Here is a 131,628-nt window from a genome sequence, read left to right as displayed (position 1 = left end):
AGCATCAGACAGAGATCAGCTGTTAGCTTGCTAACTCAGAGCTTTTGATCTGTTCAGCTTTCTCATTTGTATTGCACATAAGACAACTGAGGCTCAGCAAGGGGAAGGAATTTGTCCAGAATCCTATAGGGGGCAGATAGAATGGATAAGCTTCTTCTGACTCCATATTCAGGGCTGTTTCTGCACAAGACTATGCAAGGGTCAATGTTGTCAAATTATCCGTGCATATGTTTTGAAAATAAAAAGCTTTAAAAATTAAAAATAATAATAATGTTGGATTTGGCAGAGGTCCTGAATTCAAATTTTGGCTCAGCTGTACTTGTATCATTTAAATCTCTGACCTTCAATCTTTCCCTTAAGATGAAAGGATTGGACTAGATGAACTCTAAGATATATTCAGTTTGTAATCTAAGATCTTGTCTAAAGCATATATTTACATAGCAAATAAAACATTTTTAAATGTTCATGAGCATTATCTCATTTAAGCTTTATCACAATCGTATAAAGGAAATGCTCCAGGTATTATATACAGTTGGAAATTGAGATTCATAGTAACTTATCCATGATGATATAGTTAGTGTCAGAGACACTATTATAAACCCAAGGTTTTGGTGTTTTGTTTTTTTTTAAACACTAGGTCTAGCTGTTTATCCACTATGTCAAAATGCCTTTCAAATCTAGTCCCCTTCTTTTTACAGATGAGTAAATTGATTTGTTACTAGATGTTTTATTTTTAATCTAGACATAGTAAATTGTCAACAAATTACCAGTTGAATAAAGTCTAATCTCAGGCTTTAGGGATAACATTTTGACATCAGTGTCCAAAATGTTTCATGCCCTTTAATACCAGCACAAATTTCGTTTTTTTTCTTTTTTTTTCCAGCACACATTTCTAAAGCAGATTCTTCCTTTACATAAACACAGATTTTTTTAGGTATTTGTGGAGAAAAAAGTCACCCAGAATTTTAAATTTGAAAGTCAGATCAATTAACCCAAGAGTAAAGAAACCCTCAACCATTTCATATAAGTTTTCAAAGGAGCTTTTTAAACTTCCTACTTTTCAAGAATGATTTTCAGTTTGGGGAAATAGAAACCAAATTTGGATGGGCCTTAGAAAAATAGGAAAACTTAAATCGACTTTCCTAGGAGTCCTGCAGGCAGGTTGGCCAAAACATGGAAGGAAAGGAGCTCAGGAGAATAGAGTTTATCAGCCAAAAGAGTTATGTTTTTCTGGTTCTCCTACTCTTCCTGTTGTAGGAACAGTAGTGGTCAGAATGATTCTGAAAGGCCTTCATTCTCTTCTTGTGGATTAGGAATGAATTAGGTGGCAAAACACAAGTGATGTTCTTTTCCAGTTTGTAGAAATTTATATGATCATAGAAAGAGCTTTAGATTGGTTCTAGTCATGCCTTACTATGTGATCTTGAGCAAATTTGAGAATAATATAACTTTTTTTTTCTTGGCTCCTATCGTTCATTGTCCTGGGTGCAATATAACTGAGCTAGAAAATTTGTTTGCTACATTGCCAATAATAGCTGGCTGTTGTGCATCTAATTACCAAGTTAAGTACATTCAATGATACCCCCAAAACACATGCTTTTTAATTTTTTTTAAGTTTTCAGTGCTTTTTCTGAGTTTATAGTTTTTATCAAACTGAATGTTTTACATTATGTTATTGCATAAAAACTAATTTTGATAAATGAAACTGCTAATGATTTCTTGCTGCTTCGGTTATCTTTTCTATTCTTTTACTATCACTAATAATTCCACATGTTTAGTTCTTTGGAGAATGTTTAGCTTCTGAGTTGGGACTTTTTTAATCTTTGGGAAAAGGAGATTGTTGAATAATAATTCTTTTTCTCTGAAAGTACTTCAAATTCTCCTCTCTTTATGTCTTCTGGAAGATAATTACATTCTTCTGGAATGAAATTTAATTATTACTTATTCAAATGCATTTTAGTTCTCATGTAAGTTGTGTTTGGGGGGGCGGGGAGTCTTTTTTTTGTGAACCTTTTAAAAAATAAAACCAAACTTTTAAAAGGCAATGAATGTAGAGAAATGCATTTAGGCTATCTACCTTGGCTTTGTTATTTTTTTCCTCTCTGAAGCCCTATTCCTATTGGCTTTCTCTTGGCGTGGAGGTGACCGATTCCTGGTTCTTGAAGACTTTCCCAGTGGAACAGAAGCTAAACTAGTTATGGCATTTAAAAATAAACTTTATATGTGTCCAAGGGCTGGCCTAGCTAAATGCATATTAGATTACCTCATTTTCAACTGCATGAAATGTTGGATAGGAAGTATCAATGATGAAATCTTGGAGCTTTTAAAATTTAAAAGATAATTTTCATAATTCCTTAAAAAAAAAAACAGGAAGAATAAGATTACAGAACTGAATTATTCTTTTGTAGGTTTCCTCTTACACGACCTGATCTTTGTAAAAAATGGGAAGCTGCAGTCAGAAGAAAAAACTTTAAACCCAGCAAATACAGCAGTATTTGTTCAGAACACTTTACTCCAGACTGCTTTAAGAGAGAGTGCAACAATAAGCTACTGAAGGAGAATGCTGTACCCACAATATTTTGTTTTACGGAACCACATGACAAGGTAATAATGACTTTTAAAGTTAAAAAAAATGTGTTTATTAATTTTAAATGGTTTTATGCTTAGTTCCTTATTCTATTTTTTTCTTACTCCAGAGATTATATACCTAAACAAATGTGATGCTATATTTCAATATTTTTTCCTTCTTAAATGATTGTCCAAGATTCTTTAATTTTATACTCCACTTTACATAATAAAAACAAGTTTAAATTTTAAAAATTTCAATTCCTTTAAGAGAAAAGTCTTAGGTGTGCTTCAGATAATAGCATTTAGGCAATTCATACTGGTTATTGCAGTCACTTTTATTTTGAATGACCAAATTATTTTGCCTTATTGTTTTAGAATGAGGACCTTCTGGAGCAACAAGAACAGCTCCCGCCCCCTCCTCTAACGCCTCCAGTTTCCCAAGTTGATGCTGCTCTTGGATTATTGATGCCACCTCTTCACACCCCTAATAACCTTGCAGTTTTCTGTGACCACAATTATACTGTAGAAGATACAGTGCATCAAAGGAAAAGGATTCAGCAGCTTGAAGAACAAGTGGAAAAACTTAGAAAGAAGCTCAAGACTGCACAGCAGCGATGCAGAAGACAAGAGCGGCAGCTTGAAAAGCTTAAGGAGGTTGTTCAGTTTCAGAAAGAAAAGGATGCATTATCTGGAAGGGGCTATGTAATTCTGCCCAATGACTACTATGAAATAGTAGAAGTTCCGGCATGAAAACATCCACACACATTGATGGGGCAGAATTATAAGGCCTCATCAGAAGAACAGGAGATTCATTTGAAAAGTTAAATATTTTTAGTTCCTTATGTAAAAGCACTTCAGGACTTTAAAACAATAAAATTGAAATGTAATGTTAAAATGTAAATTTTTTTGTCCATAGTAATTTTAGTTTTTTTACAATTTGAGAAATTTTAAAAGTTACAGACTAACCTCAGAGTTGACATAAGTTTTAATACCTGTTTTAAGATAGAGGATTCGGTTTTTTTCTATTTTTCAATATTTATAGAAATAATGTAAAATCTGAAGAGAAAAAAATTTCATGCAGCAAAAATTATGTAAGTATAAAATGAAAAATTATTGGACTATGTGGGTTGAAAGAATTAGTGATGATTTATATAGAAAAAGTATGGGTCAAATCTTGGAACATACCTTGCCAGCATAAATTTGACCATATTTTAAAATTAGAGAGTTTATTCCTCTCTCTGCTGTTTTTGTATAAAAGGTTTAGTTGTCTCTGGGAAGAAAAATATTAAAATGTCGAATTTGACAGTTAATTTTGTTCTCCATTCTCTGCATACTTTTGTTTAAATTTTTTTTCATTGTAATAATTCAAGAATTTTTCAACATTGATAATATTCTAGCTCTTTTGACCATAAAATGAATTTTTTTAAGGATTCTATTTCTCCATGCCTTTACCCCATTCCTATTATAACACATTTCTTTTTAGGAAACTTAAAATTTTTTGGCAAGGAAGGGGTAAAGATGATAACTAGATCCATAGCATAATCTTAGATCATTTCTCCTCATCCTTTTTGGGCTGATTTTTATAATGTGTTAATAGTGCTAATCAGTAATATCATGTTTCAGGAAATAGTTCATCTTTATAGACTGTAACTAAAAATTCCCTTAAGTTCCTTTCAAACAGGAAAAAAATGTTTTTCAAATTCTCTACTTTATTATAACAATAGTAGAATTATAATAGCTCACTTTTTTATCTAGCATTTAATTTTCTTGGTTATTATAAGTGCTAAATTCTTCATGTTGAGTCTTATAAAAATGAGGGGGAATAGATTAAAAGATAATCTGATAATCTTCATTCACTTTTTTTTTTTTATTAAATGTTATTTAACCACAAAGATTCTTAGTAGAACTTTTAAGAACTGAAATTTGACTTAGATTTGCCCATAAAGAAGACTGGTGAAATAAGACAAGGGCCATTTCATGAAATAAAAGGGAGATGCATTCCTGGGCAGCCAGACCATCAGCAAGTGTTTATTAAGTACCTGCTATGTGCCTAGCATTGTGCTAGTGATTTAAAAACAAAAATGAAATCCCTATTCTCAAGGAACTTACCTTTTATTTGGGAAAGATTTGTATATGTCTAAGCATTTAAGAGATGCAATGCAGTAAAAAATTTGAGAGTCCCTCAGCTTTACTGTCCTTTCCCAGGACTACCCATCTCCCTAACAGGTATATTGTAGTAATACTCTCTGGCATTTTATCTTGCTATTAGTGATAGAGCTGGACTGGATAGGGGTTAGATCTGTTATTTCATTAGTATAGGGAATTTGGAAGTTGAGGGAACTACCCATGTACTTTGGCATTTTGCCTACAACTTAAAGTTTTAATTGCCTAGAATACTGAGAACTTAAATGATTTATCCAGAATCACACAGCTAGACCAACTCTATGCACTCTGTTATACTGCCCAATTAAAATATGGAAATTACAAGTTCTAAATGACTTATAGGCCTAGTCTTTTGGACTTGGATTCATGATGGCTTAATTTTTCTAATGAATCATCAAAAAATTAGAAGTATTAAAAATTAATTGTTTGAACGACATTCTTTTCTGGTAGCTATTATTATTTTTGAATTGAAATTAGGAAACTATCTCTAGCCATGCTTGGACCTTAGGCTATTAATGAAGCAAAAACCATTACTAAGCATTAATTTGCTTTCATGTGTTTCCCCTCCATAATTGTTAAAGAATTTGGATGGTAAATGATTTACTCTTATTTTCTTTACATCATCAACTTGAGATTGTGTCTATGCAAAAATCTATCACTGTTTTCAGTCAGTATTTTCTCTCAAACTTCACTTTAAATTAGGACTAAGGATTCAATTTAATACAGAGATTAAAAACCATAATGACATGACATTTTATTTTTAACTCTCTTGCCTTATCAGATATAAGTTCCACTTGAAAGTGAACTGAACTATTAACATCTATTTATCTTTAAAATCTATTAATGTTTTATTGCAGGAATTCTTAATAATTCTCCACCCCCTACTCCCTACCCCCTTTCTTTTTTATGTGTAATGGACTCCTTTGGTAGTCTGGTGAAGCCTATTGGCTCCTTCTCAGAATAATGTTTCTAAATGTATGAAATAAAATACAAAGGTTCACAGAAGAAACCAATTATGTTGACATACAGTTACAAAAACATTTTCTAGCCAAACAAGTTCATGGAACCCTGGTTGATCTTTGATTTATAGGATGAATTTGGAATTCATCTGATTGTTTCTGATTTGAGATAGCTATTAAAATGCAAATTGCTGATACAAACTTTATGTTGATGTCAAAGAAGAACAGGACTGAAAAATTAGTCGGAAAAAGTTTTTGTAAAAGCACCATACAGTAAAACTTCATTAATTTGGACAATTCTAGGAGACCAATATGAATTGCAAAATATCTTAAAAACAGATGCAGTCACTCATGGTAGTAGTATATCCTTATAATCCCTTCTAGTAGAGGAGGCTGATTCAGGGGGATTATTTGACTCTGGGAGTTAAAAACAGCAGGAAGGCTAAAGTCAATCAGATTTCCATAGTAAGTCCAGTGCCAGTATTGGGAGAAACTGGGGTCACCAGTCTGCTTAAATTGGATGGGCAGGGCCAGATCAAGAATGAGTGAAAGTTCTCGTATTGCTTAATAAATGGATCAACTTGTCAATGGATACTACTCTTCCAACTGGACTAGATGGAAGACTCAGATTCAAGAAATGTCTTAAAAATTTTTAAGTACACACTATTTCTATTTCATCCTTTATCTTAGAAATGACCTACTAAATCTGTTTCATTGAATATATAATTGATTTGTAAGTATCACTATCATTTACAGGTAAGCAATTTAATAAAATTCTTAGCAGTTCATTTGAGTTAAATTTGCCCTTTATAATCTTATATAACATTTGCTGGTAGAGCTTTATATTTTAATGCATAGCTCAAATGAACATCTTCCAGATTAGTCCAAATCAAGGAGGTTTTACTGTAATCCAATTTAGAAAAGTATTTTAGCTGTTTACTAACTGAATTCATGTTATATGTATTAAAAATTAACTTCCTGTCTCCTTACAATAGGGGAGCATGATGTTTACAAATTGTCAGCTGATTGGCCAATTCCTTTTATTCGAAGGAAGAAGGAAATAGTTTTGTTTATGTTTTGTAAAAAAAAAACTTTAACGAGATAAATGTGTGATTCCTTGCCCTATGGTGTCATGCAGTGATGGTGAAGCCAAATTGAGATTTGTTCAAATTCTGGGAATATTTAATTATATTTTAAAAACAGCAATTCCTCAAGCTCCCCAAAATTTACTTTGCCATCATTCTCATTTTGGCATAGATCACATTAAAAAGTGATTTACTTAAAAATAAATGAGGCATTCCAGTATTTTTAAATGAAAGATGTCACCAGTTGGTAACATTAGCATCTATAAAGGCAAGACCCACAGCCAGATGTTCCTGCTTTGCTGCCCATCCAGCTTTTTCTAGAGGCCTTGTAAAAATAAACAACCTTTGAAGAGTCCTGCTTTTGGTTAACCATATTATTCCAAGTCAGTATTATGTATAGTACTGTGTTTAAATATTTTAAAATGTTCATGTGACGATAAATATGCCAAAGAACTTGCACAATGGTTTAAGAAGTGAAGATGGACTATACAAAAAGCAAAAATAGTTGCACTTAAGTAATAAATGTCCTTTTCTAGGATGTGTGGGATTTAATTGAAAAGATTTTTTCATGTGAAGGATTCTTATAAATATTTTTAAAGTTATAACCACCTGCTGACAATCTTAATTTTATTAATTATTCTACTGTCTTGAAATTTTATACTTCTTGTCTTAGTTCTTAAGCCAAGGTTTCATAATTAATAAACAGTTAGAGTTGTGTCAGGATCAGTGGTACTCAATGAATAAAGGTGTTTTAGGTGATAAAATAGATTGTTGCTGACAAATTTCAGACTTGATACATTGTTTTCAAGAACAAAATTTCATCAAATGAAATACTTGCTTATGCTCAAAACTACTTTAATAACAAATTAAATATTTTAATAAAAAAGTTTTAAAATATTTGGCTACAAGCATTGAACCAGTCATTTACTACATATAATGAATGGCAGCACCATTCCTCTCTAATAGTACTTTATTTTTAGAACAGAAAACATCCCAAAATGCGCTCTAAAGAAACTTCAAGATAGGAAATAATTATAAATACATCAGGAAATCTGAATTCAATTGGTAGCTCTGTCACCAACTATCTGTATAAGCCTAAGTCAGTCATTAAACCTCTAAATCTATTACAAATGAGGAACCAGGATAAGTATGAAGGTTGATGTCCCAGGGGAGGTTACAGACTTCTAAGTTTCCTTCAAACTCTAAAACAAGGCTTGATAAATCCTGATACCAAAAATTTCCCTGTGGCAACTAGAATTTGTTACTATAAGAGGAAAGGAAAAGCCAGAACTATGTATTTGTGGGTTTTTGTTTTTGTTTTTGTTTTTTGCCAGAGTGCAACTGTAAAAGAAGAATTCCATATTTTCTTAGGAGGGGGAGATGTATATTAGAAGTTGAAGGATGGATATGCTGTTTATGGGTAGGGAAATGACTGGCAAGACTATCTCTCTCACATACAAAGAGGGAGGATGGAGAGATGTTAAATTTTGTAGGACTACGTTGACAACAGCTCACAAATAGCATAGAGGAAAAGAGAGGACCCAGAAGAAGATCTTGCTCTTTTTTTTTTTTTTTTAATACTTAATCCTCTTGCTTTTATTTTTATTTTATTTTATTTTTTTTATTTAATAGCCTTTTATTTACAGGATATATACATGGGTAACTCTACAGCATCAACAATTGCCAAACCTCTTGTTCCAATTTTTCACCTCTTACCCCCCCCACCCCCTCCCCTAGATGGCAGGATGACCAGTAGATGTTAAATATATTAAAATATAAATTAGATACACAATAAGTATACCTGACCAAAACGTTATTTTGCTGTAGAAAAAGAATCAGACTCTGAAATATTGTACAATTAGCTTGTGAAGGAAATCAAAAATGCAGGTGTGCATAAATATAGGGATTGGGAATTCAATGTAATGGTTTTTAGTCATCTCCCAGAGTTCTTTTTCTGGGCATAGCTATTTCAGTTCATTACTGCTCCATTAGAAATGATTTGGTTGATCTCGTTGCTGAGGATGGCCTGATCCATCAGAACTGGTCATCATATAGTATTGTTGTTGAAGTATATAATGATCTCCTGGTCCTGCTCATTTCACTCAGCATCAGTTCGTGTAAGTCTCTCCAGGCCTTTCTGAAATCATCCTGTTGGTCATTTCTTACAGAACAGTAATATTCCATAATTTTCATATACCACAATTTATTCAACCATTCTCCAACTGATGGACATCCATTCAGTTTCCAGTTTTTAGCCACTACAAAAAGGGCTGCCACAAACATTCGTGCACATACAGGTCCTTTTCCCTTCTTTATAATCTCTTTGGGATATAATCCCAGTAGTAACACTGCTGGATCAAAGGGTATGCACAGTTTGATAACTTTTTGAGCATAGTTCCAAACTACTCTCCAAAATGGTTGGATTCGTTCACAACTCCACCAACAATGCAGAAGATCTTGCTCTTAATAGCCTTGTTGGCTACAGAATTTTTCTAAGTTTCCTGACATATGTGATTTGCAGACTACTCCCTATTCCACTATTTATAGGGAGATATTTTTTCAGGTCTCATTGACCCATATCACAGATTAGTAGTCACTTTTGCTAGCTCTAAAATAGTCTGCCTAAATCTAATAACTAGAAGTTATCAAAGTACAAATGAGTTCTTTCTTACCTCTATATCAAATTGATAGTTCTTAAAGCTCATTAGACATTCCCCTGCTTAAGAAACCTCTGTGACTTTTCTTCTAGGATAAAATAGAAATGCTTTCCAAAGCATTCAAGTTCATTTATTGTCTGGCTTCAACCAAATTGATCTCATTCACTCTTCATGTACTCTCTTCTAAATACCTATTCTACTTTCTATTCTTCATGCAAGATATTTTTGTTTCCTTTCTGTGACTTTGTGCTAGCTAACCAGCAATTACTGGAATGTGTTTCCTCCTTACCTTTATTTCTTGGAATTTCTATCTCTTTTCTAGGTTCAACTCAAGTGGGGCCACCTACATGAGGCCTTTCTAGATTTCCTCCTGTTAGTGTCCTAACACCACAAATTATTTTGTGTACATTTTGCATTAACTTCTATACATATCTTGGTTTTTTCCAAGAGAATAAAAAATGCATTTTTATATATTTTGTTACATATTTTCTAATGATAGTTTAATCTGATTCAGTCCTTACTGGGAAGCAGTACCCTTGTTTGACATCTTATCCATATTTTCACTCTGCCCTACAAATGTTATATTCATAATCCACAAATTTGAAATTCCTTTATCTGGCCATATCCTCTGTGAAGTCCTAAAAGTCCTAAAAAGTCCTAAAAGTCCTAAAATCATGAGTTAAGAATAAAGCATCTTTAATTGAGATAACAGCAAACCTGTCACCCTGGGTTATGTGCAACCCAAGAGACCCATGAGAAAGTTCTTACAGTTTTTAAAAGGAAAACGAGAAGAAATAGTATGAGGTAGCAAGGCCTGGTCATAAGGCTCCAGTGGCCATTGGCAATCTGAGCAAGAAAAGTCACTTTATTCTGGCTATTTTGCCTTTTGTGACATAAATCCCAAAGGAAAGCGGCTAGGACATTAAATGTCTATGTACAACTTGAGCCAAGTTCTCCCACAAGCCAAGATCTCAAGATCTGGCAACCTAGATTATGTTTCAGCTCAACTTAATTTAAGAATAGGAAAGCAAGAGCATCACTGAAATTCTGACATTACAAGGAACATTTAAGGAAGTACCTCTCCATAGACATTTGGTATTAACAATTGGTGAGGTTCATCATAAGGCTGGGCTGATCCTCATCAGTACCTTTCCCTGCTTGCCTCAGAGATATTATAATCTTATCAGTGTTTCAGGCTTTCTTTGCCCATGGCCTAAGACCTCATCACTATTACTGTCATATTGACAATTATATTAATAATTTTGTCACATCCCATGCTTTCATCTCTGCTAATGCCTCATCTTCGTAAACATTTGTATTCTTACCACAACTCAATTGTGTAACTGCTACTTTGTCAGATTAGTGATTCAAGCCCTGCCTTTGACTCTTACTTGCTCTGTGACACTTTGTAAATCACTTAACTTTTTCAACAAATCTCGCTTTCATTAAGCACTTATTATGTATCATTTACTGTTCTAAGCACAAAGGAAAAACAAAACAAAGCCTATTGCTACTTTTTTTTTTTTTTTTTTTTTTAATGAGAAAGACAACAGGGAAACAATTAGCTATAAAGGATACATGTACACAGAATAAATGGTGGGATAGTCTTAAGGAAAGGCCCTAAGATTAAGAAGAATTAGAAAAGATTTCTGGTTAAAAGTAGGACCTCAGCTTGAATTAGCCAATTAAAGCAGATTTGATTTCAGTTATGGATATTCCATTTAGGGAGAACAGCCAGTGAAAATGCTCTGAGTAAGGTGTAAAGGTGTAAAGGGCAAGATTTGACAACATTTAGAATGAATGTAACAAATCATCAAGAATGATACCGAGATTTGTATTCTGTACAGGAAGAGGAAAATTGGTAAGGCAGGTCTGGGTTGGATTTTGGAGAGATGTAGTTGAGTAGTGTTGTCTGCATATGAAAAGGTCAGAGATTAACTGAACCACAAGCAGAGTCAGCTGTTTCCTGGAAATAAGTTGCTTTTTTTACCTAGGGTGCACCTGCTTATTTAGGAGAACTGGCAAAAAACTCAAAGCACCTGAGAAATCCCGAGCTCTTGAACATAGAAGTTGTTCTGTGGCTATTGGGCTATAAAACCACAGTCTTATTTATGGTCTAATTTACAGAGATGCAAATTTAGATGTTGATTTGGATTGCTTCTTTTAGCCCTAGTGTGGCTTCTTACATGGGGACCCAATCTATAACAAGAAAGAAGCTGGAAAGAAAAGAGCATTGACTTTCTGCTTCCTGTTCTTTGTTCCAGAGAGCTGGGCTCTGGGGGCTAAAATTCTGATTTGGAAGTACACAACTAGGGAGGCTTCAACTGGGCTTTAAGAAAATTAGCAGATTAAAAAGGTTGGATGATACCCTAACTGAAGTCTAATGTTTTTCCTTTGTTATTTTAAAAAATTTGTCCTGCATGAATTTTGTTTGTACATAGTTGTTTGCATATAATTTCCTACCATTAGACTGTGAGCTTTCTGAGAACAGACTCTCTTGCCATTTTTTTTTTTTTTTTTTTTTTTGTAACCCTAGTGCTTAGCACAGTGCCTGATGAATATATTGGGTTGGACAATCCTAATGGAATCCAATCCAAAAAGGGTGTAAAACAGGTGAGATTTGAAGTTATTGAAAATGATGAGATTAGATTCAGGGAACCAAAATGATGAGATTAGGGTTCCTGGTGGTCAGGGAGTTAAATGATGAAATTAGTGGCAGGTTTGGGGTTCAGGGAACCAAATGAAGAGGTTTGGCTCCCCTTTGGGATTTGGCGCATGTAGGGAGTTGTGGGAACCCCCTTCTGGCAGTGCAAAGGTCCTTCGTGAACCCGAAAAGCTAAACTGATAAAAAGAGCTTTATTATTGGCATTGGGAAGTCAGCCTTTGCTGTGCACGAATAGAAAAAGTGAATTCCTTAGTGGCAAGGTCTGACAGAGAAATAAAGTTTCTAGTAGAGAATTCCCAATAGAGAGGTATAAAGTCTTGTTAGGGAAATAAGTGAGGATAAAGAGGGGGTAACACTGAAAGAGAATATCATTTCAGTGGACAGAGATTGCTGCTATGCCAGGAATGGCATATTAGATCCTCTGGGTTTAAAATTGGCTTTTTTTTTATAATGGAAGCCTTGGCTACAAACCGAGGCTTGCACCTGATGGGGGTTGGTGAGTGGAGTTTGAGCTGGAATTGAATAGAATTGAATGAGTCTTTTTAAACTTGATCTTTAATTCAATGGGAAGTTTAATCAATAGTGAGTGTTATCAGTGGGGGTGGTGCCATTTCTCAGGATCTTTTACAGAGCCCAGGATTCAAGGAGAATTTGTCCTTCAAAGAATTTTAAAATTTCTGGGCTCCCCTTGTCAAGAAGAGGCAGGAAAGCATTAGGTGATCGACCCAGTGGTCATAAATTTATTGCAAAGAGCAGAGCCAAGATGGTGGAGTGTAGACAGGACTTTGCCTGAGCTTTCTCCCCAGATTCCCTCAAAATTAATGTTAGAACAAGCCTTTGAATAGATTTTGAGTAATAGAACTCACAAATATTCAGGATATAATAATTTTCCAGCTTAAAATATTTTGGAAAGGCTTTAGAAAAAGTCTGTCTCAATTGGACATGGGAGGACATAGTCTAGTGTAGGTGTGGTATAAGGAGGCCCAGTATGGGGAATTTAGCAGAAGGATTTTAGCCAAATTATTGTAGCATTGGCTATTGTGTCCTAGTTCAGAGGGCCAGTGGATCACTGGCCAGCTGTGAGACCTCCAAGGCAACCACAAAAGCCAAATTGTGAGACCCTGAATCCAAGCATAACATGTGGGACTTGGCCAGATCCATCCAATGCAGAGGGGAAAGCCTGTAGCACCACTAGTCCCAATGCAGTCAGGGAGAGGCCCCTGAACTCCTGCAAAAGATGCATGGGATAATCTCCCACATGCCCTAGGAATAGAACTCCTTTTTAAAATGCGCAGAAAAGCAAAAAGAACGCTGACCATAGGGAACTACTATAGAAACAGGGAAGATCAGAACACAAACTCAGAAGAGAACAATAATGGCAAAAGGCCTACAGGAGTTCAAAAAGTTCTCTTGGAAAGAATCCAAAAGATGGACTATACAATGTGTGTGTGTGTGTGTGTGTGTGTGTGTGTATGTATCTCCAAAAGAGAAATAGAATAAAAATGGGGGAAAGAAATGCATAAGAAATATGAAAGTTTTGAGGGGGAAGCCAACAGTTTGGAAAAGGAAGCACAGAAATTGACAGAAGAAAAAACTTCTTAAAAAATGAATTTGGCAAAAGGGAAAAATATATTGAAGAAAATAACTTGTAAAAAATAAATTTGGTAAAATGGGGAAAAAAACTTCTTAAAAATAGAATTGGTGAAATGGGGGGAAAATCCGTTGAACAAAACAGCTCCTTTAAAAATACAATTGGCCAAAAATGGAGGAAAATGTAAAATACTTCATTGGAAAAACAACTGACCTGGAAAATAGATCCAGGAGAGACAATTAAAGAATTATTGGATTACCTGAAAGTCAGAAAGCTTGGACTACAATAGAGAATCAACTATCTGGCAAAATTAAACATTATCTTTCAGGGGAAAAGATGGACATTCAATAAAATAAAGAATTCCCAATCATTTCTTATGAAAAGATCAGCGCTCAATAGACAATTTGATCTTCAAATACAAAACTCAAGAAAAGCATAACAAAGTAATCAGGGGGCAAAAGACTTTGTTTTTTAAAGGTTAAAATGTTTACATCCTTACATGGGAAGATAATACTTGTAACTCTTGAAAACTGTATCTTTGTCAGGGCAATTAGAAGGGATATACCTAGAGTATAAGTTTTAAGTTAACTTTAATGTGATGATATAAAAAAGAAATTAGGGGTGGAAAAAGGATTGTAGAAGAGGAAAGAGAAAATAAAATGGGGTAAATTATGTTACATGAAAAGGCACAAAATGCTTATTAGAGGGAAAGAAGAAAGGGGGAATGAGCATTGTTTGAAAGAGAGAATATCCTACATACATACTTAGTTTGATATACAAGTTTGTCTTACCTTATAGGGAAGTTGGAGGGTAAAGGCTGATAGGAGAGAAGACAGAAGTAGAAGGGAAAAGGCATAAGAAGGAGGGAGCTGAAAAAAGGGAGGGCAGATTGAGAGAAGTGGTGATCAGAAGCACCCTGAGAAGGGTTGAGGGTGAAAGAGTGAGAGCAGAAAAGCAAAAAGAACCCTGACCATCAGGAACTACTATAGAGAAAGGGAAGATCAGAACACAAACCCAGAAGAAAACAATAATGGCTAAACGACTATGGGAGTTCAAAAAGTTGAAAAGAAAGTTCGAAAACGGTCGAGAAGGGAAAGGGCGAAAGGAGAGAGAAAAGTATAATCTGGGAAAAGTAGGATGGTGGAAAATGAAGAGTTAGTAATCTTAACTGTGAATGTGAATGGGATGAACTCGCCTATAAGACGGAAGTAGATAGCAAAATGGATTAAAAGCCAGAATCCTACAATATGTTGTTTACAAGAAACACATTTGAAGCAGAAAAATGCATACAAAGTAAAGATAAAAGGTTAGAGGAGACTATATTATGCTTTAGCTGAAGTAAAAAAAAAAAAAAAAAAAAAAGCATTCTAATTTCAGACAAAGAAAAAGCAAAAACAGATTTAATTAAAAGAGATAAGGAAGGAAACTACATCTTGCTAAAGGATAGCATAGATAATAAAAGTAATATCAATGCTAAACATATATACACCAAGTAGTATAGCATCCAAATTCTTAGAAAAGTTAAGTGAATTGCTTAGAAGAATTAGACAGCAAAATTATACTAGTGGGGCATTTCAACCTCTCTCTATCAGAACTAAATAAATCTAACCCCAAAATAAATAAGAAAAGTGTTAAGGTGGTGAAAAGAATTTGTAGAAAAGTTAGGTATGTAGACCTTTGAAAAAATTAAATGGGTGTAGAAAAGAATATACCTTTTTCACAGAGGTATGTGGAACTTATACAAAAATTGATCATGTATTAGAGCATAGAAACCTCACAATCAAATGCAGAAAGGCAAAAAAATAGTAAATGCATCCTTTTAAGATCATGATGCAATGAAATTTACATGTAATGCAGGGCTATGGAACAATAGACCAAAAATAGATAATAATCTAATCTGAAAGAACGAGTGGGTGAATTCAAATAGACTTGTGGTGGAAAGTGCCATTAACATTCAGAGAGAGAGCTGTGGAGATTGAATGTGAATCAAAGCATAGTATTTTCACTTTGTTGTTGTTTGTATGCTTATTTTTTTAAACTTTTTTTATCTGATTTTTCTTGCACAGCATGATGAATATAGAAATATATATGAATATAGAAATATGTTATGAATATAGAAGAATTGCACATGTTTAGCCAATAGTGGATCGCTTGCTGTCTTGGGGAGAGAAAGGGAGAAGGAAAGGAGAAAAATTTGGAACACAAGGTTTTACAAAGGTTAATATTGAAAATTATTTTTGCATGTATTTGGAAAAAGTAAAATACTATTTAAAGATAAGTTTATTGTAAAAGAATAGAAAACTTTCAGCTTATTTAAATAAATTATTTAAAGTGGTGGATAGTCCTTGTCATCCCATTATGGGTCAGCATAGTGATTCTTAGTCAAATACAACATTTCTAAAATGGTGCTGTTATCCCTCCACACAGAAAATCTAGGCATGATGAAAACCTAGATCAGTTATGCCAAATTATTATTATTTTCTCTTTCTCCTCTCATTACCCACCATTTCTAGTGATTCTCATATTAGATTTTTTTTATTATTATTACACAATTGAAGTGAAAGAATCAGTAATATCTAAAACTTTATTTGTTATCTGGAAACTCATCATCCTGTGAGATGATACTCATAATTTATATTCTTGGTACTCAGAACTTGTCCTCTTCCCTCTGATTGAAGGTTTGGATCTATAATACTTAAATTGTCTGGCTACAGGTAGGCACAATAATGTTTATTGACTGACCTTCTGACCACCAGGTCTACTACCAGCAAGAAATCTCCTTTTGTCACTGTAATGGGAATTTTGTTTTATTAACATTAATTTTATATATTTTATTAATATTTGTTTATTATTTGGAGATAAGGGCCATTCCTTCTGCAGCTTTTGGTTAAGCAAAAACCCATCTTCTGTTAATATTAACCTCACCTAATCAAAAACTTGTCCCATAAGATGTGAAAATTTACTTAAGGTCTTAAACATTCCTTAGATGAGAAGCCAGAGGAAAAATCTCAACTATGTCTGATTCCATGGTGACATATAAATATTTTTTCTCAGTCAGCCTCTTTGTGAACTCTTAATATGATCTGTTAAATGTCAAACTTATGACTTTTTCTCAAACCTCAACTTCTTTTTTGTTTTTTAATTATTTATTTGTTTAATATTCCCCCCCCAGTTACATTTAAAACACTTTCCTGATTATCTCCTTATGCTTCTCCAGAGTTCTGTGTTCGAAAATCAATCCATTCAGCTCTGTTTTTTTCATCATGAATGCATAAAAGTTCTCAGTTCATTGAATGACCATCTTTTCCTCTGAAAGATTATATTCAGTTTTTCTGGGCATAGATTGGTTGATTCTTGGTGCAATTCTATCTCCAATGCTCTCAGGAATATCATATTCCAAGCCCTCCAGTCTTTTAATGTAGAAGCTGCTAAATTTTGCATTATCCTGACTGTGGTTCCACTATACTTGAACTGTTTCTTTCTGGATGCTTGCAATATTGTCTCTTTGACCTAGGAATTCTGAAATTTGCCTACAATGTTCCTGGGAATTTCATTTTGGAATCTCTTTCAGCAGGTGAGCAGTAAATTCTTTCAGTTTCTATTTTATCCTCTGGTTTTAGAATATCAGGATAGTTTTCCATGATAATTTCTTGAAAGATGATTTTCAGGTTCTTTTTTTGATCATGATTTTCAGGTAGACCAATGATTTTTAAATTATCTCTGCTGAAACTATGAACATAATTGATTATATCCCTATCCAAACTAACAGAAATCATATGATTATCTCAATAGATGTAGAAAAAGCATTTGGTAAAATCCAACACCCATTCTTATTAAAAACACTAGAGAGTATAAGAACAAATGGAGTTTTCCTTAAAATGATCAATAGCATTTATGTAAAACCATCACCAAATATCATTTATAATGAGGATAAACTAGAAATATTCCCAGTAAGATCAGGGATGAAATAAGTTTGTCTACGATCACCATTACTATTCAATATTGCATTAGAAATTTAGTAATGAGAAGAAAAAGAAATTAAAGAAATTAGAGTAGATAATTAGAGGAGATAAGGAGGAAACCAAATTATCATTCTTTGGAGATGATATGATGATTTATTTAGAGAATTGTAGAGAATCAACTCAAAACATTACAGAAACAATTCACAACTTTAGCAAAGTTGTACAAGTTTAGCAATGCAGGATATAAAATAAATACACATAAACCATCAGCATTTCTATGTTACTAACAAAGTCCAGCAGCAAGAGATACAAAAAGAAATTCCATATAAAATAACTGTAGATAATACAAAATATTTTGGAGTCTACCTGCCAAGGCAAAATCAGGAACTGTATGAACACAATTATAAAACATTTTCCACACAAATAAAATCAGATCCAATCAATTGGAAGAATATCAAATGCTCATGGATAGGCCAAGCTAATCTAATAAAAATGACAATTCTACCTAAAATAATTTACTTATTCAGTGCCATACCAATAAAATTGCCAAGAAATTCTTTTACAGAGCTAGAAAAAACAGTAACAAAGTTCATCTGTAAGAATAAAAGGTCAAGAATTTCAAGGGAATTAATGAAAAAATTTTAATGAATATGGTCTAGCTATACCAGACCTAAAATTATATTATAAAGCAACAGTCATCAAAATCATTTGGTACTGGCTAAGAAATAGAGTAGTGGATTAGTGGAATACGTTATGTTTAGAAGACACAATAGTTAATGATTATAGTAGTCTAGTATTCGATAAACCCAAAGACCCCAGCTTCTGGTATGAGAACTCACTATTTGACAAAAATTTCTGGGGAAATTGGAAATTAATATGGCAGAAAATAGGCCTTGAGCCACCCCTAACACCCTATACCAAGATCAGGTTGAAATGGGTTCATGATTTAGACATAAAAAGTGATACTATAAACAAATTAGAAGAACAAAGGATAGTCTACCTCTCAGATCTATAAACAAGGAAGGAATGTGTGACCAAAGAAGAACTAGAGAGTACATTATGGAATACAAAATGGATAATTTTGATTATATTCAATTAAAAAGATTTTGTGCAAACAAAAAACAATGTTGACAAGATTAGAAGCAAAGAAGTCAATAAAAGGGAAGAAAAAAAAGTGCATCTAAGGGTTCTGATAAAAGCCTCATTTCTAAAAAATATAGAGAATTGACTCAGATTTATAAGAATACAAAGCATTCTTCAATTGAGAAATGGTCAAAGGATATGAACAGATAATTTTCAATTGAAGAAATTAAAACCATTTCTAGTCATATGAAAAAAAGCTCTAAATTACTATTGATCAGAAAAATGCAAATTAAGACAACTCTGAGGTACCATCACACACCTCTCAAATTGACTAAGATAATAGCAAAATAGCAAAAGAAGGGCATGTGAGAAAAGTGGGACACTAATTATATTATTGGTGAAGTTGTGAACTGATCTAACCATTCTGGAGAACAATATAGAACTATGCCCAAAGGGCTATCAAACTGTGCATACTTTTTGATTCAGCAGTGCCATTGCTGGGACTGTATCCCAAAGAAACCATAAAAAGAAGGAAAGGACCCACATGTGCAAAAATGTTTATAGTAGCCCTTTTTGTAGTGACAGAGAACTGGAAACTGAGTGGATACTCATCAATTGGGGAATGACTAAATTAGTCATGGTATATGAATGTTATGGAATATTATTGTTCTATAAGAAAGGATCAACAGGATTATTTTAGAGAGGCCTGGAGAGATTTACATGACTTAATGCTAAGGGAAATGAGCAGAATCAGGAGATCATTGGACACAGCAACAAGAAGATTATATGATGACCAATTCTGATGGACATGGCTCTTTTCAATAATGAGGTGATTCAGGCCAATTTCATTGGTCTTGTGTGAGACAGAACTATCTGTACCTAGAGAGAGGACTATGGAGACTGAGTGTGGATCACAACATAGTTTTTTCACTTTTTTTGTTATTTTTATGCATTTTGTTTTCTTTCTCTCTCTTTTTTTGATCTGATTTTTCTTGTGCAGCATAATAATTGTAGAAATATGTGTGGAGGAACTGCACATGTTTAGTACATATTGGATTACTTGTCACCTAGGGGAGGGAATGGGAGAAAGGGAGGGAGAAAAAAAGAATCTGGAGAACAGGGTTATGCAAGGGTGAATGCTAAAAACTCTATGCATAGTTTTGAAAATGAAAAGCTTTAATAAATTTGAAAAAAAATTCTCTCTCCTGGATCTATTTTCCAGGTCAGTTTTTCTAATGAGGTATTTCACATTTTTTTTCCTATTTTTCCTATTTTTGATTTTGCTTTATTGTATCTTGATTTCTCATAATGTCATTAGCTTTCATTCACTCAGTTCTACTTTTTAATTATTTTCCTCAGTGAGCTTTTGTACTTGCTTTCTTAATTGGCCAACTTTGCTTTTTAAAGCATTCTTCTCCTCATTAGTTTTGTATTTCCTTTTGCATCTATCTCAATTCTTTTCCTAATTTTTCATCTGTCTTTCTTACTTAATTTTCAAAATCTCTTTTGAGCTCTTCCATTGCCTGCACCCAAGTCTTATTTTTCTTGGAGGTTTTGGATGTAGGAGCTTCAACTTCGTTATTGTCTTCTGAGTATGTTTTGATCCTCCTTGTCAGCATAATAACTTTCTATAGTCAGGAACTTTTATTCTTTTGTTCTCTGCTCATTTTTCTAGCATATTACTCTGCTTTTAACTCTTGGTTAAAGTAGGGCTCTGTTTCCAGGGTAGAGGATATATTGGCCCAAACATCAGGAGTTTTATGCAACTGTTTTCAGAAATCTTTCTAGGAATCTGATCACAAGCAGTCTTTTCTGTCCTGGAGCTGTTAGGTATGTCACTATCCCACTGTAGCTGTAAGATCTAGTGTGCTGGCTGGAACTCTGTTGAACAGGGCTATGCTAGGATTATACACCAGAGTCCCACTTCACTTGCACAGACCCTCTCTGCTGACCTTCCAAGTTCTCCTTGGAACCTCTGGCTTGAGAGGTCCAGAAGCCTCCAGCACTGCTGCTGATTCAGAGGTCTTGCTTCACAGAGGCTGGGGTCCAGGTTGAAGCTGGAGCCAAGGCTGGGCCTGGGCTGGGATTGCTAGGCTCCCACTCTGATTCCACAGACCTTTTCTGCTGACCTTCCTGTTCCTGTTTGGTGTCTCTGGGCTGAGAGGTTTGGAAACCACTAGTACCATTGCTGATTCAGAGATTGGGCCCAGGCCATGGCTGGATCTGGGTCTGTGTCTGGATCTGTGTCTGGGTCTCAGTCTGCATGCTAGACTCCCATGCTGGTTTAAGGTGTTTTCTGCTGAACTTCTAAGTTATCTTCCACTGGAAAATGTTCTACTCCATTTTCTGGAGTGTTCTGATGCTCTAAAATTTTAAAGTCATTTTTAAAGAAATTTGAGTTTGTATCCTCAACTTCTTGACCACTCAACAGTACCTAATAATGCTGATATCACCACTAATGACTCTTTCTTCTCTGGATTGTTGCAACTTTGCTGTTTCTTAGTGTTCTTGCTTAAATGATCACTCCCTCTCAGTCCCTTTAACCTGACTTAGTTTACCTATAGAATATTTAATTAGGTTTGTTAATTATGAAATTATGACTCTAAGTTTGTTCAACTTTTTTTAATATTAGTGGAAGCATGGGATTATGGGTCAATCTTTAACTTTTATACCTAAAAGGTATGTATTTTATGGCCTAAAAGGTATATATAAGATTGCAATATGTAAAATTATTATTTCCCTGTCACTCTGACATGATTTTGTCTACAAGTGGCCTTGATGGAATCCTATCTTGGTTGTTCAGGTTTCCTGTTTTCTCTGAGACCCGAATCTATATTTGAGCATAATTTTAAAAGGCTAGCTTTTTATACTCTATAGTTTCTGACTTGTAATGATAAATATATTTCTTTAGCAGATGAGCAATTATACCACATGAATCCAGAGAGGAGATATTTCTTACATAGTAGCATTAATTAATTTCTTTTCTTGTCAGTTGGGTTATTTACTTTAACTACCAGTCTAGGAGACCCACTTGTGAGTGAGATTTTCCTTGTGTTTTTCAAGGACTCGGACTGAAAAACTCCTTTCCTAACCATTTATCTATTCACTAGTAAATTAAATAGTAAAGATGGTTTTATAAGCCATCTTTATTCATAATGTTACTTCCCTGCTCAAACACCTCTTGACTCCCTTTCCTATTGCATTCTCCAAATTCCTTTACTAGAAGATGAGTGTTTATTTATTTTTTTTTAATAGCCTTTTATTTACAGGATATATACATGGGTAACTTTACAGCCTTAACAATTGCCAAACCTCTTGTTCCAATTTTTCACCTCTTACCCCCACCCCCATACCCTCCCCTAGATGGCAGGATGACCAGTAGATGTTAAATATATTAAAATATAAATTAGATACACAATAAGTATACCTGACCAAAATGTTGTTTTGCTGTACAAAAAGAATCAGACTCTGAAATATTGTACAATTAGCTTGTGAAGGAAATCAAAAATGCAGGTGTGCATAAATATAGGGATTGGGAATTCAATGTAATGGTTTTTAGTCATCTCCCAGAGTTATTTTTCTGGGCATAGCTAGTTCAGTTCATTACTGCTCCATTAGAAATGATTTGGTTGATCTCGTTGCTGAGGATGGCCAGGTCCATCAGAACTGGTCATCATATAGTATTGTTGTTGAAGTATATAATGATCTCCTGGTCCTGCTCATTTCACTCAGCATCAGTTCGTGTAAGTCTCTCCAGGCCTTTCTGAAATCATCGTTGGTCATTTCTTACAGAACAGTAATATTCCATAATTTTCATATACCACAATTTATTCAACCATTCTCCAACTGATGGACATCCATTCAGTTTCCAGTTTTTAGCCACTACAAAAAGGGCTGCCACAAACATTCGTGCACATACAGGTCCCTTTCCCTTCTTTATAATCTCCTTGGGATATAATCCCAGTAGTAACACTGCTGGATCAAAGGGTATGCACAGTTTGATAACTTTTTGAGAATAGTTCCAAACTACTCTCCAAAATGGTTGGATTCGTTCACAACTCCACCAACAATGCATCAATGTCCCAGTTTTCCCGCATCCCCTCCAACAATCAAGATGAGTGTTTATTAAGTGCCTACTGGATATTCCATGCTTTACCAAGCACTGGACATATAAAAACGAGCAAAAAAGAAGTGCCTGTCTTCAAAGAGCTTGCTTTCTAATTTTGGAAGATGACACAATGCCCTTCCTCCTTCTCAATAGAGAACCCTGGAAAGAATTCACAGTAGAATGGAGAGAGACCATGATTTAGGATGCTATTGGGAGGGTGTGGAGAACTGTCCAGAAAAGGTCCAGGGAATCTGACTGAGATCTAGCTTCTCTAGATGTTAGCAGAGAAACTATTCAAGATGATATGTCCAGGCTTGAGTTCAACTCCAAGTACACTAGGAGTACTAGGGAGGGCTATGAAAATGGATAATTATTTGGCTTACCTAAGACTCTATTCAAATGCTAGAAATTAAAAAAAAAAAAAAAGCTGGTTCAGTTGTTGATTGTGTATATAGCACCAAATATCCAGAAGACATGGAGTTCATTTAATAGAAGGAACCATGTCCTTCGGAGTCATGGAAGGAAGTATGGAAAATACTTTATTATATTGTTCAGAAAACTTGTTTTTATACTTTTGAAATCTAACTTTATGTGATTAGAATGACAGTGTGTGACTGGTGACTGCATGTTGTCCTATCCTTAGGAACTCTTCAGAAATGCCAGAGAAGAATACAGAGAAGTTAGGATTTCCTCAGGTCCTGAGTCCACTCACCCAGATGTCACTTCTAATCTACCTAAGCTTATGTTTTGGTTCCTCTTGTGCTTTGGCTTTGCCTAAATTTTGTTAAATGTTTGTATTTACTGATGTCCATCTCAGCCTATCTTGTTTTCAAAATGCCTTTTTATAAGATTGCTTAACTGTGTATATTTGATTTGGGTTTGGGTTCTCTTGTCTAAAGCCTACTTTCAAAGGCTAGAAAAGCGGGAGTCACACCATCTTCCAGTTCATTCTTCTCTATCAAACAATCTAATAAATTGCTTTCTAAAACTATTTCATATTTTGGGGTTAATTCTCTTGACTAATAGAAGGAAGGTAGGAAACAAGAATTACATGTCCTAATGTGTTAAGCAGTTTACAAATATCTCATTTGGTCTTCACAACAACCATGGGAAGTAGATACTATTATCCCCATTTTACAATTGAAGAAACTAAGGTAAACAGAAATTAAATAACTTGTTCAAGGTTGCACCTCTAGTGAGTATATGAGACCATATTTGACCCCATTCTTTTCCATTCCAGGTTTAGTGCTTCATCCACTTAACTACCTAGCAACTTCCTGGGAAACTCACTACAACCTGGTTTAGAATCCCTGCTCTGATACTTGCTACCTGTGTAGCAAGTCACTTAATTTGTCTAGACCTCAGTTTCCTGATATATGAGTTGAGAATGTTGGAGATGGCCTCAGAGAGGTCCCTTCCAACTCTAGAACTATAATCCTATGACCTGTCACTTTTCAGCTCCAAAAAACTTAAAATGCTCAAGCAACCTGGTGGAAGAAATAGAGAATTGGCTTTGGAGTGAATGTCAAGACTTGCCTTTGACATACACACACTGGCTAATGACTGAGCAAATCATTTAACTTCTCAGCTTCCCAGGCCAACCTAAGATATCTTTCTCTCTACTATGTGTATATCTTGTATGTACATATTGTCTCCCTAGCTATTTACATGTTGCACCCCCCAGCACCACTATCTCTACCCTATAAGAAACAAAATATCTTAGCCAGAACTTCACTGACTGACTGAGCAATCCTGGAAGGATTTTTTTTTTTTACATTCTTGCAACAGTGAGGTAGTAGACACTTTTTTTGAAGCCACAAAGCCACTCTTATTTCCTATCCTGAAGCAATTTCCTTCCCTGATTCTCCATAAATTGGATGAGGCTTGGTTCTTGGTTGTTGTCTTTCATTCTTGAAGGAGACCAAAATGATATCACTATCAACAGGAGCTTGGAATGCTCTGCCACAGGTTGAACACAAATAGTTCCTATGAACATTTGGGATAGACTCTCTAACTTTGTGCATTTCACATTTCTCCTGAGCTAATTCAATTCTATTTTGCTAACAAAGCACAGAACCTTCTCTGATGAGGGCACGCCATGTTGGACAGTTCTGTGCCAGTGTTTCCCATGTCAGATAATCAGTTCTAAAGTTTTTAAGAGATACCTAGAGAGTATCCTTGTAATGCTTTTCATGATTACCTTCTGAGCACATATCCTGTTCTTCATAAAATAATCTTTGTGGCAAGTGTATCTTTGACATGTGAACAATGTGGCCAGACATAGATACGTTATCAGCCAGCATCATATCACTCATATATAGACCATCAGTTATGGCAAATGGTGAAGTTTTGAATGCTGTGGATAAGTTCTTACCTTGGCAGTATACTATCTAACATTGATAATGAGATTGACACACTCATTGTCAGAATTAGCTCAGTGTTTGCCAAGCTCCAAAGGAAAGTGAGAGAGGAAAGGTATTAGACTAATTACAAAATTGAAGGTCTACAGAGCCTTTATACTGATCTTATTGTTGTATGCCTCTGGTATACTGTGACAGTATACCAGCATCATGCCAAGAAATTGAATTGCTTCCATTTGAATTGTCTTAGAAAGTTTCTGAAGATCACCTAGTAGTATAAAATGTCAGACACGGAGGTCCTTTCTTGAACTAAACTGCCAATTGGATGTTACAGATGTTATAGAGTGTGAATCTCCACCTTTCATTACATCTCACAAATATCTCCAATTCTAATTCTCCACCCTTGATTATATCCTATTATTTTGTACCAAGCATTGTGCCAAACAAACCCAGGGAATACAAATGCAAGCAGAAAGAAAGTCAGTTCCTGCCCTCAAGGAACTGACATTCTTATGAGGGAAGATAACACAAGAAGGGACCAGAAAAGAGAGCAAAGTCCAGAGGGTTCTTTTTCATATCTAAACCCCCTGCCCCTGATTATTTTCTTTGTTTTGGATCCCAGCCTCCCATTTCTTAGGTTTCAATTTTCTAATTTAAATTTCACTTTGTGAGCTATAGAATTGTATTTTCATATAGAGATACTTAAGGCTATGTCAGGTGATGTAGTTAGTTATACAAAGCAAGATATTGTGTTACTGAACTGATAAACTGATACAAATTCAAAAATAAGTAGATGAAAGGTAACTGCAAGCACTGAGTGTGCATGCTTAATGAGTTAGTTAATATTAAATTTTCCCCAAATGAAGCGTTTTCTGCCATTTTTGAATATGGATTGTATGATGAAGGAGAGGGAACATGTTAAGGAGGAACATGCAATGTAGGACTAGAAAGTCTTTTAATTTCATCATCCTGAATGGGACCCAGTGAAGATTTCTCAGAGGTTATAGGATCTTAGGCTTAAGCTTCAAGAAGTCCCATGACCCACAGGAAGTAGACAGCATTGCTGATCATTGGTCAATGAACTCAAATCTTTTTTCTGTATAATTCACTCCCTGTTTCTGCCCCAGAATCACACACCATTCTGGGCTGCTCAATTGGTGTGATTGGATCTCTCCTTGCAAGGATTGAATAAATGTTTTCTGTTTATATATGAAGATATCTTGAGTAGTCACTTTGGGCAAGGGGATCTAGCATCCCCTTCCACACAGTTTATGGGGGCTCACTCTGGGATCTGTGACTTCTCAGAGAGATGGCTGGGTTCTGATGCAAGACAGGAACCAGGTTCCGCTTTTCTCTAATTGTCCTTGAGATCAGACTCTCAGTCTCCTTCTCTGTGAAGTATGGGCCAGAAGAGAGGCATCCAAACAAACAGAAGCAGAAGCCTCTGAACAAGCCATAGAGAACACTCAGGTAATTTGTATGTGCATAATCTAGAGGCAAGAGATGTGTCTATGTCCTTGGGCTGTCCTAAGGCTGAAGAGATCATCAAGGATTGGTGATCCAAGGTAAGGGGTAGCGCCTAAACCAAAAGGAAGTCCTGATAAATGGCACAGAGCAGGGGCCCTCTGGATGACTGCTGGATGGGGGCAACTCCTCTGGGTTTGAGGATACCAGTTGAAAGGTCGGCTCTGTGCATTACAGGATCACAAGCCATGAGACTAGAGCTGCTCTCCCCAGAGGGAAAGGGGAAAGAATAGTCGAAAACCAAATCTTCAGAGCAAAAATAAAAAATACCACTCGATAGTGCACTTGATGAAATATTGCTGTTTTGTGTGGGGAAGGGATGGTCCTCTTTCATGTAATTTTTGTCTCTGTTGGTGTCTTTGTGCAGAAGGTCTGTCATGTCTGTTCTGTGAGCTAGATTTTGTTACCTAGAAAGATTTAAAATGCATTTAAAATGTTTTTTTTTTTAAAAAAAAAGCCTGACCCTTTTCTGGAGACCCCAGCTCTGGCCAAGCTGAGAACTACAGAAATAAAATTAGCTAATTTTTGAGAAAATGATTGGGGAGTTTAGCAATTGGTCATTTCAAAATTGCAAAAGTGCTTAACATAAAACAAATGCTCTATGAGTGTTAACTTCTTTATTGGATTTAATTGCTTCATATTTCAAAACTTTATATGGGTTTTTAGATGTGACCAATATACAATGCCAGTGTTGAGATAAATGTGTAAAGTAATTTGGAAGCAAATTCAACTAAATTAAGGCCTCCAAGAGAAAGATAATGCATAGAATAAAGAGAGCCTTTTTCTCTTTCTTCCCTCTTCGAGCCCCATTCCCTGACTGCAGTAGGGATACATGAACAGAGGCGCTTGAGAGAAAAAAATACACTCACTCAGTTCAGTGAAATTTGTTATTTGAGATATGACAGTAAAAGCAGTTTTATGTAAATTGTAATCTCTTTGCACTGACTGTTAACAGAAGATTTAAGAGTTTGGGAATTTCAGGGAAAACAGAAAAACTCCTGACTTCTTTTAAAACCTGGCAGCAAACAGCCTAGTTCACAAGCCTTTTCTGATTCACACAGGAAAGAGAAAAAAATGTGAGGACAGGCAAAAACAATCAAAGTAATAGTTTCCTTCTAAAATTGTAGAACTGAGATTTGGCTTGTAACTAAAAGTTTATATCTTGGGAGGGAGGGGGCCCGGGAGTGGAGAGGGGGGGAGGACAACCTTTTGTCTGTATCAAGTTTGCATTCAAAGCCTGGAGACCTGAGAGTATACAGCTCTGAATTGGGGGCAGAAAGGTCAGAGAATAAAAGAGAACCAAGAAAGCAGATGTCAAACAAAGAAAGTAGACAGACAGGAAGTGGAGTCTTTTTCTTTTAAATTGTAAATTTGTTAAGCTTCTTAAAACTATTTTATAAGATTGTTATCCCTGAGAAATAACTTGTTTTGAGTTATATAAGTCCCAAAGAAGGATGAGTTACTGATAATCTTCAACTTTGTTAAGAACAATTTCTAATGATTGGCTTTTACACCAGGAATGATGGGCCTAAGGCCACCTCCTTAGATATCAAAATAAGTTGTAAACTTTATATGATGACTCTCTCACTATTACAATTACATGAGACAATCACTATGTACTAGAATTGTGAATTTGTTTACTTGAAGCACAAGATCTTAGAAATTTGTGTGCAAATATTAAAACATTACTACTTCAAATTAAAATCTGTATTTGATTTGATTTTGTTTGGGGCAATTGCACCTACCCAAACTGACTACTTAGGAGTCACTCCAAATGATGTACAGAAAGAATTTATTAGAATCTCGAGAAGCGGACCCTCCTGGCCTGTGGGCCTGAAAGGACAGCAAAGATACCCACAGGAGGAGAGTCATTCGCTTGAAGATGCTTACAACTTTTATACATTTCAGACAAAGAACCCCCAAAATCCCACCCTCTATGTAATGTTAAAGGTCACTTTTAATGGGGTGACCAGTTCCTCCATTTGTCCTATTTCGTATTCTGCCTTAAGGTTATGACCATCCCCTCTTAATGGTTGAGATAAAGGTATTATAGACATTCCTTAATGTCATTAGAATATCAGTAACCTCCATCTATGAGGCTATCCCCACCTAGGTCTCTGCATTATGTCATTGTTCTTGTTATTCCATAAAAGGCTTACTGTCCCGATACTTGGGGCTAGACCTTTTGAGATGAGAGTCTTGTCTAGCCCTGGGATCCACTGGTCCCAGTATTTCTCTCCATTTAATAAACTATTGAATTGGTCTCTAATCTCTGTCATTCTCAGTTTCTTTTAACATTACATCTATAGGTTGTGATTGGTTACATAAACCTTTATCTCCCTATTTGGTCAGTGGAATCCAGTGAAAAAGGTGATATACACCTTCGGCCACTTAATTCCTTCTTTGGACAATGGAATGCAGTCCAGGTCTGTCTGGGGCCTATCGGCCTGAGCTACTTTAGTTAACAGTCTGTGATCAATATGTGCTTAATCTGTAAGTTCTTCACCTTTCCACATAATTTTAAGTTTAAAAAAATAGGTTATTAAAACAAAGTTATGATCTTAAAGGAAGGAAAGGGACCCACATGTGCAAAAATGTTTGTGGCAGCTCTTTTCATAGTAGCAAGAAACTGGAAACTGAGTGGATGCCCATCAGTTGGAAAATGACTGAGTAAGTTATGGTACATGAATGTTATAGAATATTATTGCTCTATAAGAAATAATCAGCAGGATAATTTCAGAAAGGCCTGGAGAGACTTACATGAACTGATGCTAAATGAAGTGAGCAAAACCAGGAGATCATTGTACACATCAACAAGAAGATTATATCATGATCAAATCTGATAGATGAAGCTCTCTTCAACAATGAGATGATTGAGACCAGTTCTAATAATCTTCTGATGAAGAAAGCTATCTACACCCAGAGAGAGGACTATGGGAACTAAGTATGAATCATAACATAGCATTTTCATTCTTTTTGTTGTTTGTTTGCATTATTTTCTTTCTCATTTTTTATCTTTTTGATCTGATTTTTCTTGTGCACATAATTATATAAATATATATACATGTATTAGATTTAAAATATAAAATTTTTTAATATGATTAATATATATTGGACAGTTATTCAGGGGAGAGAATGGGAAGAAAGGAGGGAAAAATTTGAAACACAAGGTTTTACAAGAATCGTTGTTGAATAATTATTCATGCATATGTTTTGAAAATAAAGAGCTGTAATAAAAAATAAAAATAAAAATGAAGAAATTTCTTCTCTCTTCAAGCCTCCCAAGTTCCTTCTCCTTCCCCAACCCTCTCAGCTAAGAACCTTGCTTCTTATTTTAAAGGGGAAAATGGATGCCAATTTTCCATGAGCTCTCATCTCCCCTCTTGCTCAACTCACATCACTCAAATGCCTTTCAACTATCTTCTCCTTCACTTCTGTCTCACATGAAGAAGTGACCTTTTTCTTGTTTTTGTTTGCTTGTTTGTTTGTTTGTTTGTTTTATTTGCTGAGGCAATTGGGATTAAGTGACTTGCCCAGGGTCATACAGCTAGGACGAGTTAAACATCTGAGGCCAGATTTGAATTTAGGTCCTCCTGACTTTAGGGCTGGTCCTCTATCCACTGCATCACCTAGCTGTCCCATGACCTTTTTCTTAAGGGTAACCCCTCTACTTGCACGAGAATTCCTATATCCTGTCTCCTCCGTTTGCCCCCTTTGTCATACCCGCTCACTTAATTTCAATTTCTCCCTCTCTATGGTTCCTACCCCTTTGGTTTGGTCTTTGTGGCTAAACTTCTCAAAAGGTCACCTACAAGAGGTGACTCTTCTTTCTCTCCCCTACTGTCTTCTGAGTACTTTACAATCCATCTTCTCAAACTCATTATTTGACTGAAACTGCTCTATCCAAAGTTATCAGTAATCCCATCATTGACTGTAATGGGCTGAGGTTTGAGTTGATGCACTGAGGTCCCAAGTACGTGAGGCTAAATAGTAATTGGGCTATACTCTATTAATATACATGATTGGATAAAGAATGGTCCCTGCCCACTCTCTGTGCAAGTCCTGATGTGTTGTATAGGAAATGACGATTTTGGTGGGTGGAGGCAGAGAGAGACAGGAAGAGAAGGTGGGAGAGATCAGGCCTGGGTTCCACTCTCCTAGCTGCTGGTCGTGTGGCTGCTGGTCTAGCTAGCTTCTTAACTCAGCTACACACATTGCTATCGCCGATTCTCTTCCACCTCCAATCCTTCTTCACTGAGAATAAAGACTGACGATTTTCCCCTAACCTGAATTCCTGACTCCTGCTGATTTAAAAATACACGATCTTCACAATTGACAAACCCTTTTTTCTCACTTCTTTTTCTCCTTGACCTCTCTGCAGTCTTTGACACTGTTGATCATTCTCTCATTTCTGATTCTCTTTCCTCTGGATTATTGGGACACTACTCTCTCCTTCTCAATCTCCTGTTCTGGATCCTCAGCCCAGATCATGCTCTCTAACAATAGTTCTGTCTTGGGTCCTCTTCTCTTCCTCCTCTATATTGCTTCATTTGGATTCTCAGTGCTAATGATTTTCAAATCAACCTATACTGTTCTATCCATTTTACTGTCTTCCAAATTCGCATCTCTGACTCCTTTCTGACGTCTTGAACTGAATATCCCATAGGCATCCTGCATCAACAAGTCCAAAATGGAACTCATTATCTTTTCCCCTAAATCCTCTCCAATCCAAACTTCTCTATTATTGTAGAGAACACCATTCTCCTAGTCCCCCAAGCTCAGAACCTAGGAATAGCCCTCAATTCCTCAATATTGCTCATTCTGCATCCCCATATCCACTCCCTATATCTAAGCTATTGCCAAAGTCTGATGATTTCACCTTTGCAACATCTCCTAAATATGTCCCCTTCTTTCCTGACATTGCATTCAATCTGTTGCAGGCCCTTGGATTATTGCAATAGTTGGTTGGTGGCTCTGGCTGCCTCAAGTTTCTTCCCATTTCGGTTTATTCTTTTAAGCCACTGAAGTGATTTTCCTAAAATCCAAGTCTGATCATGTCACATGCAAACGGATGTAATAAATTCCAATATCTTCCTACTGCTTCTTCCAGGATTAAATAGAAATTTTTTTTTTGGACATTCCTATTCCTATCTTTCCAGTCTCCTCACTTCTTATTCCCTCAACAATACTCTATAATCTAGTAACAATGGCCTTGTGATCATTCCATGAAAAAGATACTCCGCCTCTTGACCCTGAGCATTTTCTACTGTCCTCCATTCCTGGAATGCTCTCCTTTCTCCTCTCCAACTACTGACCTCCCTGGATTTCTTTAAGTTACAACTAAAATCTCATTTTTTTAAATAGGTAGTGATCTTTAGCAATAAAGAGAAGACACACATCAATGAAAAATACTGAAATATAACTATAGAAAAACTCCCTGACAATTGAAACTAATCTGAAATATAATGGGCTTCTTTGGATGTAAATAAGTTCCTCTTCAGCAGAAGTTTTCAAACAGAGACTGGATAACTACTTGTTAGGGATGTTGTAAGATGGATTCTTTTACAGAAGCAGACAGTCTTTCTGGTGCCTTCTAATTCTGAGATAAAATCTCATTTTCTACAGGAAGCCTTTCCTACCCTCTCTTAATTCTAGCGCCTTTCCTCTGTAATTATTTCCAATTTATCCTGTATATGTCTTGCTTGTGTATATTTATGTATTTGTTTGTTGTCTCTCCACTAGATTGTGAGCTCTCTGAGAGCAGGGAATATCTTTCGCCTCTTTTTGTATCTCCAGTGCAGTTAATTAATGTCTATTGACTTCTTGTTACAAGAGAAAAGACATAAGTAGCCCAAATGGTTGAGACTAATTGAGACCTGGCTGGGGCAGGGGAAGGAAGAAGGAAGAGGCATCAGAGTTGATAATTCAAAGGGGATATTTATGATGATATTCACTCTATCCAGACAGATCACCACTTCTGAAAGTTGTCTTATTTGCCTGGGATCACAAGAGCAGTTTGTGTCAGAGAAAGAACTTCAACTCAGATCTTCCTAACTGAGCATCCACCTCTCCACTTACTAGTCCAGAGCTGCTCCTCTTTATAATAGTAATTGCATTAGTTTTTTTTTTTTTAACTTTTCCTTTTTTGAAATCTAATCCATTAAAACCTCCTCATACTTTGGATAAGATTAAGATTCAGTGATTTTTTTTTTTCTTGGAATAGTGAGCTATTTGGTGAAAAAACTTCCCCTACTGAGCTGTACTTCAACAATCACCAATTCTAGAGAGATGAAAGTGGATCCATGAAATTACAATATCCAGCATGTAGATGGCAGTGAAAGCTAGTGAGTGAGAGATATTCCAGATCAGAAACAAAAACAAAACTGCATCAAAATAATGTCTGGAGCAAAATTTATGATCAACTAGTTTTCATATTTAAGTCTTAAATTCAGGGTGATTTAGTGGTCTTGGTTCAAATGTAGTTGCATTTTGATATTCTTCATTCCTAAAAACTCACTCGACTCTCAGTTTATAAACTTAATGAAAATTTATTAATTTATTGGCAAGGTATTTAGGATTAAGTGACTTGCCCAGGGTCACACAAGCTAATAAGTGTTAAGTATCTGAGGCTGAATTTAAACTCAGCTTCTCCTGATTTCAGGTCTAGTGCTCTGTCCATTGTACCATCTAGCTGCCCCCTTACTAAATCCTTATCAACAAAAGCAATCAAATAGTATACAAAATCTGTTGTTGCCTTTAAGGGGCAGAATCAAATGAACTAAGAAATTATAAGCACAAACCTAGTTCAAGCCCCCACTCACCTCTCTTGCCTAAACTATTAAAAAATAGTCTAAGAAATCTCCCTGCCTTCTGTCTGTCCTTACTCTGTTCCGTTCTTGACTTAGTTGCCAGGTTTATTATTCTAAAGCAGAAGTTCTTAACCTGGGGCTAATTGATCCCTTAAAAAGTCCACGCATACATTTTAGGGGTCCATGAACTTTGGCAGTGGAAAAATACATCTTTATTTTTACTAATTGAAATTCAATATTGCTTCCAGTTATAAATGTAAGCAACAAACATTATCCTGAGAAATTACCCATAGGCTTTTTATCAGACTTACAAAGGCAACCATGACACAAAAAGGGTAAAAAAATTCCACTTTTTATGGTTTTTGAAAGCAATATTCTGTAATTGATCATCTGAATGATACAGATTTTGAAATGCCTTCTACATCAGAGACCAGCTGTTTCTTTATAATTCGGTATTTATTACAACTACCACCTCCTATTTCTTTTCTTGAAAGTTGTACAGGTATTATTTTTCTGAGTAACCTACAAGCCTTTGTTCCATTTCTTTTATGATTTTGAAACACATTTTCTATTGTGGCAACATAAGGTGTTTTTCCCTATGTTGTCTTTTGCCTTCAAGTCCCCAATGACTATCAAAATATTTATTGATTTGTGTTGAACAGTCTTAGGAAAATGTTTAGAAAAATTTCCCCCTTCTGCAAATAAGTACATTAATATATTGTTGGTGGAGCTGTGAACAAGTTTAACAATTCTGAAAAGCAATTTGGAACCATGTCCAGAAAGCTGCTAAATTATGTATATCCTTTGATAGCTATATCACTATTAGATTTATATCTCCAAAGAAATAAAAGAAATCAAAGAAAGAGCAAAAGGATCTATCAGTACAAATATATTCATAGGTTGCCCCAAATTGGAAATCTTGTTAGGGAAGACTAAATTATCTTGTGATACATGAATATAATGGAAAACTATTTTGCCATAAGAAATGATGAAATGGATAATTTCAGAAGAAATTGAGAAGACTTCTATGAAATGATGCAAAACAAAGTGATCAGAACTAAGAAAATAATTTATAGAATGATAACATTATAGGGAAAAAACAAATTTGAAAGACCCAATGGTAAATCCAAAAGAATGGAGACAAAACATTCTTCTCTTCTCCTGATGGAGAGGTGAAAAACTTAAATGCAGAAAGCAATAGCACATTTTTGAATAGTGACTAATGTGTGAATTTGATTTTCTGAACTAGGCAGCTATGTATTGAGCACTTTCTTTTTCTTTTTAATTTGCTCAATGTGAGGAAGTGACTTTTAAAAATATTTGTTAATTATTAACTGTGGTATATGAATATTATGGAATATTATTGTTCTGTAAGAAATGACCAGCAGGATGATTTCAGAAAGGCCTGGAGAGACTTACATGAACTCATGCTGAGTAAGGTGAGCAGGACCAGGAGATCATTATATACTTCAATAACAATACTATATGATGATCAATTCTGATGGACATTGCCCTCTTCAACAATGAAGATGAACCAAATCAGTTCCAATAGAGCAGTAATGAACTGAACCAGCTACACCCAGGGAAAGAACTCTGGGAGATGACTATAAACCACTACATAGAATTCCCAATCCTTCTATTTTTGTCTGCCTGCATTTTTGATTTCTTTCACAGGCTAATTGTACACTACTTCAAAGTCCAACTCTTTTTGTACAGCAATATAACTGTTTGGACATGTGTACTTATATTGCATTTAATTTATACTTTAACATATTTAACATGTATTGGTCAACCTGCCATCTGGGGGAAGGGGTGGGGGGAAAGAGGGGAAAAATTGGAACAAAAGGTTTGGCAATTGTCAATGCTATAAAATTACCTATGCACATATCTTGTAAATAAAAAGCTATTAAAAAATACTTGTTAATTGAAAAAATAAAAAAATAATATTTTTTTCAAAAAGAAAGATGCAATTAATTCCTTCATCTGCAATAGATGTTGGCCCACAAGCTGCAATTATTTCAGTTATTGCAATTGAAGGGTTAATTGGGGTTAAGTGACTTGCCCAGGGTCACAGAGCTAGTAAGTGTTAAATGCATGGGACCGGATTGTTAAATGTCTGAGACTGCATTTGAATTCAGGTTCTCCCGATTCTAGAGCTGGTGCTCTATCCACTGTACTAACTAGCTCTGCCTCAACTATGTTCCTAATGTGTTTTAGGTTGAAACAGGAATTCCCAGAAAGCACAGCACTGGATATTTTGGAGAGAAACTCTGGGAGTTTCAAGATTACTAAGATTAGTTTGCAGATATTTGGGGGAAGGTGAGGTGGATTATGAAAAAGACCACTTTTCTCCTTTCTCTTTAATTTTAGTTCCTTCCTTCTAGGGATCTCAACGAATAGCACTGGGCTTAGAATCAGAGAGACTTCAGTTCAAATGTAACTTCAGATTTCCTTATCTGATTTTGGACAAGTTATTTAACATTTGTCTGCTTCAGTTTCCTTATCTGTCAAATGGACATAATAATAGTACCTGTCTGTGAAGGTTGTTCTGAGCATAAAATGAAATGGTACTTTTAAAGTGCTTTGTAAACCTTAAAAACTTACATAAATTTTAGTTATTATCATTATTATAATCTGCAGTTCATCCTGTATATATCTTGTTTGTACATAGTTGTTTGCATGGCTATGAGCTTCTTAAGGACAGGAACTAATTTTTGCCTCTCTATCTTCAGCACTTCTACAGTATCTGGCAGATAGTAGGAGCTTAATAAATGCTTGTTGAGTTTATTTAAGAGGAATAAAAGTAGTCTTGATCTTGACATCTGACTTTTTGTTTCCTCTCCAGAAGTCTGTTGAAGGCTTGCCAATGGAGGATGTGGCTACTGTGGGGCAGCCTGAATCTAGTCAGAATGAGATAATTTCTCTTCTGGAGACTTCCTTCCTTTCCCTGGGCTCTGAGCTGGGAGGTAAAGGTCCTAAGTGAAACAGAAAATTTTTAAAGAAAATGTCTCATGATTCAGGCCAGTTCCAATGGTCTGTGATGAAGACAGCCATCTGCACCCATAGAGAGGACTGTGAGAACTTAGTGGGGATCACAATATAGTATTTTTACTCTTTTTATTGTTGTTTGCTTGCATTTTGCTTTCTCTCTCAGTTTTTTTCCTTTTTGATCTGATTTTTCTTGCGCAGCATTTCAATTGTGGAAATATGTATAGAAGAATTGCTCATGTTTAACATATATCAGATTACTTGCCATCTAGGGGAGAGGGTGAGGGGAAAGGAGGTAAAAAAGAATTTGGAACACAAGGTTTTGCAAGGGTGAATGTTGAGAATTACTCATGCATATGTCTTGAAAATAAAAAGCTTTAATTAAAAAAAAAGAAAATTTCTCAGAGAAATTTTCAATTATGCCTATATTCAGTTCCCATAGTCCTCTCTCTTTAAACATGTGACACTGCAGTGTGGTAGAATCAAAAAACTGTTTTACAATCAAGAGAGCTCAGGGCTAAAAATTCCTGGTTCTAATACCAGCTGTGAGATCAAGTTACTTTGCCTTTTTTGAGTCTTCGAAATGTCACATGTAAAATGGGAATAGTAATATCTGCTGTATATACCTAATATGTTTGTGATAATGTTGAAATGAGAAAATGTATGTATAAATTTAATAAAAGTTTAAGTGCTATATAAATGTCAGCTCTTATTATTGAAATGTCAGATTTGGAAAGTTCTTCAGAGATCATCTAGTCATAGAATCATAAGATTATATATCTAGAATTGTAAGGATCTTCAGAAATATCTAGTCTAAGTCTTTAACAAATTGGGAAACTGAGGCACAGGAAAGATGTGGTTTGTCCAATCATAGTCTGTATTTGAACTTAGGTTCTATACCAATACTTTCATTTTACAGATGAGGAAATTGAGGCCCATAGAATGGGAGTGAGCTGCTTAGCATTCTATAATGTGAGTAGATTCAAATCTTAACCTTCTGACCTTTCCCTACAGGCCAGTACTTTCTTAACTACCCTAGGGTTACTATATACTTTCTAATTCCTTTGTTTTTATTATTTGTTTTTTTTTTACTTTCCTCTGACTTTAGATGGATTGTCTGGCTTAATTTTTACACCTAAGATCAAACGAGAGCAACAGTTATCTTCTGCCTAAAATGAATTCTAAATCTAAACTAACACTTTTGGCCAGGGGCACAAGAATTTTGTGGGCCATTCTGCCCCAGAAATGTCTAACTCTATGATGTTCACAAAATCATGCACTACCTGAACTTAGAACTTTCTTTCTGAAGCTTTTGGGAGCCATTATATAAACAAACTTGAAATTACAGCATTTCTGAGAGAGACAGAGATAGACAAAGAGAAAGACAGAGACAGAAAAAGAGACAGAAAGAACAAATAATTTCACATTAATGGATGGCCCATTTTTTTCTTTCTTCTATGAACTTATACTCTATTTTCTAGTATATTTACTTTTGTACATGTCTCATTTACCCTATGAGACTGAAAGCTCCATGAGGGCAGGCAGAAACCATTGTCTTATTTATTCTTGCCTCTCTCCTCAGAGTTGATCATAGTGTTTTAATGCATGATGGTAATGAATTTTTATTTCACAAAAAATCACCCATCTCCTCTTTTCTTCTAGGGTTCACTGTCACCTAAACCACAATCTTACTTGAAGAAGATACTTTATTGAAAAATGAAACTTGAAACTTATAGTCAGTTTTTACATATGTATACTCTTGATTAAATCATAGACTATTAAAAGTTGGGAGAGTTCTCAGATGTCATCTGTTTTGGCAGCATGTTCTTTTGTTTGGTCATTTCATCATGTCCCACTCTTCATGACAAACTTGTGGGGTTTTCTTGGCTAAAATACTGTAATACTTTACCATTTCCTTCTCTAGCTCATTTTACAGATGAGGAAACTGAGGCAAACAGGGTAAAGTAACTTGCCCAGGGTCACGTAGCTAGTAAGTGTCAGAGATTGAATTTGAACTCAGGTTCTCCTGATTCCAGTGCCAGTTCTCTATTGATTGTGTCACCTAGCTGCCCCCAGTTCACTGTCAAATGACTTGTTTTTTCATCACATTCTCTCATGCAGTTGCTTTTTTTTAAAAATTTTTTTTTAGCTCATACAAATTTCTTTATTTGTAAAATAAGTTTCTTGGATTAGATGATTTCTAAATTTCTTTATAGCTTTAAATCCTATGATCCTCTAGGCAAAATCTAATTTTCCAATTCCCCTTATCAACTAATTTGACCCAGGATCACCAATAGTATTGTCTGATATCTATGTTCTTCTTCCAATAAAAGGAAGTCTACCAAACCTTAATAAGGGCACTGAGGGGGAGCTTCCTTTGGGCAAGGCAGCATTGCAAAGTTTGCAAACTGGTTTAAAATGCTATTTGATTTTATCCTCACAACAACCCTGGAAGGTAGTTGCTATTATTATTCCCATTTCACAGATGAGAAAATTGAGGCAGACAAAAGTTAAGTGGCTTGCTTAGAATCATGTGTTTAGTAAATATCTGAGGCTGGATTTGAACTTGGGTTTTCTAATTCCAGGTCCATCATTCTATTCACTATACCATCTAAATGCCTCTAATAACAATTAGTTCATAATAACAATATCTTGGCTATATATGATATCCATGAAAATGGTCATCATGGTATGGTGAAATGAGAATTAATAATGGAATTAGACACCTTGATTCAAATTATGGTCCCTCTACTTACTGTACAACATTGAGCAAATTACTTCCTCTCTCTCCCAAAACAATTATTTCTGCTTTGATCAGAAACCTTGAGGTCTTCTCTTCCTAGATTTATTTATTCATTCCTTTATTTATCCATTTATTTATTTATTTATTTGTCCATCCATCCATCCATCCATTCATTTATTTGTTTGTTTATTTTGGACAGGATGAAGAGGAGATTCTTTGCCTCAAGTCTTTGCCTTACCTTAACCACTGAATAGGTCCTGCCTCAGTCAAACTGAAGCCTTAGCTTAAAAAGGTCAAGGTCTCCCATTGCATCAGAGCCATCTCTAGTCAACATGATCTATATCTGGCCACTAGACCCAGATGGCTCTGTAGGGAAAAGTGAGGCAGGTCACCTTGTACAACTCTCCTTTACTTAAATTCAATTCACCTGCATGTCACGGCATCACTTCCTTGATGTCATGGTCAGAGAACCAAGGACAAACAACAATTCTCTCTCCCTGGCCTCAGTTTTCTTATCTTAATATTTCTTATTAAAAGTATAATCTTTTCTAGCAATAAATTGTTTTCTCCCATAATGTTTTACAATTCTGGCTGCATATTTCACCATTTAACAACATATAACACTTTGTGGTTTATGCTTACACCTTAAAATGATTAGTGATGGGCCCTGTATGATTAACCTGAGTTTCTGCCATGATTAACTAGCTATTCATTAAATGTCACCTTGCATTTTATTTGCATATTTAACCTACTGCTGTTTTATTTTTCCTGTGTGGGAAATGTCAAATGTGGTAGGTGTGAAATATGAGTGATGGGAGACATTGAACATGAGAGGGTTAAAGGAAGCAGTTGTTAAAAAAAATAAGCATATGGGGTCATTAAATTATTGATGTTGGGTTTTTTCCATAGTGGATTTATAAATAATACATGTTTTCAAGGTTATTTCCATTACATTTCTTTAGGGACAACTAAAAAGTCTTCTCCTTTTGAGGTTGAAGAGAACTGACAGTTATGGAAAGGTCACCAAAATGTTCATTCATGTAGGAAAAAAGAGTTCCTGTTAAAAAAAAAAAAAAGTAATTATGACCCAAAGCAATTCTTATATAACAATACACTCAGCTCAGTTTTGTGGAAGCCGGAGCTACAAATAGGGTAGGGATAACCAGGGCTCTGTCCTAGTCTTGAAACTCAGAAAATGCTGACAACATTTAAACTCCTTCTGAGGCACAGCTTAGTGCCTGATTAGCAAGAGTAATTAATAAAAGAAGCAGATTCTCAAACTACTTCCAATCCTCTCCTTCTGTATGTCTCTTCAGCAGCAGCCTTGCAGTGTCCCAGGGACTCTTTCTTAAAAAGGTTATTGGAAGGTATTTTTTTGGCTGCTTGCCCCAGGTGTCAAACTGGTCGGTAATAGCTTTGATGTGATTTGTTTGTCTTATTCTTTTCCTCCTGAAAAAGATATTAACTGGAAATTAAATTTTCCTCCAAAAAAGAAATAAGCTGAATGTAATAGATTTTCTAATTAAACATAACTCAACATTCTTCCAATAAGAAGAATCTAACTAAAACTTCCCTTGGGAACCTGATATATGGTTGAACTTAATTTAAGAAATGGTTTAAACAGTGAAAATTGGATGATAAACCATCCCTATATCTTTAGAGAAATGTGAGTTATTGTTATTATCTCTGGATTTAGTAAAATCCAGAATGTGCATGGTTGTCAAGGCACTAACCTGCTCTCTTACAAATGTTTAAACAAAACCTCATGTTTCCCTGTGTCATATATTGTAATATATATTATATATATTACATATATGGTGTCATATATTGTAATGTTCGGGCTAGCTTTCTGGAGGACCTCAACTTTGAGCTTAGTGCAGGAGTGCAGGAGGCAGGAGAGCCACCAGGAGGATGGTCAAAGATGGAAGGTCTCATTTCCAGTCCTCTCAGTCCTTAAATACTTGGTATGATTACATCATTACAGCACACTGATTATGTGTGAATTAGAGAACTATCATATCACCATGCTAAGTACTAAGTATATATATGAACTAGAGAATATCATCTCATCATTTCCATTGAGTTAACACCTTGTTTCAAGTATACTTCTCCAGAGTTCCAGCCCTCTACCCTCTTGTGCCTTTGTCATCTTTTTAGAATGGAATATTTTTAAAGGTGATAGTAGATGAGTGATTAATGCTATCTCTAAAGAGAATTCTGCAGGAAGCAAGAAATGTCTATCACTCCTTTTCTTCCTCTGTCTGCTCCTTAGAAGATCAAATACCTTCCAAAACCTGCTAACTTATCTGGTCCCCTCATGCCCTGTTTAGCTCTGTCCTCCTCCAGAAGCATTTTTCCCCTACCCCCCCCCCCCCTCCCGTCCCTGCAACCCGAGGTTTAGATAAAACCAATGATCATTAGATAGGGCTATGTGAAACAATTGGGTGATCCAGCTCTAGATACAGCTCCATGTTTCTGACCTCCAAACAAAACTTAGGATCGCAGAACTCCAACTTAACAGAAGAAACCTTAGACTCAAGTCCCATGTCCTGTACCTTGCAAGAATTCTCCCAATAGTATCACATAGCCCTATCTAATGATCATTTGTTTTATCTAAACCTCTGATTACAGGAAACTGACATTCTCTCCAAAGACAGCCTATTTCCTTTGTTTCAGGACAGTGCTACTTGATAATAAGTAATCAATTAGGTGAAACTAGTCCCTGCAGAATGCAAATGTGGTTGCTAACACATTGCCTTAATCACTGAGGAGTGAGAGAATGTTGATGATTTCAGGCATCCAGGAATATAGATGGGGGAGGTATTTTTGTTTATGGGAAGGTATCAGATCTTACCAGGGATGAATGAACAATAAACAAATAAACAACTACTTGGAACAAAAAAAAAAAAAAACAAGATCATGGACCAGAACAATTTAAGAATAGAGAAAACTGATGACATCAGAAAATGATGATAAAATGTGGTTGATTAACTCAGACACAGACACACATACACATATAAATATATAATTTATTACTTTGAGGTACAAAAAGTATAGTTGCTAATTAGTTTACAAAATTATCATCCATCTCTCTAAATTTAGGAGGAATTGTTAACAATATTATACAAGATGACCCCTTTATATAAACAACCCCATTTTTAAGTCTTCTAGATTTATTTAATGCCCCACTACTTGGAGCAGCCTGAGAAATAAAAACATTGTTTACTGGGGGGGGAGGGGACGGGGGAGGGGGGCGAAGGATAGGAGAAAGGGAGCTGGTTTTTTTATGGGCAAAGAATCATTAAGATGGAACAAGTCATTTCATATTTATGGGTCTGTTTCGCAATAACAAGGAATAAGAATAAGGAGCTCTAATATGCTATCTTCAAAATGGTGATTTTGAGGCACAGCAAAACTTTGAAATATCAAAGAAAAACCAAATGCTATTTATTATACTGTACTTCTTCACCAAGGGACCAGAGGCAAGACATAATCTTTTTGGATCTCATGTCCTTATCTGTAAAATAAGAATTTTCAATCAGACTTTAATGTTCCTTCCAGCTCTCAATCTATGATCCTCTCCTAGCTTTCATCATGGTGTGATGGTTCTTGAATCATAGACTTTTAGAATTGGAAGGGCCATCTCAAAGGCCATCTGATCTAACTCTTACTTGAAAAGATTCCCTATTATGACATGCTCAACAAGTGACCATCCAGACTCTATTGGTGTCCAAACTCTAACAAATCCTACCAAGCTAGAAATGCTTGAAGTAGGACTCCAGTAACAGACTGGCCTGTAGTTATTTGTCCTATAAAGATAGTTTAGCATGGAGAGGCTTAAGATCAGGTGGTTGTAGAGTGATGAGTGATTTGACCATGGAACTCTCTGAGACCACTAGAGATTATTAGCGGAGGGATTATCCACCCCAATGGAACTGTGAATTTATATTTGCTAAAGAATTTATGAAAGGCTTTCAAAAATGCATGTTGAAAAACAGAAGATTTCCTCTTAAGTCTTTAGTTAAAATTTCCTCAGGAAAGCTTGTGAGTTAACTGAAAAACAATCAGAACTTCCTATTTCAGACTTGTACATACACTATGTGGTCAATAAATATCTATTAACTGATCACCTCCCTAGATGATTCGGAAAATGGAAGTCTGGCTATGTATTCCTCCTATAATCTTGCCTGCTTTATTCTGTAGCTCTTACTGCCTTCCTTCCCCATCCAGGCACTAAAGGAGAGCCAGGGTGACTGGAAACGTGATGAGTCATCTGACATCAGTTTGATTCACTTTTTTTGATGCTGCCCTCAATGAGAGCTTCACTCTCTGAAATCAGAGACAACTGTGTGTGTTTTATAAATGTTATGATTTCCAAGGAGGCAGTGGGGGTTTATAGTCAGTCTGCTTGGAGTAGGGCTGTTGGATGATTTGGTACAAGTAGCTGTCTGCCATTCCTCAGTCATATATCTTTACCTAGAAAGAGAATTCAGAGAGTGCTTTGATAATGCTGATGGATACGTGGCAGATGTGCCTGCTCTCTGGTCTGTATCTCTGGTTGTACGTATTCATATCTTTCTTTAAAGGTAGGTTTGGATTAACCCTCTTTGTTTCATGACCCTGGTTTCAAACAAATGTATTTAATCTCTCCTTTCTCTAGATGTTTTATTTATACATAGATGAATGAAGCATTTAAAAATTTAGTATGTTACAATTTAAGCAAAACAATTATCATTGCTGTATCTATTGCCAAATATGTATTAGTTTCTATTAATTAGCCAAATGTTGGGACAGAATTGGGGAAAACTGTAATATCTAATGGAATAGTATGATTATTGCTTTTCTAGTTTTAATTTTCTTTTTAAAAAGCTTTATTTTCTGGGAATATAGCGCTGAGAGGATGATTAATTCCAAGAGTTAAAAACCACAGGCTAGGAATGACGTTTCCTATTGATGTCTCTCATGGGATATATTTGCTGCTGGTCTGATTTTAGTTCTTGTTAAAAACTATTATCCAGTTGTCACTCAATCAGTTTTGTGCATGATCATCTGTGTTCGAAGTCCTTCACCCTTACAAGGTGAAACTTTTTTTAAAGTTAAAAATTAGTAAAGAAAATGAATAGGATGCGATACAGCTGAGCCCAGCTGTAATCTCATGTGTTGCTAGATTTGCTGAGGAATGTCTGTTTCATACCAATAGAGGTTTCCTACAGTCTTGTAGAGAAAAAGATGTATTTGCTCTAAGTAATCATGAGTTTCCCTTTTCTTCTAATTTCCAACTTGGAAACTTCATCCTCATTATTACTTATGATGACAATAAAGAAAACACTGTATTTATAGAGTTTTTCTTTGTTTGGAAGTGCCTGATTCTTCACAGTTGGCAGGTTATCAGCTAGACTGTGATTATTGCTCATTTTATCAACAAACTTTATGAGCTTAAAAGTAAGGTTCCTTTTGAGTTATTTATTTTATATATATATGTATATATATATATGTGTGTAATCACATTGATAAATTCATAAAATAATAACGTGTAAAAATTACATTTCATAGGTTCATCTTAAAGGAGATTACTGAAAATTAATTAATCAAGCCAAAAGAAGAGCTAAAATGATTATTTGTTTTTTTGGTATATGATCTTTCATGTGTAGTAATGGATTTCCATCCATTAGTCATTCTCATAGTCAGGAATCCCTGGGTTCATGGAGGAGGACAGAAGTGGAAAGGAAGGGATGAAAAAAGGGGAAAGGAGATTAAAACAAGGGAAGGGAGAGGAGAAAGGGGAGAGGAGAGGAGGGAAGAAGAGAGGAGAAGAAATAAGGTGGGGGAAAGAGGAGAAAGGAGGGAGTGGAGAGGAGGCAAGAGAGAAGGGGAAGGAAGGTGAGAAGAGTGGAAAGGGGAAAAGTAAGGGAAGATGAAAAGAAAGGAAGGAAAGGGGAGAGGGAGGTAGAAAAGGGAGATGAGGGGAGGGGAAAGAGAGGAGGTACTTAATTTCTTAATACCTGTACTTAACTACTCAAGCATCTCTCAGTCAGAGTACCAGATCTGCATTGTTAGAGGGAATTTCCTCAGTGGGAATTTCTCATACTAATGAAATTTATAGATTCACACCACACACCCCATCCCCATCATGAAGACAGTAACTAAGAAATTTGATACATATTGGAAAAAATGCCTCTAACAATGAGCTTTTGAAACTACTGCTCAAAATAAGTAGATGTCAGGTTTTTTTAAAAATCTCTTTAGAAAATGTGTGTTTTTTAAAGTAATAACCCCTTCTGTATTTCCTTTTATTATTATTATTCTTGCAAAACTTCAAATTAATTGGATTTCAATGATAATTGTAAGAAGAAATGACATTTTAAGGTTCTGGTGAAATCACTTGTGACATTTTCTTTTTTTTATGACAGTATTAGATTGCCTTGCTAAGCTCTTTGTTTATTTTAAAAGCAAGTCAGCCTGAAGACAAGCAAAAGCAGGACTTTTCTATGAATAATAGAAATCTTGCCATTAGAACTTTTGTGAGCTATATATATAGTGTCTTAACTAGATAATCTGAGTTCTCTTAATCTCCTCTCCGTCTTCCCTCCTCTCTTAATTCCTTCCTCCAACCCCAAAATTCAGCCCACAAATAGCCAGACAAGGTAAGAGAAATAAATGGATGATGAATGGAAGGTAGGGGAAGGTTCTAGTTAAAAACATGGTAAACCAAGGTGAAATTCTGAGCTAAATTTTGTAACTGGCCCCAAATGCACACTGGGGTTTTAGTCCATTTGAAGGCTTTACAAGCATTACCCATTCCAAAGAAGAAAATTCTTAATTCATCTCCTCAGCTTTTTTGGCCCCAAGTCTTTCATTAAAACCATAAACATCAGAAAACATTCAATGAGCATCTACTCTAGGTGAGGCACTAAAATGCCACTATTGGATTTTAAAATCTAAACTGTGGGGTGACATTATAAGACTTTATTATGGTGCATACTATATCTTGTCCATGCTAATCAGATGATTACTCAGTCCATAAATCTTTATTTTTTTCCTTGCCATGTATCCAGTATGCTTCAGTTTTTCTTGGTTCTATGATCTTGTTACTGTTGATCTTTTCCCCACCAAATAAAGATTGTTACTTCTCTATTAGTTAGTTGTAGTTAGTCTTCATAGTTACCTTGGCCAAAATACTTCTCCCCTTTGTGATGGAGCCAGGGTGATGAGGACCTTCTTCAAACACGATTGGGCAGGCTGATCCTGAAATGAAAGCCCTACAGGGTCATTGGGTTCAAAGTCAAAGCCTTTTTGGCTTAGCAGCTGAAGGAGTTTATATTCTACAGGTACAGCCTTCAAGAATCCAGTTTTACCTCCATGCCTTTTCTGCCACAATTAATTAATGGAGAAGTAAGTGGAACTTGAGGGGAAATTGTATGCTAGTAGAAATAGTCTGATGAAAGAGATTTTCTTTTTCAAAGTATTAACAAAAGTATACTTTAAAAAGATTAGGATTTATGATTACCCAAATAACCTCTGTTTGCTTCAGTTTCTTCATCTGCAAAATGGAGATCATAATAGTATCCATCTCCAAGGTTGTTGTGAGAATCAAATGAAATAATAATTTTAAAGTGCCTAGTACAGGGCCAGCCAGATGGCACAGTGGATAGAGCACCAGCCTTGAAGTCAGGAGGACCTGAGTTAAAATCTGGCCTCAGACACTTAACATTTCTTACCTGTGTGACCCTGGCAAGTCACTTAACCCCAACTGCCTCATAAAAAAGAATTAATAATAAAAAAAAGATGCTTAATACAGTGCCTAGTACATGGTAAGTCTTACATAAATGTTCCTTGATGTTATTATTAAGAAGACACTAATCTTGTTTATAGTGATCTTATAATGTAGTTGTGGAAACAAGACATGTATACATAGAAATGATAACTAATAACAGAATTTTGTTGTTATTGTAATATTTCAGTTATGCTTGACTCCTTATGACCACATTTGGGGTTTTCTTGGCAAGGATACTGGAGTTGTTTGCTTTTTCCTTCTCCAGCCCATTTTATAGATGAGGAACAGGGTTAAGTGACTTGCACAGGGTGACACACCTAGTAAATATTCAGGCCAGTCCTGAACTCAGATCAGCCCTATATCTACTATACCACCCAGATGCCCTAATAACATAAAGCCATATAAAACTTTTGACTATCTGCTAAATGACTGGTTAGCAAGTGCTATTTTTATTTGGAGAAGAGATTGCTCTGGGCTGGAATGGTCAAGAAAGACTTCTCAGAAAATGAAGAACTTGAACATGGTTCTGAGAGATGGTTAGGATTCAGATTCAGAATGGATTGTAAAAGTGAAGAGTGACAGAGATGATAGAAAGTACAAGACTAGACAAGATATTAAACCTGTTTCCTGATCTCTAAAATGAGCTTTTTGAACCAGATGAGAACCCTTTTATTCTGAAATCTCTACAATGCCATGGTTGAAGGAAGTGAATAAATCATTTTGGCTAGAGAGACGAATTTGTGTACAGTGATAGAATAACAGTTTGGAAAGATAAATTGGACATGGATTATGAAGGGCTTTGAATGCAAGGGAGCTTAATAAAAATGTAATATCTGACATTAACATGCTGTTCTGAAATTTATATAAATTATCAAATTTTAATCACAATCACATCATCACTGAAGATCAAAGTTGGAAGAGATCTCAGAAGTCATGTAGCTCAACCTATCCATGAGCATGAATTCCTTTCACAACATAAAATGATGGGATTATACATTCAGAGCTAGAAGGGATTTCAGAGATTATCCATAAAATGATGGGATTATACATTTAGAGCTAGAAGGGATCTCAGAGGTTATCCATTAATTTTTAGATGAGGAAACTGAGGGATACCAGAGAAATTGTGACTTGCCAAGATAAGAAACAGAAGTAAAATTTGGATGCAGGTCTGCTGCTTTCTAATCCAGCTGTCTTTTACATCATATATGGTCATTCAGCCTTTGCTTGAGATACTGCATTAAGGGGGAATTCAGTATTTCCTAAGATGGCCAATTACAATTGTAGAGTTCTGTAAGAGTGAGGAAGTTAACTGCACCTTATATTAAGTCTGAATTTGTCTATATGTGGCTTTATCTCATTGTTCTCCAACTTATGTCCTCTAGGCAAAATAGAAGCAACCTAATCTTTCTTCCATGAGATGACTCTTTACACTCCCTCTAAATGGACTTTTTTATTTTTCTGGCTAAATATCCCATTTCTTCTTTGATCCTTATATAACATGAACCTGATGATATTCATGATCCTGATTACTCCACGCTAGGCATTTTCTAGCTTACCTACGTCCTCCCTAAAACATGATGCTCCAGAGGCAGGCTGCCCAAGTAAATGGATTATCCATCACTTCTCTAGTTTTGGACACCATGCCTCTCTTATTTCAGTGTAACATCCTATTAACTTTCTCTACTGCCCTGTCACACTAATAATTCATATTAGGTGTGCAGTCCACTAAAATGTTCACATCATTTTCAGACTGGCGGCTCTCTGGATACCTTTCCCATATGATATGTCTGTAAAATTGAATTTATGAATCTGTGTTAAGTAAGATTTAATTTCATAATTTTTTCTCATTTGATTTGGACTCAGGTTCTAACCTGTATCAAAAAGAATCAAAGGTTCTTTTGAATACCAACTCATCATCTAGCAAGTTTACTATACAGTTTTGTGTAGTGGAGAAGGTGGAGAAATAAGGTATTTCAATCCATTTTTCAAGTCACTGATGTTTCAGACCCCACCCAACAGCAGAGCATACCCTGGAATAATTCACTAGCATCCCTATTTCCTTTTCAAGCTCTCAGAGCGTTGGGTTGTCACCCAGTTCTTTGGTTTTTCCTTTTTGTTTTCATATTCAATTCAATTATAAAATATTTTCTAAGCATCTTCAGTATGTGCAAAACATGATGCTAGGTATTAGGGATGAAAGACAAAAATACAACAAAACAAAAAGTCTCTGTCCTCAAAAAGCTTACATTCTACTGAAAGAATAAACAAATATGCATATAAGTAAATACAAAATCTTTTCAAAATATATGCAATATAAAGGAGGAAGGTACTAATAACTGAGGGAATCAGGAAAGGGCTTTTATTTTAGGAGTTGAGATTGAAGATGAGGTTTAAGGGGAGTCCTAGAAGGCCCATAAAGTGACTTTCCCCATATAACACTGTCAACTTAATTCATATCTTTTGACTTTGAGATCCAGTGTATTTTTTCCACTACAGTATTTTTTTTCCGACAGTCTAAATAATGGTTCACTGACATCTTCCTAACATGAGCATTAAACTTTGGTAATTATTTGACCATCAATATTCCCTTTCTTTAGAGAAGGGGACCATCACCTCTCTTATTGAAGGTGGGTAGTGTATTTCATCATTGATTTGCTAGAATTGTGGTTTGTCATTGTATTGATCTAACCTGGTGGCATTCTGCAAAAGGAAATTATGTTCTGAGTTCTTGAAAATTAAGCAATGACTCATCATTTCAGAAATATCAAAGAGGGAATTTCTGCATCAACAGAGTCTAGGGTTCTATAAAATATTTTCCATTCAATGGAAAAATTGTTGTAGTAAAAAGTATGGCTTTAAAATAACTGTATGGACATGTATACATATATTGTATTTAACTTATACTTTAACATATTTAACATGTATTGGTCAACCTGCCATCTGGGGGAGGGGGTGGGGGGAAGAAGGGGAAAAGTTGGAACAAAAGGTTTTGCAACTGTCAATGCTGAAAAATTACCCATGCATATATCTTGTAAAATAAAAAGCTATTTAAAAAAAAGTATGGCTTTAATAGTCTTAAAGGGTCAGAAGATGTGGCCAAGAAACTTTAACTATGAAAAAATACTCATCATTAAAAAAACAATAGTGCAGGTAGAGATATTTTGAAAGAAATTTGTAGACTGCTTCCAAACTCATCAACATATTTAAACGCTGTATTTAGCACCAAGATGACTGTTATTTTCAAGATAGAATTGTAAAACTCTTGCTGCTACAGATGTGCCCTCCCAAACTCTGAAATTTTCAGGCAAAAGCAAGTTGTTTCAGAAGCTATTTTGAAAAACTTTGCATCGATTGGACTTTTAACCACAAAAGTTTTATACAATGCCTTACTTAAGTTAACCCCCATTTTGTAATATCCTCTGGGATCTTCTGTTTATGCATGGGACTATTTTACTTTGAAAGCTTGTAAAATACGGTATTTTCCTTTGTTTGGGCCAATGCAGGTTGTAGCACTTGTGAGTCCGAAGAACGCTTGTTTCATAAGCTGTTTTCTCATTATAACCAGTTTATCAGACCCGTAGAAAATGTGTCTGATCCTGTCACAGTGTATTTTGAAGTGGAAATCACCCAGCTGGCTAATGTGGTAAGTGACATTGAAGGAAATAAACTTTTACTTAGAGCTTGGATCTGTTCTAGCACTTTATCACTAAAGAGCTTAAAGTATTATCCAGATGTTATCACAACTTATTTAAGAAGTGTAAGTATCAAAACTTGCTTCCCTTTCTTTTGTACTTGAAAGCTTTATGAGAGCACCTTCCACAACCTTCCTTGAGGTAGAAACTGCAAATATTATTATTTCCATTTTACAGATGAAGAAATGGAATTTCAGAGAGATGGAATGACTTACAGTCACACAGTTTATAAATAGTGGAATTAGGATTTGAATTCAAGTTCTAAAACCCATGCTCATTGCATTATGCTGAACTATAATATGAGACTAATTTTCTATTAGATTATACAATAGAGTTATTGTCCTTCAGAGTTATCTTAGGATTCTATATGACTACTGTAATAAGGCAGCAAGGTGACCTTGTACACTTCTCTCACTTAAATCCAATTCACTTGCATGTCATGACATCACCCCCTGACGTCATGGTCCTCTTCCAGAACCAAAGACCACCAACAGCAATTGTGTAGTGGAGAGAACACAGGATTTGGAGTCAAGAAATCTGGATTCAAATCCAGCCTCAGATATTTGCTAGTGTGTGAACCTGGGTAAGTCACTTAACCTTGTTTGCCTCAGTTTTGCCTCATTTGCAAAATGAACTAGAAAAGGAAATGGCAAGCCGCTCCAGTATCTTTGCCAAGAAAATCCCAAATGGGAATTGGACACGACTGAAATGAATGAACAACAGCAACAAGAAACATGGGTTTGAGTTCCACTTTTGACAATTGTGACACTGAGTATTTCTCAAGTCCCTCATCCGTAAGGTAAGAGAGATGGATTGGATCAGTGAATAGAAACAGGGCCATTAAATTATACATAAAGCTCCCTAAGTCATGTGGACCTAGAAAACCACATATTAACATCACCTGTGTTCTATTATTTTTACTTATCTTGTTAATTATTTCTCAATTACATTTGAATCTAGTTTATAATATTCAGGAATATTGTGGACTCTGCGTTTGACACCAGAGGACTAGATAAGTTCTCTTGTATCTCCCTTCATAAGGCTGTGGTGAGACTCAGATTTTTGGCAACTCTAAAGCATAACATAGGATATCCCAAAAATGTTAGTCAGCTGCAGTAAGTATGGCAAGCCACACTAAGCCTTTTGGCTTAGTTTTTTATTGTGTTAATTGTTGGTATAATGGGTAGTAAAGAAAAGATCACTTAGCTTCAGAATGATCTCATCCAGTCTAAGAAAGCATACCAGATTCATCCATTCAAAGAAACACAAACTTTTAAGTATGTAAAGTAGTATAAGTGAGTCATGGGTTTTTTGTTGTTCTTGTTGTTGTTTTGTTTTTTGTTTTCTCTTCTAAAAGCTGATACTTTAGTGAGAAAGACCTTGACACAAATAACTATGACACAAGGCAGGAAGGGATCAGTGTCTTATGAGTGAGAAAGAAATTGCATAATGAAAAACTTCAATATTTATAGATTACCTTTATCCCTGGAGACAAGGTATAATTTCTTTGTTGTTTGATTTTTACTTAGTGGTAGGTAGGATAGTATAGTGGAAAGAGTACAGGATTTAGAGAAACAAAAAAGCATACAAACCCAGGCTCAGCTATACTATAGGTAAGTTACTTTTCTTGGGGTCTTGGTCTCCTTCTCGTTAATGAGAAAACTGGACTAAGGAAATTGGGGATATCTACCCCAAGCATGTGAAGATGAGTAGTTGAGAACAATTTATTCCAATGGCCATGAAGGTGATTTAAACAAGTTCTGTGCAGTGCTCAGAGCTTGGTCAGACATTGAAGACTCCAAGGTCATCCACTACATCTTGGGCGATTGCCAACTGTTTTGACTTTTGTCATACCACTGGACTTTGATGATTCTGGAAGAGAGAGGGAGGCTTATGACTTTATGCAATCTGCTTCACTTAAATCCAGTTCATGAATGAGTCAAAACATCACCCCATGATATCAGGGTCTTCTTAAACAAAGGACAAACAATAGAATTGCGTTAAGGTTCTTTCCAGCCCTAAATCTATGATCTGTGATATCAGTACCAAATGCTTATATCAAATGGGTTTATATATTCCTTGAAGGAATTTAAAATTTTAAACTACGTGGTACAGTAGAAAGAGACCTGTGTTCAAATCCAGCCTCTGACATTTACTAGGTATATGACCCTGGCCATTTGACTATTATCTGTTTTGTCCCTATCTGAAAATGGGAATAAGAATATTTCCCAGGATTGTTGTGATGATAAAATGAAAATCAAAGTACTATATAAATACTAGTTATTATTGTTGTTGTTCAGTAGTTTCAATCATGTTTGTGACCTCTTTGTGACTCTTTGTGACCTCATTTGGATTTTTTTTGGGGCAAAGATACTGGCAAGTTTTGCTATTTCCTTCCTCAGATCCTTTTACAGGTGAGGGAACTAAGACAAACAGAAATGACTTGCTCAGGGTCATAGAGTATCAGTTTGAACTCAGGAGGAGTCTTCCTGATTTTAAGTCCAGCGCTCTACTGCACTAGCTAGCTGTCCTCACTTATTATCATTATTATTAGTAGTATTTGAGTATGGAATTTCTAGTTTTTGTCACTAAAGTTAGTTGCTTATTCTTAGAGAATTAAAAAAGTTTGGACCCCATTAGGAACAACTTGCTCCTTTTTTTGTTAGGGTAGGGGAGGTTGATTACTCCTTCTACTCTGAGTCCAGTGCACCAATGGAAAAAAAGAACCTTTTTTACCTTAACTGTTTGGGAGAAATACTCAATAAACTTTTATTATATATTGACTCTATGCAACCCATTGTACTAAGTACAATTACTTAGGGGACACCAAGAAACATGTGACAAGGTCTTTATCTTCAAGAAACTTCCTGTCTACTTGGAACTGAGACATAGAATATAAGAAGCAACTATTAATATAAGGTAGTATATGATAAATAACAGTAATAACAGATTTAAAAATACTACTTAAAATTTTTCAAAGAACTTTGAGCACATTATCTCATTTGATTCTCACAACAACTTTGTGAGGTAGGCAGGGCAAGTATTATTATCATCATTTGACAGATGAAGAAACTGATATTTAGAAAGGTTAATAATAGTTTCAGATTAAATGTCTTGCCTTGAGATCACATGATTACCAAATGACAGAACTGGAATTAGGACCCATTTTCATCCTAGTCCAACACACTCTCCAGAACACTAATAAGTAGATAGGGAAGTGAAGCATTTGTTAAGGGCTTATCCTGTGTCAGTTGCTATGCAATATAGATACAGTAAATATTAGAGAAATTTGTAGAAGGGAGAGAGCCCTGTGGGCTGGACTAGGCTGGTCAGGAAAAGCAACACTGAAGATCTGGGTTTAAACCTGCTGTATCATCATATTTCCTTTCAGAGCCAGCGGGGCTAGGGCTACCCTTACAGGGAGGCTAATGGGACAGAGTCCAAGAAAATTGGACTGTATATGTGTCTTTTTTCTGACTATATGTCTACCACAATAAAATATAAGTAGGTTTTGTACGATTTTTAATTTTATTCATGACTCTTCATTCTATTTACTATAGATAATACAGTGTTGATTGTTTTGGGGTCCTAATTCTTATGCTTATATGCATCTGTGTTCAATAGCATTTGTGATAACATGAAGGTTATTATCATTTTTCTTGTAGGATGAAGTTAATCAGATCATGGAAACCAATCTGTGGCTGCGCCATGTAGGTATCTAGGTTATTCATCTATCTGTTTCTCTCTGGATTAGTAATGTCTGCTCTCTGAAATCCATTGACCCTCTCTATTCCTGACTTTCTACACCAACAAAATATTCTGCTATCCATAATTTCACCTTAAAAAACCCTTAAATGTCATATATGGTGATATCTGGTTTAATATGAATTTTATACAAGAGGATCTATATCAGCTCTAGTTCTAATGCTTCATCCTACATGAAAACTTTTGTGATCCCCCCAGTTGTGAGCACTCTCCCTGATCCTTCTGCCCTCTCTAAATTACTTTCTATATATTTTATATTTGAGCAGCTAGGTGACACAGAGGAATGGGCTGATAATCACAAAGACTTGAGTTCAAATGTGCCCTCAGACACTTACTGTGTGACCCTGGACAAGTCACTTCACCCTGTTTGCCTCAGTTTTCTCCTGTAAAATGAGCTGGAGAAGGAAATGACAAACCATTTTAGTATCTTTGTCAAGAAAATCCCAAATATGGGTCATGAAAAATTAGAAGTGATTGAAATAACTGAATAACAACAAATGTTTTGTATTCATTTATCTATGTATCTGTTTTTACTTTCCTAGTCAAAAGAATATAAACACTTTGAGAGGAGAAATATTTTTTGTCTTTATAATCCTAGAATCTTGTATGGTTGTCTGCCCATGATGGGTACTTCATAAATGCTGATTAAATTGAATTGAATTAAATACATAGTTTCTCTTATTTATTCCTAGTCAGGAGACTTGAGTTCAAATTCCATCTCTGATATTGAATGATATTGGGCAGGTAACTTAACCTCTCTGTCCTCATTAGTAAAACTAAGGGGGTTCACCTAGATGACTTCTAAAGTCCCACTCAACTCTAAACCCTTTGGGATTTTTTTTATGTGTTCTGATGTTCACCCTCAGCCTGAGTTCCTAAAACTGTCTTGGATCTTTTTGATTCTTGAGCTTCTTCCCAGTTTTACCATATTAGGCTTAGTGACAGACAGTCAGCCACTGAAGTTAAAAAGATGCGCTGTAAGTGGTTCCCTTCCTTTTGGTACTTAACATCCTTCTTGAATAGTTCAAGACAACAACAAGCACATATGACTGACCTTTTTCATTGGCCTAAAAAAAAAAAATGATCACTCTCAAATATAGATTGTACCTAGATTTCTGAAAGGAAAAACACACACACACATATCAAGAATTACTAAAAATGCAATTATAAAATGAATTCAGATTTTTATAAGCCAGATTTGTAGAAAAGGCATAATCTGTATTTGGTGCAACATTATTGACTCAACATCAGTAGAATCATATGAATCATAGGACCAAGGAAGGAACTTAAGAGATCACCTAATCTAGCCTCTTCATTTTAAAAATGAGCAAATTGAAACATGAAAGAGAAGAGAGATCAGAGAGATAATAAGTAGCAAAGCTGGGACTGTTGCACTATTTTTCAAGTAGTAGTGTATATTTTGTTTATTAGACATACTTTTTTTTTTAAAACCTGATTTTACTTGTAATCTGTAACATGTATTTGTGATGACCATCCAGTTTTCAGTGGGTCATGGGAAAAGGGTAAAAAAAAGTATAATTCTTGGAAGAATGATTAGACATAGTCTGCATAACTCCAAAGATTAGAATGAGAACAAATTAATACATGAAAGAGCTTTCCACAAGTACAACAGTCTCTGGAAATGGACTGACCTTTGTGGGGAATATTTTTCCCATCACTCCAGTTGTTGTTCAGTTGTATCCAACTCTTTGTGATACTATTTGGAGTTTTCTTGCTGAGGATACTAGAACAGCTTGCCATTTTTTTTCTCCAGATCATTTTACAGATGAGGAAACTGAGTCAAATAGGGTTAAGTGACTTGCCCAGGATCACACAGCTAGTAAGTGACTGAGGCTGGATTTGAACTCATGGAAATGAGTTTCCCCTGATTCCAGTCTTGGTATTCTATCCATTGTGCTGCTTAGTTCCCCAAAAGCTGAATGATCATCTGTCAGGGATGTCAGGAGAATTCCTATTTATCATATTCCCAGGTAATTCAGACCATGGCATTTTAATAGAGATGAATTTCCTTTCCAAGAACTCGCTTGAACCTATTAGCATCCAGACACAAATACATACTATTTGTGTTAATACTTCTGGACCACAGTGGAAATAAAAGTGATTTTGATGCTGGAAGAAAGTTTCTGAACAACTAACATGAAAAGTACCACGTTCTCTTTTAGATCTGGAATGATTACAAATTACGTTGGGATCCAGCAGAATATGATGGAATTGAATTGCTTCGCGTCCCTGCTGACAAAATTTGGAAGCCTGATATTGTTCTCTATAACAAGTAAGACATGATTCTCTTTCCCTTTCAAAAAAAATAACTCTATATTATCTTCAATTTAGTCCCACATCACCAAAGACCTCATTGCTGATGTTGCCTGGCTTCATTTTCAGTGCTGTTGGAGATTTTCAAGTTGAAGGCAAGACAAAAGCCCTTCTTAAATATGATGGCATGATAAGCTGGACCCCACCAGCTATTTTCAAGAGTTCTTGTCCTATGGATATCACCTTTTTCCCTTTTGATCATCAGAACTGTTCCTTGAAATTTGGCTCCTGGACATATGACAAAGCAAAAATTGATCTTTTAATCATTGGCTCGAAAGTGGATATGAATGATTTTTGGGAAAATAGTGAATGGGAGATAGTTGATGCTTCTGGCTATAAGCATGACATAAAATACAACTGTTGTGAAGAGATCTATACAGATATTACCTATTCCTTTTACATTAGGAGACTACCAATGTTTTATACAATTAACTTGATAATCCCTTGTCTCTTCATTTCATTTCTGACAGTTTTAGTATTTTACCTGCCCTCTGACTGTGGAGAAAAGGTGACACTTTGTATCTCAGTTCTGCTCTCTCTGACTGTGTTTCTGCTTGTAATCACAGAAACTATTCCTTCTACTTCCCTTGTAATTCCTCTGGTTGGTGAATACTTGTTATTCACAATGATTTTTGTGACACTGTCCATTGTAGTGACAGTGTTTGTATTAAACATTCATTATCGGACTCCTACAACACACACAATGCCGAAGTGGGTCAAAACGGTTTTCCTCCAGATGTTACCCAAAATCCTAATGATGAGGAGGCCTCTGGAAAAGCAAAGAGAGAAACATTCTGATAAAAATTCAAAAGGGCTTTCCAAGATCACATTTCCTGAATGTGAAGATCCTAAATTATTTGAGGAACAGGAATGTTGCCACTGTAACAAGTCCAATGAGCCAGCTACTAACAAGAAGAGATTAAGTTATCAGTCTTTAAAATGGATGACAGAACATTTGGAGTATTCATCTGAAGTCAGAGATGTAATTGATAGTGTCCAATTCATAGCAGAAAACATGAGGAACCAAAATGAAACAAAAGAGGTAAATGCATGACTTGTGTGTGTGTGTGTGTGTGTGTGTGTGTATTTATAACAGGTTGTATGTGTGTGTTTATGTGTGTGTGTGTGTGTGTGTGTATATATATATATATATATATATATATATATATATATATATACATATATAGTTAAGCAAAACAAATTTGGAAATTAGTCATTTCCCCTTGCATCTTGTCCCTAGTGCCTCAATCTGTACTTTAAGTCTATCATCACTTCTCTGGAGTTGGGTAGTAAATGCAAGACTTTTTTAACTGATAAGACTCTCACTTAACACATCACTGTTAGCACTGCAAGAACGGTAGCAAGAAGGAGGCAGTTACAACCAGTAACCTCAGGGGTTCTAATCTCTCCTACAATGGGGCTTCCTGCAACCAATACACACACACACACACACACACACACACACACACACACACACACACGGCTTCTACCGTTAGTGTTTTGAAATTAGCTCTCATTTTATTATGTGCAGAATCGTACTTGGAGGAAGGAAAGAGAAGGGAGCTCATCCCAGCGAAAAAATGAGATTCTTATGTCATACCCTTTATGTCTGTGGGATTGAAAGTATTGTTCTATGGAAGATTGTGAATTCCTGACAGCAAAGTCAAATCACAGGGCACAGAGAAACTCAAAAGTATTGTCTGTGATGAATCTGCTGACTTAGATTTCCAAAGTCTGACAATATAAAAAACTAACTATGGAGTTGCCATTTTCCCCTTAAATCATGTTGGTATCAGAGATCAGAGACTCTGATAATCACTATTTATCTTTTTTTTTATTAGTCAGAAGTATGAAATATTCAGCAGGAGTCCTAGACATACAAGGCCACTGAGGAAAGGCAGTAAAAACAGATCATATTCTCTAAGCTGTCTTTATATTTAAACAACAACAACAACAACAACAACAACAACAACAATTCATTTTTCTTTGTTTGGATTTCAGGTGGAAGATGACTGGAAATATGTGGCCATGGTAGTAGACCGAGTATTTCTTTGGGTGTTTATAATTGTCTGTGTATTTGGAACAGCAGGATTATTTCTACAACCACTTACTGGGAACACTGTGAAGTCTTAGCTCTATCTGATCTCCTTTTTTTCCCTCCCCTTTGAAATGTCAGTATTAACTTCACACAAGGAAAAGGAGATGAAACAATCCCCCAAACCCCAGAACACATATATCCTCTTTCCCTCCACATCCTTCCTGCCCTGGCTCCATTAATTAGGGAAATCTATTAGCTTGAGAGAGGTGACTCTCCTAGTTGGAAGGTCCTTTTATGCCACAGTCCTTTGTGGCAGTGGGACCAAAAGACAGAACTCTGACCTGCTGTGGTCTGGGCTGTACTGAATTTGTGCTGCTTCTCATTGTTCTGTTTCAGGGACTAGATTTGATCCATACTATATCTGAACCACATCACATCAAGCAGTGTTCTTTTGGGGTTCTAGCATAGCTATTGCTGCCTGTCAATGTTGTAACACTTTCTGGTGCTGAAATCACCCATTTACCCTTCCTGAAGATTATAAGACTTGTGAAATATTGTCAACTATGTTGCTCTATGCACATTCCTACAATGTGATTCAAATAACTTAGTAGTACACAGTAAACTAACAGGCAAAACCTAGGGATGGGTAGATTTCTTCTTTGGATTTATTATCCATTCATTCAACACCTTTCATTCACTCACTGAATACCTGGTATAGATGAAACACAATGTTGGGCCCAAAGAGGGACAGCAAGAGGGATAATCAACCTACTATATGCCAAGTACTTTGCTAGGTGCTGAGGATACAAAGACAAAAATAAAATAGTCCTGCCTCCATTAATGGAGACATATGAATAAATGAACATATATATACATATATGCATTCATATGTGTGTACATATATATATATATTATACAGGGTAATTAGCAGGAATCACAGATCGCTTGAGTAATAGTTCATATATGGCATCTTATCTTTCAAAAGCCTTTTCATATACATTATTTCACTTCACAATGACTTTGTGAGGCAGGTGGTACTGATACCGCATTTGTGCAGATGGGAAGAATGAAGATAATGGTAGTTAAGGCTGTTTGCTCAAGGCAGAGAAACAATTCAATCCCAGCACTTAGAACTCTCGAATCCTTTGTAATTTCCATGCTTGACATATAGTGGGCGCTTAATAAATATCGATTGGTTGACTATAGCAATGATACCACCGAATCCAAGTAGGCTTTTTCTCTATAGACGAAGATATTGTTTAATCAATGTCACTGCATAGACATTTCCACAAAGTCAATATGAAACTCTGATTCTGGGGTTGGAGGTGATGGTATAGGGAAACCCCATTGGAACAGTTCCAGGTATGCTTCTGAGCTTGTAGAGTGAGCTTGTAGAGAACTATATAAACATTCCCTCGTCCTGGCAGTACATAGACATGATTCCATTGGGCTGGATATCCCTGAAGATAACATTTGAATACATCGAGAGAAAGAGATTTTGGAGTATTTTCATCAGAAATTTCTAATTATTTCCTGTATTTAATCTTTAGAATTAAAGTATTTATGTAAGAAGTTATGACTTGGTGTCTATTTGGGAGAGAGGCTTCCTGAAGATAATATGGGGGTGTCCTCCCTCTGATAATAAATACCTGGAGCTTATGATGCAAAGCACTGCTTTATAAGGTGCTTCCTCTTACTGTCATGGTGCGGACTGAGAGACATACATTTTATAATGTAAAAATTGATGAATAGGGCTTTGTATTAACTGAATGAAAAGGACTGAACAGTGGTATAACTAGGTTATAGAGGTCTGAGATTATATATGTATATATACAATTCAATCCATTCTAGAACTAGGAAGGGCTTAGAGATCATCTGAGCCAATTCCTTCATTTTACAGATGAAGGTAAAATGAGGGCACAAAACAGCTTTGTTTAGACAGCTAGGCAGTGCAATGGAAAGAGTAATAAGCTTGGACTTAGTAAGGTCTGAATTTAAATCTCTTCCCAGACACTTTGCTAGATTGCCCTGCTAGGTTAACCCCCGTCTGCCTCAGTTTCCTCATATGGAAAATGGAGATAATGACAATATATATCTCCCAGAACTGTTGTAAGGCTCAAATGAGATCATATTTGCCCTCCTTCTTTCTTTCCTCATATTCCCAGAAAGCTGTCTGGGCTTGTTGCCTCCAATTCCACTCATCTCACTTCTCTACCCTCTGTATTTTGGCTTGGGAGAACTGGTTTCTATTCCTGATGATATATTCTCCTACCCTGACTCTCAGTTACTTCTTTTATAAATATAAAGGAATTGGAGGAGATTGCCTCTAAGATCCTTGCAACTCTAACATTTGAGGATGCTATACTCTTGCTTTTTACCTTTTGGCAATACGAATCAACTCCCCTGGAAGAGAAGGAGAAAATGAAGTCATTTACTTGGCTTTTTGGGAAGATCCCTTTCTTGGAGACAAGGAGCTCAGGAAAGGAAGAAAACCTTAAGGAATGACATCAGAAATAAAGCTCCTACTAACCAGTCTATACACAAAAAAGATGGATAGCCAGTGCAAGCAGCCTGAGGTGTCTTGTGGGTCCTTCTCCCCCACTCCTACCCTATGGCAGCGATTTGGTCTAAAGTCTCTATCCACATAATTTGAGGCTAATACTTGCTTTATCCAGCTGTGCAAATGCGGGGAAAGGGAAAGGGCAGGGAGGAGAAGAATATTAGACAGCATAGATAACTTTGGATAAAAAGAGGTTTCTTTCTGGGACCTTGGGAAAGGAGATTGGGAACCTAGCTAGAGTTATTAACTTCCTTGTGAACCTTACTCTGGGTGACCTCCTACATCTTCTCACCTCAAGAAGGTTAAGCACTTCCAGCAGGAGGACATGCCCCAGAGCTGGAAGAAACAAGGATCAAACAGTGAAGAAGAAAGTTGGAAATGAGAAAAAGGTCGAAAGGCAAAAAATTTAAAAGAGAAAGTCTTTGTGCATGCCTAATTAATAAGGAGATAAATGACTTGAGAAATTCATACAGATAAAACTTTTTTTTAAAGGATATGATATAATGAATAAGTATTATTCTTTGAAGGAAAGTGAACCACATACCCTAAAGTTTGTACTTTGGGTTAATAATAATTTAAAAAACTAATAATAACAGCTAATTTTTATATAGGGTTTACTATGTGTCAGGCATTTTACTAAATACCTTATACATTTTTAATATTTTTTTCCCCTCAAAACAACCCTGGGAGATAGAAATCTCACAGATAAGGAAACTGAGGCAAGTCATTTAACCAAGGCTAAGAGACTTAGCCAGGGTAACACATTGAAGTTGGATTTGAATTCAGATTTTACTGATTCCAATCTTATTCATCCATCCTTTGCACCATCTAGCTACGTCTGGGTTAAAAAGAGTTATTAAGATGTGGGATGGAAAATGCCATCTGCATTCAGAGGGATAGTGAAACTGCTTCAGCATACTATCTTCACCTTTTTTTGTTTATTTATTTTTTGTGGTTTTCCCCTTTTGTTCAGGTTTTTCTTTCACAATATAACTAATATGAAAATATGTTAAAATGATTTTATATATATATATATATATATATATATATATATATATATATATCAGATTGCTTGCTGTCTTGAGGAAGGGGAGAGGTAAAGGAGGGAGGGAGAAAAAATTTGGAACTCAGAATCTAACAAAAAAAAAGTTCTGTACACAACAATGGCAAAAATGTATATGATCAGCAATTCAGTGATCCAAGGCAATTCCAATAACCTGGATAGAAAAATGCCATCCATATCTAGAGCGAGAACTATGGAGACTGAATGTAGATTGAAATATACTGCTTTCACATTTTTTCTTCTGCTTTTCTTTCTTTCTAATGGTTTTTTCCCCATGTAAAAGATGACTATACATGCATAACCCAAATAAATAAATTAATTTTAAAAATCTGTGAGTGTGCAGGATCTTGATTTCTTTGTACTTTTTGGTCAATTGTGTGATTGGGAAGACAGAATCTGTTGTAGAAAATAATTTGTGAAAACTTGCCTGTTTTTCTCTTCTACTTTTATCAAGGATGCCATTACTAAATATGTAAGTCATTTTCATAAAGATGTAAATAAGTAGTCATATGAATCTGATGTCCATTGGATTGCCTTTTGTCAATAGTATCTTATGCTATTTCTTCTGTATGTTCAGGTAACTTGAAAACTGACTCTTTAATATTTTCAAAACAGAATTTCTTTTAACAAAGAGTATAATTTGTGTATATTTTGTCTGATTAAGCTACTCTTCCTGACTTTATCTTGATTACCTTTTATGTTTCCTCACATCATAGGTCCAAATGTATAGTTTCACTGTCAACAATACTATCATCATATCAATAATTATAAACAACATTTTTAGCGCTTTTAAAGCTTGTAAGGATTGTTACAAATGTATTAATTTCTTTGTTCCTAAATGCAAACATATCTATATCATATTTTTGTGTATAGATGTATGGGCATATATGTATATGAATATAAAATCAAATCTACTCACTACCTTAAAAAATCTACAAGTAGTTTTTCCACAATAAACTTGTAATTATTTTTTAAAGGAATGTTGAAAATTATCTTTACATATAATTAGAAAACTAAAATACTATAAAGAAAAAAAGTTTATTTAATGCTCTGATATAGAGGGAAGCATTTATGTATGATATTATCCATCTTCCATACTTATATTATGCCTTTCAGTATCATGAAGAAAAGAATTCTGTGGATTCCCCAGGGATTAAGGTATATTCATGTAAAATTTCAGGAAGATTAAGAAGAGAAATACTTGACTTATTGTACATGTTTAACATATATTGGATTACTTGTTGTCTAGGGGAAGGGGTGAAGAAAGTGAGGAAGAAAAACTTGGAACACAAGGGTTTGAAAGGGTGAATCTTGAAAACTATCTGCATATATTTTGAAAATAAAAAAAGCTATTATTTATTTCTTTTTTTAATTGAAGCTTTTTATCTTCAAAACATTTGCAAGGATAATTTTTCAACACTGACCCTTGTAAAACCTCGTGTTTCAGTTTTTTCTCCCTTCCCCCATCCCATCACCCAGATGGCAAGTAATCCAATAAATGTTAAACATGGTAAAATATATGTAAATTGAATATAAGCATACATATTTATACAATTATCTTGCTGCAAAAGAAAAACTTGATCAAAAAGCAAGAAAAACAAGAAAGAAAATAAAATTAATCAAGCAACAACGAAAAGAGTGAAAATGCTATGTTGTGATCCACATTCAGTCCCTACAGCCCTTTTTCTGGGTGTAAATGGCTCTCTTCATCACAAGATCATTGGAATTGGCCTGAATGACCTCACTGTTGAGAAGAGCCACGTCCACCAGAATTGATCATTGTATAGTCTTGTTGCTGTGTACAACGATCTCCTGGTTCTGATCATTTCACTTAGCATCAGTTCCTATAAGTCTCTCCAGGTCTCTCTGAAATCATCCTGCTGGTCGAAAAACCCAATATTTTTTTTTTTAAAGAAGAGAAATACAGCTTAAAAGAAGATGGATGGAAAGTGGTTAAGAATCCAGGAAAGGTGTGTACCTTAACACAGGAAGGGAGAAGTGAAAAAAAAGCTTTTTTTTTTCCTATTTTTTTTTCAAATTTTCATTAGCATTTTATTTTCCAAATACATGTAAAGATAGTTTTCAACATTCATTTTTGTAAAACTATTTATTTTGTATTTGATTCTTGAGGCAATAGGGACTGACTGGAGTTTATAGAGTAAGGGAAGTTGACATGAATGGACCTGTACTTTAAGAAAATCATTTTAGTGACCGAATGGAGGATGGATTGGAGTGGGGAGAGATTTGGGGCAGAAACACCCATCAGTGAGCTATCACAGTAGTCCAAGCATGAAGTGATGAGGACTTGCATTAGAAGGGTATCAGTGCCAGAGGAGAGAAGGGACCATATTTGAGAGATGTTGCAAAGGTGAAATCACATGGTCTTGGCAACAGCTTGGATATGGAAGGTTAGAGATAGTGAGAAATCCAAGACTACTCGGGAGGATGGTGTTCCTCTACGGGGAAGATGGAGGAGAAGGTTTTGGGGAAAGATAATGAATTCCATTTTGAACATATTGAGTGTAAGATGCTACTGGAGGTGAATTCAAGATATCTGAAAGACAGTTGGAAATATGAGAATGGAAGTCATCCAGAAGGTTAGGGCAGATTTGAAGGTCATTGGCATTCAGATCATAATTAAATCCACAAAAGCTGATGAGATCACCAAGTGAAGGAGTAAAACCACATCACTGGTTATGAGATTGGTAACATCACAGAGTTAGGAAATTATGATTGTTACATTAATGAAGGTAGGCATAGTCATATATTCAATGTCCATCCACTTCATTCTCTAAGGAATATCTTTGTGAATTCGTGGTGTCCAGTTGCATCTCAAGATCATACATACCAGACAAGAGTATCAGACTTAGAGACACCTGGCCATAAGGTAAAACTACTTAGAATTTATAAGAATGAGGGTTTAGAATAGGACAAGGTCAATTTAGTCTGCTTCTCAGGATGGCTCACAGATCTTCTCAGAAACTGAAGTTATGTGAAGTAACAGGCCACCTTTAACAGACCTAATTTACAGGTGGTACCAAGATAATAATTTCCACATTCAGAGTTTCGCTTTAATTAGTAGCGTTTATGGGAAAGCGATAGCCTATATAACTGAGCCATAGAGAAGAAAAGTAAACTTTGGAACTTATGCTGCTTTGCTTAAAGATAAAGAATTAGGCCTATTACAGAGTGGAATATATTTTATTCCATGTATATGAATATACAATACCAAATATCTACTTCTTTCTCTGTTAGCTGAATCTCTGACTCAAGTTCAGAGATAAAGGACCATTACTGATACAGGTGCAAGACAAAATCAATTTTGTGTATGGAATCAATAAGAAAATGGTATAGGATTGATTTTTAATCTTCTCTGGAAGGAGAGAAAAATTATGAATCAGTTATTGAATTCATCGAGGAAGGAAAGGGAATGATCCAGAGGTTTATAGACAACTTCAGTAGCAGGAATTTGATTGGGTGGTGGATGAAAACATTGTGAATCTCAAAGGAAGAAAGATTACTGAGGAATGAAAGAAAAGGGAAAACCTGAAGGTACTGATAGGGAGCGAGGACTATTCCACCTCCCTTGCTTTGAACAGTGAGCTGAGAAAAACAAGTAAAGGTGCAGCCAGTATTAGAAAGGGTGGCTAGGGAGACCATGTCATTGGTGGGCAGCCAGGTTTCAGTAAAAACTAGGAATAGGCAAGGAACAGATTTAAGATGAAATAGTTTGTTACTTATGGAGCAGGCATTTTAGAGGGCCAAGTGGAAGGACTAGGCAGAATTAGGGTGAAACAGAGGTGGGAGAGTTAAAGGGGAGAGGAATGAGAAATCAGGTTATGGATGTGGTAGTAGGGGGGTTAGATGAGGAACTGAGAGTCATTGGCATGAGAAGGTTATATAATCAGGGTGCCACTCCCTTTCATTTCAGATAGGAGGCTGAACTTGAAGGGAGGGTTGTTCTTCTTTTCACATGGCTCAGAAGATATCATACCTATGTAGGAGACAGTAGTCAGGTAATTCGGAGAAATGTAATTTGAGGAAAAGAGTAAAGATAAACATTTCTTAAATGACACAGACGTAGAAAGGCATCATTCAAGGCAGGAAATAGCTCTGATGAGTGAGACTTCTGTCAGTGGAAAAGAGAACTTACTAAAGATAAATTCTTAAAAGAACCAATTTTGGTGACAGAAAGTCAAAATAGTCAAGAAAGAAGGATCTGTTAAATACCTGCTGTGTGCTAGATCCTGGAGATACAAATATAATGAATGAAACAATCCTTACTTTCAAGGCATTTGGATTTCTTACCAAGATATGAGAGCTCTATGCTTCTAAGAGGAGAAAAGTATGTCATTAAGAGACAGAAGAAATATTAACAATCTCTTAGTACAACTCCTGCATTTTACAGAGACCCAGTGAAGTTAAGTGACTTGATGTAAAGACCCCAGGAGGGTCCCCATCCTGCTAAATGAAGATGCTTCCAAGGAAGCTCAAAAGTCTTGGATTACTCTGTCACAGTAAGACCTGTAGTCAAGGGCAAAGCCTTCTTTCTCTAAGGATAGGGGAGGGAGAGAGATAGAGTTTGAATATCAACTGGTCATGACTTGCCAATCAGGCTTCCCTCTCCACACCTACCCACCTACAAAAAAGTCAGCCCCAGTCTCTCTCTTTTCTCCCACTTCCCAGTTTTACTCATATCTGACTCTTTGTGATCCCTTTTGGGGGTTTTCTTGGCAAAGATACAGGAATTGATTTTTCATTTCTTTCTCCAGCTCATTTTATAGATGAAGAAACTGAGGTAAACAGGATTAAGTGACTTTTCTGAGGCCAGATTTGAACTCAAAAAGAGGAATCTTTCTGACCCCAGACCTGGTACTCTATTCATTGTGACCTAAGCATTCTATAAAAATCCAATAGATTTTGTTGGTTGGGGGGAAAAGGGCACCCCATTTCTTCTTGTGCCCCAATACAGTGTCCCTAATTCCATTCAGGTCTCAGAAAGTCTGACCTGGTTCCAACATCTTACCTGATTATTCTCCACTTAACAAAGCTGGTTTGTTTTGCTGCCTTATTGTGTACTCCATATTTCTTTCCCCATTCTAGACTATTTTAATTCTTTATTTTCCTAGGTCTACATCAAAGCACTTTGCAAGATCATACAAATAATTAGTGTTCAAACCAAGATTAGAACCCAGTTTTCTATATTTTTTTTCTTTTTTTATTTAGAAAAAAATTTCTTTACAACATTATCCCTTGCACTCACTTCTGTTCTGACTTTTTCCCTCACTCCTTCCACCCCCTCCCCCAGATGGCAAGCAGTCCTATTTGTGTTAAATATATCCTAGATACAATATGTGTGCAGAACCAAACAGTTCTCTTGTTGCACAAGAAGAATTGGATTCAGAAGGTAAAAATAATCCGGGAAGAAAAACAAAACTGCAAACACTTTACATTCATTTCCCAGTGTTCTTTCTTTGGGTGTAGCTGCTTCTGTCCATCATTGATCAATTGAAACTGAGTTAGATCTTCTCTTTGTCGAAGAAATCCACTTCCGTCAAGATATATCCTCATACAGTATCGTTGTGGAGGTATATAATGATCTCCTGGTTCTGCTCATTTCACTTAGCATCAGTTTATGTAAGTCTCTCCAGGCCTTTCTGAAATCATCCTGCTGGTCATTCCTTACAGAACTATATAATATTCTATAACATTCATATACCACAATTTACCCAACCATTCTCCAATTGATGGGCATCCATAGTTTTCTAAATTCTTGTCCATATAAGAGAGATATAAAAATGATTCTACAAGGGTCCATAACATACTTTTTAATGTAAATACAACTCTTTCACATAACTATGTGCAGTTTGCCTAAAATTATTAATTATAATAGATGTCAAGAAAACATTTAATTAACATTAGTTTTATGAGATTTTTTTTTCTTTTTAAAGAATTTACAAGGTATTTGGAGATTTTTTTTTCTTTTTAAAGAATTTACAAGGCATTTAGAAGTGTGTCTTTAGTTTTAGGAAGTTTGAATACACACTTTTTCCCATGATAAATTTCACTGTAATAAAAGATATCCAAAATAATATGACTCATTTTTCTTTTCAAAAGAAGCCATTGGGAAATTACTGTCAAGATATTAGGAGACATCTTGTTTCCTAGGGTTAAGGCCCAGCAAGCAGGCTGTTTTCTGAGCTTAGCACAACAATCCTTTGCATTCATCCTCTGGATGATCTCAGCCATAGCAAAACCTCAGAACTAGGATTTATGGTTTCCCTTTTCCCCAGAGAATCCTGACCTGAGAGCTGAACTACAGCCACTTGCTGTAGCAGAAACTGATCAATCACATCTCCTGCCATTCTAAACAGTCTTATAACTTGTAAAGCTTGTAACTGCTAAGTGAACTGAACGAAGTACTGCATTTCTATTCCCTCCATGCTAACTCTGATTCTATACCCTGCTTAATGATCACAAGACTCAATGACCCAAACAATCACAAGGCTCAAAAATTCTAAACTTAGAGAGTGGTTCTGAGAATATCTGTGTTGTCCCCAAGATGCCAACTGTGGAACTTGTTTACTCAAGACTTAAGAATAATTGCTTTGGTTCTGCCTTTTTGTGATTTTCAAACTTAAAAATTCTATCATAAGCCATAAGCCATAAGTCCTCCTTTTCAAGAAGGTAGACTTCTGCTTGCAAGTATTTTCCTCACTTTGAGATTAAACTTCTATTTGATTACTACTCTCCTGCCTCTAGCCTGCTTTATTTGGCTCCAGTCCCCACAGGCTGGAGACCAGTTCTGATTCAGTCAATTCTACTTATTTAAAAGCTTTAGTGAGGAATTTTAGTTGTGAAGGTTTAGAGAAGGAAGATCACTATTCTGTTTATTTTTTCTTTCCTGATTCTTCCTTCTTTACAACCCTCTTTCCCACTCTGGACATTAATGTCAGCCTAAAATTTAAAAAAAGAATCCTTAATAGGACAGCTTGAGGTGTATGTATATATATGGTAGAAGTTCTTCTAGGGATGTTGTACTTTGTTTTGGTGTTTGGTTGACTGGATAACTTCCTCCTGTCTCCTCTATGTCTTTGTCCTATCAGAGCCCAGAAGCAGAAATGAAGAATGGATATTAATTAGATAGCCCAAGGATAAAAGGAATATATCTATTTTTTTTTTTAGGGGGAGGCAACCAGAGTTAAGTGACTGGCCAAGGGTCACACAGCTAGTAAGAGTCTTAGCTGGATTTGAACTCAGGTCCTCCTGACTCCACTGCACTACTTAGCTGTCCCTCATTTATGTCTTCCTTGAATGAATCAAGTAAAAGAAATTCTTTTGACAAACTAACAAGATTCAGAAAAAAAAAAACTAAGGCAGTTCATTTTATTTTAATGTCTAATAATAAACATACTTAATTTTGTTTTTGTAAATGAATCAAATTTACATGTTTATTAAATACATTAAATTCACAGTACACTCGAATATACAAATGGTCAAATATGGAAGCTTACATTATGTGTGGGAGCTAACATGTACAGGTACATGCTAGCACAGGTATTTAAACACATATATGGGAGCTAACCTAAGTTGTTAGGTACAGTATATGAATTTTATCACTGCTGTTCAATGACAACAGATCTATTAGCTCTGTCTTGTTGACACCAGAATCAAGTTTTCTAAAGTCTCAGTATTATGAATATATCTGAAAAAATTACCTTGCAGTCTTTTTATGGTTTCAGACTCACCCTTTGGCACCCCCTATTATACTATTTATCAGTTCCTTCCTTACAAACCCTTCCTGAGAGTTTGTAAATGACCTTAGACTCTCAAAAGAGAATATCAATTTTGGCAGATGTTACCAAGCTGGAAAGGTTTCCAAGATAGGCCCAGAGGAATGTAGGTCTGTCTTGCCAAAGATCAGTTTAGCTCAATTCAGATTGGCTATGGATGATGATTTTTTTTGGTAGTTCCAGCAACTCTCCAAGATTGTTTATTAAATCATATAGGCATTGTAGTTTTGCTCAAAATTGAAAATTTTATAAAAAAATTTTTTTTTAAATTAAAGTAACTGAAGATTCCTTGAATTCCTTGGATACTTGGGATAGTTTGTAGACTTGTTTCATAGAGTTAAATCTCCATATTGAACCTATCTTTTTTTTTTTTTTTTATGATTAAGTCAGCATCTTCTTCACCAGGTTTTTATTTGATAGGGGGAGGAGAGGTTCAAATCATTGCCATAGGTAATGATAATCAAGCCTCTTTGAGGGAATCAATATTGAAAAAAATGTGTTTATAGACAAATTAAAACAGAAAAATTTTCCAGAACCACAGATTCATGATCATATTAAAATTTATTACACAATTAATAAAGGAAGTTAATTCTTTTTTTTTAAAGGATACTAGAATTTAGATGCATTTAAGTAAACATCATTACCTTCCCTTTGGATGCTCTGTGCATGTTCTAACAGTTGTAGGTCACTTTCAAAGCATCTTTTGTTGTTGAGGCAGTTGTGGCTAAGTGACTTGCCCAAGGTCACACAGCTAGGAAGTGTTAAATGTCTGAAGTCAAATTTGAACACAGGTCCTCCTGACTTCAGGGCTGGTGCTCTATCCATTGCACCAACTAGCTGCCTTTCTCAAAGCATTTTTAAAACTTTTGTTGGAATTTCTTTGAGAGCTTTTCATGGCACAATGCATAGAGCACTAGATTTAAAGACCTAAGTTCAAATCTCATCTCTGTCCTTTTCTACTTGTATGTTCTTGAGGAAATGGATAAAATTCATGTTCTGTGAGTTTGGGAGGAACATCTCCCCAGTAAAAGTAACAAGAAGCTAAAGGAAGAGAGTTATAGGGTAATGAAAATAGACATATCCTCGTTCTATATATTTTTTTCCAGCAGAATAAGCTGGGATGAGAGATGACACCTTGAAGGGGATTTCCAGTAAGTTGGAGACTTCTGGTCTTACCTAGACATTCTGATTGGTTTTCAACAAAAGACCTTCAGTCCCCAGCAAGGTGGTCAGAAAGGATTCATTATAAACATCTCCACCAAAATATACCTGATCTTTAGGAGGTTAATAAGTTACAAAATCAGCGTTAATATAGTCTCTTCCAACCCCAATAACCTAACATTTTGTCCTTATCACTCACCCTACCAAATAAGGAAAGTGACTTAGTAGCCTCATCTGGCAGACTTCTTTTGTGGTCTGTAATGTTGCCTCAAGGCTGTCTAAAACCCAAAGAAACCAAGGTGGACTTAGGATGTCTAGGTTGAATAATTCCCCAACAGTGAGACCTGGGACCTCAATTTCCTCCTCTATAAAATGTGGGAGTAGGAGTAGATAGCCTTTATAAATATTTCTAGGTCTAAATCTATGATCCTTTAGCAAATTCAAGTTTTTTGGCATTTTCTCAGCAGGGCCAATTAGTTCTTCATCATTGGAGGTAGATTTAATTTTGGAAAACAATCAAAACTCAGGGAAGGCCAAGTTTAATGAAAGGAGGTGGGAGCAGGAGGAGGTAGAAAGATCACCCTAGAGACTACCATGTTGGATCACAGGTGAATTTTTTCTAATTTCCAAAGGTGAAATATAAGAACACTTTGGGGAGTGATGATATTATTGGAATAGATTTACCAAGGTATTTGATTTGAAGGGCATCGTTCATCAGGATGTATATGTTCTAGTATGTATTTAGAATGAGAAGACCTATGGTCAAGTTTAGTTCCAACACTTAGAATTTTGTATGACTTCTAGAAAATCTCAATTTCTCTGAGTTGCATTTTCCTGAGTGGAAGGCTAGAGAGTGAAGCACTAAACTTCCCAAACCTTTCCTTTAGAGATGACAGAAATGGTTCTTTCAGTCCGTCCCTCTCCATCTGCAGCTCCGTCTGGTTTTAGCCCCGCTGAAGATGCCCTTTGCCAGTTCTTCCTGCTGTCTCTCTTCCCTTCCAGCTTCCTTTGGTATGTTGTCTTTCCCTATTAAACTGTAAGTTCTGACATCTTTTTCTTATCTGTATCTCAAGTAATTAACACAGTACCTGGCACATAGTAGGTACTTGATAACATTTTTATTGAATTGAATTCTTTATTGGTAAACTATATTGGTATAAGGAAAGATTTTTGCAAAGTATAGATAAGAATTTGTGTATATATAATATATACACATATATGTGTATGTATGGGTATATATAAATACATGTCTATATATATGTATATGAGAGAGAAAGTGAGAGAGAGACAGAGAGAGAGAGAGAAAAAGTGAGAGAAAGAGAGAGACAGAGAGAAAAAGCAAGAGAAAAACAGAGAGAGAAAGAGAGATAAAAAGAGAGAAAGAGAGACAGATAGAGACAGAGACAGACAGAGAGAGAGACAGAGAAAGAGGAAGAGGAAGAGAGAGAGAGAGATCATTCCTCAGGTTCTTGGTTCTTTATCAGGTGACTACACTTTGGACATCTATATTTCCACCCTGTCTCCAATACCAAACTGTCTCTGGATAAGAAAAAAGAACTTAGAAGTGGAAGCAGAAAGATGACTGGCAATTTTTGTGTCTGGGGTAACCAGAATAAAATATATTCTGAAAATGCCTTCAATTCATTTGGGAGGAGATAAAAGAAAACACCAAGGCTACTTACTGCTGAGGAAGGAGGATTCTTGCTGATTGAGAAAGAGTGAGCAAATAAGGTAAGGAGGAACTGAAGAAGAGTTCACCTTAACCACAGTCCCCATGAGGAGGTATCTGGTCATTTGGTAGTTTATTGTTTTAATTAATTCTTCCTACTAGCTAGATGTTCAGCTCAGTTGTTTTTATGCTATTGAAAAACTAAAAGTATTATTAGTGTTCCTTCTAAGTTTTGCTATTCTTGATCAAAGTTCTGGTCACTCAATCTTAGTTTTAGCTTTCCCTGGGTGCCTGAGGAAGTTTCCTCCTTTTTGTGCCTACTTCAGTCTAATGGGGATCCAAGAATATGAAATCATTTATTGGTAAGCCCAAATTTGGGAAGCTTCTCTTCTGGGCAAGAATTTAATCTTAGCTTAGGATCAGGGTCATTTTTATAAGTATTCTCATTATGCTGCTGAATATATGCTAATTAAATATTGATTCTAAGAGATAGCTCTATCCTTATGCATTATTGAAACTATCACGGAAAATGATTTCTAATGATAACTGTTTAGCCACATTTGCAGAGCTGGAGTGAATATCAGAACAGATCCTGTTATTGATACTAGGAGAAATAGCCAAAGAAAGATACGATCAAGGACTTGAGCCACAAACTTCCAGTCTTGGACAACCTATAAAAAAGAAAAATGACATTTTAACAGAGTGAAGTAACTTACCTGACTTCATTTGTAGGATATGTGACTGTAAATTTCAGATTTAAAATGTATCTGTTTGCAGTGAGCAGCAGAGTGACATGGTAGAAAGCATGTTGGAATTGAAAGTAGTCAATAAATATTTGTTAAGCACATACTATGTGCCAGACACTGTAATTATGTGCTGGGATTATAATGAGGAAGACAAGCAAACTATGTACTAGCAAACTATGTATGCAGGATAAATTGGTGATAATTAATAGAGCATTAACAGGATTAAATCAGAAAGGTTTCTTGTAGAAGGTTGGGATTTTATTTGAGATATGAAGGAAGTGAGTGAGGTAGAACCTCTATGAGTTTCAGGTTGTTCTCTCAAACCTCAGGTTTTAGATGGATAGTAGGTGAGTTCTAAAGGAGTCTGTTTTGATGGAGGGATTTCCCATTATGGTTTGTAATTTATTTTCTCATATTCAGTATGTCATATTGTGAGGCAGTTAAATAATGCAGTGCTGGAGCACCAGGTCTAGAGTCAGGACTATCTGAGTTCAAATTTTGTGTCAGATGTTTACTAGTTGGACAAGTCACTGAATCTTTATTTATCTTGGCTCTTTATCTATAACTCTGGAAAAGGAAATGACAGACCAATCCAGTATCTTTGCCAAGAAAACCCTAAGGACAACATCCATGGGGTCACATAGAGATGGACACAACTGAATGACTGAACAACACACCACATTGTATTAGCTTAACCTAATATTGTATATTCAGAGTTTATGGCATTGGATTCATCTGAAAAGCTATGACCAACGGAATTCAGTCAATTTAGGTCAGAACTTTTTTCCTGTTTTAATGAGTTCTTCTAAATATGTTAACAAAATAATGTTGATGGAATGAAAAAATGCAGAACCTGGATTCCTTTTGAGTTTTTATTTTTAAATCCTGTTGATGAAATAACTTGTTATTTTGTGAAAAATGAGAAATCACCAAGGATTTGGATAACCAACTTAACATGTAAAATTAGATTATTTAAAATTAGGATAGGGGTTGATCAAAATTATTAACCTTAACCTTTTCACTTTTCCTCACAGTATTTTTGGAATTTTAACCTTAAAATTCTTGGCCCCTTCCTATATTTTTTTCAGGTTTTACTTTTATTTATTTATTTTTTAAAATACTATTTCAGGCAAATAGAAAAGTGGAATTATAATAATTGGCACTGCTATGATCCTTTAAGGTCTGACCAGTACTTTTCATATATTATCTCATTTGAGGCTCAGAACAACCCTGTGAAATGGTACAATGAATAGTCTGGAGTCAGGCAGATTCACATTCCTGAGTTCAAAACTCCTAGGCAAGTCACTTAACCCTTTTGAACTCAACTTCCTCATGTGTAAAATGAGCTGGATGAGAAAATGGCAAACTACTACAGTATTTTGCAATAAAACTCCAGATAGGATCACAAAAAATTGGACATGATTGGTTAACAATAAATGAGACAGGTTTGGAGCCAGGGAGATGTCTTCAAGTCCTACTTTCAGAAATTAGCTACATGAGCAAGTCACTTAGGAAGTGCTTTGATGCACTTGTGGAAGGAGTTTCTATACAAAGAGTATATATACAAGAGAGACAGAAGAGAGAGACAAAGACAGAGAAACAGACACAGAGACAGAGATACATACACACAAAGAGACAGACAGAGAGGGAGAGATATACATACACACAGAGAGACAGATAGAGGCAGAGAGAGTTTGAGACAGAAACAGAGAGATAGAGACAAACAGAGACAGACAGACACAGAGAGACAGAGACTGAGACAGAGAGATGGAGACAGAGACAGAAAGAGAGAGACACACACACACACACACAGAGAAAGGCAAGAGAGACAGAGAAAGTGGGACACACACACAAAGACAGACAGACAGACACAAACAGAGATAGAGACAGAGACAGAAACAGAAACACAGAGAGAGAGAGACAGAGAGAGAGAGAGAGAGAGAGAGAGAGAGAGATACACACACAGAGGCAGAGAGACACAGAGACAGACAGAAGCAGAGTCTGAGACAGAGACAGACAGAGATAGAGACACAGAGAGACAGAGAAACTGAGACAGACAGACATAAAGAAAGAAAGAGTGAGAGAGAGAGAAGTAAAGGGAGAGGGAGGAAGAAGAAAATGGAGAGGGAGAAGGAGACGGTGAGGGATAGAAACAGGGAGAGGGAGAAGGAGAGGGAGAGAGAGACAGTGAGTAGAGTGCCAGGTGGAGTCAAGAAGATCTGAATTTGAATCTGGTCTTGGACATTTACTAGCTTTGTGACTCTGGGAAAGTCACTTTACTTCTCTATGCCTTAGTTTCTTCAACTATAAAATGGGAATAATAATAGCACCTGCCTCCTAAGGTTGTTGTGAGGCTCAAATGAAAAGATAATTTTAAAGCGCTTGGTACAATGTCTGGTACATATGTACACAATATAAATGCTGGGTTTCATTATTAATTATTATTGTTATTCGTTTTGGTCATGTATACTTATTGTGTATCTAATTTATATTTTAATATATTTAACATCTACTGGTCATCTTGCCATCTAGGGGAGGGGGTGGGGGGGTAAGAGGTGAAAAATTGGAACAAGAGGTTTGGCAATTGTTAATGCTGTAAAGTTACCCATGCATATATCCTGTAAATAAAAGGCTATTAAATAAAAAAAAAAAAGAAAAAAACCAATATGCTTCAAGAAGAAAATAATAAAGGACAGTAAAATATAAAAAAAAAATAAAAACACTTGAGAGTATAGGAAAAAATTATTATTGTTATTATTATTAATATCACAATCTTAGATGTCTCTGATTTCTCTATTTTCAGAGTTCACTTACCTCATTGATGAAATGCTCTTTTTTCACATGCCTAGAGATGTACCTAATGGACTCAGCAGCTTTTTCCAAAAAGGCAACCAATACTTTTTCTCCATCTTTCATTTGCTTCTGCTTCTTCTTTGTGGGCATTTTTGCTTTAGCTTCTGGCTGGCTTTCTACTAGATCTGGGAATGGGTAGCGATCAATAGGGCCCTTCATGCAGAGAAGTTTTGGTAGTTTTTGGAGAAACAATCTTTTTACCCAAGGGGCCATAGGATGGTAAGTGGAAGAAGAGCGGTGGTGAACATTGATAACAAAGACTGTGACAATGATGGACAGGGTGACAAAAATCATGATGAATAGTAGATATTCTCCAATCAGAGGGATGACCTTTGAAGACGATGGAATGATTTCTTCAATCACTAGGAGAAAAACAGTCAGAGAAACTAGAACTGATGTGGAGAGCGAGAGTTTTTCTCCTTCATCAGAAGGCAAATAAAAGACAAGGACAGTCAGAAAAGACAATCCAAGACAAGGGATGATGAGAAAAAGGGTATAAAATAGAGGCAGGCGTCTCAGAACAAAAGAATATGTAATGTATGGGTAAGAATACAAACCCTCCCTTCTGTTTCCTTTCATGCCTTTGGCATAGAGTATTTCCCATTCTCCATTATCAAAAAAGTCATTCCTATCAACGTTTTCATCAATTAAAATAAGGTCAACCATAGTACCATCATAAGTCCAGGAACCAAACTTCATTGAACAATTCTGTCGGTCAAATGGGAAAAATGTCACATCCATTGTGCATGAGCTTTTGTAACTGGATGGAGGAGTCCAAACAATGGTTCCATTGTGTCTTATTATGACCTTGGTCATTAGAGAACCTTCAAAGCGTCCATCAGCACTGAAAGAGAGACAGTTGCTTTTAATTTGAAGATTTGTCATGTGTGGAATGATTGGTTTTTTTCTTTAAACATCATCTGAGTTATGAAATTACTCTTTTCCAACTATGAGGATAACTGAGAACCTGGCTCTACTACTTGCTATGTGATTTGTATGTAATGTATGTCATTTTATTACTTTGGATTTCAGCTCTCATCCTTATAAAATAAAGGGGTTAGACTAGATCAAAGAATCATGGAATCTTTAGTATCACCTCCATTTCTAAATCCTCCCATTTTTTTCACAGAAGCCTTCTCTTCTTTTTAAAATAATGAAATTTTTGTTTTACAATTATTTTAATAATCAGAATAATTTTCTCTTTTATTTTCTCATTTCAGATTCAGCTCCTGTAAAAAGTCAGTCCCTGAAGAACATAACTGGCGAGATTGTCCTAGCCCTCAAGGATTATGTTTGAATTGGAAAGCTTACTTCTGTTTAGAGTGTAAACAGAATCCAGTATGGCTGACTTCTTAACCTGAGGAAAAGAAACCCTGAACTTGTACCCCTCCATTAGAGTTTAGGGTGACCCCCTTCATGAAGGAAGAAACCAGCCAGAGTGCTCTGGATGAAGATATATATATTCCTCTGTCCAGATTGTTGGAGACTGCTGAGTTTCATGATCAAGCCATGTTCTCAGCAGGAAGGGCTGAAGACTTCTAGCTCACCTCCTCATTAAATGTTCACCAGAGTTGATTTTCAGTTGTCAAGGGAATTCCTTCAAGTATTATTTAAAGTTTCAGGCTCTTCATTTCTTTTATCTTTGATTACTCAAGGAAAGCCCTGACCAGCAATTTATTGATTGCTGGTTAGCCTAATTGATAAATTGAATATTAATTACCCATAGATTTTATCTCTCCGGGTTTTTCATTTGTCACAATAAAGCTCAAGCATCATTTCCTGCAGGAAACCCTGATCCCTTCAAATGCTAGTGCCTTTCCTCTTTACCTTGTGTTTAACCATTTTATATTTATTTTAATTTATTCTCTATATACTTATATAGGGTGTCTCAAAAAGTCTTAGTATAGTTTTAATCTATTAAATCTTATGAAAACTACGAAAAATGTATATGGGCATATTCATATTTGTCTTTCTTTTGAAAAATAGGGTTGTGCATTTTACATTTTATATTAGTAGAAAAGCAAACTTGCCCTTTGAATATTGAAATTAATCTCTTTAATCCATTTCCTTGTAAGATACTTACTTTTCAAAAAGAACTATATCAGGAAGCCAAAGAGATTCAGATGGAACTTTAATGGAGCTGATTCCACCATATTCATCAGGGTTCCAGCGTAACTTATGATCTATCCATTCCTGTAGAGAATCAATGAAAAATTAATTAGAATTTTGACCTTATTGATTATCCATCCTTCCCCAAAACACTCTACTGGGGACTCCCATGGTGTGGAGGAGAGCAATTTCATGATGAGAAGCCTGTCTGAGCTCTAGGGAAACTGAGAAGCCCCTATCTTTGTCCTGAACTTTCATTCTGTCATATTTAACTAAGTAATGTGACATAGGGAACAGACTACCAGTATGGGATTCAAATCTTGACTCTGGTACTTACTATGATCATAGACAAGTAAGCACTTACTATGTGTAGCAAGGACTATGAACCTCATGGAGCTTGAAGTGACTTTTCTAAGACAGTAAGTCACAAATTTCTGAGAATGTGAGCAACTTGAGGCCAGTTTTTGCCCTTCTTGTTATCTGTAGTACTTAGCATAATACTCATGTTTAGTAAGCACATGATAAATACTTATTGATATACGGATCAATTGATCTATATCAGGGGAAAATTTTTTCATAACAGGATTTCCAAACACTGATGAAACTATAGATCCAAATTAAAAAAAAAATTAGTTGTAGTTTAAAGTGATTTTTATATGGTTAGCCTTCCAATGACTTGCTTTACAGAACTGCAAAGCATAAGTAGATGATGGATGGATATCACAATTATAGTACATGTAGATTTTTATAATACTTTAGATACAAAATCTCATGGAATCTGACCTGAAAATAAATTCTTCTGCATTTCTGCCTATTGTCTGGACAGTGGGCAATGATATAGTCTTTGTAGAACGACATTACACTGAGTTAAGGAGAGCTGCTCCATGTGATTCCATCAGAATCACTGTGACATAAGCTTTTATAATTGAGTCCAGAGTAAACAAATGGATGATAGAACTGTGATAGTGAAATATTCATGAAATCTAAAGTCTGAGTAGAGCCAAGTCATCATCATGATTAATATACACTATGTCTTGAAATTTTCATGGCACTCTGCTCCATCTTGGAAAAAGAAAGTGAGAGTAGATGCAGTCCCTTAAAGAACTTGTAATTGCAGACATAAAATTTGCATGACTATGGGAAAGGCCTTCTCTGGGACTGGCAGTTCTTTGGCCCCATCTCAGATGGCAGAGTTTTCTGTGCTTCTTTGAGATGACAGGACACACGGCATACTTTTTTATAATTTTTACTGAAAGGATTTTCTCCCCTGTAGAAGTGAAAATACTCTGGTAAAAATAACTCCTTGATGTGGATATTCTCTCTAGTGATGGAGATTACAAACTATCCATACCTACTTGTCTTGTAACACTTTTCCACATCCATCCATAAATTTATCACAAGTAGTCCCCTCAATGTACTACAGTCCTTCCTTGCATATACTCGACACCTCCCTCTTCCATGTTAATGTACCATAAAGATAAATTATTCTTCATTGTCTCTGTGTGATCATCCCATCCTTTTTAATGGCCATATGAATGAAAATTCTCTTTAAAAATTTAATCTGTTGGATCTAGAAATGGGCTAGTTCATATGGGGCAAAAAGCTCAAATATTTCTCTCATATTAATTTAGGGTGTTATGAGCTAGGTGTAATGATGGATAGAATACTGAGCCTGGAGTCAGAAAACTAGACTTCCTTAGTTCAAATCTGGCCTCAGTCCCTTTACAAGCTGTTTGACCCCAAGCAAGTCACCTTTACCTGGTAGCCTTAATTTTCTTATGTGTAAAGTGGGCTAGAAAAGGAAATGGCAAATCATTCCAGTATCATTGCAAAACAAAAAAACAAATGGGGTGGAACACAGTTGGACGTGACTGAAAAATGACTCAACAACAACAGATTTACAGTGAAGCCACTTCTGTTTGGGGATCATATGTGGGTAGTTCTTAGGACCCTTTGAAATTCTCACTCTGCTAGTCAATTATGGACCCTTTTGGTACTTAGTTGCTAAGTATCCAAATCTAATTCATAATCAGGAATGTTGATTCAACAATTTTTATTCTCGATAAAAATATTTGTGTTTATGTTTGTTTTGTTTTTGGAGTTGAGTCCTCAGGGAGATAATATCTATCAGAGGAATTAAACTCAGAAAATTTTAAAAATATAACCTTTACTCACACCTCCTTAATCATAATAACAGCCAATTTTCAGTGTTTACTAAAGTTAGGATAACATCTCCCCTCCTCTTGCCTTTGATTTAATAAAGAAAATGTCTATCCCAGTCCAAAATGGGGACACATGACATATAACATCTAGTTGTATACTATACAGTTGGAAGATTGGAAGACAGATGGTTGGAATGTAAACTAGTCTTCATTTAATTTTCACTTAAGTAGTTCCTTAAAGCAAGTGGTATTTCAGAAAATATTTGGTAGAATGTACATTTATAGGATTGTTTGATTCAATTCAACAAATATTTTTTGAGCACTAACTAGATGTAGAACATGACCTAGTAATAATGTTTAGCCACATTACTCAAAGAAGAAACAAAGCCAACCTCAAAGAATTTATAGTCTAATGAAAGACATAAGACATATTTATAAATACTTGTTTTGAATGAGGGAAAGAAGTTCTTTTTAATCCATTAATGAAATCATAGAAATATGATTTCTATGGCAATAGAAAGATGAGTTATTAATGGGTTAAACAAAATATACAGATATGTCTATCCTTGTTACTTTTTACAAAGTGTGAAGGAGCTCTTCCTAATGGCACCAGCGAGGTAGCTTACTATTATTAAGCTTTATTATTTAACTAAAGATTGGGCATAATTTTAATGCTTTGCCAGTTCTGAAAGTTGAGTTGAGAGACAACCAAAGCAGGAAATAGTTTTATGGAATATAACTTCTGTACTTTTATCTGAGGAAAATGGAGGGAGAAAGAGTATCTACTTCTCTTCCTCCATTGACCATGGCATCAAGTAGCAAAGCTATGTATTCAGTAGAAGGTGAAGGGGAGTGAGTTTTGATTCAGTAAACTTGTCTCCAAGGATGTGACCCTTAGTTACAGACAAAAGGACCAATTATGGATTCAAGACAGAATTAACTCTTCCAGTTATGATGAAGAGAGCAGTAGAACCACATAACAACTGAGAAAACTACCCTTTCTTTATGTTCCATCTAGGAGGAAATATAATGAAAATACCAAAAGGGAATAAACATGGAAGTCCTGTGGTACTAGAGGCCATATATATTCCTTATTTGTGTGCTTTACAACCAATGTAGTCTAATGTTGTGCCCATTCTTAGCACTAACAATGTATGTTTTTGAGAGAAAGTGTGTCAAAAGTTTATGGAGGAACATCTTATAGGTACCATCTTTTAAATGCTTTTGCTTTAAGCTAATTATGTCTATTGACTGACTACTAAAGGTAAATGTACCAACAGAGGTCTTGTAAAGACAATTGACCCCAAACACTTATTGCCTCCTTTGAGGGGCAGTAGAAAATAGTAGAGAAGAAGAAAATAGTATATAATAATGAGTTCCAAATATTTTCAAGAAGTGTTGTCATGTGGATGGGATTTCAACTTTTTCTGCTTTGTGTCAGAAGGCAGAACAAGCAACAGTGGGTAGAAGTTAGAGAATGGTAGATTTAGATTTGATATAAAGAAATATTCCTAGCCATTACAATCATCCAAGAATGAAAATGTTTGTTTTAGTAGTGGTTGGTTCCATTTCAAGCAGAGACCAGTTGAGGATATGGTAGAGAGTTTCCTAAACAGGTATGAGTTGGACCAGGTGGCCTCTATGTTCCCTTCCAATGATTTGGGGGACTTTGACTCAAAAAAATACTTTAGCTCATGAATTTTAGCAGGATGGAACATCCTTGTGTCATATTCCATGATGGATTTTCTTCCTGTCAGACTCTGTGTTCCACTATCTAAATGTCTAAGTTGAACCTTGGGTAAATCTAGTCATGCTGATAAGTCCCTATATACATTTAAATTTAATTTTCATTATTAACATTTTCTCCGTGTTCTCCTAAGTCTAGACAATCAACAAAACAATACATCAAGACCCATTTGAACCTTCGCTGATATTGTTGTAAATACTCATAAAGAAAATGTAACAATCGACTCTTAGAAGCCAAAGCCTTTGTGGAAGATTAAAGAGGTCAATGCAGAATGATCAATGTTACAGCAGAGTTCTTGGAACCTTATAGGGCTTTTCTATTGGGGTCTACATGTGGTTAGAATGTAGTAGCTGGCATTCACCACAGAAGGAGCAATGAACTCTACTTACAGCCAGGGGCATGAGCATTTTGTTTGTCTTATTTTTAAATTGTGTTAATAATCGTTTCCTATACAATTCATCAGATCAACCTTGCTATTGATTTAATTGAGCAATTAGGGTGGCTGAAAACTCTGGATTGACTCCTTTTTTGATTCAGAAATTTTTATTGCATAGACTCAACCACTAAGCCTCTTTAGTTTATTGATGTGATTGATGCTCAACTAAGCACCTTGAAACACATGTAGAATTTTATGATTTCATGTTAAGCTGAAAAATCTTAGAGATTGGCAGTATCCATATATCTGGATTTCAGAAAATTATCCTGGTGAAGCTATTTTTTAAGAGGAGGGAGTTTCATAGTCTGCCATCTTGAATTCAGAATCACTATCTCTTAATCATTTGAGAGTTTGAGATTGTATCTAGTACAATCTATACATGAAAGAAATTCAGAATAATATCAGAAAGATTCCTTTTCTGAACTAATTTACCATTCCTATCCCCAATCAAAATGTTAAAATATTTACTTAAGAGGGGACTAAAATTTATGAGAAGAGACACCATGAAGGCAATGCAGACAGTGAAATTTTGAGGTTTCTACCCATTTAAATTCTTTTTTTTTTTAATAGCCTTTTATTTACAGGATATATACATGGGTAACTTTACAGCATTAATAATTGCCAAACCTCTTGTTCCAATTTTTCACCTCTTACCCCCCCCCACCCCCTCCCCTAAATGGCAGGATGACCAGTAGATGTTAAATATATTAAAATATAACTTAGATACACAATAAGTATACATGACCAAAACATTATTTTGCTGTACAAAAAGAATCAGACTCTGAATTATTGTACAATTAGCTTGTGAAGGAAATCAAAAATGCAGGTGTGCATAAATATAGGGAATGGGAATTCAATGTAATGGTTTTTAGTCATCTCCCAGAGTTCTTTTTCTTACCCATTTAAATTCTTGAAGAAAACATAATAATATGGGTTTAGACCAGCATAGTGCAATTGATAGAGAGCTGAATTTGCAAATCCTGCCTCAGACACTTACTGGCTGTGTGACCCTGAGCAAGCCACCTCTGTTTGACTCAATTCTTCTTCTGTAAAATGAGGGGATTGGCTTAAATAGTCTCTAAGGTTCCCTTCCACCTCTAAAGCTATAATGCCATGATGATAATCCACTTGGTAATACTGTGCAAAGGACTGATAGCAACAGCATTGTCGTTCCGGCTACCAACCTATCCACAATGGTGGTGAAGAGGCATCAAAGTCACAACTCCCCAGGACCCATTCTCTTAAAAGCCCAGGAAATTGTTGGCTATATCCCTGCTCCTGACCCTTGATCTCCTGCAACCCTGGAACCTCAGGAGGGCTCCCCTCCTTGGTCTTCTCTCTTGCCAGTGGCACCTTAAAAATAACATCCCGTATTTGTGCAGTCTGTTCCAGTCAAGACTCTCAAAACCCTTTTCAAATATGAACTCGGGGCTATTTAACACCAGCTACAATAGAAAATGGAATAAGGGAAAAGGTGGCTAGACAGTAGAACCAAATATTAAAGTTAATCCACAGGGGGAAAAAAAAAAAAAACTTTGATTCTAAAGATGTACTATAACATTTCCACCTTCATTTTCTTTCCTTGCACATTTACATAAAATAACCTTTGCCTGGTGAGGTTATGATGATCTGAAACAATATTCCACTTAAACCCTACTAAATTGGATTTTTCTCACTGTAAATAACCCAACCTTTAAAATTATTCAGTCTAAAAGTTAAATCAAATATGGGTGAGGATCAAATATGTAATTCAGAGTCACAAGATCAACACTTTAGAGATAGATGAGACTTTAGATATCAACTGGTCTAACACCCTTATTTTTCAAATGGCAAAAATGAGGACTACAGATAGGGCCAGAGACTAGAAATGATTCATCTAAGTTTCATATAATAAGTGATGCAGCTGGGATTCAAATAGTGATGCCAGAACTAATGATTCTGCCTCCCTTCTCTCTACAATGAACTTTCTCATTAATTCCCAAACTTTGTTATCTAATAAGGTGACTCAGTTTATTTGAGGGAAAGTGCACTGTCAAATTCTCAAAATAAAATTAATTTTGCTTCACTTTAGTTTTAAGGTAAATATCTGCCAAACAGCCTTTGGGCCTATCTGGGGAGGCCATCCTAGATGAGATAGTTGAGCTGTCAGCTTTAGTGGAAATAAGAAACACAAATAGCCTTTGTTTGTGATAAGGAGAAGGGGCAGAACCAAAGGAACCATGTCAACATGGTAACAGCTGAAAATTCAAATGATTTCAATCCATTCCATTAAATAAAAGTAGGAAACTCTGGATATTTTCTCAATACTCTTTGGTTTATTTCTAAAAGTCAGAAGGCTTGGTTTTAAATCCCACCTCAGTTACTACTTTTGAATTTCCTCATCTGTAACAGGAGGAGGTTGGACTAGATGAATTTCTGAAAGGTCCCTTCTAGTTCTAGAGCTGTGGGGATCCAATGATTTTAGAGGCAGATGACTGGGCTACTGGGTTCTATCTTGTTTTGTTCCTCCTTACTAATAACAGTTGTTATTTATGTAACACTTCATATAACTTGAGGTAGCATATTGATATTATTGTATATTATTTGGATATTATTACCACCATGTTACAGATGAGGAAACTAAGTCTCAGAGAGGTCTCATTTATTACATTGTGTGACTTTGTCCAAGGTTACATAGCCAGGAAACATCAGCGGTAGCATAACTCCAAATCTTGTATTTTTTCCATGATGGAATTTCCTTCATTATATATTTTTATAGCATATCACATTGTAGTACATGTGCGTTCAGTTTTTTCAGTCATGTCTAACTCTTCCCGACTCCATTTGGAGTTTTCTTGGCAAAGATTCTAGAGTAGTTTGGCATTTCCTTCTGCAGCTCATTTTACAGATGAGGAAACTGAGGCAGACAGGATTAAGTGACTTTCCCAAGTCACATACCTTGTAAGTGTCTGAAGCCAGATTTGAATTCAGGAAAATGAGTCTTTCTGATTACAAGCTCAGAGCTCTATCTATTGGGCCACCTAGCTGCCCACATATTATACTATCCTATCCTATATTAGTTACATATTATAATTATCTAATACATGCATTTTATTTTCCAACCAGATTATAAACTCTATGAGGGCAGGGACTATCCCTTGTAAACTTGTATCAGTCCCAGCTCTGGGCATACAATAAATGTGGTAAGATCGGGGTTTCTTATTTTCTGCAATTTTTTTTCTCTAAAAAACAACAGAGCTATTCCTAGAATTTGATTCACCCCTGTCTCCTTTGACACAGCTTCCAGGTCACCTAAATGCATAAAAACTCTCATTCATGCAGTCAGGGTGACTCTGATTTGTTGGATTTCTGAAGACCACATGAATCATCACATCCTTTACCATAGACTACCCTGATGACTAAATGCATTTCCATATGTTGAAAAGGTGTATCTGTTCCAGTGCACTCAGAAAAACTAAATATCTTCTGTATCCTTACTGCATTTACTTGTGCTTGAGCAAAGAAATCTATCTTTTTGTCAACTGCTCAGTGATACTTAAGCATCTCATTTCATCCTAATGTCAAACTTGAACTTGAAAGTACTCATATTAGAGTCACCTTCAACAAGAAACCCTAATAAATGTTTTATTGAATTAAATGTTCTGTGTACTCTTAGTTGATTAAAAAAAAAAACAGTTATTGGAGAAACAACCCTGACTTAAAATACCAAGCTTGACAAATAGCTAAACAACTTTATTTTCTTTAGATGAATGGAGATGATAAATGACCAAAGCAAGTCTCAGTTACAATGATACCAAGCTTGCACAAAATCCCCAGAGGTAGTTTGAAAATTCCAGTACAGAGACCCTAGGGCATCTAAGTTTTGCCATAATATACAAGGTCCTTAGCTGGGACTAGAAGGATGGATGATGTACCCAAGGGTCCATGATGGCAAGTGACCCAGCTTCCTAGTTTTAATGGGATTAGATCTGAGAAAATAAAATGATTTCCAAGTTTTTTTGACTTCTGACACAAATATTCTGAAAGAATAATTAAAGACTCCAAAATTGTAGGCAAGTTTGTGACACAATCTTAATTTCTTAATTGCCAATACCATAGTGTGCTGAAGTCCTCTAAGCAGTTTACTTTATCATATAGGATGCATTAAAACTTATTCCAGAGACACATTACACACATCACAAAGCAATACAAACACAGGGAAACACAGATAGTAAGATTCCATAAAGTTGTGCTTATTTATATACCAACATAAGGCTTCAACCATCTTTTTTGCTTCCCCTGAATCAATCAATCAATCAACATTTATTAAGCACCTACTGTGTGCCAGGTCCTGTGCTAAGCCTTCCCATTAATCTACTCAAGTTTATGTTATAAGGGCTACTTTAGGAACAGCAGTCCAAAGATCCTAGAACCTTTTTGCTATTATTTGCTAACAGATGGCCTTAGAATGAGAATAAGTCTGATTCTCTTCTTAGAATACATGTTAATAAAAATAATCATAATAATAGCTGACATTTATATATTGTGCTTACAGTCTGACATTTATATATTGTGCTTACAGTGTACTAGGCATAATGTTAAGCACTTAATTGCTAGCTCATTTAATACTCACTACAACCTAGGGAGGTAGGTGCTATAATTATCTCTATTTTACATATGAGGAAATTAAGGCAAATGGGGGTTAAGTGACTTGTCCAGGATCACAAGGCTAGTGTCTGAGTCAAATCTTCCTGACTCCTGACCCCGAGCTCTATTCTCTGTACTATCCAGATGCCCCCTTTTTAAAGGCATGATGCTGAAATGAATATAGGAATACACACACACTGGATCTATCTTTAAACCCATAAGCCACTTGGTCCTATTAGCAACAATTGCTGCTTTCCTGTCTCCTCTAGTCCTGCTCCTATAACTTATATTAATAATATAATAATAATAATCCTTGCCTCACTTAACTCAATTTCTCTAAGACTAAAACAAAATGTTACATATAGAAGTGATATACTCTACAATCATAGACTATTATCATTTATCATCATCACCACGATCATAGCTTGTGGTAGGAATGTTATGCACATTGTAGGCATCTGAGAAATTACTGGCATAGTGCTTAAAGAGCATCCATTTACCTTAGAGGACCCTTCTTCAGTCTGCATTTTTAACTCTTGACTGCTGACACATCTGTGAAAATTTTCACAGGGACAGAGGAGCCAACCTACTGAATTGTAAAACTTGGTGACTCAGAAGATGAATTTTTTATTCTTGCTGACCCTCATCCCCTTAGGAAAACTGCCTTACAAAGTCTTTCTTTCAAGTTTGTTCTTACCCAATCCTTATTTAAATTCTTTGGGGTTTAGTTTCCTCATCTCTAAATCAATCAATAACTATTAAGCACCTACTATGTACTGGTAAAATAAAATAAGCTTTGAGTTTGGGGAACTTGGATTGGATGACTTTTGGGGTGATTTCTGGCTCTAAATCAATGACAAGTACTAGTCTACACATTTCTTCCATTTATAAAAGGAGGAGCGTGACCTCAGTGATCTCTAAGGTTCTTGATATAATCTATAATTCTTTGATGTGTTGCATAGTTCCTGGCAAAAAGAGCCAGATTTATGTCACTGAAGGAAAATTGGGTTCAATTTCTCATTTGTTTCTAATAATCTCCCTGAACTAAGGTCTTTTTAACCTTGGAGTGGAGGGAGCAGAAGTCAGGGGCTCAAGGCATTAAGTAGTTTCTTGTGCTGACTCAGTGAGTCACTATTAATAATATATTTATCGTTTATGGGTTTTGATTACTTCGTAGAATGCAAAGGAAAGAGGAAAAAGTATATGCAAAGTAAAATCAATACAAATAGAAATAGCTCCCCATTGAAGTCTGCTTTGAACATTTATCGAGGCCTTGATGAAGGTCTTTGGTGGGATGAGGGAAGAATATCTAAATATACACCAGGACAACAGCAGGAAGGAGAATAAAATATGGAAGGAATTGGTAAAAAGAGCAAACCTTTGGGATTGTAGAAAGAGCCATGTACCTTGCCTCCATCTCCAATAGGTCGAATGTTTGCTTCATGTGACAATTTATTGGAATGAAGGAAGTCATGAGTTTCAGTAGGAAAATCTAAGTTGGTGCAGCATTTTATTTTAATTTTTAATAATGATGCATTTACCAAATTTCACCTGGAGATTGTATTCTGGGTCTTGGTATAGCATTTTGTTTTTAATTTTAATAGTGATACAATCACAAAATCAAGGGCAGCCAAATGATGCAGTGGATAGTGCCCTGGGTTTGGAGTCAGGAAAACTCATTTTTATGATTTCAAATATGGACTCAGACACTTACTAGCTCTGTGACTCTGGACAATTCATTTAACCTTGTTTACTTTAGTTTCCTCATCCATAAAATAAGCTAGAAAAGGAATCAATAAACTACTCCAGTATCTCTACCAAGAAAACTGCAATTGGGATTACAAAGTGTTAGACACGACTGAAATGACTGAACAAAAATAAAAGTCACAGAATTACAGATTCTCACCTGGAATCTGATTCTGGGTCTTGGGTCTCTAGAGAAAATTCCTATTTATAGAATGTTGGAAGAGAACTTAGAAATAATTTACTGTAAATCCTTTATTTTGGACATGAGGGAATGGAGGTCCAGAAACTCCAAATAACTCACTTGCTTTCTGATATGTACATTTTGATGTGATTTGTGTGTTAAAACTGGAGGAGTTGAATAATTCAGCCAAAGTTATATAGCTATTTTCACTGGGATTTGAAATAAAGAAAGACTGATGAGCATTATGATTATTATCTCATTTGATCCTCACAACAACCATGGAGATAGATGTTATTATTATTCTCATTTTACACATGGGAAAACTGAGGTAAACAGGTTAAGTGACTTGCCAAGGGTCACACAGCTAGTGTCTAAGGCTGGATTTGAACTCAGATCATCCTGACTCTATGTACCACGCCACCATCTATCTCTTACATTAGTCAAATCTCTATATAATGACTCCTATGTCCAGTATTTTCTGAACTCTTCTCTACTGCTGCTGTCATAGGAAAATACATTTAGAATGAGCATAGAAATATTATCAGTGGTGATTGGCTGTAGATGAAATGATATAATTAGTCTTCTACTTAAGCAAAGTAAGAGAATGAAGGTAGGATGTGATCATTATCTCTAGACATTTAAATGGTTGTAAGAAGAATTAGACTTGTACTGCTTGGCCCTGGAGGAACAAGGGAGATATATACTTCCTACAATTTGGTTTTATTTATTTTACACATATTTTTACAATTAATAATATATCTGTACATGTTGTTTACCCTGATAGAATGGAAGCTCCATTAAGGCAAAGATTTTTTTTTTTTTTACAGACTTTGTAAATAGTGACTGGAACATAATAAATGCTTCTTGATTGGCTGGATATTCTATAGCCTACTTATGCCCACCATCTGTTTTTTCAGTGCCCTTTGGGTGAACTGCCATTTTAATTCTTCACATGATGTGGTATTTCATGATTTATAGTCAACATCATCATTGGATGAATACCAATATTAAAAAGATGCATCTCTGTTTCAGGGAGAAATTGGGAGTCATTAAAAGCACAGGATAATTTCCCAAAAGCAATCCAGTTTGCTAGCTTTCTCCTATTTAATTGTGAACCCAGTTCACTTTCTATTTCTAGGGTATGTAACAGATTTTAGTGCATGATAGACTTACTCTTTGAATTGCACACAGTTGTACAGCTGAGACAACAAACATCCTTCATTTAATTATTTCTTCTACTGAATCTCAAATATGCTACCCAGGGACATAATATATGATAGTTGAAGACTAAGATAAGTTCTGTGAAAGATAGGATATGGTCATTTAAATAAGTGGTGTCAAACTTAAATAGAAATGGGGGTCACTAATTTGTACATAAGAATCCCTTAGATTTTAAAATGTAATGTTATCTTTGTTTTATTTTGTTAAATGCTTCCCAGTTATATTATAATCTGAACCTGTGTCTTTGGGAATTTTGCAGTTGAGGGCCTGTGTTTAACACCTCTAGTTTAGATCCTATTCAGATGGGCACACATTAACTCTTTCTGGTACAACTTTGGTTGTGAGTAAACTAATGATCACCTTTGACTATTAAATCTTTTCACTTCTTGCTAGGGATGCATGTAGGAACTTTTTTTTTTTTTTTACTAATCTAAGTAGGAAAGGACCCCAGGGTTCATGTAGGAACATTTTTCTGTAGTATTCTGTAGTGTTCCTGACAAACTCTCTTCCAATCTTTGCTTGAACACCTCCAATGAGGGGTATTGATAGAATATGTCATTGACTGCTTATACCAACTATATGTTTTGCCAGTGCCCCCAGAGCCATCTGCAACCCAAGACAGTTGCTTCTTCTTGGAAAAACTTTAGCTTTGAGGATGCTTCTTTTGATTTGATTCCAACTCCCATCCATTGCTCCTAATCTAGCTCCATGAATCCAGGAAAAGGATTCACTTTCTTTTATGGAGCCATTGAAGACAGTTAGTGTGTTTTCTTTGAGTCTCCTCTCTTCAGGCTAAAGATCTCTAGTTCTTTCAACCTAACCTCAAAGAACATGAATTAGAAGCCCTTTGATATCATGGTTACCAAATTCTGGGTATTCCTCAGTTTATTGATATTCCATACTAAAATGTGCCACCCAGAACTGAATATAATGCTCCAGATGGAATCTGCCCAAATCAGAGGATAGTTGGATGATTTCTCTATACCTTTCTTAATTCAGCCCAAGATTGTATTAAATTTCTTGGCTGCCATATCATCTGATTAGCTTACATCAAATTTTCAATTGACTAAAACTGCAGATCTTGTTCAGAACTTACATATAGCCATGCCTTCCCTGTTATGTACTAGCAAAAATGGTGTGCTTTTTTTTGGGGGGGGGTGTCCAAGTTTAAGACTTCATTTACTACCATTACCTTTAATCTTACTAGATTTTGTTCAGCATTCTAGCCAACCATGATTTTTAAAAATCCTGATATTTGGTTGTATGATTTTTTAGCTAGTCCTCTAAGCTTTGTGTCATCTGCAAATTTGACAAGCATTCCATAATTTTATCCAAGTCACTAGTAAAAATGTTAAACAGCATAGTATGCCCAGCACCATGGTGTCAAGCACAGATTCCTCTACTGGAGATTTCTTTCCAAGTTGTCACAGTTCTATTAATAACAACTCTTCTCTTTCCAGCCATTGAACCAATTCCAAAGACCTCTAATTATACTATTTTTTAATCTACATTTCTCCATCTTGTTCAAAAGAAAAGCATGAGAGACTCTGACAAATTCTTTGTAAAACCCAATTAAAATATATTTACAACATTCCCCTGATCTTCCAGTTTAGTAGTCCTGTCAAATGAGAAATAAGGTTAGTTTGGAATAACCTATTCTTAGTAAAGTCATATTGGCTCTTTGTAATCATTGTTTCCTTTCTAGAGATTGACTAACTCTCCCTTTAATAATATGTTCTAGAATTTTCCCACGAGTCAAAGTCAAACTCATTTGGCCTAGAATTTCAGACTCTGTTCTCTTCCATTTTTGGAAATTAAAGATTTATATATACTATCTGTTGCACTATCTGGCTAATATATGTATATATATTTATATAAATCTCAGATTAAAAAAAATTATATCCCAGGATGTTTCATCTGGGTTAGGAATCCTAGAAAGATAACATGAAAAAAAAGGAAGGTGAGAACAATAGTCCTTTCTCTCTCCAGTTTTGTCATTGACTGACAGAGGTATCAGTCAATAATAAGTCAATCAGATGATTGATTATAGGATTCAGAGATAGAAGGGATCTTGGAGATCAACTAGTTAACCTATTTTTTTTTTTTTCATATGAGAACAACGTTGCTCAGGGAGATGAAGAGATTTGTTCAATATTACACAGCTAGGGAGTGGCAGATTTGAGATCCAAACCCACATCTTTTATCAGTCCTGCCTACCTAGGTGTACATGCAACTTTGTAGCTTGTCAGTAGAAATAATTGAGCATTATGACACCAGAATATCATTTATTTCATTAGACTTAATTGATAGAAAAAATTAATGTACTACCTTAGTATTTTTCCTAAATATTTGTTTGCAGATTATCTGAAAAAGTGAGAGGGAAAGAGAGAGGGGGGAAGAGAGGGAAGAAAAAAGAGGAAGGAAGGGAGAAAAAAAGAAGGGAGGAAGAAAAAAGGGAGGGAGGAAAGGAAGGAGAACTAGGAAGGGAGGGAGAGAGAAAGAGAGACGCACAAACTGTGACAAAGACATAATGAGAGTGAAGATAAAGAAAGGGAGGGAAGGAGAAAGTGGGAGTGAGTAAAAGAGAGAGAGACAGAGAGACAGAGAGAGAGAGAGAGAGAGGTGGCAGGAGTTGGAGAGTGAGACTAAGCAGACTTTTTTATTTTAAAGTTATCTATGTTCATTTCAAATATTTGAATTTTTATTTGAATTTTTGACATGTTATTTTATGGCTTGTTAAGATACTCCATGGTATAGTGGATAGAAAATCAATCTGGAAGCCAGCTAGGCTTGAGTACAATTCTGCTTCTGACACATACTCATTGTGTGATCCTGGGCAAGCCACTTAACTTCACAATGATCTGGGTAACTCTCTAAGACTATATTTTTAGTTCTAAATTCTCTCTTTCCCTCCACCCCCTTCCCCACCCATTGAGAAAGCAAGAAATATGATACCTATTACACATATGACATCTAACATGATTTATTATTTGCAGAGAAGCTACCACCTTGTATTGGAAGAACGAGTTTCCACTTTCTTCAGTTCCCTAAATGAGTGAAATCACAGGTTTGGACCCATTCCTTAGCAATACATTCATTATTGGGTAAAGCAAAAATCTAATTGAATTTCAAACGTAAGAGCATAGTCCTATTCAGGGATTTTCAACTCTATTTAAATCATGACTATTCCCCATCCTGGTATGAGATGCTATATCATCTCTTCTCTAGTTGAAGTGCTACCCAGTCCTTTAAAAACCAATTCCAATGCTACCTCCTAAAGAAAGTTTTCCTGATTCCCTTCTTACCTCAGGAATAACCATGGTTTTGCATGGGCACGACGCATTTATTATGTAATGTTTGCATTATTATCTCTGTTGTGTTTATATCTGTAAATTCCAGAAAGGTAGAACTGCATCCTATCTAAATGTTGGATATCTCCCTTCTCCTCCCAGCACGTAGCATACTGCTCTACACAGAGTTAGCACTTAATAAATGATTATTGAGTTTTACTGAAATGAATTGGGAGAGTGTTGAGATTTAAGAATTGGGACAAATGCTTAGGCTAAATGGTCTCAAGGCTCCCTGTTAGCATTTTTTCTTTCCTTTATCCTAAAAAAATCTAATTATAAATCCTTCCATAGAATAATTGCCTTTCTTTATTTGTTACCTTTTTATTTTTAGGTTACCTGTTTAAGCCATACATTTGTTGTCATCAGCTGATTCTTTTCATCCTAGGAAATTGATAAGAAAAAGAACATGTCAATTGAAACAAAGAACATTATATGAGGTCATCATTTGTCTAAGATCACTTTCTATTTAAATGGCATCTGTGGAAGGGTCTAGAGAACTCCACAGAAATAACTATTTTCATTCATTCTCAGTAATTTGCCAACTGCTAAGATGCTTGAGTTTAAAATGGTGAAAAGCAGCCATCACGAGCATATATCCCATACCTAGCACCCATTTCAAGGAAAGAAAATGTGAACAAAGTTTTGCCAAAGGAATATCTTTTGTTACACCTTGTATGCCAATTTATAAATTTGGAGCTCAGAAAATATGCTCCTTGTAGTTACAGGGAAAAGCAAAGATATAGATTAGTGTATTCTTTGAGTAAGAGGAATGTCTTAATTAAGAGTCCCTAAAAGATGAGCTAATAGGGCTGAAGGTCTATTAGTAAGTCTTACTTTCTAGGGGACCCTCACCACAGATAGTGCTCTGTATATTATCTACCCTAAAATAGGAAAAATAAAAATGTCTCTTTCCCTATTTTGCTCAGTTCTTTATTTTGGACTAATTCCTAGCAAAACCAACCAAAAGAAAAAAAAAAAAGAAGCTGTGTTGTGATGGAATTAGAACTGAACATAGCAGAATTAAGACACACTGGGAAGAATGGTAATTATGCTAGGTCAGATCAATTCTAGTATTCTCTGCTTCCTTCAATTCCTTCATGAAATAGGTATGTTAGCCCTAAGTCATATATTTAGAACTGGAAGAGACCTTATGGATTATGTTATATTTGAATAAACATCACTTTTTATAGCCAAGGAGGCCCAGAGAATTTACATGACTTGGCCACAGTCACACAAGTGGTAAGGGACAGACTCAAAATTGAATCTGACTCAAAAGAATCAAATATAGGGTTCTTTTTATTATATCCTCTTTGGGTCATTTTCAATATCATCTCTCAACCTCAAGCAATAGCTCTTAACCATGATTGCCCAACTCAATTTTCCTTCCACAAGACTATTCCCTTTTACCTTCAAGAATTTCAATGAACCTTTTTTTTTTCACAATTTATTTTTAAATCTTAGTCAAACTACCAGGTTAATGAATCTATTTTTTGGGGGGGAGTGGAGGTAAGATTTCCAGTGATAGTTACTTACCACATCTACGAGCTGAGATATTTTTAACCCAAAATACACTTTTATGGTATCATTGGCATTCAATACAGGGCGAACCCATTTCTGGTACCCTTGGAATAAGTTCCTCAGTAGGGCATCTTCAGTTTCTGCTATTGAACTGAACCCCAGCGAAGCTATAAGGACAAAGGAAAATTCAGAATTAATTAATACTGAGTTTAGCTTTCACAAAGAAAAGCAGGATGATGAGTAAGAGTTTAAGTTAATGATATATTAATAAGTACATAGTGAACCAAACTTCCCTTGATGCTACTTTGCCATATGGAGGTGACTAGTGTCTCAAAAGCCCTTAAAGATGACTGGCTTACCAAGCTTTAGTAACTGCTACTTAGCTAACACGTTTTTTTTTGGTTTTGTATTTCCAAAAATCTTAGCAAAGATACTAGAGTGGTTTGTTATTTCCTTCTTCAGTTCATTTTAAAGATCAGAAGACTGAGGCAAACTTAATTATGATTAAATGATTTGCTCAAACAGCTAGTAAGTATTTGTCTGAGGTTAGATTTGAATTCATGAAGATGAATCTTCCTGACTCCTGGTCCGTCACTCTATCCACTGGACCACTGGCCTCCGTGGTAAGACATGTTCTTTAAGGAAATTCTTTTGGCAACAGAATTGAGAATGGAGTGGAATGACAGTCATATTTGAACTCACTCTATGCAATCTGCCATTCAGTTATCTACACATACACATATACATATATATAAGTATGTGATGTGTATATGTATTTTATGTGATCCTCACAACCTTGTGAGGTAGGTGAGAAACAGATTTGAAAGGACTATGAAATAGTACTCAAAATTTTTAAATATTTTAAAGTATTTTGCAAACCTTAAAGCACATGTTAATATCATTATTATTATCCAGAGAGAGATGGTTTGCTTTGAGTCAGTTAATGTGTAAAATTCTGTCCTTCCTGCCTCCAAGTCAAGTATTCTGTCCATAATACCTTTTAGTTGCCTCCCCAAAGACAATAAGAATATCTCAAGATCACTCCACACTATAAGATTTTAGAATTATAATGGATTCATGATATAAAGGACTTTTAAACTTTTTTTTTTTTTTTTTGCTGAGGCAATTGGGGTTAAGTGACTTGCCTAGGGTCACACAGCTAGGAAGTATTGAGTGTCTGAGACCAGATTTGAACTCAAGACCTCCTGACTTCAGGGCTGGTGCCCTATCCACAGCTCTAGCTGCTCTGCCCTAGACTTTTTTTTTTTTTTTTAATATAAAGAGATCCAGTGGGATTTTTTTTTCTTGAAAATTTCCATGTATACAAAACATAAACTGCTGATTACTAACCCTCTCAGTGACTCACCAAGGTTTGGGCTCCCTTTATAAGTGGGGCAACCTAATTGTACAAGTGTGAATGTATATGTGTGTACAGATATCTCTGTGTGTATGTATTATGCAAGGCCTGATGAAGCTTCTTAATAAATAGATTCCTGATTAGTAAAATTTTAAAAACTGGAATTCCATATTAATTGATTTGTCCAAATTTCTTTCTTTTCTGATTCTGAATATGTAGTAAAGACTTCAATTTTTTCCTTCATGTTATATAATAATACTTGGGGAGAATCTGGGCATTCTTTTCTCATCTAAGCTAGATGTTGTGAGAAATCATACTGGATAATTTGAATAATTTCATTCTGTTAGAGAAATAATTAGGGAAAACTTATTTTGTTAAACTTCTAGAAATATCCTTCCTCAGAGTTAAGGAAAAAAAAGAATAACAGAGTCATACCAAGCTGTATTCCATTTGTATTATGATTTCTGTTGATTTCAGGTCTCCTACAAAAGTTCTCCAGGAGAAGGAATTAAGAGTCCACACTATCTCTCTCATCTCTAAGCCGAGGACACAAGACTGAATTTGAGAGCAAGAACTGCCTTTTCCTTTTCTTTTTATTTTCAGCACTTAGCAGAATGCCTGGCATGTAATAGACACTTATAAAATGCATATCAGGACATATATGTAAATGATACATTTCTCAGTACTCCTTAAAGTGCCTTGACTCTTTTCATTTATTTTGGTTTTGGTTTTTTTCAGTAGGATTTACCAGTTGATGACATACAGATTTAACTTTCCATAAAAATTCTTGAAATATTTGCAAACACCAAATAGAGCAAAATATAAAATCAACTAAAGAGAAAGAAAAAAAGAAAGAAAAGAAAAGAAAGAAAGAAAGAAAGAAAAAAGAAAGAAAATCTTGTTTGTTGTAAATCAATGCAAATAAATCTAAGTTCCTAGAACAAAGCTGTTCACTAATTGCTTTGAGAATTTTGTCTCCTTTCCCTAATGTGAGTAGTTTCCTAATTAACAGCACTATTGTCTGTCAAGTGAGTTCTCATGGAAGTTTCTGGTCTTCCCTAAATGCTGGAAGAGCATCCTAAAGGAAACTGGACCAAGAAGCTAAATAGTTCCAGTAGAACTCCCTTTGCATAAGCCTCATGGATATATATATTCTCAGAACCAAAGCCAGTAGGGAGATTTCATAGAAATAATAGATAACTCCCTAGAATCATCTCTAAATAATTTATTCAGAAGATGAAATAGAGCAATTTCTAAATAATTTATTCACCAATCAGTCATTGATGGAGTCTCTTTTGGCCAGAAGAAACCACTTGCCTCTTCCTAAAAAGATTTTACCTTTTTTGTTCAGATAAGTGCCAGGTCAGTATCAATTAAATGAAAGGACCACAATCTACTATATTCTATTATTTCTTTCCTCTCTTAATAGCTGTTTTAATTTTTTTCTCTATTTTTTTAAAAAGAGTTACAATACTTTGCTTCTGTCTAAGCCAGTAAAAACCCATCCGTTTATTTTTCTTTGATCTTTTGTGCTCTTTGAATTAGCAGGTTTGGGTCATCTGGGCTTCCACTAAAGCTTAATTCCTTTCTCATCCTTTCTGTGGCTTTTTGAGTTTTTTTTTTTCTTGAACCCTTGCATTTATCTCTGCCTTCTGCTTTGATTCTTTGAAAGAAGCTTTAGAACAGAAATTTTTAACGTGGGCCCATGAATTTATAACTTTTTCAATTTATTTGTGTTTTATTATTATTATTATTATTACCATTATTATTATTATATATTATTCTTAATTCCCCTTCCTGAAGAACTTTTGTGGAAGACCTGAAACCAATGGAAATATACATATATATTATCATACATTATCACATGTGTTTTATTTTATGCATTTAAAAACAAAATTCAGAGAAGGGGTCCATAGGCTTCATCAGATTGCCAAAGGGGTCCATGACATACACACAAAATGCTTAGAACTTCTTTGTAGGGTACCACTTTCCCAGATTCTGATGGTCTGTTGGATGGTGTTCATTATTCTTTTTTTTAATATAAAGAGATCCAGTGGGATTTTTCCCCCCACATACATTTATTCCATATACAAAACAAGCTCCTCAATTTGATATGTATCTCTCTTGAAATTCATATGTGTGTTTAATGTCAATCAACTTTTTTTTTTTTTTTTTTTTAGAATCTATGTACTTCTCTGGGTACCTTTTGAAAGAATAGCCTCCAAAAGGACAACCAGTCTTTCTTCTGGTTGAGCATATTGGACTTTTTATCTACAATTCCTTCCGTGATGATGCATAGGCCATTTCTCCTTGTCACTCAGAGCAGAATAGACTTTCCCTAAGACTTAGAACTGTCCCAGAAATAGCCTGGGTAGACTGCAAGACCATCCCTGGTACAGTTTGGCAGCACCAAATTCCTACTCATAGGGCTCTAGGAAGCCCATCTCAGTGCCAAGAAACAGGAAGAAGCAGTCTTGATTTAGCTTTGGCAGGCAAGCAGAGGGAGGGAGATCTACAGGGCTAGCACCTCCAGACACCTAGAGCTTCCAGCACAGCAAGGACTCACCTCTTTTCATTTTATATGCTCCAAAGTCTTCAGCAGCATCCTATCAAATAAAATTCCCATTTCTTTTTCTAGCATTCAAGGCCTTTCTTACCCTTTGAGTTTCATCTCATACTACTGCTCTCCCATTTACTCCATGTTCCAGACAAACTGCCCAATTCTGTCCCTGAATACTTAATTCACAGTGATGCAACAGTTTTAAAATATCTGTGGCTATAGAATAAAAAAAATAATCCCTGGCCTCAAGGGGTTTGCATTCTACTTAAGGACTGGAGTGTTGGAATATAAAATGTATATACATGCAGATAACTACAAGATGATTCAAGGAAAAGGTGAAAATTAACAATTGGAGGATCAAGAAAGCTTGTAAGAAGGAAGTCCCTAAGCTATGCCTTGAAGGAAGCTAATTAGGGACTCAAAAAGTAGAAGTGAAAATGGAAACAATCTATGTAAAGGAGTAGAGATGGGAGATGGAGAGTTATATATGGGCAACAATGGGGGCAGGACAATTTGACTGAAATGGAAAGTATGTGAAGGAAGAAAGTAGGAAATATATGGAAAGGTAAGTGGAAGCCAGATTGTGAAGGTGTTTAAATGCCAATGTGAAGTTCATTCTAGTGACATTAGGGAACCACTGAAGGTATTTGAATAAAGGAATGACAAGTTCAGGCTTGATCCTTAAAAAGATTTTGATAGGCTGAAGGAGAAAAAACAGGCTAGAAGAAGGGAGGTTGCTTAGGAAGCTATTGTGATAGTCTAAATGAGTAAAATCTTAGCTGCAAGAAAGACCATGAGAATAGAGAAAGAGGTAAATGTAAGGGATGGTGATGATTTATCATATTAAATATTTTATTATTATTAGAATGTGATTATTATTCATAATAATAACTTGATTTATATTGCAGTTTAATGAAATGTTATAAAGGTATAATTTATAAGACTTAACCACTGATTCCATAAGGTAGAATCAAGAATCAAGGATCATTTCAAAGCAGCTGGTGCTGCTTTCAACAGAAGAAAGGTGGGTTTATGGGAGAAAAATGTCATTTTGGGCACGTTAATCTGAGATGCCTAGGAGGCAGCCAGGTAGAGTTATCCAAAAAGTGATACAGAACTAGAATTTCAGAGATTAAGGCTGAATATATAGGTGGGCCTGGTGTTAGGAAGACCCAAGTTCAAATCTAACCTCAGAAACTTTACCAACTGTGTGATCTTGGGCAAGACACAATCTCAGGCTGCCTCAGTTTCCTCATTTGTAAAATGGGAATAATAATAGTACCTACCTCCCAGAGTTGTAGTGCAGATCCAATGAGATTACAATTAGAAAGCACTTAGCACAGTACCTAATATATAGTAAGTGCTATATAAATGTTAACTATTAGTCTTTTTAAATTATATTTATTTTTGCTTAGAAATGATCATTAAGCCTGTGGGAATTGATGAGGTCATCAAGAGAGATTGCAGAGAAAAAGAGAAGCAGGTTTAGGAGGAGTTTGAGGGACACCCCGTCCACCCTTAATGAGAAGAAGAAGTAGAATGATCTGACAATGTATTCTGAGAAGGAGCAGTCAGACAAGTAGAACAGAAATTAGGCTAGAAGAGTGCCATGGAGGCTCAGAAGTATATGAAGAATAAAGATAGTTTTCAACAGTATCAAACAGTGAAATCCAGAAGAATGAGGACTGAGAAAAAGACCATTAAATTTGGCAGTGGAGATGTCTGTGACTTTTGAAGAAAAGAGTTTCATTGAGTGGTGGGACCAGAAGCCAGACTGGAAGAGCTGAGAAATGAGTGGGAGGAAAGGAAATTGGAAGCTATGGTGTAAGTGGTTTTTTCCTAGAAGTTTGGCTACAGAAAGGAAAAAAGATATAGAACAGCACGAAGCGGGATGGTAACTTATGCTAAGGTTTTTTTCTTTCTTTCCTTTTTTTTTTTTTTTGTCATTTAATAGTATTTTGTTTTTTCCAAGTGCATGTAAATATAGTTTTCAACATTCATTTTTACAAGATTTTGAGTTTCAAATTTTTCTTCCTTCTTTCATTTCCTTCCCCCCTTCCCAAGATCACAAACAATCCGATATAGGTTAGACATGTACAATCATGTTGAACATATTTCTCTTTTAGCCATGTTGTGAAAGAAAAATCAGAATAAAAGGGAAAAACCATAAGAAAAAAAACCCAAAAAATATTTTTAGAAAGTGAAAATAGTATGCTTCAATCTGCATTGAGACACCATAATTCTTTCTCTGGATGTAGATAGCATTTTCCATCATGAATCTTTTGGAATTGTCTTGGTTCACTGTATTGTAGAGAAGAGCTAAGTCTATCATGGTTGAACATCCATATAATGCTGCTGTTACTGTGTACAATGTTTTCCTAGTTCTGCTCACTTTACTTAGCATCAATTTATATAAGACTTCAGATTTTTCTGAAATCTACCTGTTCATCATTTCTTATAGCACAATAGTATTCCATTACATTCACATATTACAACTTAACTATTCCTTGATTAAATGCCATCACAAAGAGAGCTGTTATAAATATTTTTGTACATGAAGGTTCTTATCCCATTTTTAGGATCTCTTTGGGATATAGATCTAATAGTGGTATTACTGGATTAAAGGGTATGCACAATTTTATAGCCCTTTGGGCATAGTTCCAAATTGCTCTCCAGAATGGTTGGATTGTTGTGCTACAGTTCCCTTTTATTATCCTGATTCAGTTGCCCTAAATTGTTCTGCCTCAGTTTCCTTGAATTATTCCGCCTCAATCCCCCTGGTTGCAACCCCTCCCCCCTTTCCTGACCATTAGGACTGAGATAATTAGGGCTGGGGAAATCTGACAATCCAAAAGAGTCATAAAACTCCAGATGTCCTATCTCAAATGCCCTAATTGGTATCCTCTATTTCTAAGTCCCTGACTTTCTGGCTCTAGCTGGACGTCTCCTAATTCCTCCCAATTTGTAAGAATTTATGGTCCTACCCCCCAGCCTGTCAGAACCAGATTGATGGTTCCTTCTTGGAGATTCCCTGTCACCAGAGTTTGGACTCTACCATGCCCTGCTTTTTTCTACCTGAAAGCCACATGTATATATATTTCATGGGAACCTCACATTGGCTGCTGGATTCTTTGAGACAAAAGTCTGATTCAGCCCTGAAACCAAAAATGAATTCTTTTGGTCCCAGAAAATCTCTCCCTCTCAGCAATCCAAATAAAATATTAAAAACTCTCTCATCTCTATCTTGTCTCAGTTTCTCCAGCAGTAGAGGATCAGTTCACAACTCTACCAACAATGTATTAGCATCCCACTTTTCCCCCATCCTCGAAGAATACCAATGACATTAGAAAGGTGATGTCTTGACTTGAGCTTATAGAGGATCTTTCTGTTTGAGGTGATGGTGATCCCTAGGGCATAGTCTATTGTCTCTTGAGTTGAATAGAAGATATAGATTTAGGAAGGTTTAGTGATTTACCCAAATTCATATAGTAGTAAGCATCAAAAGTGGAATTTGAATTTAGCTCTTCTGACTTGAGTGCTACTACCCTAGTATACCACATAAAGGTTACCGGACTATCAGTTCCACGTGGACAACAGGAGAGCAGGAACTAAATATGAACAAAACTTCATGTAACAATAGACCAGTTCTGGACTCAGTGGGCTACTTTCTCCTACTAAGGAATCCCTATCTCAAGTTCTAGCTCATGCAAACTGTGTTCAATCCTCTTTTGCTTCACTGTCTCTCTCTTTCCCTCTTACTTTGAACCCTCCCCCCCAAATCACTTAAAACTTATGTTTGCTTCCTATCTATGGTTTTCCCAAAAGGGAACACCATTTAAAACACAAAAAATTAAAAAATACACACTAACAAAAACTTGAAGCATCATATAATAACCCTCAAATCTCATTATACTCTTTCAAAATATCACTATTTAAAATATCAAACTATGAAATATATTATGAGACTGCTATACAATCATTTCATCCTCAACTCAGTTCTGTACAATTTGAATATCTACCTCAAGGTCTATGTCTTCTGGCAGGCCAGGGCTTAGCTTGGCCTCATACTCCTTACAATAGGAGTTTTCCCCTAGAAGAGTCAAAAAAATTCCCCGTACTAGTCAGGATTTAGGAGCTGAAGAACTCAGGACTCACTTATGGGGCTGCCTTCATAGAAATCCATCTCAAGAACAATGTTTGCTCACCTGTGCTTGGAGAAAGAAATATAAAACAGAAGGGGCAACCAGGGGTCCAAAGTCCCTCAGACTCAAGCTTAACTAGATAGCACATGTGATTATTGCCATATCTGAGTATCTACCAGCTATCAGGAATGAAAAAGGAGAACAAAATCCTCTCTCCACTATGAAGAGTGGAGGGAATTTTCAGAGTTCTCATTTACTCAGAAAAGAGGAAGAAGAAATCAAGAGCAGAATTGATCTTTCCCTTTGAGGAAAATAGTGACTCAGTGACCAATCCTTTTTGACTTACTCTCAAGCCCTAAATTCATTCTACTATGTGAATATCTTAAATAAGAAGGTTAGGTATTCCAAGGTCAGATACTAATAATAGTTAATATTCACATAGTGCTTGCTATGTGCAGGTGCAGTGCTAAATGCTTTATAATGATTATTTCATTTCATCCTCATAACAACTCTCAGAGCTAGATGCTATCATTATTCTCATTTTAAAGATGAAGAAACTGAGGCAAACTGAGATGAAATGGTTTCCCAGAGTAACACAACTAGTAAATTTCTGAGGCCAGATTTGAAGTCAGGTTTTCCTGACTTCAACTTTGGCACTCTATTCACTGTGCCACCTAGCTGCCTTTAATTGACAATTGCCTCTTCCCTCATGGAAATCAACTGTAAGTTTGCTGGTGAGAGTATCTTTTTTACCACTAGGGAAAATGCCCTGCATATATATACATCTACCTTTTTCAATTAAAAAAAAAAAAGATTTAGTCAAGTCAACAAAATTGAGTATTTTTTCCTGGGGCAGTTGGGGTTAAGTGACTTGCCCAGGATCACACAGCTAGTAAGTATTAAAAATTGGGTCTATTATACAGAATTATTTACAATACAAAGCAGTGATTATTCAATATCTCTATTCACTCAGGTTGGGTGGTGCACTGTGTATATGTAAGGAGACATAACTCTTGAATGGCTGAGAGAATGCTGAACCACAATGCTATGTATACCTGAATGAAGGAAACATCTTTTTTTTCATGAGTCTCTCAAATCATACAATTTTCAATTAAGACAGTGATCTTTTCAGATTGAGGGAAGTGGTTGTGAGAGAGAAATGCTAACTTTCAAATAGCTAGCAGAAATATATACATATAAGAGCATCAGCCCCACCAAATGTCCTCTGATTTCTAGTGCTTAAACCCCTGAAACTGATACAAAAATATATTCCCCAAGGATAAAATCTAAGTTTGTTCCTTTTCCTGGTTTGAGCTGAGATTTTGTCTTGCTTCCAAAGAACCCCTTTACTCTAATGAGTTCTTGAGTTATTTGAATCTGCATAACCTTAATTTTTCTATATACTGCTTTGTTTGATAAACATTTTTATCAGCTATTTGTGAGTCCTTTGTGTAACACCATAGGAGGATTAGTGGTAATAGCAAGCTAGATAATACTTTTGTCCTTGGGGATGATCAGGGAAAGTAGAGTTTATCCTGTGCCCTAAAGAATTGTACCCCAAGACTATTAATATTCGAGGTATGGTGGATAGATATAATTCTAATCCAACATACCTTTTTGAAGACAGATGAGTAAAGAAGCAAATGCATAGCTCCAGCCTTCCTCCTATTTCCCACAAAATGTCAATCACAGCATTTCTTGGAGAAAGGTGAGTGGGATCCCAGATTAGATATCTATCCTTCCCACAGATGAGCTAATCTGTGGGGTTTTTTGAGACAGTAATCACACATATCCATAATGCATTTAGTAAGTGTGACTGTGACTGTGAACATAGTCAATATATGCCAATTCTCACATATTGAATCTCAACTCAAAAATGATCTGCCACTGCTGTTGTCAGTAGATAACAAGCTGTGTCATGCTGATTGCTATATTTGAATATGTAGTACGTAAACTTGAAATCAACCAGTCAGTCTTTGGAAGTTAAAAATATCATAATTTGTATTATATTTCTCAATGTTCTTCATTTTGATAAGAATGCCACAATAAGGTTTTTTTAATTCTATGACTTTTTGAAAAAATTCAAATAATTTAAGTATGATTATAGTGATCATTTACAATTTTTAATGATTTAAATTATAAATTTTTATTTTTCTAAAAGTTTTTTTGAGGGGATAATACTTTTTTTGTTAAAAAAGATGGTTTTCTTTGATCTCACAGTATCTCTACTGAGTCTCTATCCCAAAGAGATCATAAAAAAGGAAAAGAACTCATATTTGCAAAAATGTTTGTTGCAGCCCTTTTTGCAGTGGCAAAGAAGTGGAAACTAAGTGGATACCCAACAGTTGGGGAATAACTTACTGAATATGAATGTGATGGAATATTATTGTTCTATAACAGAATGATTTCAAAAAAGGTCTGGTAAGACTTACATGAATTAATGCTAAGTGAAATCAAGAGAACATTGTATACAGTAATAACAAGATCATATAATAATCAATTGCGATGGACATGACTCTTTTCAACAATGAGGTGATTCAGGCCAGTTCCAATAGACTTGTGATGGAGAGAGCCATCTGTATCCAGAAATAGCACCATGTGAATTGAATGTGGATTGCAACATAGTATTTTCACTTTTTTGTTGTTTGCTTGTTTGCTTTTTTCTTCTTTCTCATTTTTCCTATTTTGATTTTATTTTTCTTGTGTAGCATGATAAATGTGGAAATATGTTTAGAAGAATTGCACATGTTTAACCTATATTTGGAGTGCTTGTTGTCTAGGGGAGGGGAGTGGGGGTAAGGGAGAGAGAAAAATTTGGAACACAAGGTTTTACATGGGTGAATATGAAAACTATCTTTGCGTGTATTTTGATAATAAAAAGCTATTATCAAAAAAAAGAAGATATTGCTATTTACTTTGCATACCACTGTATTAATTGAGAGATGTATGATTTGAGAAACTCATGAAAAAAGACATCAGCTGCTAGCTAACCTTCTGGAAATGAACCTTTTTCAACTTAGGTAGAGTAATCCTAGATGATAGACATACAATCTGTATCTGGGGATGTATTTGGAATCCTTTCTAGTTTGGTAAAATCTGCCAGAGCTTTTGTTCTGCTGGTATAGCCTTTGAGAACCAGTGCCTGCTCTAAACAATGAAAAAGCACTTGAGATTCCCAGTACCTGGTACATAGTAGATGCTTAATGAAATGCTTGATTGATTGAAAGAAACTTTAGAAGAAGTTGTCAAGTACTTTTCTGTTATGGGATAGAACTCTGAACTTGAAACAAAGGATTCTTACAAGGTACTAAGTCAGTGGAATTGATAGAGACAATAGTTATCTAATTTAGCATGGTTCAGTATGATTGATTTAATCCTACAAGGAGATGTTATGAGCCAGAATTTAAAACAAAGTACTAAGTGGAATTGAGGAGACAGTGATTAAATCTAGTTTAGCATTGATTTAATCCTACAACAAATAATGGTTTCCTAGTGATATAATGATTAGTTTGTACTCAGTGTGGAGCATATAAGCAAGAAGCTCTCAGAGCCAGAATCAGAACTAAGGAAGAAAAAGAAGTGGTGGCAGGCTGTCCTGTGGAGAACACTGAAACCAAGATCCGGAAGGCCTCCAGAAAACTAGCCAAGCCCCAATTGAAGGAGATAAGGAGATTGAAGGAGACAATAAAAGATTTGTCCCTGGCTGTGATTACTTGTTTGTTTACTGTGATTACTTGTGATTACTGAGCTGAAAGGAAGGCTGCCCCCAGAAGCCTCCCAAGAAGCCTGCTCTCAGAGAACATTACATTTTAGAGAAGAATATTACACTTTTCCTTCATTTTTGGTTCAGAGAATATGATCACCATGAACCATGGGAATCCCTTTGCCTAGTTTTTTCCTTATAATCTCCCTGTTCTGCTCCCCCATGCCAAAATCATAACTAGATATTCTTTTTATCTGAGGCAAAATTTGTTGAATGTAGTGGGGATCCAAGGAGAGCAGAAGTGACAATTCAGGTAAGTGTCTTGAGGAGAGGACTAACAGTTCCTTAGAAAACTTGGATGTCGTCCCTATGGGGATTAGAAGGAAGACAAGGCACCATGGCAATGGTCTCCTATGGATGGCAGCCAAGGAATAGTTATGGTACTTAGGGACGTTGGACAGTGAGGGACGTAAGAGTATAATTGCAGATACAGTAGTCACCACTAAAGAAAACAGTTCTAAGTCTGCTTTACTCCAAATAGTCCAACATAGCTTTAGAAAACAAAAATGTTTAGCTATGAATTAAAACAATGAACCATCTCTTTATGAGCTTGTCTCCATTCCCTATATACTCCACTTTTCCTTCTCTTTCCTTGTCTCTTATCTGAACTGCATTTTTACCTATTAGTGGATTCCTTTAGGACCCAGCCTGGAAAACTCACAACCTTCCCTAGGAAACAGAACTCTCTTCTCCCTCTAGGGATGTCACAAGCTTAAAAAAACCCTCTGCCTGGAGCACCTGCTTCCTCCAGCAGGACCCACCAGGGCTCAGAAGGCTTGGCTGAACTGCCAAGCTTTTCTCTCCATAGAATCAGAATCATGGAATTATTTAGTACATAGCCTCAAGAGGCAGGATGCTGAAAGGCAGAGTGGGTCCTGAGAGGTATGCCAGAGCTACTTTTATGGTTGCTATCCAGCAGGAGTTCAGCAAGCTTAGTTTCTGGAAACTTTCTCCTGAAAGCCAGTTGCTTTTGACTGAAGTGATAGCTATGGCTGGTTTTTCTTTTAGTTTTGATTTTGGTAACCCTAGCTACTTTAAGCAATGTGGTATGGTAGAAGATAGAAAGCAGGCCTTAGGGTGATTCTAAATCTGCCTCAGAAACTAACTACCATTGACATGGGGTAAATCACTATATCTTATTGTGTTTCAATTTCTTTATCCAATAAAGTAAAAGACCTATTCTTGAACTCCAAAGTCTCTTCTGGTTGTAAATCTATGCTTTTTCTACTGGACTACCACTTCCACCTTTTCTTGATCTTCTTTCATTTTGGACTCCACCCTAGGATCCCTTCACTTCTTATAGGTGAGTTTTCACCTTATTTTGCTGGGATCTAGTCTTCTGCTATTATTCACCCTTTCTCCCACCTCTTTATGTTCTGTCCTCCCTTATTAGAATAATAATTTGAACAGCTTGACTGATTTACATGTTCATATTTGTGTCCCCAGAGCTTACTACTGTAACTGATATACAGTAAATGCTTAATAAATGGGAGAGGATTGGTTGAGCTAGATCATTTCTAAGTTAGTACACAGGAGTGTGTGTATTTGTGTGTGCGTCTGTGTAGTGTTTAGCTGGGTGCTAGGCTGGAAGGGCATTGGCCCATCATGAGCTCTATCCTATTATCGCTTAGCATGGAAGCTTTGATCTGTTTCATTTTTCTGGCTTGGATCAATTCTTCCCTTCTTAGTCAAAGAGACCTTCCATTCCTGGGAGCTCACTATTTTGGCAACAGACTTAAGTGAGATCACCCCATTGGATTTAGCCCTACTGAGATTCTGAACTGAGCTTAATTGATTTACCAGAGCAAGTCTCCCCAACAGCTGGATCTCCAAGCTTGTATTACCATGCTTATAATTCTATGCAGTTGTGAAATTTTTATTACTACATGTACACAATGATGGCAGACACTACCTCAGATAACATCTTTGAAGGTCTTGGTTCTCCCATCTAGAGGAGATCATTACTTCCCCAGATCTCTCCTGCCTTTCTGGTCTTACCACTGGATTTTTCTCATCCTAATTCATATAATAGATAATGTTTATATGTCTCAACCCTCTTATTAAATTGTAAGCACCTGAGGGCAAGAACTGTGCCATTTTTCATCTTTGTACTCCCTAACATCCCCCCCCACCCCCTAACATCCATGTTTTGTTGATTTGAATGAATACAAGGACTAACTCCAGAAGGCAGTCCCTTCCCCCATCATAATGGATTACATTTATATAGAGCCTTAGGGTTTATAAAATTCATGCCGGAAAGGAATAATTAAGATATTTCCCTAGCCTGCTGAGGTCAGTAACAATGGACAACCCAACTCTTAGATCAAGTGCCTATGAACCATTTCTAATGTTCTTATGTAATACCTATTATAGAAGGCATCAAAATCCAAAGGTTTGTATTTTCTGTTATTGCTAGCCACAATATGATTTTCTCCCTAAAGAAAAAAAAAAAGCTAAGAATCTAGTTGTTTTATAAAATAGATAAACACCTAGGAATTTAAGTGAAAATTTATCAGAAATGCAAATCGCAAATTTACCTTAAATTCCACTTTTGATTTTGAAGGGCTATAATACAGCAACTGAATACAGAAATTGGCCAAATTTGATGATGTTTGAAATAACAGAAAAAGTGATTTAGTTTTAAAAGTCACGACACTGGAATATTAATAATGGCCTCTTCTCTTTTTCTCTTCTCCTTTTTCTTCTTGCTCCTTATAATCCTAACTCTTTGTCTCAGTGTTCTTGTGATTTCAATAAATACATATGCACATATATGTAATAAATTACAATAATAGGAGAGGGGATTTAAATTCAGATCTTTCTTATTCGAGGTCCATCATTTCATCTTCATTTGTAGATACATGAATAACTGTGTTCATGTGTAACATGATATCCAACACGCTTCAGATGTTTACATAGGTCTAAAAATAGATACAAGAAATCTACTTCTATGTCCTCACATAAATGGAAACAGTTATAGCCAGTAGATAGGTTACCGTATCAAACATAACATTCCAGCTTTTGAATGTCATCAGCTCTCTTAGCAACTTTTGAAAAACTTTTTTTTTTTTTGAAAATGCATTAATGATTTTTAACATTATTTAAAAGATTTTTTAAAATTCCTTTTTGGCAACTTTTTTTTTTTTTTTTGGCAGTACAACCTCTCCCATTAAATTACCAACCCTGATTTAAAAGAAATATCATGAACCCAAGTTTCCCCAGGGCACCACAGAAGTTCTCAGAATTCTGGAGTGACTGATGATATCTTAGGAACATTTAGGTTCCATGATACTGGCAATAGGATTCACACTTAACAGCTGCCACTCAAACTTCCTGGTAAACACATTCTAAGTCCCAAACAGCATACATGCCAAAATGCTGCCTGCTTCCTTCTTAAACCATTCTACCATCCCACCCTCCTTTAAATGATCATGTTACCCTTACCTGAGGGGTTCATAGCCAGGATGAGGAGTACCGTAAAAAAATCTGGTAACACCATGATATCTTCCAGTTTTTGGAAGGTAATCTTTTTCCTTTTCCCAAATCATAAATCCCCTTCCTAGAAAGGATTTTGAATAGAGAGTACAATCATTCCTAGTTAAAAGAGGAACACTTGTACCTGAACAGATGGGTAAGAGGAATTCAAACTGTATCTCCCATCAGTCTGATGCATCTTAAAGCACATTTCATTGATTTCCAGGCAGCTGTCACGTCCTCTAAGTATCCCTGGGTCCTAACTCCTGACTTATTTATTTATTCCCTCACAAGGCTCTGCTGGGCAGGAGAGACTTTGTGAAGTTGGGAAAACAGCTGTATCATGAGAGCTGGAAGGGGCATCACAAACCCCTCTCAGACTGTGGGATTTCTTCTTTTGGTTACAGATGTCTGAAGAGAGAAACAGTCTGTTCATCCTTTAGGAGTCCTGGAAGAAGTGTCTAGGTTGTAGTGTTCTTATATTAGCTTTTCTATTTGAGCTGGATTTTAAAAATAACTAAGTGTATGAGAATATGTTTAATACTGCCTCACAGTTCTGTGGTTCTCAAGGATTTTTATCCTATAGCCCCGCCCTGAGGTTCCTTGTGATTCTACCATGATCCCTTGCATTCCTTTTTTCCCAAAAGAAAAGTGGGTGATATTTCCACGCTTTTGAGAAGGGGAGAGTGATAATGAAGTCTTTCTACTTCATATATTTCCAGTTCTCACCTACTGCATGCCAGAACTGCAAGTTCTCAAGGAATGAATGTTGAATGAATAAATGGGGTCTCTAAGTTGTACTGACTGGTCCTGAAGGCCATACCCAAAGTTGGGGCTGGGAGAGGACCTGCCAGTTCACTACTAATCCCCTCTCTGGCCTCCCAACGATGACTTCTCTAAGCATGTCTATGGGGTTCCATAATGCATAAGAGTGCTGGGCCTAGAATAAGGAAGGCCCATCTTTCTTGGGTTCAAACCTGCTCTGAGACATTTAATAGCTGTGTGACCCTAGGCAAGTCACTTACTGATACTTGCCTTTATTTCCTAATCTAGAATAAAGAAATGGCAAACCAGTCCAGTATCTTTGCCAAAAAAAACCCTACATGAGGTCATGAAGAGTTAGAAATAATTGAATATGCATTGGTAAAGGGAGGAGCCATTATGCATTTAATGGATTTTAACACTGCAAGGATAGATTGGTCTGTAACTATATATCCCCAAAAAAGTGTGTATGGGGAGAACCTTGAATAAGTATGAACTGAAGGATTCCATGGTAGGAGTGGAAGAAAGGCAATGACTGTTTGGAAAGTAACAACATAGGGAAAGGATAGAAAGTAGTGGCTGGTCATACAGAGCTAAAGTGAGTTAAAGAAGACATTGGCTCTTCATCTGGGGACCAAAGAAATGGTAAGTGCCAGTATCAAACTGAATCTGAGGAAGTAGCTAAAAGACATGGCCTGAGAATAAGAATAATTAGCATTTGTTTCTTGCATTAAGGTTTACAAAATATTGTACATGTCATCTCATGTTTTTTTCTCACAACAATTTTAGAAGGGAGGCATTATTATTATCCTCATTCTATAGGTGAAGAAACTGAGTCTGTTATCCACAGTCACACAGCTGATAAATTTTTGAGGCAGAATTCGAACTCAGCCCTTCCTGATTCCAGGGCTCTATCCACCGCACTACTTAGCTGCTTGAAGAGTTCTCTCCTTGGTAGGATAAATAGTTTCATACTAGGATAACAGAGAATATCTCACAAAGTTTACAGTTTTCAGCATTCAGTTTCTTACTTCTTTTTTTTCTTTTTTAAAAAGCTTTTTATTTTAAAAATTTATGCATAATTTTCAACATTCATCCTTGCAAAACTTTGTATTCCAATTTTTTTCTCTCTCCCCTCCTAGACAGCAAGCAATCCAATATATGTTAAACATGTGCATTTCCTCTTTCTATATTTCCACAATTATCATATTGCACAAGAAAAATCAGATCAAAAAGGAAAAAAATCAGAAAGAAAACAAAATGCAAGCAAACAACAAAAAGAGTGAAAATACAAAAATATTTGTGTGGTTGTGGTCCACAATTCCCACAGTCCTCTCTCTAGGTATAGATGGCTCTCTCCATCACAAGTCTATTGGAACTGATCTGCATCACCTCACTCACTATTGAAAAGAGCCACATCCATCAAAATTGATCATCATATAATATTGATGTTGCCATGTACAATGATCTTCTGGTTCTGCCCATTTCACTCAGCATCAGTTTATGTAAGTCTCTCCAGGTCTCTCTGAAATCATCCTGCTGATTATTTCTTATAGAAAAATAATATTCTATAATATTCATATATCATAACTTATTCAGACATTCTTCAATTGATGGTCATCCACTCAATTTCCAGTTCTTTGCTGCTACAAATATTTTTGCACATGTGGGTCCTTTTCTTTTTTTTATGATTTCTTTGGGATACAGGCCCCATAGAGACTGGATCAAAGGATATGCACACTTTGATAATCCTTTGGACATAGTTTCATATTGCTCTCCAGAATGGTTGGATCAGTTCACAACTCCACCAACAATGTATTTTTTATTTTTTAAAATTTTATTTAATAGCCTTTTATTTACAGGTTATTATATGCATGGGTAACTTTACAGCATTAACAATTGCCAAACCTCTTGTTCCAATTTTTCACCTCTTACCCCCTGCCCCCTCCCCCAGATGGCAGGATGACCAATAGATGTTAAATATATTAAAATATAAATTAGATACACAATAAGTATACATGACCAAACCGTTATTTTGCTGTACAAAAAGAATTAGACTTTGAAATATTGTACAATTAGCTTGTGAAGGAAATCAAAAATGCAGGTGAGCAAAGATATAGGGATTGGGAAGTCAATGTAATGGTTTTTAGTCATCTCCCAGAGTTCTTTCTCTGGGCATAGCTCCACCAACAATGTATTACAGTTTCTACTTCTGTATGCAGGTTCATATTCATATTGTTTGATACAAGACCTATCTTCTAAATTGGTTCCTATTTTAGTGATGTCCAGTGGTCATCCTCAACTCAGAGGAACCTCCCTCCTACCCCAAATGGCTAGTTCAGAATCCAAATATTTCTCAGGCATCCCTAAAACCATAACTCATAAGCCCCCACTCATGTCTTTATCTTTAATAGCCAGAGGACATGAGGAATGGCAAAGCAAAGATATTTAAGAAATGGGTACAGTAAGAAAGGCATCAATAAAACATTTCACAGGAATAAACCATTTCTCCCTTAAATCAGAGGCAACACAGTCTCCCAAAATGCACAGTGTCAATTTGAAGAGTGGACACTCATAGGGAACACATGTATAAAGACACAGCAAAGGAAACCTTGAGACAAATAATATGGTGGGGTGTTGGTGATCAGGAAAAAATATGGAAAGAGCACATACCTAGGAGGCAACTCACTTCTCCACAGGGTTACAGACATCTGCTGTCTTGTCCTTCAAGATTCAGAATCTCCACTTGATAAGGCTCCATCAAGCACATTATCCCTCTTAGTTGCTACTACACTGCCCAAACTCATCAGCTGGACCCACACTCTCTACTGGGGACTGCTCAGTTGGATGCAGAGTAGGGTTTCTGGTTCAGTTGAAATTTTTGGTTCTTTATTTAAAGGAAGGGCAAGTGCAGCCAGTTCTTTCAGGTTCTATAAAGCTTGTAAGGCTTTGTCTAGCTCTTTTAGAAAGTGAAGGAAACTTCTGCCTCAGGGCCCTAACAGTCTTGGCTCTTGAGACTTCTCACACCTCCCCAGCAGGAGATTGTCAATCTCAGGTGCCAAGTTCTTTAGAACAAAGAACAGAGAACTCCTCATTTCCAGCTCTCTAATAACCTTAGGCTTAGTTTTTCCTTTGTTTACTCCCTATTCTAGGGCCTGGATCCCTCTGCCCAAAACCTCAGACTAATTTATGACAAGAATTTAATATACTTCCTAGTTTTTAATCCAACAAAGGGAGGAAACACAAACCACTTGAAGGCTATGTTGTAATCCATGTAATAGTTATTTGCCTAACAATTTCCAAATATTTCTGGGGTTCAGTAACTTCCAACTTTCAAATTTTTACTTCTCTTCCATTTTCCCATGTGGGTGACTAGGCAAAGGGGCAAACTAGGCCAGGGGCAAGGTCACTGTGTCTGCTACCAACCAAACCTGTACTTTTGGCCTGTCTGGTATATACAAAATTTAAAAGCCAGTTCAAAGCTGCTCAGATATTCTATATCTATGATATCTTTATCTGGTGAGAATGCCTCTTTATAGAATTATTCCATCATCCAATGACCAGACACTTCTCTACTGACTTAGTCAATCAAAATTATAAATTAGATCTAAATTAAATGAAAGCTGAAGAAACCACTTGGGAAATATCTAATGATTAATTGTAGAGAATCAATCACATTTGGTGGGATTTTGAATAAAATAGCAAGCCATTTGGGAATAAGAAATTTCAATAACAAGCCCACCTAATGGTGGAGCAGCTTTAGCCAAGCCCCTGAGAGGGAATTGGTTGGCGATGAGGTAAGGGACAGGGTGGGGGGTGGAGGGGGAAATCTTTCTTTTCCTCTTGATGGTTGTGAGAAACAGTGTTCCCTTTAATCTGTAAAATTATCACTCTGAATTGTGTCCTCTTTTGATCTGTAAAAAAAGAGAGATCAGGGTTTCCCAGGCTCCAAAGAGTCTAAAAAGAAGGCACATTCTCCCAGATTGAGATAAACAGTATTATTTAAGGACAAATCAACTCCCATTGATCTTTTGGGGAGTGGCATCCTCATTCTATTTTCATTCAATTGGGTGATCCTGATCTGACAATCAGTTCAAACTGCCCCCAGATCTGCTCATAAAATAGGTTTCTGTTCACTCATTCTTTGCAGAGTGTCCAAAGTAGTATGCTTTGTCTCTTTGGCATAGTTGCCAGGATTCCTGCCCACTGTGAAAACATTCTCTTCTCAGTGCCAGCCTCCATTTCCCCTATAGGACTTTGCCACTCAGAAGTCAGTCTCCCTAGCAAAGCTGACCTCATCCAGCATAAACTTCCCTTTTTGCCACTTAATATTTCTGGTTCATGAATTCTTTCACAAAGGACCTGGGCTGACCAAAAGGGGATTCCCACAATTCTCTGCACTGCCACTAACCTCATCATTCTCTCTCCTTTGGCCAGAGGAAAACCTTGTAATCTTCAAAAGATCAGAATATTCAGATTTCTCATAGAACCCAAGAATAATAGTGCTAGTTGCTAGCAACATCTGCACTGGTATCCAAGGACAAACTAAATACACCAAATATAGGCAGCCTCAGGACTCTATAAGGATGCAGAAAGTTAGGGACACATCAGGGGTATTTCATGAAAGCTCCCCAAAGGAAGTACTTCCATCCAGCTAGGAGCTGGGGGTTACTCCTTTTCCAAATAAGCTCTTAGCTTGGATCCACTTTCCCTGGACTCTATATATTTTGTTTTATTTTATTTTATTTTTTGAGAAGCATTTGGGTTTGAGTGACTTGCCCAAGGTGACACAGCTAGTAAATATTAAGTGTGTGAGGCTGGATTTGAATTCAGCCCTGACCAGGTCTGGTGCTCTATCCACTGTGCCATCTAGCTGCCCCAGCTCTATATACTTGTGAGAGAGTGTGCCCTAGAGTATTGGGGAAATGATTTTGTGCCAACTGTTCTTTCTATACTACTTTAGTAGTATATATTTTAGTGTATATATATATATGTATATATATATATATATATATATATATATATATACATACTTTAGTAAATACCCATCTGTAAAAGTTAGTTAATTGGCTGACTAATTGATAATTTATGAGGAGCTCACAAACTTGTGGGGAACTTGTGACTCTTCCCTGACCCTTCAGAGTTACTCCTAATTTCCCGAGAGGAGACCTAAGAATTGACCCAATCTATTCATTCAAATAGGAGTTGAAGAACCAAGCTCAGAGTTGTTGCAGTAGGAAGCTGAGGATTCAAAGAGTTGAAGAATTGCATTCTGGACATGGAGATGTAGTGTAGGGAACCACCTGTGAAATGATGGAATGCTGGGTATTGGGAACATAAAGTAGATCAGTTGAAATGGAGACATCTTAAAGAAGGGCTATATGAAATTAAGACTCTAGTAGAAAGGTCAATTGGGAGCCATATTGTGAAGGACTTTAAATGTCATACTGAGGATTTTATCCTAGAGACAACATAGAGACTGAGTAAAGATTTTTGAATAGGAGAGTGATGTGGTCATATTTGTGTTTTAGAAAATCCAACCGGAACTTTGAAAAGATGAATTGAAGAATGGAATGACCAGAAACAGGGATACTCACTAAAAGATTCATTAATATTATGTCAGTCACAAGAATTAGCTGGCCTTTGTATTAAAAAAAAAAAAAAAAAAAAAACCACAACAACACAGAGAACATAAAATTCAGAATTGGAAGGAATTTTAAGAGAAAAACCTGGGACCTAGAATGATCATGGACCTGATAATGCACCTTTTCTGCTGCATATCTTTTTGCTTTGTGTAATGAATCATTTTTCTGAACTTCTCATGGTTAGGTTCCTGTACTCCATTCCCAAAATCTGAGGACAAATGGATAGACTTGCAACCATGATGCAAGCAAGCCCAACAATTAGCTCTCCAGAACAGATAAATAAATAAATGTTCTTTATTGTGTTGCTCCAGGTTTAACAACCACTTCCCTGATATGCTAACTTTCCCTAATGAAACATGTAATTATTGGTTAATTATATACAATCCTGGACTCAGAACAGAAACATTAATATAGACAATCTCTATATTATAGTTTATAGCAATGTACAACCTACCCATTATGAACTGTTTAATAACAAGTCAGTGTCCAGACAAGGCTGCCACTTTTAGCCTATATTTTCTTCAATACTTCAAAGTTTTAAAATTTAATCTGTGTGGTTGTTTCCTTCACAATCACAGATCACAATGTCCCTCCACTTTTGTAGAAGGTGTCTGAGAGCTTCTTTGGCAGAAGAACTCATCACCGTATGTGTAGGCTGTGACATGAACACTTAGCTAAGGTTGTCTCCTTGGACAGTAGAAATGTATGTGGTCATCGATGTCCATATTTTTTATGATAGCTTTTTATTTTTCCAAAGCATTCAACATTCACCTTTGCTAAACCTTGTGTTTCAAATTTTTCTCCTTTCCCCCCACCCCCTCCCATAGACAGAAAGCAATCCAATATAGGTTAAACATGTCTAATTCTTCTAAACATTTCTATATTCTTCATAGTGTGCAAGAAAAATCAGATCAAAAGGGAAAAATCTAGAAAGGAAAAAAAAACAAGCAAACAAACAATACCACCACCAAGAAAAGGTGAAAATCTATGCTTTGATCCACATTCAGTCTTCATACTTCTTCTCTTTCTGGATGTGGATGGCTCTTTCTATCGCAAATCTGTTGGAATTGCCTTGAATCATCTCATTGTTGAAAAGAACTAAGTCCATCGGAGTTGATCATCACATAATCTTGTTGCCGAGTATAATGTTCTGTTGGTTCTACTTACTTTACTTCGCATCAATTCATGTAAGTCTTTCCAGGCTTTTCTGAAATCAGTCTGCTTGTCATTTCTTGGAGAATGGTGATATTCCCTTACATTAATACACCATTAATTCAGCCATTCTCCAACTGATGGGCATACACTCAGTTTTCAGATCTTTGCTACTACAAACATGTGGGTCCTTTTCCCTCTTTTGTGATCTCTTTGGGATATAGACAGCAATAGAGACACTGTGGAATCAAAGGGTATATACAAACTTTGGGCATAGTTCCAAATTGCTCTCCAGAATGGTGGGATCAGTTCACAACTCCACCAAGAATGTATTAATGTCTCCATTTTTCCATGTCCCCTCCAACATTTATCATTATTTTTCCTGTTACCTTAGCCAATCTGAGAGATATAAAGTGCTGCTACCTTCACTCTACCTCAGAGTTGTCTTATTTGCATTTCTCTAATCAATAGTGATTTAGAGCGTTTTTCATATGATTAAAAATGGCTTTAATTTCTTTGTCTGAAAATTGTTCTAATGGGAAATGAACATGCAAAAAATGTACTAATAATTTTATATAGTATTAATAGAAAATAATTTCAGAGGGAAAGCACTGGGGACAGATAGGCTAGGAAAGGATTCTTAAGAAGATTGGATTTAAGCTGGGAATAGAAGGAAACCAGGAGACAGAGGTGAGGAAGGGGACAACTCCAGGCATGCAGAGCAACCAGAGAAAATGATTAGAACTGGGAGAAGGTATCTTTGGTTAAATATTTGTATTTGTCTGTCATGAACAGAGCCAGCTTTCTTTTTCTTTGACAGTTAATAAAATCAGGAAAACCTAAAGTTAAAGGGAGCTTAAAGGTTATCTAATCAAAACAAACCCTGATTTGAATCATAAATTCCCCCTTTAAAAAAAAACACACAGAGGTTCATCAGCTTAGAATAAGTCATTCTCCCAGGCTCAGAAGTATATTACATTGTTGTCAATATAAACTAAGTAGATGAAAATGAAGATTTAGAAGCTGTAGCTATGTTAGAGTATACACACATTTTTATGGAAAAAGTATAAGATTTATAGAATGTTACAGGTGAAGGGGCCTCAGAGCCCATTTAGTTCTAACTACTCATTTCTTAGAGGGGGATAGAGTACCAAATTTAGAAACAAAAAGACTTGGATTCAAAATATTGGTTTTCTCAGGAGAACCCTGTTAACAGTAACATTGTGCAATGATCAACAATGGTAGACTTAGCTTTTCTCAGCAATGCAATGATCCAAGACAATTCCAAAAGACTCATGATGGAAAATGTTATCCACATCCAGAGAAAGAATTTTGGAGTCTGAATGAAGATCAAAGCACATTATTTTCATCTTTTTGTTTTTTTTTCTTCTCATGGTTTTTCCCTTTTGTTCTGATTTTTCATTCACAATAAGACAAGCATGGAAATGTTTATTGTGATTATATGTGTATAACCTATGTCAGGGGGGATGGAAGGGAGGGAAGAAAGAAGAAAAATTTAAAATTCAAAATCTTACAAAAATGAACATTGAAAACTATCTTTTAAAAAAATTAATTAATTATTTATTTTTTTGCTGAGGTAATTGGGATTAAGTGACTTGCCCAGGGTCACACAGCCAGGAAGTGTTAAGTGTCTGAGATCAAATTTGAACTCAGGTCCTCCTGACTTCAGGGCTGGTGCTCTATCCACTGCTTTACCTAAGTTGCCCCTGGAAACTATTTTTACATGTAATTTGAAAAACAAAATATTAGTAAGTGGGAAAAAAACCACAACAAAATACTGAGTTCTTATCTGCTATTTCCTATCTGTGTGACCTTGAAAAAAACATTAAACCTCAGTTTCCTCTTCTGTAAAATGAAGATTTGACCAGATATTCTCAAATGTCTGTTCCTTCCAGCTTTAGAACCTGTTCTCCTAGGACCAGACCCTCTTGATTCTAAATTCAGCACCATTTTTATGAGAGGCCCCCCTCATCAGCAAGGAGGAACACTTTAAATTTCTTATAATGACCAGTGATTTTAAAATACATTTTTGTTTCTATCTTTTATTTTTATTTCACCTTTATTTCTGCCAGAATCCATCCTCCTTTCAGCTTTTAGAGACCAATCCCTTAAAACAAAGAATTTTGAGACTCACTGGGTTGCCTAATAGATACAGAAATATGGATGAAAGAAACTGGGTCAAAGGTTGCCAGAACCAACGGCTCCATCAGGCCCTTGAGAATCTTGCCCCAAATTGATTTACATATCATCCAGGGACATTATGGGGACTGAAAATAAATTTATCTTCCTAGCTCTAGCTCCCCTTCTTTGCCATTTTGTTAAGTAGAGATTCCAATGTGATTTGAAGGGATTCAAGCAAATGAGGCGGGATATAGCAGGAGATGACAAAATCAAATGAGAAAATATATGTAAAGAACTTTGCAAACTGTGAAGTTTACTTACATCATCATCATTGTCGTTGTTATTGTTATTTTTAAACCTCAAGTCCAATAGGACACTGAGATCAGAGATTCTAACCTAGTAAGAGAAGGGGCTGCTAGATAGTGCCATAGTACACAGAGTGCTGGAGGTGGAATCAGGAAGACTCATTTTCCTATTTCAAATCTGACTTCAGATTTTTCTTCCTTCCTTCCTTCCTCCTTTTCCTCCCTCCCTCCCTCCTTTCCTCCTTCCTTCTTTCTCTCTCTCTCTCTCTCTTTCTAAAGATACTGAAGTGTTTGCTATTTATTTCAGTGGCTAATTTTGCAGATGAGAAAACTGAAATAAATAAAATTAAATGACTTGCCCAGGGTCACACAACTAATAAGTGTCTGAGGTCACATTTGAATTCCTAACTCCAGACCAGGTGCTCTATCTATTGCATTCCCTAGCTGCCTGTTTAAATATATATTTTTTGCTTTGAGAAATGATAGGATGGCAGAACCATAGGTCTACAGTTGGAAAGAGATTTAGGAACTTTCTAATCCAATTTCTTCATTTTTTAAAACAAGAGAAAACGGACGCAGAGAGAAGACTTCCCCGAAAGTCATAAAGCGATAAGTAGAAAAACTGAGATTTGAACCCAGGTCCTCTGAGCTCAGATCTGGCAGCCTTCCCAATGCACCAAGCCACTTCCTGATAGGGTCTCTGGCTGGTAAAATAAAAACGTTAATGGGAACTTGTGAGCTGTGGTTTTGAGTGGCTACTGACTCTTATCTGCAAAATATCTCAGACCTGTTTTATTTATTTACTTATTTATTTTGCTGAGGCAATTGGGGTTAAGTGACTTGCCCAGGGTCACACAGCTAGGAAGTGTTAAGTGTCTGAGGTCAAATTTGAACTCAGGTCCTCCTGATTTCAGGGCTGTTGCTCTATCCACTACATCACCTAGTTAGTTGCCTTAAGCCATCTGTTTTATTGAGAGGCAGCTGGGGGACATAGTGGATAGAACACTGGATCTTGAGTCAGGAAGATTGGAATTGAGATTTATCTTCAGCTCTGTGGGAACAACTCACTTAGACACATTTTCCTGAGTTCAAATCTGGCCTTAGACACTTAATAGCTGTGTAACTGGACAAGTCACTTACCCTACCAAGTTCAATTTTCCCATTTTTAAAATGGGATAATAATACTACCTCCCTCCCATGGTTGTAGTAAGAATAAAATGAGAAAGTGTTTGCAAAGTATTCAACGAACCTTAAGGTTCTTCTAAATAATAATTTTATTAATTTAAGTGAACAGTTTTTTTGGTATTTCTTGAGTATGATCTTAAGGGCCTGAATGGAAGGGGAATCGAATTTAGAGCTGGAAAGAGGCCGTAGAGGACCAACTCTCCATTTTACAGATAAGGAAACTGAGTCCTAGAGGTCAAGAATTAAACCCAGGTCTTTTCCACCAAACTGCATTATCCCCAAGTTGATTTTCATTGGATGAATATGAGGGATTTAGGAAGGAGAGCCCCTGAAGGTTTGGAGGAAAAACCCTTTACAATTTTGCTTAGGCTTTCCTTAAAATTTCATTACTATGGGAAAGTAAAATGTGAGAAATATGGGAATAAGAAAAAGATCTGCCCTGTGGGACTTGGGTACCACCTAGTGGTTCTTAGTTATAACTGCAAATATTCACAATCCCTTTCACAAATCTGTGCTCTAAGACTCTGGTATCATTTTAACAGAACAAACTCTAGGGACAGAACTTCTGAGTTTGAGTTAGCAGAGTAGCTCTCCTTCTCCAGTGTCTGTCATACTGCTTTCTCTCTCTTACACATTTTCTCCGTTAAAATTTTTGTGCAAGTACATTACTCTTTTATAATTTAAATTCTTGCTTCCACACAAGCTAGTTACTTGATCCAAGTCAACATTTTTAAAAAACAAATTACACATCCAGGACACTCTGCTAAGGACACGGGATACAGTCATCCTAAATTATTTTTCTTTGCCTTGAAGATAGAAAAGAGTTTTTAACTTAACTGAAAAGAACAAAGAATACGTGATATAATTTAAAAACATGCAAGATCATAGGATCATAGATGAAGAGGACCAAGTCCCTCATCTTACAGATGAGGAAACTGAGGTTAAGTAACTTGCCTAAGACCATAAAAGTAATGAGGGAGCCCTGACTTAAACAAATAGACAAGTATTAGGGTAATGATACAAAATGGAAATGCTTTAAGATTTAAGAAAAGAGTTGGGCAAAGAGGGGTTTATGGAGAAAGTGAACATCTAGGAACTCTGAAAAGGATAAATACCAAATATAATTGAAGTTATAACGAGGGTAGGGCAGCTGGGGCTTTGTCCTGGGTGCTCCAAAACTGGAGAATTGTGTTTTTTCTCCTAGTGGTCCTTTCACACTTCATGGTTGTCTACCAATATGGCATTATAATAATCTTTGCTCCCTTGCCTGTCCCAGACTATTGTTGTTATTGCCATTCATGCTCAACTCTATGTGATCCAATGGACTTTTGTTCCTGGGGTTTTCTTAGCAAAGATACTGAAGTGGTTTGCCATCTCTCCATTTTCTGTATTACAGATAAGGAACTGAAGCAAATGGGGGTTAAGTAACTTTCCCAGGCTCACACAGTTGGTAAGTGATGACCAAATATGAACTGAGATCCTCCTGTCTCTGAATGGGATTCTCTATCCACTATACCACCCTAGTGTCCCAAACCACTACCCTGTGAATGGGTCATGTTGATATTTTGTCTGCTTCCTAGGAGCCACTAGGTAGACTATGCTGTTAGACATTCTGATTGGCTTAGGGTCATGGGAGACAACTGCTTTTACGACTTTTCTCATCATTGTGTGCACAGTCTCCTGCTTCCCATCTCTCTCTCTCTTGAGAATTAGGTAACAGCTTCATGTATGGGGAATAGAACACTCTTCCCCCAGTGTGACTACTTAAACCAAGGAAGTTTTCCAGCTATAACAAAAGCTTTCCCAATTTGGAGTATAAATTTCTCAAGGATTTCTTCTTTTCCTTGTAAGTATGGGAGCCTATGGTAAAATGTATTTTTTTATATAATAGTGGAATAGAACAGAGAATAATATAATTACATTATTTTCTCTATTTTCTTTGCTTTTGTTTCCAATAAAATGCTTTACTTTTAAATTTGTGATTGCTCTTCCTTCTGTTGGTTAAAAAAAAAATGCACTTAAAGTTTAAGAGCCGAAGATGTATTTCTAAGAAAAGAAAAAAGAAAGAAAAAAAGGGGAAAAAAGCATACCAAAACAAAAACAAAGAAAAAAAATCATCTAAACAGATTAAACTTGGGTTAACAAGAGTTTGCAGAGATAAATGGAATCTCTGTCACTTTTTGAGGAGATTTTCATCCTGGGTCAATTTATGCTTCTGAAGCATTTAGCTACAACCACCCTATGGCACCAGAAGACCAATAATTTTTTTTTTTTTTTTCTCCAGGAAGCAAGGTGACTGCAGGAAGCTACAAGGTGAAAGTTGTATTTAGGAAATGTTTCTTTTGCTGTAATGTGAACAGTAAAAATAATGCAGAAACGATCTTCCAGCACACCTACATATATCACCAGCTTTGGTTTAGCACATAGATGGACAACACTGGGTGCCACTGATCATTTCTTCATGCCAATATAAGGATGAGAGAGGGAGGATCAATTGAATTAATAAATCAATCACTCCGTCTCACTTAAAGCAACAAGATAATCTAAACTTTCTAAGGGAAGCAAATGCTTGTTGAATCAGTCGAAGGCGTTAAACCAGGTGCAAAAAAAAGGTGTTAATACATTTGGAAGGAGCAAAAGCCATTGATAAAATGAAATGACACTACTAAGAAAGTGTATTGAGCTTAGTTGAAGAGATTCAGTCTTGTCCTGTGGATCTGGGATAAAGTAAAAAGCTAGTTTGGAATCTGAGTATTCAAATATCAGTCCAGCATGACTAGTAAGTCCCCAGGGACAAAAAATTGCAGAGGTCTGGGGAGAAGGAGAGAAAGAGCTGCTATCTTCTTCCTTCCCTCACCCCTACCTCTTTGGCCAAAGGATGACTGGGAACTTTGAGAGGTTGAAATATTTTGGACTTCCCATGGTCATCCTAACAGTGTCTCTGGACCAAAAGTGGCTGATATCAATGTTTGCTCTGGGAGCCAAGGGCAAAATAGACATAATGAAGGAAATCTGCTTTAAGGACTCTAAAAGGAACCCAGCAGAAAACTATGTCAAGGCTGGGTAGGGCAATCTTGGAATCAGGAGTACCTGAAATCTGGCTTCAGGTGCTTACTAATTATGTGACCCTGGGCATGTCACTTAACCATTTGCCTTAGTTCCCTCAGCTATAAAATGAGCTACAGAAGAAAATGGCAATCATTCTAGTATCTTTGCCAAGAAAACTCTGCGTGGGGTCATGAAGAGTCAGATATAATTGAAAAATGACTGTACAAACACAGAAATAATCAATAAAGGAAGCACACTATGGAGGATTCTGACACACAGTGGTAGAAAAAACACTCCTATTTCTACAAAGTCACTTCTAGAACTCTGAAGGGAAAAGCAGCAGTTGCCTTCTGGAGACCTAACCTAACAATGCAAGTTAGAGTTGGGACAGAGGTGTTAGATCCTATGATACACCATATGACTTAAAATTTTCAGTACCCGATCACTCCCAACTATTGTGAATCTGTTCAGTTTTAATAAAGGGTATTTTAGAAAGTCTATATTGTTGATTTATCTACTATATCTCTTATTACACTATCCTATATATCTACACACTCTATCTAATACCTACTATATTCTCTTCAAATGGGTCATACACAGTCTTGAGAATCCAGGGTGTTCTTTTCTATGGAGCAAATCCTAAAAATAAAGAAAAATTGGAAGACAGAAGAGTAATTGTAGTGATGCTTGCTTTCAGTTTATAGATTTGGATTTGAAAGCCTAAACAGGTAGAGGTTCTATTTTTTCTGATTTATATTCAAAATTTAAGTAGTTGTCAGCTAGTGTACAATGTTTCCCAGATATGGGTTCAAGAACCAATAGATTATATTTATTCCAGGCATTATCTAAGAGAAGAAAAGGGTATTGAACATATAACAAGCTAGTATGTTATACTTTTCAATGAAACAAATTCATATTAATGAATGAAAAAAATAACACTAATTGTTTCAGGAAATTAATTTTAAAAAATATTTATTAAATATCTACTATGTACTGAGGTACATAATTCTAGGTACTGGAGGTACTGGGAGGATAGCAGGTCAGAAAAACCTCCTTAGAGGTTCTGTGTGTGTGTGTATGTCTTTCTGTCTCTTTGTCTCTGTCTCTGTCTGTCTCTCCTTCCCTCCTTTACTCTGTCTCTCTTTGTCCCTGTCTCTCTCTTTTTATCTTTATCTTTGTCTGTCTTTCTGGCTCTCGTCACTTACTGACCTGAGATGTGGTCTAATGCTGATAAATGGGTTTCCTCAAAGGGAGCAGTTACTACAAGTATTTTCATGATTCAAGGGGCAATCCTATGTGTGTGTATGTGAAAGGGTATACCATACTAAAATAATGCCTTAGTCCCTACCAATGTGCTTCCCTTTAATAAATCTACCAAGGATCTCAATTAATTTTTAACAATAGCATTTACTCAAATAGCAAAGCAAGAACCTTAATTACAGTATTCTTCTCATTAACCCAAGGTGTACTTTCCCACTAATGCACAGTGTTCTGTGTAAGGTCTTTTTCTTGGTGGAGGTGAAGGGAGTGCTACTCTCTCTCTGAAAGGGCAAAACCCCTTAGACTGTGATTTGCAGAAGCTTCTCCAATTCTACTTTTTTTGGACTCTTGAGTTTCCACTCTCAGGTAGCAGGTTGCAGTATAGAGAAGTATTACCTTTTTTAGAGCAGCACTCGGGCAGCAGGTGGCATTGCAGGAAAATATTCTGTAGGAGTTAGAGATTTTGTTGTTAAGATTATCTTTTTTGTGCTCAGGGCTGGGAAAAAACTCTTTCTTATGGTGACTAACCAATATACATTACTACATTTTCCTTTTTGCCAATCAAACCATAACCAGGCAATTTATATTTGTTCAATAATCTCAAAACAGTTTTAGGGGTCAAAGCTACTCAGTGATAATTCTGAATTTCCTCTTGGTTGTTTGCAAGTGAATAGCTGGAAAACAAACTGTTAAGGACAATCCTAGTTCTGAGTAGATACATTACTTCTGGAAGCTGTTTTTTCTTAATTTTTTAAAATTTTTATACGCAAATAGCACATTTGTCTGAAATAGAACACTCTTATACAAAGATTTTTTTTTTAAATGACACAGTCACTCTTCTCAAGAAGCTTATATCCCTAAAAGGAGTAAGGGTGGTTAGGGTGAAACGTGTACATAGACAAATAAAATATAGAGTAGGGAGTAATAAGGACAAAGAAATCCAAATACAGAGCTCTGGAAAAACTTGAGGAAGGAAAAATATTAAGGAGAGCATTTCATGAGGGTGGGGGGTAGAATAAAGGAAAAAGTCATGCAGGAGGTGATGTCTAGGAGACAGAGCTGCAAAGGATCTTTCATCAGGAGCACAACTCTTCCTACCCTGAAACATAAGATTTTGAGTAGCATTTCTTTCCCCAGCAGCATGGGAATTTGTGGGATATGATACCACCTCTTGTAGGGAGGAGTGTGGAGCTGAGAAATATTCTGTTGCTTGATTATCTTTGTTATTTAGTTTGGGATTCTGCCCCAATTCACTGCTTTGCTATTTTGACTTTTTTGGTTCTTACTTGATCTGTTAGCAATAAATCCTCTAGATGAGGTTTAAATCATGTTTACATAACTATGATTAGTAAAACACCAAAGATTGAATGTTGTGTAACAAGGAGTTCCAGAGTTGTGTGAGACTCATGCTTCATTGTGGTAGTTCATACAGGGTATTTATGTACCATAAGCCTTGGACCTAGGCTTTTAGCATTAGCAACTGAATTTAGACAAATCCTTGAAAATATTAAGGCAGATAAATAATTATATGTATTAGAAGTAAAAGTACAGATAAGAGATTTCCATTTAAGGGAAGACCTCTGACTTGAGGGAGTCGCTTTGACATGATTGCCTCCGAAAGGATGTTAAATATTGCTGCAGATTTCAGAGATATAAGGTACAAAGGAAGAAATTAAGACAAAAGAAAAATCGAACTTTAGCTCTGTGAACTGCCTGAAAACCCTATGGTTTTCTTTGTGGTTTTTTTTTTTTGTTTGTTTGTTTGTTTTGTTTTGTTTCTAAGGAGCAAGCTTTTCTTGATCCTCAGAGAGATGTCCAGAATTGAGAGGCAGGTTAACATACTAAAAAAACTAATGTCTTTTGTAGGTTCTAAAATAAATTTGAAAAGACAGAAAATATGTAGGATCTGCTCAGTTAATAGGGTCTAAGGATAAAATTCCCTATACAAATGTAAAAGTCCTTGATTCTCACTTGTGAGGGCTTTATCCTGGATCTTCTGTTTCCTTAATAAATGAAATTTCCTTGTGAGAATAATCTTTTGATAAGGTTACCTGTGTCCTCCTGAATTAACTACATCCCTTGATAAGGAAGTTGATGGACAGTTTCTAATAAGTTTTGGGCAGAGAGAGGACTCCATGGAGGAAGGTAAATCTGAAATCTACTCAGCCCAAATTTCCTTAACATAGAACCTCTGACTCAAGAAATGCTAGAATGGACCAATAATAGCAGGGCAACAAACGAATTCTTGAACCAACTGGGAGAGTTTCTTAATGGAAAAAGAACTAAGGCCAAGAAACAAAGCTGTAATAGGGAATAGCAATCTTAGATATTTACTTTTAATTTGGTACCCTGAGTTATGTAGAACATGCAAATCTAGGTGAGAGATATCACTCTCTATCATCTATATTCTCACCTCTTTGGGGAGGCAAATTAGTTGGTACTATGAGTTTAGAAATGTCTGTTGATGTCTCTGGGGAAGCAGGGATTACCAAAGATGTAAGTTGCTTGATTTGAGTAGCATCATCTGAAGTATTGTAGATTCAGCTCTGGATACCACAGTTCCAATATCGGGAAACTGATAAGAAAATGATCAGAGGGCAACAATGATTGCAGGACTTGATTCCATATAATATAAGAATTAATCAAAGGAACGTGAGATGTTTAGTAGGGATGAGAAAGGATAAGGGAATTTTCTTGCTATCTTCAAATATTTGAAAAATCTGTTATACAGAAGAGGAATTAGGCTTGCTCTGTTTGGCCAGTGTGAGGAGAGCTGAGAATAATTTTATAAAGTTGCAACAAGGAACATTTAATCAATAGGAAAAATTTCCTCATAGTTAAGAGTTGTCCAAAAATAGAATGGGCTGCCTCAGGAATTTGTCAGTCTTTCCTCATTGCAAGTCTTCAAGAAAAGATCAAATGCTGAACATGCTGTGGTATATGAATGTATTGAAATACTATTATGATATAAGAAGTGATGAGCAGAGTGATTTCAGAAAAATCTGAACTGATGCAAAGTGAAATGAGCAGAACCAGGAGAACATTGTACACAATAATAGCGGCATTGTATGATGATTAACAGTGAATGACTTAGCTATTTTCAGCAATATAACTATCCAAGGCAATTTCAAAGGACTCTTGATGAAAAATACTATCCTTATCCAAAAAAAAAATTAATGGAGTCTGAATGCAGATTATACTATTTTTGCTTTGTGTGTGTGTGTGTCTTTTGGTCTGATTCCCCTTTCATAATATGACTAATATGGAAATATGTTTTACATGATTGCACATATATAACCTATTGCTTACTGTCTTAGGGAAAGAGAGGGAAGAGAAGGAAAGAGAAAATTAGGGAACTCAATTTTTTTAAATGAATAGTAAAAACTATCTTTACATGTAATTGGAAAAAATAAAATACTATTTCAAAAGAAGAAAAGGCCCAATGATATTTTTCATCACATCCTCTGGAATTGTCTTGGATCATTGTATTGCTGAAAATAACTAAGTCATCCACAGTTGATCATCATATAATGTTGCTATTATGATGTACAGTGTTCTCTGGTTCTGTTCACTTCACTTTGAATTAGTAGCCACATGGCTACTTATAATGAAAGATTGGCTCCTTATGGGTATGTTTTAGATTCGATGGGCACTAAGGTCTCCTTTTACCTCTGATTACCTCTGAAATTCTATGATTCTATGATCCTATAATTCCAACTACTAGGACCCTTTACACTAGAGTAAAGATAATGGGTTGTTATAGTTCCCTGGTGAAGATTGAGACCCATTAAAGAAGGAAGAGTTATCTTGACTATTTATTGGCTCAAGTGTGTCCTTTAAGATTTGTGTGTTTCTCCTTCCCCTCAACCCTGGGTCAAATAAATCTTGTCTTGTAGTATATATAGACTGAGTGTTTGAATGGGAGCTGAGGAGTCTATCTTTGTTCTGTAAAGGCCTAGACATGAGTCAAATTTTAATATTCCCAGGGAAAGTCTAGGTTGGGGCATGAGCCAAATAAAATTATTTATGTCCCAAGACTGATTTAGTCTATGTAAATCCAGTCATTGGTTCTAGGCCAAGAGTTACATATAAATATCTCTCTTCTTCTTTGCTTCTACTTTTATTTCAATTTAAAATGTTTTTTGCTCTTGTCCTCCTATCAATTACAAATAATTTCTTATCATTGTGGCCACCATTACAGGTGGTCCAAATCAGGGGTGACCCTTTACTTTTGAGTATAGACTACAACTTTTCATTATGGTCTTCCAAGATTTCCATTACTGTTTGACAAAATGTGCTCTTTCATCTTTTTGCTGACACATTTTATATCTGTCCACTTCCTCTTTTCTCCTCCTCCCTCTATTTTTTATTTCACCTTTCCCATTTTCTTCTCCAGGCATTTTCCCATGTTCCCTTCATTTGCCTCTTCTACATTTCAAGATCTTGTACCTGATCTTTTTGAACAGAGGTTTCCTTTTTAATGATGTCAAAAAATTTTGAGGACCCAAACATATAAAAGTGTTTGTTCTAATAGCATCTGATGATTGAGAAAATATGTAATGATTAAAAAGCTACTATAATTTTAGTAATACATTTAAATAAATATATATTTTATTAATCATGGACATACCTATGTGCCTTTGAAAGTACTAGCGTATATATGTGTGAGACATATCATTCATTTGGTGTTTTAAAAAGAATTATTTGCTCATAAGTAGATTTGCATATAGACTCATGGAGAGACTCATGACCCAAAGATTGGAAACAACTGATATAGAATATTCCAATTTTACCTATATGGTAAGATTCTTCTTCTGGTTGATAAATTTGAGGTGAATGAACATCTTCTTACTTAGCATGGATCTTTCTTAGATGATAAACACAGTCTACTCACTAGGCCCATACTCCAATTCTTTCTAGCCTGGGCAAACTTTCCAGTGCTTACATTCCATTGGTACAGTCTCCAAGAATCCAGGCTTCCATCCAAAGTCCAATGAGGTCTTGGAGAAGAATCTTACTAAGAC

The 131,628-nt window shown here is 35.9% G+C and overlaps 3 protein-coding genes and 1 long non-coding RNA gene across 5 annotated transcripts in view; 3 read left to right on the top strand and 1 right to left on the bottom strand.

Annotated features, from left to right (window-relative positions):
• The window catches only part of THAP1 (THAP domain containing 1), a 13,988-nt gene extending 8,382 nt beyond the window's left edge, over positions 1-5,606 (top strand). For both annotated transcript variants that reach the window (XM_031950785.1, XM_031950786.1), the window contains exons 2-3: positions 2,409-2,604; positions 2,944-5,606. In XM_031950785.1, coding sequence (XP_031806645.1) covers positions 2,409-2,604; positions 2,944-3,318 — 571 coding nt within the window. In that variant the 3' untranslated portion in view covers positions 3,319-5,606. The remainder of the gene's footprint in view (positions 1-2,408; positions 2,605-2,943) is intronic.
• Positions 5,607-36,397: 30,791 nt separating this feature from the next.
• Positions 36,398-38,300, top strand: LOC111718634. Its single transcript, XR_004231417.1, has 3 exons — positions 36,398-36,500; positions 37,442-37,494; positions 38,185-38,300. It is a non-coding gene; the product is annotated as an uncharacterized LOC111718634 (long non-coding RNA).
• A 5,310-nt stretch (positions 38,301-43,610) lies between these two features.
• On the top strand, positions 43,611-59,681 carry CHRNA6 (cholinergic receptor nicotinic alpha 6 subunit). Its single transcript, XM_023494738.2, has 6 exons — positions 43,611-43,851; positions 50,543-50,682; positions 54,397-54,441; positions 56,680-56,789; positions 56,900-57,872; positions 58,832-59,681. Exons 1-6 carry the CDS (start codon positions 43,773-43,775, stop codon positions 58,961-58,963), a joined length of 1,479 nt encoding a protein of 492 aa, XP_023350506.2. The 5' UTR covers positions 43,611-43,772; the 3' UTR covers positions 58,964-59,681.
• A 13,615-nt stretch (positions 59,682-73,296) lies between these two features.
• CHRNB3 (cholinergic receptor nicotinic beta 3 subunit) lies at positions 73,297-111,667 on the bottom strand. The gene is made up of 6 exons (XM_031950784.1): positions 111,076-111,667; positions 95,825-95,976; positions 94,628-94,672; positions 78,797-78,906; positions 76,675-77,557; positions 73,297-73,785 (listed from the first exon to the last, which is right to left on the bottom strand). Exons 1-6 carry the CDS (start codon positions 111,128-111,130, stop codon positions 73,651-73,653), a joined length of 1,380 nt encoding a protein of 459 aa, XP_031806644.1. The 5' UTR covers positions 111,131-111,667; the 3' UTR covers positions 73,297-73,650.
• Between the last annotated feature and the right edge of the window lie 19,961 nt (positions 111,668-131,628).

The sequence above is a fragment of the Sarcophilus harrisii genome, chromosome 2 (assembly GCF_902635505.1).
Source record: "Sarcophilus harrisii chromosome 2, mSarHar1.11, whole genome shotgun sequence".
Lineage (NCBI taxonomy): Eukaryota > Metazoa > Chordata > Mammalia > Dasyuromorphia > Dasyuridae > Sarcophilus > Sarcophilus harrisii.
The sequence above is the reverse complement of the archived record's forward strand: the minus strand, read 5'-3'. Positions and strand labels throughout refer to the sequence as shown.

Excerpts from the sequence above, each read along its gene's own strand:
- CHRNA6 (XM_023494738.2), top strand. The coding sequence starts at position 43,773 with ATGCTGATGGATACGTGGCAGATGTGCCTGCTCTCTGGTCTGTATCTC. Across the intron at positions 54,442-56,679 it reads CCAATCTGTGGCTGCGCCAT|ATCTGGAATGATTACAAATT; the intron begins GTAGGTATCTAG and ends GTTCTCTTTTAG. Across the intron at positions 56,790-56,899 it reads GATATTGTTCTCTATAACAA|TGCTGTTGGAGATTTTCAAG; the intron begins GTAAGACATGAT and ends CTTCATTTTCAG.
- CHRNB3 (XM_031950784.1), bottom strand. The coding sequence starts at position 111,130 with ATGGTGTTACCAGATTTTTTTACGGTACTCCTCATCCTGGCTATGAAC. Across the intron at positions 95,977-111,075 it reads CCTGGCTATGAACCCCTCAG|CTTCGCTGGGGTTCAGTTCA; the intron begins GTAAGGGTAACA and ends TTGTCCTTATAG. Across the intron at positions 77,558-78,796 it reads GATATAGTTCTTTTTGAAAA|TGCTGATGGACGCTTTGAAG; the intron begins GTAAGTATCTTA and ends TCTCTCTTTCAG.